Genomic DNA, 120,151 nt, shown 5'->3' on the forward strand with positions numbered 1-120,151 from the left:
ACGATCATATTCTTTTGTATACACTATGAAATTCTCAAAATCTCATCTTGCTGAACCACATGTTAGAATGATATTGGCTCACATAAGTATGGAAACTGGATGGTATACTTCCCTGAAGCAGACAAAGAACAAGCAAGACCTTTATAAGTCCACAACCTCCGAGACAGTTCTAGACATTTCTTCCCTATATATATATATATATATATATATATATATATATATATATATATATATATATATATATATATATATATATATACACATACACACACACATATATAAATTAGGCAGATACCACATAGTAATGCATTCCACATTTCTGATTGGTTGTCCATCCCTTCCTACCCACTCACCTGCCTGTCCTCTATAGAACCCTAATCTTCATTTTTAACCATCTTATTTTATTTACTATCTTACCATGCAAGACTTTTGAGGCCATCATGGAGGGAGGGAAAAGGCAAGTCAAAGGGAGAGCTGATGTCTGGGAGGAGCTGGCTCAAGGGAATATGGGAACCTGAGTCTGGATCCTTCAGGCTCATGTTAAAAGGCCAGATGGTCAAGTGCATGTCTGTAATCCAGTGCTGGCAGGAAGAGACAGGAATATGCCAGGGGCTGGCAGGCCAGACAGTCTAGCCATGTGCTCCAAGTTCAACATGAGCCCCTGTCTCAAAAATAAGGTGGAGAATCATAGATGCAGACACCTGATCTCAACCTCTGGCCTCCATGTGCACCCACACACTCACATACGCACCCATAAAAATACCACACACTGGGGGCAGTGGTGGTGAAAAAAGGAAAAGGGAAAGTCAAACCCATGCGCTTGCAGAGCCAGGGCATCTGCCATGATCTTTCTGAGCCTCACAGTGTTCAGGGGGAAGAATGAAAACAACACTGAAAACACTATCATGAAAAATAGAATAAAATAGATGTTGTGTCACTTGTTATGCAATAGACTTCCAATAAATTTAACTTCCTTTCCTCTTTCCTTCTCTCCCTTTTGAAAGTAGTTGGGATATAAATTATACATAAACAAATTACATGTTCTGCTGAAAGTCCTCAGACATGATTAATGTAACCAATAATAGCGTTAATATTAATAGCGGGTTACTGTAGCAGCGGCATCCTGACTGACAATCAATCTGTGCACCCCCCGCCCTGTCGCCACATGACAGATAATGCGCAAGGTTTACCCAGGGAACTGGGGAATGCACAGGCTTTCCCATTTTCCCATTTTAAAAAATATTCCTTTTTCACATTAGGGTATTGTGGATAAGCCATTACTTATGGCACAAAGTGTAAGTAATATATTTGCCAAAAAAGGAAAAACAGTGGCATGACAGGAAACACTAAGAAGCTTCAAGTAATATCTGAGGCTGAAAGGTTTGGAACAAGCAAGGATGTGCTGCAAAACTGATGTCTGCTGCTCACTGCCTGTTGCATTATTTTTCTCCTGTGGGAACTTATGAATGAATGTTTGTTCATCCTAGGTAGGCCACAGCCAGGACCAAAGTAATGATTGTGCCCAAGTCTAGCTCGGTGAAACCACGAATCCACCGCTCTTACCTACAAAAGCGTAGGTGAGGGGTCATTTGGAGGCATGCAGGTGGCCCCCAAAGAGCTTCCCTACTAGAAAGTCACACCCCAGCATGAGTGGTGACTTCTCCCAAACTGTAAAGATGGAGTTCCCGCTTCAATTAGCTTCCCACCTTTTACAGATCCCCCTAGACCCCAGACGGCTGTGGCAGAATTACAGCCAGCCAGTAGGTAGGGCACAAAGGAAGGCAATAGCAAGAACCCTAGGCAAGACTCTAAAGATCCTTCCTATCCCCTTCTTCTGTGAGAGAAGGTAAACAGGCTCAGCCTTGTCTTTTGTAGGTAGTCATAGGCTCTCTGAAGAAGATGGCACTGGCTGTTATGCTCGGAGGGCAGTGGCCCAAGGAATAGATAGGACCTTAATGGGGAGTGTGGTGGTTCAAATAAAAAATGGCGCCTGTAGGCTCATAGGGAGTGGCACTATCAGGAGGTGTGGCCTTGGTGGAGGAGGTGTGGCTTTGTTGGAGGAAGTATGCCACTAGGGGGGTGGGCTTTGAAGTCTTAGAAGCTCAAGGCCAGGCCTAATGGCTCACAGTCTCTTCCTGCTGCCTACAGATCAAGCTGCGGAGCTCTCAGCTGCATCTCCAGCACCAAAGTCTGCCTGCGTGCCACCATGCTTCCCGCCATGATGATAATGGACTAACCCTCTGAACTGTAAGGCAGCCCCAATTCAATGTTTTCTCTGATAAGAGTTGCCATGTTCTTGGTGTCTTTTCACAGCAATTGAAACCCTAAGACAGAGGACTTACCATCCCCCCTACAGGAAAAGCAACCCAAAGCAAGGGGCTTAAAAGAAACATCTAGAAGATGTTGAGCCCAACATTCAGGCGCCCACTCTCAGAACTTAACTATGATGGGGAAAACTACTTAAAACCTTCCAGCTCTCGGATCCTGTGAGTTTATTGTTTGGTATTTCTTGAAAACTGAAAGGAAAGCAAACAGGTTGACTGTGAGGGTGGAGTCTGCAGCCAGAGTGCCTGAACTGGAATTTCTGTTTTTTGACTTGCTAAATGTGGAGCGCAGGAAGCTGCTTCACCTGTGTGTGCCTTGGAACTCAGCTGGAAAGTAGGGCTCGTAATAAAGATAAGGAGAGGTCTGTGATGCCTGTGGTCCTATCCTTGCCAAGCAATGGCCAGAGACACCAGCCAGCCATTTCCTTGTCCCCGATTAACTGGAAGTCATGAGGAAATTCCTCCTGGCCTGGGGCTAGAGCAGATTTTCATCATACCAGGTACTCTGTCAGATCTCATCTTTCTTGGCTGAATTCTGTTCATTGCTAAGGCACAGTGAGATCTAGTTTTACTCGGGGCCAAACTCAAATTTCACATACTCAGTTCCTTATAATGCCTGGGTTTGCTACGTTGACCCGCCCATCTCACCATGTGTTAATTTCCTTTTTTTCTAAAGTCAAGCTCCTGCCCACTCCCAGGATGGAGGCTTTGTGAGCCATTTGAGATCGCTGCCGGGGGGGTCATGGGGGTGGAGGAACAGTGCTACCTCACCTCCACAGCGAGGTGTGGCCCGTGCATTTTGACACTGATACGGTGGTTTAAGGGAAGAGGAGAAGAGAGAGATGGCATGTGGGATCTTGCAAAATGCTAAGCACAGTACCAGGGTCCAAATGGCCATTAGTCCTGAGCTGACCCTGTCAGCCTTCATTTGTAAAGACAAAGAGCATCTCAGAGAGACTTGCGGACGCTCTCAAAGCTCTCAAAGTGGTCAAACTGTGTTTGGCACCTGCATCATATGATAATTAATGGAATGATATAAAATTCCAAGCATTAATTCTCCTTTTTGTCTGTTTATTTTCTATTTTTATTATCTATAATACCTAATACAATGTAAATGATAGAAAACACAGTATTGAATAATGCCGGAAAACGTTCATACGCGTCTAGTTCAAATGCAACCCTGTTCTTCCCCTCTTCCCTGACGCCTCTCCCACTGCGCCCTTCTGCCCATGTAATTTCCTCTTCCTCTGTCATCTTCCCTATTTTCCTTTGGCCTCACTGCAGACAGAATGGTTTTCATCAAGAAATAAGTGAGTGGGGCTAGTGAGATGACTCTGTGGTTAAACACACTGGCGTTTACAGAGGACCTCGGTTTGCTCCCAGCACCCACGTGATGCTTACAGCAGTCTATAACTCCAGTCCCAGAAGATTAAAAACCCCTCTTTTGGCTCTGCAGGCACTTAAGACATGCACTGAATATAAATACACAGAGGCAAAATACACATAAAATGGTTAATTGATTTAAAATTTTTACATACTATATTTTGTTATATTCTTTCCCCTTTGCCCACTCCTCCCAGATCTCGCCATTCCTCCTCACCCAACATCATATTCTTTCTCTCTCTTAACACAAAAATCAGCCTATATGTCCATCAACAGCAGGAACTGATAATGAAATGGAATACATATACACGGTGGAACCGCATCCAGTTGTAAAGCAAAACTAAGCTATGACATTTATAGGAAAATGCATCGAACTAGAAAACATTACATTGGTAACCCAGGCTTAAAAAGAAAAAAATACCACCTCTTTGTCCATATGCAGATCCTAGCTTCTAAATGTTAACTATAGTTAGATAGGAGCAAGTATAGGAAAAGACAAAAACAAACAAACAAAACTAAAAAAGAAGCCCAAAGGATGGAGAAGGGTCCAAGCCTAGTTCTTATGCCCACTGGCAAAATAGCCTCCATTCCCAACAGCTGCCTACGAATGGTGCCTAGTATAGCTAGGATTTACCAGCCTAACTTGTCCAGGGCCAAACCAAATAAAACCTCGAAGCTCCGTCTAGATCTAGGGGACCTGTTGAGAAACTCTGCAGCTCCTCTTACCCCTCCGCCATTGTAGGCTGTCCTCCCATCCCCCAAATCTAGGAACCAAGTCTGGGTTTCTAGCCAGGACCAGCTCTGTCAGGAAACAGCCAAGAAATCAGAACCCGAAGTCGTCTTCGAATCAGCCAGAGCCTTTCCCTTCAACATCACAGCAGCCATTCTAGGCTAGTTAAAGCCATCACGCTACGTAGGCCCCAATTCCTCCCTGATCTTCCCTGCTAAAGTGTAAGAGTTAAAGGGAGCCATGCATTCATACACCGTTACCAAACCTGTCTTAAAACAGGTGTAGTTCTTTTAGCTTCCTCTCTCGCCTCCATTAAACGCACCTGCAGGCTTAGCCAATTGGCCCTGAGCGGCTTTTGTGAAATTAAGTAGCCATCAGCAGGGGCGGAGTTGAGCTAGGGTGTTACTAAAGCACAGCACAGTTCCCCGAGCTTTTCATCCTAACTTTAGGGACAAGATGTGCTCGGCTCCCCAGCAACTCCCCCGGATGGGATGTGATGGGAGAAGACCGGACGCAGGCACAAAGTGAAACCCTTACAGGGGGAGTGATGGCCACGAAGCCTTGGGAGTAGCGGGCAGAGTCTCCTGCCCACACTCCGCCCCTCCTGCCCCTAAGCAGCAGGTCCAGCTGGTAGGATGGAGGCCCGCCCGCTCCCAGCCCCGAGGGAGGGAGGAGCCACAGGCCAGGTGGAGCAGGTGAAGAGCCCAGGCTCCTGCGTGTGCCGGAGGAGGGGAAGTGACTACAAGCTGGCGTGTGGAGGCGAGAGCGCTCTTGGCCCCAGGATCCAGCTCTGGGAAGCTGGGATTGTCTCCCAGGCACTGTCTCGGAGGACCACAATGGAAGAGGTAAGGCACACGCCTAGGTATGGGCTGTCTGCGAGCCACCTTGTGGACTTTATTGCCTTCCGAAGGAGGGAGCTCTGGAGAGAGTTGCCAGTGTGTCTGGGCTCCCGAGTCAGACCAAACAGGTCAGGTGTCCCGCTGTGAACCTGGCACGCTGGCCTTGCTTGGGCTGGGTCCTGTAACTACAGGGCTCTCTCTAACTTAGGCCACAGTTCAAGTGCTTGTCACTTCATTGTTGACTCTCCCCCTCTGTCTGACCTTTGCGGTGGCAGGTGGGTGTCCAGGTCCAAGGACAGAGGGTGACTCTGGGAAAAGGCAGCCTCGTGGTATGCCCTGTGGCTTGTGGCTTTACATCACTGTTCCCTATTAACTCTGTGGGCTGGGGCAAAGGTGCTTGGGAGCCTTGAGCCCTTGAGCCCTAGGTTTCTCACTCCTAAAACAGAGTTACACCAGAGAGGACGCTTTGTAAGACTGCATGAGAAAAATAGAGCCCAGGCTGGTCATGGTGGTACTCTAGAAACACGTGCATTGAAAGGCTAGAGTCCAGTCTGAGCCACCCAGGGAAACCTGGGGGTTTTTGTTTTCTTTTGTAAAAGCCACACAGAATTTTGAGTGGCTTCAAATGGCTGGTTGCTGTTGGCCTGACCCCTAACGCCGTCTTCTCTTTCCTTGCCCTGCTGGTCTCTCTGTTAATGGCTTGCTTTTCGCAGATGCATACATGCATGTTGTACCGGGTCCCTATTAAATATTTGGAGGCAAATCATTTGCCCCTGGAACTGTGTTATTTCCCACCCAGATGTTTGGTATGCAGTCACCATGGTGGACCCCGTCCGCTGCTGCTGGCAAGGGCGGCTCTGCAGTGTTTAAGGGACATCTGTGTATCTGCTGTTCACTCCATCTAGTTGGTTGAGGTTTGGAAAAGGGGAGCCAAGGACATCACTCCCAGCTTCTTGAGAATGGCCTCTTCTGTCCCTCCTCCAATGCCATGATGTTTAGACATTTATTCTTTTAAGGGAGGCGGGGAGGGAGTTGTTCATTTTTATTTGAGAAAAGGTCTTACTTTATAGCCCAGGCTAGCCTTAGCCTCTCAAATGCTTGAATCACAGACATGTGTCACTGTGCTGGGCTCTATTCATCAGCATTTGGGACCCTCTTCCATGATGGCGACTTGACAGGCTGAACCAATCTGTGTGGACTGGGGGGTGGGGAGTGGGGAGGAGGGTCGGGGAGCAGGGGGGACCTTCTTCATGATGGTGACTTGCCAGGCTGAACTAATCTGTGTGGAGTGAGGGGGGACAGGTGGGGGGAGGGGTGGGGGAAGGGGGCCTCTTGCATGATGGTGACTTGCCAGGCTGAACCGATCTGGGGGGGGAGGGGCAAGGGGAAGCAAAGTGACTTACATTCTGCCCTCTCTGGCTAGCCAGGATCTGAACTGTCCACCACTGTTTCTACTTACCAAACTGATGTGACAGAGACCTGGAGGTCATTGACCCTGGGCTTTTTTAGGGAGGAAGCTGAAGGAGGACATTACCACCACACAGTATGACACTACCAGGCAGAAGCAGGGCCAAGGTCCAGGCTCAGGCGCTGAACCCCAGCTACAGGGTGTCAGCTCTAAGCCAGAGCACCAGCAAGGATTAATTACTGCCCCAGAAACAGACAGAACGCTTGGCAGTTTAGAGAAAAAGTACAAAAGGGCATATTTGTTTCCTAGTAATGTTTTATAGGACAAGAGAAGTGAGTGTACATCTTCCTCAGCTCAGAAAGATGAAGGAAAAGGACCTGAAAAGAAATATGAGCAGTTTCTCATCTGGAAAGAATTCTTCTATTGTTTTAGGAAACCAACAAAACATTCCTTTATATACCATGTGCATTTTGAGCACCTCCTTCATATGCCCAACTCCCTTTTTGGGTGCATGAATACAGCTAGCGCAGCTAGGGACCAAACCGTCAAAAAATATCTACGTTAGCCAAGCACAGTGGTACATGTATGTCATTCTGGCCCTGGAAGGTTGAGGCAGGATCAGAAGTTCGAGGCCAGACTAAGCTACGTAGCCATACAAAACGCATCCATGAAATTTATATACTATAAGAAAGGAGAAAAAAACAAAAATAGAAATGCTAAATGGCAGCTAGTGCAATGTAGACGTGCAAAGCGGAGAAGAGCCTGAGGCCATGCTGCAATGGGAAGGCTGCCATTTTAAGGGGGAGGAAATTGAACAGAGACTTAAGAAAGTTGGAGCGTGGTTGTATGGATGTTTGAGGGAGAAAGAGTCTACTGAGAGGTACTACTGGATTCTAAGACAGAAGCTGCTTTGATGAACAACAAACAGCCAAACATGAAGTAAATGGACTACAGGTAGTAGGGGGCGGATGTGCACATCGTAAAGGGCGTGGAGCCCTCAGCGGAAAGCAGCTTTCCCTGAGGATGTCGGGTAGATAGATAGATATACGGCACCATCTGGCTTGCAGTTCCTAAGAGTCACGAGGCTGTGGTTTGGAAACTGGGTGGCCAGAAGGGTGAGAGAAGTAGGCAGCTGACCGGGCAGAGGGAAGGTACAGGGATCTAAACAGGAGGCAAAGCGGCTCAGGCCAGACTTAGCAAGGATGGTGGCTAGACGTGTCAGATTCTGGGTCTCTGACTTTGGGTGATTGAGCTGATGATGTTTTGGCTTTATGATGCACGGAAGTGGTGCTCATTTGGTAAAAACCACTTTGAGCTGTGAATTTTGATCTTTTCCTGTGTGGTGCTATAGGGTAAATGAATGCTCTATGTGGTGGTTGCTAAGCAATGAGTTTTAGTAGGTTGGGCATATTAACTGCACTTTTAGCCTATGGTATGGTATGGTATTTTCAACTTACTGTGGGATTATTATGCCATTATTCTGTGCTAAGTCGAGGTGCATCTGTATATTAAAGGTAGAGTCAACATGATCTACAGGTTAGAGAAGGGAGGGAGGGAGGGACGGAGGGAGGGAGGGAGGGAGAGGGGAGAGGAGAGGAGTGTTGATGTCCCAAAGGCACAAAGCCTGAACTTGCAGAAGGATGGAGCCTGTGTCTTCAGAGATGACTCAATGCTGAGCAGTTTAGAAGGAGCCAGGAGTCCGTTTTAGACATGGAATGGCTGAAGGGCTAATTATAGAGGGGAACACTCAGATTCAGAGTTCAAGGGGGAGGTTGAAACAGGGGAATAATCCGAATAATATCCATGTTAGAACACTACTGGCACCGTAGGTGTTTCAGACTGCATGGTGTGAAAACTGCCCTCACATTCTCCAACATCCTCCTTAAGAGGCAAAAGCATGCCACCTGTACTGCATCTGGGCCAAACTACAGGCTGCCTTAAACATCCCAGGTTGCCATACTTGGCATCGTGGGACTTCACAGACTCCCAAGAAGCCGTGCTGTTCTCCTCTTGTTTTGAGAACTGATTCTTACAGCCTTCACCCCCACAGCTTTCATGCTGAAGGTAACCTCGTGTAGACACTGACTGACTGTTCTGGCTGAGTCTAGCTTGCCAGCCTTCGGAGCCCCACAGACCACACCAGCACCAGGCAGATACCATAGAATTGCTCTCATCAACACCCTGTGAATAGAAAACTCTCCAAGCTGGACCATGTTAACATTCCCCTCCCATGCAATTGGAAGATGCAGAAGGTGGGTTTCGTGTTTGTTTTGGGCCACTCAATTTTAAGTTCTCTGGCCCTGCATTAGTAGGTATTAAAACAAATGGATACATATAGTTCTTTTCAATTATTAAAAGTTATTTGTATCTGGGCATGATGGTACACACCTGTAATCCTAGCATTTGGAAAGCTGAGGCAGGAGAACTAAATTCAATACCAGCCTGTGTCACATAGTGATATTCCATCGTTTAAAAAGAAGTCAGGGCTGAAGATGGTACCACATATCTTTAATCCCAGCACTCTGGAAGGAGAGAACGTAGGTCTCTGAGTTCAAGGCCAGCCTTATCTATCTCACAGTTCCAGATCACTCAGGGTTGCACAGTGAGTCCCTGTCCCAAACAAACACCAGCAAGAAATTATTCATTCCTATAAGTAAACAATCTGGAGGAAATCTATAAGAGTAAGTCTTGAGCTGGCTCAGTTGGTAAAGTGCTCCTGCTATGGAGGCATGAGAGCCTAAATTCAACACATAGCAACCATGACAAAATGTTATGTATTGTGCTAGGAATTATAAGGTACACTTCTAATTCCCAAACTGAGAAGGCAGAGGCTGGAGGATCCCTGGGTCAGGAGTGTTTTCACTTGGGTCCACTCTTAGCAAGAGAGAACTGTAGCCTTTTTTGAGCTTACAAGTCAAGGCGTCACCAAATGGGGCTTGACTGTTTGGTGGATGCACTTGAACCACAGTAAGAATCAAGCCACACTGAACTTCACCTCTGCCCATTGGGAACCAGGTAGGTGATCTGAGCAGGAATTGGGCTGGAGTTGGGAAATTTCTCAAAGCTCAACCAATTTGTCAACTCACAATTTACAAGGAAATTGGCAGCAGTTTCGTAACTACCCATCCAGTGACTGTACCTTGGATGGCCTGTAAATGTTCTTGTACTGTGTTGAGTTGGAAGAACTGCTCCGTCGGCCCAGCTCTCGTCGTCTTATGGACATTGGGCAGGCACCTGACATGTGCCAGCCCTGAATTAGCATCTGAGAAGGGCCGTCCTCCATGCCATCTAGTTGCTCACCTTCTCAGACGAGTGTCCAAGAAAACAAATGCTGTAAAGTAGAATGGTGAAGCGTGTCCCAGCCTCGATGGAACAAGCGGTGTGACTGGGTGTCTAGCCCAGTGTCGTCAGGACGCATTTGAAGAGGGGCTGTCTGAGCTTAATGTCAGAGGGAGAGAGGAGCGGGGGGGGGGGGGGGGGGGGGGGGGCAAGGGCAGTAGAGGTACTGAAGGAGCCGCTAGGGGAATGGGAGCACTTTTCCTCTAAAACTCAAGGCTGAGGTGCATAGCCTGTGGTGGTCCTGAGGCAGTAAAGTATTCCCAAGGTGACATTTGGTTAATTTTGGTAGACTCTAGGCTGGAATGCCTATGAAACACGGCTTAGTGTTCAAGAGAAATGTTTGGGTTTCTTTACCTAAATAATCTGGAAAAGGTGCTAAAAGAGCATTTGTTAATTAAATAATGGAGGTGCCAGCTGTTTCCTGTCTGTGTGCCTCTCCAGCCCTCAATGATTAATGCCTGGGTATCCATCTGCACTGACAGTCTCTGGTTGGTGAGCTTGTCTGGGGAGAGTAGAAAGGTCAGCGATTAAGAGGATTTCATCAAAGCAGAGTTTGTGCTGAATACTTTAATCCCAGTATGCAGAAAGCTGAGGCAGGAAGATTGCTGTGACTTCCAGGCTAGACAGAAAGAAAGCTCACGAGCTGACGAGATGGCTCAGAGGTTAAGATCACTTTCTGCTTTGCCAAAGGTCCTGACTTCAACTCCCAGCAACCACATTGTGGCTCATAACCATCTATAATGAGATCTGGTGCCCTTTTCTGGTGTGTAGGTCTACGTGCAGGCAAAACACTGTGTACTTATAAATAAGTAAATCTTAAAAATCAAACAAACAAATTGAAAACATCTCAAATGTATTCTGAGGGGGAAGAAACCACCCAATAAGTCAGTGACTAAAAGGCTAGGCAACTCACAGCTGTCACTCTGCCTTGCCCGGAAAGCTGTGGGTAGCATCCTCTTGGACGATATTGTTTGGTCCTTGCTAGTGAGACAGGAAGTGACCTGCATCATTGCCCATTCATCCCTCAAAGGGAGAAGTCAAATCTCCCTTCTCCAAATCATTCGCCTACATTTCTCCCAGGAGAAATTCTCCTAGCATGCAATACTGGCCGTGTCATTCTGCTGCTGCATCTTGTCAGCTGACTTGATGCCCATGAGGTAGAGCCCATGTCTGTCAGCCCCGCTGACAAGGGTGGTGGTCTTGGTACCCACACAGTATCCTTCCACTTTATCCACTGTCCCTGGACTATGCCTGTTCCAGCCTGGTGTTTCTGTAAGCTCCCTCGCCCAGAGGCATGGCCTCTTTGCTAGTGTGACTCAAATCAGACCCCATTTTCCCAAGATTTCATCCCCAGCTCTTTGGGCACAATTGGTCTCTCCTCTTCTTGCGAGACCCCAGGCCTTGAGTAGATCCAAGTGTCTCATGAGACTATGATGTCCGATGGAGGAAGGCATTGTCCTGCTTTAAGAGATAGGAAAGCTTACCTCTTAAAGGCGCAGCCCCTGAGGCCGCCTGACTGGTTTGTCCCTAGCTCTGACAAATGCCAGTTGCTTGGCTTTGAGCAAGATATATAATTTCTTGGTGCCCCAGGTGCTCCATGCGTAAAGGAAAGAAAATGCTTAGCATTCCATAGAGGCTTACAAAGAACGTGGACCAGCCCACTGGGCTCAAAGGGCAGGCAGTGCCACACCTGACGTAACAGTAACTTACAGAGAAACAGTGGGCGGCACAGTTGGATCGTGTCCTCCCGGAGTCTTAAGCTGAAGCCCAGGCCTGCGTTGCTTGGAGAGCACACATCCTACCTCGAGGGTGTTTATAGATTAGTCAAACTGAAGTGAGGCCACGAGAGTCAGTTTTAATCCAGCATGAGGGATAGCCTCAGGAAAGAGGAATTTAAACAGGGAAATATGCAAAGAATAGACAGTGTGTGAGAGACAGTGAGGACACCCTGTGAACATCAAGACCGCTGTCACATGACTTGGTGATGCGTCAAGAGAAAAGGGAAAGACTTACCATCCTCAGGAGGGTGCTGACCCTACCCACAGCTGGAACTTGAACATTTACTTTCCAGAACCATCAGACAAGAAGTGTCTCTTGCTAAGCTGCAATCTATGGCACTAAAGAGTGGAGGCCCCAGGAAAGCTCTGCAGGAACCCATACACACAAGCTGACAAAGGAAGTTAATGTTTATATTCAAGGAGATTTTTTTTTAATATTCAGGGTGATGTTTTCTGTCACTGTTTGAAATGTTGAACAAAACAGCAGCTATGCTTAGCTCTTTAGAGAAGGAACTCAAGAAAGTTCTACACAGGGACCGGTCAGAAGGAAGGTTGACATCAGAGTTGGTGTCCTTCCCAGTCAACAAATCCCTGGAACGATTCTCAAAGAGAAATCAAAACAGCACCCCATTTGCTAGGGCTGGTTAAATACAGACAAGCTGGGTAGACTGTGCTTCAGAAATACAAGCGACTTTGCACCCTGGCCGTGGAAAGTGTTCAGATTTTGCATTTCTCTCGTCTTTTGACTGTTTTTTTTTTTTTTTTTTTTTTTTTTTGGGGGGGGGGGGTTTTTGTTGTTTTGTTTTTACCATTTTTGTAATTCCATCTTACACATTCCGGTACAAATGAAGATGGTTTAACTCAAACTGTCCTTCTTTTGTGATTTTTACATCTTTGTGTGTGTGTGTGTGTGTGTGTGTGTGTGTGTGTGTGTATGTATGTGTGTTTTTCTTTCACCGTGGGGCTCCTAGGAATCAAACTCAGATGATCAGGCTTGGCAGAAAACGCCTTTCCCCACTAAAGCTGTGCATCTCAACCTTTCTAATACCATGACTGACCCTTTAATACAGTTCCTCATGGTTGTGGTGACCTCCAACTATCCTGCAAACTGTAATTTTGCCACTGTTATGAATCATAATACAAATATCTGATACACGGGCTCCCAAGGTGGTTGTGACCCACTAGTTGGGAATCACTTCACTAAGCCATCTTGTTGGCCCTCAGATCTTGTTGCAGATCTTGATGATTGGCTTTGGCCCTTTCACCATAATGAGAGTGGATGTTTCCTGGGACAGAGAGGGCTAAAATGTTAAGCTGGGAGACCTGCGTGTGAGCCACCATCTGCCATGCATTTGCTGTTTGTCCCCAGACAAGTTAGTTGTCTTCTGTGACATTTATTTTCTTATCTGTATGTATATATAGTAACTCCTGTCCATTTTGTCAGTAAGGATTACATCTTGAATAGTATATTTGAATAAACTGGAAAACTAAAATGCTATACCTACAGTTATTGATATTGTCAAGTTCCCCACCCACAGAATTATAGCAGAGCCACCATTGATATGCAAAACATTTTCCAAGCCCTACAATCTGACACACACCTTTGGTGAACTAACGCACAGCTTGTCTCAAAGATAAGCCATGGCTGAAGGCCAGAGAAAAGAAAAAGGCTTGTTTCTGATAATTTTGAGGACTGGATTTTTGTTGTTGTTGTTGTTTTAAAGATGAATGGAGACATGCCAGCTTCAAGTGCCCTTTAAAAACACAGGACCCATAACTGCTCTGCCCTTTCTCAATAGATCTGGGTGCTTGGTTGGTTGGTTGGTTGGTTGGTTGGTTGGTGTTATTACTGATTGTTATGGTTTGTTGCTCTTGCTTCTTTTTAAAAACTGTTTCGTTTTGCTTTGAATGTTAAGGTTGAACCTACTACTTTTCGTATGCTACCTTGCCAAACTCTTCTTTTCTCTTCTTTTTTAAAAAAAATATTTATTTATTATGTATATAATATTCTGCCTGCACATGTGCCTGTTCTCCAAAAGAGGACACCAGATCTCATTGCAAATGGTTGGGAGTTACCATGTGGTTGCTGGGAATTGAACTCAGGACCTCTGGAAGAGCAGCCAGTGCTCTTAACCACTGAGCCATCTCTTCAGCCCTTGTTTTCTCTTCTTAAAGACAGGGTCTCATTAACATTTAGTTGCCTAGGGTGGTATTGAACTCACTCTGTGGTCCAGGAAGGCCATGAGCTTTCAGGCTTCCTGCCTCAGCATCCAGAGTAGCGGGAATCATAGGCCTGGGCCACCAGGGCCTTCAGTGATGCTATTTTGAGTGTGTGGAATATGTACTGGGACTTTTTTGTCTTCTGTGGTGTGAACAAAAAGTGTGAGACTGGGAGTCTCAGGACTCCTGTCTAACGTGATATCACCTCTCATGCCTGGGTGCCTGAAGGTGAATTACTTCACCTCTGGGGCCCTTGGTTTGGTTGTTTGTGAAGGACAGCTAAAGGGCACCACCTAGCAGCAGAACTATCTGTACTGTCTGAGTGATGTGAAGTGCTGTGGAGGAATGTGGAACAGGCAGAGTGGCCCTGATCTGAAAACTCCGAATCAGAACTGTTCTCACACCCAAACGGGCCTGACCACTGACATAGTAACACAGACAGAGGTTTTCACACCACTACCTTTTGGTTTGTGCACAGAATTATTTAGATTACCTTCAGGCTGTGTGTATGTGTAATACACAACACATACATGAACCTTGTATTTAGATTTAATATTACAATATAAAGAGACAATATTCTAAACTCCCAAGAAATCTGAGCTCCGATATACTTCTGGATCCACACAATTTGAGTGAGCGATGCTTAACTACATGTGTCTTCCGTTTTGCTTGATCTCCAGGTCATAAACCAAGGGCCCCAACATATGGTGCTGTAGCCCTCATGAACCATTTTTACCAGTAGATGTGCATTCTGTGTTCTCACTTCTCCTTGGCACTCACCTCTGTTTATTCCTTACTTAGTGACTATTTTAATGAACTTAGTGTCCTGGGAAGGATGGAAGCTATTTATAGAACAGGGTCCAGTCCTTTCAGACACAATTTCATTCAAGCGTCACCAATCCCATGAGAAAGATTCTATCTCCATTTTCTGTACAAGGAAGTGGTTCTCTGGGTTGCCTGGTTTTGTTCAAAAAATCTCATGGAACAGGAGCCAGGGAGCCAACCTTTGAACCACATGCTTTACTTGCAGCCCCTAGATGCTCAGCACTGACTAGGGTACCATTTTTTGAATTTGTTAACTGGAGAAGCACAAACTTAGAGACATTATATTATGTACTATGACCTTAAATGTCCACTTGTAGTAGAATAGTATGTTTACTCTGATGGTTGGTCTTGGTCATCAACTTCAATCTGGAGTCAACCTACCAGGTACGCCCATGAGTGACCCTTTAAATGCATGTTCATTCTGTCAGTTTTGTTCCTCTAGTACGTTTACCAAGAAACAAAACAGCCATCACTAATCATCTTAACTTCTCTACAAGCCAGAAATTCTTCCTTGCAGTCAGGTCTACAGTGTCTTAGTGTTAATCATGTGTCACAATGGAAAAAGAGACTCTACGTCTATCCACCCTTTCAAAGAGAAGATTCTGAAAACTGCCAGGACCAAGCCTGTCCCTTAAAGCTTCCCATATATGCCTGGGTAGGGATGCTGGGCCAAAGACACACATGGTCTGTAAATCTTTAAGATGCTCTATATGTCTAGGTATCACTGCCCCCAACTTTTCATAGGAAGAGAGGCTCTGAGAATTAAGGGACATGGCGGGACATGGAGATTCAACCTGAAGCTCTGGGGCTATTGCCTGTGCTCCCAGCTTGTGCTGTAGCATCCTCTGTATGGCCCTGGCTCTTACTCACCCTTGCTGGCAACTGGTACGAGGCAGGAAGTAGGGTTCCTTCTTATGCCCCGTACCCCTCACTCTTCATCGAATTCTTTGGTTGTGAAAAAACATGGAGTTTCTTGGTGAGTGTCCCCAATGGTGATTTTTGAAGTGAAATATCCTCTCCTAAGCAGGATCTCATGAAACTGCACCAGCAGTAGCATTTCCTCAGCTGGGAAAATTGTGGGAGACTCATAGACCACCAGGCAGCAATGACCATCTGCTCCCAGGGATGGTTCAAGGACTTAGTTGGAAAGTACTCAACATCTGAAGCTGTACTTTAGCACAGCTCTTTTAGGTGGAAACTTAATGGGCTGCCATTTTGGGTCATTCTGTTTGTTAACTATGAAGAAACATCTTTTCTGAAGGAAACTTGAGGAACAGTGAGACAATTTTGGCCATGCCATTTCCCTGCTGTATATAGTCAGAACTGCTTTTGTTTTTCCATGGAAACTCATAAGCGAGTTGTGACCTCACCTTTCCTGGTGTCGGTGTGTTGAGACTTCTCTTCCAGCTATGACTGTGCTTTATGAATTATTTCAGGGATTGTGGGAGAAATGGACTCTTGTGGAATGTTCCCTGAATACCTTTTCTTAAGGGTGTAGCTGAAGGCTGTAGCTCACGTGTAGATCATTTGTGAAGTGTGTGTGAGGCTCTGGTTTCCATCCCCAGCTCCACAAAACCGAGCAACCCTCAGTCCTTGAATCCTAATCACAGTGGTACTTCCCACGGGCTGTGTGGTCTTCAGCCTGTTACTCTGCTTCTCACAGCCCCTCAGGGGAGGCCCCATCTATTGACAGCGCCTAGGCTTTCTTCAGCTCATGGGTGTCTACAAAACACTTAGAATGGTGCCTTGTCCCATGAATACTTAGGCGGTGTTGGCTGGTGCTGCTGGTGATGATGTTGATGGCATTACTGGGAAAGAACTCATAGCCTATAGAGAAACAGCAAAGCAGATGTGGCGGATAAAGCGATAAATAAACATGATTTTAAAGACTGCTCGATGAAACCGGGTCAAGAGATAGAGAGGAGTTGAGAATAGAAGGCTTTACACTGAAATCTGAAGAGGCAAATGAGCGAGGCAGGGCCAGACGGCTGTACAATGTCCTGGCTGTAGTGACTATGTCACTGGGAATAGTTAAAAATGTAAAGGCAAAATGGTTGCCTAACGTGCACAAGGCTCTGAGTTGGGAGAGGAGAAGGAAAGAGATGGGGAAATAGTTTTTGTGTTGTTTTTAATGCAGACTCTAGGGCTGTCCTCGCTGGGTGCAGTTCTCACCCAGGCTGCATGCCCTTGGGAGTCCTGCTTTTTACTTGCTTCATCTACAAAATGTCTCATAATAATGCTGTTTGTCTCATAAGTATTTTTGTAAAATAAATGTGAGTTTTAGATGTAAAGCTCTTGGCATATTACCTAACACCTACTATTCCTTTGATACTGGCTGTTATTGATAAAGCGCTGGTACCCCCTACTTCTTCTGGGGTATGGTGTGGTGGAGCTTGTAGGCATGAAGCATCACAGAAGGCACGGCGATGGTGTACTTGACTGTGGCTGACTAGGGGAGGGATACAAGGGAACTATATCACAGAAGAGAGCATAAGCCAGTCATAAAACATAGCCACACAGCTGAGTTGCTAAGGCTTCTGACGTTAAGTTTCTCTTAGGTTGAATGGAATTGATAACACATCCCCCACCTCCTTTGCAGATGATGACGGAGATCAGATGACATCAGCAAGGAAAGGGTTTTGTGAATTATGCTACAAATGGAAGGAAATGATGACAGAGAAGCGATGTGTAGACTAGATAAATACCTGAGGTAGGATGAGGGCAGGGCCTGGCTGCACCTCTCTCCTACTCCATTACATCTGCAAATCATTAGTCCCTTTATCTCATTGCTTTGTCAAAAGTAACTAAAAGAAAGCTTTCTTTGGGCTTACAGTTCCAGGGAGTGCAGTCCACGAGGGCAAGGAAATATGTCAGTAGGAACAAGAGGCTGCTGGGCACCTGTGTCCAAACGGCATCAAACACAGTAACTAATCCTTGCATTCAGCTTTTTTTTCCTTCCCTTTTATTCAGTTCAGGACCACAGTTCATGTAATGGTTCCCCCTCACATTTAGAGTGTATCCTGGTTAGCTTTGGCTGTCAACTTGACACAGTGCAGAGTCATCTGAGAAGGAAGTCCATCGAAGAATTGCCTAGATGACATTGGCCTGTAGACATGTCTGTGGGGAGTTGTCTGGATTGTTAGTTGATCGAAGATGGCCCCACCCATTGTGGATGGCACTGTGCCTGACCAGGGGACAGGAAGTCTTGGGCTATGTAAAGAAACTAATTAAGCATGTAAGCTGGGGGCAGGGAGGAGAGGGGGCACAGATGGACAGTGTTCCCTCATGTTTTCTACCTCAAGTTCCTGCTTCAATTCCTGCCCTGACTTCACTCAGTGATGGAGAGCACTGTCTTACTTATGTAGCTTCAGGAGAGAGAGCTTTATCACAGCAACAGAGATAGAACTAGAATAGGGTGAGTCTTCTGACTTCAGCTCACTTAGTCTAGATGACCCCTCACAGACCTTCCATGTTCCCCTGGACTCTGAATCCTACCAAGGGGACACCCAAGATTGGCTCTCACTTTCAGTGTAGCATCTAAGCTCATAAAGGTGTGGCCTCAAGTCAGTACACCCACGTGTAAGTTAAGTAGGAACACGGAGGGTCATAGGCTTCCACGGGTGAAATGTCCATGCAGGAAGTCTTATCATCCAACCTGGCCTCCAGCCAGGAAGATTTTGAAAGGAAGAAGGCAAATATTAGTGTTGGTTAATCTCAAGACCCTATAGGAATCCTTTTGGGGAAAAGGAACAGATAGGTTTTGGTGTACTCAAGCAGACCCTGTCTGCTTTCTGACAACCAACTAGAGAGTCTATGCAAAATAGAAATCTGAGGCAAAAGTACAATTTTAGTGCCTTTGTGACTTGTCTAGTTTGGGCAAGCACACGTTAAATTCAGTGTAAATGTTTATGTCTACCTGACCTCAGAGTAATTAAACACACATCCCTCTTCCCTCCTTCATTTTTTTTATCCTTCACTCTACAAGTTTCTTCAAAGTGGGCCTGTGTTCATCTTCTCTTTGCCCACCGTACCTCTCTGTGCTCCAGTTGCCATGTTAAAAGCCCTCTCTTGGGAAAGCCTTGCTAAGTCAGGCCTCTAGTGCTGCAGACCACAGTACTTAGTACTTACCAGTCGTCCATTTGCTCTCTAGTGCTATGGCCAACAGTGCTTAGTACTTACCAGACATCCATTTGCTCTCTTAACATTCCCAGCTTCTTTTCCAATTATTTTGGAGTCATGTGACAAGTGCTGGCCAATGGGATGTGAGTGGAAGTGCTTATGGGTCTCTTTGAGCTTCTGAACCTGCCCGGAGTGTTGAGATGCGACACTGCATGGTGGATCTCTAAGTGAGTGCTAAGAGCACAGTCCTCCTCTAAATATAGAAGAGAGGGTGGTAGTGGAGCAGGAAAGAACTTGTCTTAAGCCAGTGAGATTGGGGGTCTGCTGAGTACAACAAAACCTATCTTTTAGTAACCACTAATGACCCCACTTTCATCAAACCATGAGCATTAGTTTCCTGGGGAGGTTGTAACAAGTCAGGCCCCTGGGCTGCATGCCTCCTGTGGCCATGAGAAGAATCTGTCTCCTTGCATTTTTTCAGCTCAGAAACTACTTGCTGTCATCTTTTGGTGGCTCCTTCCGCATCAAGGCCAGCAGCGCAGCATCTTCTCTTCCCTCTGATCTTGGCTTCCAGCCTTATATCTTTTAAAACAGTGACTTTCATGAATTTCTTCCCTCTATTCTGTAAGGGCCCTGAGAATATGCTGAGCCCACCTGAGTGAGCCGGGACTTCACTTCCAAAGTCCCTCCACCATGTGAGACATCATGATAAAACATATTCACAGGTTCCCGGAGTTAGGGCGCAGGCATCTTTAGGAGCATGGGGGTGTTACAGTGTTTTCTAGCCAATCCTGACCAGTTGCTTTCAGAGTTATACATCCAAGTGGGTAATAGCTGTGCATTGCCTCTACAGTGTAGTTGCCATTCTGTAAACACAGGGTTCTTTTCTTACTGTTATCTTGTCTTCTAATGTATACGATCGATCGATGACCGCTACAATGATAACAAGGATGCTCGGAGGCCTGGGCACTGCTTCCTTTCTGTGAAGGGTGCACCTGTACCACCTGGCAATCTGACAGGGAGCAGGACCCACTCTGCCCATCTCACACAGACAAACTGAGCCCCCGTGAGCTTAAATAGCTGTATCCTGAGACCACACAGCCACTGAGTCATCGGTCCAGTGGTAGAAATTAGGGCCGTGTGATCCCAGAGATCCTTCATTCAATAGGCGGGATGCCAAGAGCCCAAAGAATGCAGCAATTTAGGCCTTTCTCAAACGGCCCGGTGCAAGTTTAATAAGGAAGGTAAACACAGCAACAGTAGCACATCATTGCAGTGGGGAAAATAGCAGCCCACTCAAGTGCCTGCACTCACTTAGATGAGTCAGAGAAGGAGAGGTCATTTTTGATTCAGGCTTTAAAGAGTAACAAGCTACTGCAGGAAGGCTTTCCCCATCCAGGAGTCAACATTACATCTACCTATGTGCTCCTGGGCACCAATAAACCAAAGCATAATCCCAGCAAAGTTCAACTTAGGGAACCAATGCCTTCACAGGGCTCACTGACAGAGCATGGGTGAGGGGCTCTCGTCTATGTAGGTGACCCAAAGCAGTCACACTATCAGAAAGTCTGAGCCAGCATCAATGATTACTTCCCAATAGCTGCACCCTTCAGTTAACCTTCCACACATAGTCTAGCACCTTCTGACCACAAGGCCTCGTGCAGTTAGGGCAGAATTATATACAATAGGTAGAATCCAGGTTACATACATTATTTCACTGCCCTTGAGAATTGTTACACTGAAATTTGATTTCAAAATAGAGTCTTTCTTCATACATCATGGTACATTAATACTGTATAGCAACTTATTAGCAAAGCATTAAGAGCCCAAAAGAACATGAATGCCTCAAGCTAGGGAAATTAAAAGGAAACAGCCAGGCTTTTTATGTTTTGTTCTGTGCTAACTGTTATAGCTTAGTAAGTTGTCTTTGTTTTCCATTGTGTTACTTCCATGGTCGTGTGAGCTCTAACTTCTAGGTCAGCAGTTGTTTTAGAGACCAAGTTTCCTTTAGACTGTTCAGTGCTAATAGAATAAGTAAATAAATATAACTTCTAGAGTCTTTAAAATTGAAGAAGAAGAACCAGGAGAAGAGGAGGAGGAGGAGGAGGGTGAGTAGCTAAGATGTCATGAGTGCTGAAAAAGAGGGGCCAAGACTGAATCATCTCTGATACTGCAAAGTAAACCGTCACCGATCGGAACTTATGAATGAACTTCCCACCTGAGAAGCCCAGGCTGATTAGCATTGGCATGTGGTTTTTGCTACAGATGACCAGCCTGTCAGTATGAACACGAGTGAATCAACATTACCACCCTCCTCCTCCTCCTCCCTCGCATTGCATCTTAGGGCCCTCCTTTGTTCCAGGCACCAGGGCAACATGAGCACCCATGATGGGAGTGGCGGGTTCCCCGTTTCATGGGTCAGAAAATAGAAAATAGAATGGAAACAGCTTTGTTAAGGTGACACACAGCAGGATGCCAACCTGAGGCTTCTCGGCCCTCAAAATCATCCTCTTAGCCCTGTTTCTATTATCGAACGTAATCCTCAGCCTAGGCAGGAAGGTGAAAGCTGGACCACAGTAACAGAACAGCAGATGTAAGGCAGAAGGAGGCCTGGTGCTTCTAAGAGCACAGGACATTCACCACATCTCACTTTGGGAAGCTTGCCTGTAAGCAAGATGTATAGTAACTATTAAACACACATATTTAATGAGGCCACCGTGGAGGTCAGTGCTCTGCCATGCCATAGGCTTTGTCTTTAAAGCCATCAGTACATGGTGTCCTCCAAAGGGCAGAAAGACTCAAATGGTATATACTCACTTATAATTGGACAGAAGACCAAGGGGCATGTCCCATGAAAGACCTCACTTACCAGGAAATTGGGATAGATGAGAGGACATCCTATTGATACTCTAGGTGAGAGAAGTATGGGAGAATGGGGAAATAGAAGGAGCCAGAGGGTCCTAGAAATCTATAAGAAGAACATTATGATGGACAGATCTGGGCCCAGGGGTTCTGCTCAAAATATTGCACCAACTAAGGACAATATGTGTAGTAAACATTGAACCCCTACCCAGATCTAGCCAATGGACAGGACATTCTCCACAGTTGAGTGGACAGCGGGGAATGACTCCCCATATTTGACCATGTCCCCTGGATGGGGAGGCCCGTTGGCACTCAGAGGAAGGGGGACTGAGGTCTCCCTCAGCCGCAGACATATAGGGGAAGGAAATAGGGTGAAAGTAGGAGGAAGGGAGAAACGGGAGGATACAAGGGATGGGATAACAATTGAGTTGTAATCTGAATAAATTAATTTAAAATTAAAAAACAAAGGGCCAAGGATGATCTTTCCTTGGGAAACAGCTGAATAGAAGGTAGTATTGGTCCCACATAGTTGTCCGCTTCCAAAGGCAAAGAACCTTATGAGCTGGTACTAGGAGTGTTCATCATGGATGGGTGTGTCACTGCTGTCTTAGTTAGGGTTTCTATTGTTGCAAAGAGACACCATGGCCATGGCAACTCTTATAAAGGAAAACATTTAATTTGCGCTGGCTTACGTTGATTGCCATGGTGGGAAGTATGGTGGCTCCCAGGCAGATATGATATTGGAAAAGGAACTGATAGCGCTACATCTGGACTGATAGGCAGCAAGAACAGAGAGTGACCCTGGGCCTGGCTTGAGATTTTGAAACCTCAAACTCCATCCCCAGTCACACATTTCCTCCAACGAAACCATGCTTCCAAATAGTGTCGTTCCCTGGTGGCCAAGCATTCGAATCTGGAAGCCCATGGGGACCATTATTATTCCAACCACCACATGGATGCTGCTGCGAGCCTCTCTTATGGGGCTCTGAGGGATTGGATGCTCCTTCAAGGGAAGATGGCTTGACTGGGTGACTTAGCAGAATGCACAAGGACACAGCATGGGCTGTAGAGCACTAGATCTCATTGGGTAATGTTGCCCCAGATGAAGGGCGAACACCCTTCAGTTGCATTCCTTGTCCGTTCAAAGCTAAGCTTGAGGCTGTGTTGATGACTACCAAAAAAGTGGGAGATGGTGTTCAAGAGGTCTGCTACTTATTAGCTCTTCTATCTTAAGCAAGGGTCATGACCTTTTCAACTTTAGTTTTCTCTTTTTTAAAATGGAGTTGATAACTTCTCCATGACAGCCTGGAGCCAGAGTAAGCAAACTAATACTGAGAAGGGCCTGTGGGCGAGTGAAAAGATCTGGAATTTTCAGACTCAAACCTTGTGTTGATCACTGCGATGTGGCTATGACAAACTACATGAAACAGTAAGAGAAAGTTAGGGCTCAGTGATTAAGAGCACTGACTGCTCTTCCAAAGGTCCTGAGTTCAATTTCCAGCAACCACGTGGTGGCTCACAGTCATCTATTAATGAGAGCTGGTGCCTTCTTCTGGCCTACAGGCACACATGCGGGCAGAATACTGTATACATAATAAATAAATAAATATTTTAAAATATCTCATTTTTAAAAAAGAAGAGGAGAAAATTATGCCTTAAGTTTTAGAAACAGGGAGAGTGAGATCATGGCACTGGCCTTGGAGGGACCTTTCATTGCATTATAACATAGCAAATAAGAGCATCAGTGCTTGGGTCTCTCATCCTCATTTTACAAAGCTACTGATATGGTCCAGGAGGCCACATCCTCGTGACTTCATTCAACCCAATCTCATCCAAAGGACTTCCTCAAGCCCTACCTTTAAATTCCATAAATACAGACATCTAGTAATTAAGCTTCCGGCATATGAAGTTTGGGGGCACACATTCAAACTCTACAAGACTTTATTCTTAAGTCAAAACTGCCTCTTAATAACAGTGCAGACTGACAAAACCAGTGAAAGTCAGCTAGTCTTCCCAGGCCATGTGCTGTGATGAACACCTACCATGGATTGTCTGAGTTAATTGGCTATTAAACACTATCACTGATGCCACTTTAGTGATGGGAGCAGAGGTGACAGAGATTCAACTGCAGGTCACCCAGATACAGCCCTTCCTAAAGCTGTAAAATGAGAGCACATCCCGTGCCAGCTCGCTAAGGGGGTCAAAGGTTGTGTCTAAAAGGCAGCAGTTTATACTCACCAGTGTTGGCAGTTCTATAGCGGGGGTGGAGGAGGAGGAAGTGCAGATGATGAAGGAGACATGTTCAGGACACAGGTAACTGGCACTTCCTAGAAGTGGATTAGGAAGAAAACCTGGGAGGAGCTCATGTGTTCCTTCTTTAAAACACACTAGCTCCTAAGCTAGGATGGGGCTTGATTTCTTCCAAGGTTTCTCCATTTGGCTGGGGTTCCAATATATAAAACAAAGCTAATAAATCTAAATGGACCCATTGGCTGAGGCATTTACATCCTTTGTAATGGAGAACAAAACCAATAAAGTGACTCAGAAAAGCTATCTAACCCTTCTCCTTTAGATGTTTGGTAACTTACACTATAGGTAAAACTGTCATAACCCCAGGAGACAGTGACTGGCTGTCCTGTCTGGAGAAGTACAGAAGACATCAGGGTATGCAGGGAGCCCTCTCAAATGAAAGGGCTCTGTGGTCCATTTCTCAGCTTCCCAGCAGGCAGCTTCTACTGAAGCCTCCCACTCCTCCTCCTCCTGCTCCTCCTCCTCCTGCTCCTCCTCCTCCTCCTCCTCCTCCTCCTCCTCCTGCTCCTCCTCCTCCTGCTTCTCCTGCTCCTCCTCCTCCTGCTCCTCCTCCTCCTGTTCCTCCTCCTGCTCCTCCTCCTCTTCCTCCTGCTCCTCCTCCTCTTCCTCCTGCTCCTCTCCCCTTTCCTCTTCCTCCTCTTCCTCTTTTCCCTCATACTCTCCCTCCTTCTTCTACTCTTCTTCTTCCTTTCCCTCCTCCTCTTCCTCCTCTTTCTTCTTCTTCCTCCTCTTCTTTCTCCTTTCCCTCCTCCTATTCCTTCTTCTCCTCCTCTTCCTCCTTCTCCTACTCTTCCTTCTCCTTTCCCTCCTCCTCTTCCTCCTCTTCCCTCCTCTTCCTCTTCCTTCCCTCCCTCCTCCTCTTCCTCCTCTACTCTTCCTCCTCATTCCCCTCCTCCTCCTTTTCCCTCTCCCTCCTCCTCTTTTCCCTGATACTCTTCCTCCTTCTTCTACTCTTCTTTTTTCTTTCCCTCCTCCTCTTCCTCCTCTCTCTTCCTCCTCCTCTTCCTCCTCCTACTCTTCCTCCTCCTTTCCCTCCTCCTCTCCCTCTATCTCCCCCTTTCTTCCTCCTCCTAAATTGTGTATGTGTGTATGAAGGTACATGCATGTCAGAGGGTGACTCTCAGGAGAGATTTGGTTGTTCCTTTCCACTGTGGGCTCTAAGAATCTAGCAAGGGCCTTTATCCAAAGCATCCTGTTGGCCCAGAAACTCCATTCTTATCCCCCAAGCTCCAGTCCCAAAGGAGCGTGAAACAGGTAGTGAAGAGCAGCCAGTAGCAGGGCGGTTGGCAGGCTGCGGCACATTTGCACAGATTGTAAATTCCAGTTTGCTGCCGTGATCACTTGCCTGCTTATATAATTAAAACCCAGGCTGCTTTGCTGGGAGCTTCAATTCAAAACTGGCCTCAGAGGCACATGGTCCTGCAACAGCAACACAGAGTCACTGCTCAGCAACATTTTGATATCTGGAAGCAACACTGAACTGCCACTGCCTGGCTGATTTCCTGAAAGGCACTGGAAACCTCACCTCTGCAGTGAGCCACGGCCGTGTTTTGCTACTCAATTTACCTGGTTGCTTCAGGCCTGTGCCTTGACGAGGGGTTCTGATGGCTCTAAAATATCACTTTCTTGGTCTGGGGAGATGGCTTTGTGGATAAAACACTTGTCATTCATCTGTGACGTTTGGAATTTAGATTTCCCAGAACCCACAGGAAAGCAGGCAGGCTTGGCACCTGCTTGTTGCCAAACCCGAAGCCAAAGATAAGGGACTGGCCTGGGGGCCAGTTAGAGCCCTCGAATAAATAGACAGTGACTGAGGGGGACAACCAGCATCAACTTGGGGCTCACACACAGAAAATATCGTTTTCTTGTTACTATATGCCGTTATTATCTTTGAAGCCATTTCAAACCATGAAAATGAAAATGTGTTGCGTGTTTGTTTAATGGCTTGCAGGTCTGGGGCTGCAGCCAGCTCCATTTCTCACCTCACATTCCAGCTAGGTACAATAATCTTCCCGGGCCAGGAAGCTCTGCCCGCTGGGTTCTCAAGGCCTCGGGCCTTTTAAAGCTATCTCTCCTTGCTCCATAGCTTGTAAACAACTTGTAATGTCCACTTCCTTAGGGCAAGTCCCTATGTGTTCTTCCTGCATCCTTTTCTCTGAGAAGTCACTTGTTACTCAAACTCAGTTAGGTTTGTTCTGTCCTGCTAATCTCTTGCAGCTTCGTCTTAGCAGTGTCCTTGGGGAGCTATCATTATCACATGATGTGGCCTCATCCACGTGACAATGAAAAAAAAAAAAAAAGCAAGGCTCAATTGCATGAAGTGTCAAGGAAATGCTCAAGGAAAAGATGGGAGACTACACCATTTAGGAGAAGGTGTGCAGAGCACAGTGCTTTCCAGACACCACGGGCTTCAGACCTTGGCTCCAGTGCTTACTTGTGACCTGAGAGAACGTCAGAAGGGGCTGATCCTTAGCTCTGCCCTCTTCAGGGGCAAGCTCAGAAGCCTGTTAGTGGAAATACAGAAACTGGCAGAGGAGACATATTGCTACACACACCTGGACTGGCAGTAACATAAACAAATGCAGTGTACTGGGAACATGGAGTACCCTTTACTTCTATCTCGAAAGAAGCCCAACTGTTCTCAGTCCCCATGTGCATAAATGAAGAATTAAAAGGGCACGTGCTGTCTATGTCCTAAGCACAGTGACAGAGGCGTGAGTTTCCTGGCCTCTAAAGACCTCAGGGTGAGGTGGGATGAGGTTACAGCAGACACATGGACAGACAGACGCCTCTAATAAGGTTAGGAAGCTGGAAGCACAGGGTTGAGCCAAAGCTGCTGTGACAGCAAGGATCAAGTGTGCTTTGCTGGACCCTTCTGGAAGGCACTTCTGGGAACTGACACCTCAGCTCTACGTCGAATGAGGAATACAAATACAAGCTCAAAGCATAAACACGGAGAGGGTGCTCCAGACGGAGAGAAGACGGTGAACAAAGGCACAGAGGCACCTTGGTTTTCCTGGGCGGCTGGGTCTAACAAAGTGCGAAGTACTGGCGGAGGAAGATGGGCATGAAGGCCAGAAAACAGCAGATGGGGTCTTGTGTGTGTGGCTCACGAATGTTTAACTTAGCACGGGGCCATAGGGGACTCCTGAGTGCTTATAATAGGGAAGTGCCATAATTAGGAGAGCAGTTTAGAAGCATTGTTGGCAGGGAAGTAATTGGCTGTTCTCTGAGAAAGCCCTTTTGAAGTGATAATCCCCTCCCGGCCGCGATCTGATATCTGCTCATTTATTTTGTTCAGGGTTGCTTTGGTAAATATTGAGCACTTGGAATCACTCATCATGGAGCCCATGGGCTCTGCAAAGACGCGTGTACTTGTCTATCTGCGACCAAGGAGCTCATGGAACCCAGGGCGAACAAAGTACTCACTTGAGAAATTACAGTAAGACACAGGAAGTGACAAACAGTAAGACCGGAAGAGGAGAGAATGGCAGCTGGAGAGCTCTGCATCCAGGTCTGCGTTAGATAAGAGGCCGAGATGGCCACACGAATAGCACTGTGGACACACAGAGGGTCGCTTTAGTGGGGGGCATGTTCAGAGGTCCCTAGGGCCATTCGAGGACACACCCAAGACTAAAAGCCGTTGCCAGAAGAGATCTGGGGACTGAGAGATTTTGAGGGGCAGGGATAACAGCCTCAAGGGAGTTTCCGAGCTACATGTAAAAGAAATAAGTATGATTTGAATAGTGTTATCTCTAGCAAAGACACCCCAGACCTTTCAAATAGAAAGTGAAGCACAGATTCTGAGGGCACAAGGAACCCTGGTCCTCATTCAGGAGGCTCAGCAGGAGGTGACTATGTGATTACAAAATCAAGGGATGGATTGCAGGGACTGAGCGTTGCAGCACTTGTCGAGCCGAGCCGTTGTATAAAGTCTTGGCTTAGAGTCTCAGTGGGAGGGAGAGTGGGAGGAAAACTGCCTTGTGACAGTGGCTTGATACCAGACCCAGCAGCTGAAGGAGTTAGCATTTGTGCTAGCTAGCTTTATGTCAACTTGACACAATCCAAAGTCGTCTGAGCGGAGGACGCCTCAGTTGAAAAAAAAATGCCGCCATCAGATCGGGCTGTCAGCAGACCTGTGGGATCTTTTCTTAATTAGTGATTGATGCAGGAGGTTCTTACCCCATTATGGGTGCTGCACCCCTGGGCTGGTGGTCCTGGGTGGTATATAGGAAAACAGGCTCAGCAAGCCATCAGGAGCAGGCCAGTAAGCAGCACTCCTCCATGGCCTCTGCATCGGCTGGCTCCCGACTCCTCTCCCTCTCCCCTCCCCCCGCCCACCTGGTTCCTGCCCTGTTTAAACCGCTGCCTGACTTCCTTTAATAATGAACTGTGGTGAAGAAATGAAATAAACCCTTTCCTCTCCAAGTTGCTTTTGGCTGTGCTGTTTCATCACAGCAATAGAAACCATACCTAGCAGATAAGACAAGCATACCATCTTATCTGATAAATAATTATGGGGAAAATGCTAACTTCTGAAAACAGACTGAAAAGTATAATGGAACTGTATTTTAAAGCCAATGAGTCATTGAAGGGTTGTTTGGGCAAAGCTAATTGCTAGTAAGAAAATAATCCCAAAAAATATAAGCCGAAGCAGATGGCCCCTGGACTATCTACAAGGGCATATCTACAGCCACAGCTGCCATTTGTGTCCCTGGCACAGACTGATTGCCCTGGTCTTCTTCCTCCAGCCTTGTAAGATTTCCTGGAAAATGGATAGGAACTCATCCACAATGCCCCGCCCACATTTCCCAAGTGCCACATGCTTTTAAGGTGACTAATTTGTCTGAACTGCCTTGGTGTCAGAACCCTAGCTGGATCATTCCAAGACAGTGTCTGGTCAGTACTTACAGAACCTTAGGTGAGCACTCACCGTAGCCTGCTGTTGCAAACCACGACAGGGCTTAGGCATGCAGAATTTCTAATATGCTACCCTTCTAAAGGTAGAGAATTTCTGAGTCCCAAAGTATATCTGGACCAGCATTTTTGTATAAAGATTATGGACTTTTGCTTTTACTAACAGAGAGTCTAAGTCTTAGGCTGGAGAGATAGCTCAGTGTGTAGAGAAAGGGCTTGTCATATAATCTCAGGGGTCTGAATTTGATTCCTTGGTACACACATAAAGCCAGATATGGTAACATAGGCCGGCGGTGGTGGCGCACGCCTGTAATCCCAGCACTCAGGAGGCAGAGGCAGGCGGATCTGTGAGTTCAAGGCCAGCCTGGTCTACAAAATGAGTCCAGGCTACATAGAGAAACCCTGTCTTGAAAAAACAAACAGATACGGTAACGTAATCTGTCATCCAAGCACTCCAGTGATGAGACACAAGGTAGAAACCACAGCCTGAAAGTTGATGGGCCAGCTAGCCTGATGTATGAAGCTGCAAAGAAAGAAATCAGAATGCAAACTTTGGAAAGCAAGGACGGATACCTGAGGTTGGCCTCTGACCTCCACATGTGTACAGTGGCAGTTGACCTCTGACCTCCACATGTGCACAGTGGCATTCACATCCACATGTGCACTCACCCCCACATATACATCACTCATTCATATAAGCTTAAATCATCTGAGAGGATGGAACATCAATTAAGGAAATGCCTCCATAAAATCAGGTTGTAGGCAGGACTGTAAGGCATTTTCTTAACTAATGATTGATGGGGGAGAGCCCAGCCCATTTTGGGCGATGCCGTCCTTGGGCTGGTAGTTCTGAGTTCTAGAAGAAAGCAGGCCGAGCAAGCCATGAGGAGCAAGCCAGTAAGCAGCACCCTTCCGTGGCCTCTGCATCAGCTCCTGCCTCCAGGTTCCTGCTGTGTTTGAGTTCCTGCCCTGACTGCCTTTGATAATGAATTGTGAAACAGAAGAATAAGCAAATAAGCTCTTTTCCTCCCCCTAGTGGCCTTGGTCATGGTGCCTCATTATAGCACTAAAAACCATAATTAAGACAGGATTCCAGGATCCCAAGAAACTTCCCAAAGACAGAGAAAGAAATGAAGCTTGGCTTCTGTGGCTTGTAAGACCTGGATGGACAGGGTTTGGTGGGGAAAGTTGTTTCATTAGTATTCGTTTCGGGCACTGGAGAGATGATTGGCACCAAAGTACTATTAGGGCCTTTGAGTTCCGGTTCCAGTGTTTCCCTGGTGGCTGGTGGGTGAACAAAACGACCTTCTCAGAAAAACTGTCCTCTGAAAGGCTCTCTGCACTAAGATACTTTTCTCTTTATTATTGCCATACGTCTGTCTGTAGGTCGGCCTGCCCGTCTGTGAGTCTGTGTGTCTCTGTATGTGCGCCTATCTATGTGTGTCTGTGTGCCAAGCATGGTCAAAATACTCCCCACCAGGCTAGCTAGCTAGTGTGGGCGACTCTGAGAGGTTTCCCCGTCTCTGCTTCTCCGTTCCCACCTTACTGGGACAGTGCTGTGATTACAGGTTCAAGCCAGCCCCTGTGACCCTGTGAGTTCCGGAGATTGAACTTGGGCCATCAGACTTGTGAGGCAAGTGCTTTTACCCACTGAGCCATCTCGAGGGCCTCAAACTGATCCATGATGACACTGAGTATTTATTGGCAAAACATTCAGCCGCTTGGTTAGGGTGGCTGTTTCCATAACTGCCTTGCCTGAAGGAGCATGTAATGTTTGGGGTTGCTCTGCTTAGCTGGCCCAGCTATCAGCTGAAGATAACAAATGAACAGAGTCCCTGCATTATAAAGAGTGAAGGCTGAGAGAGGCCACTGGGCAGCTGAGATAAGCCTGAAGGTGGCAGGCACACAGAACTGACCCGGATGGGTTCCGAGAGGCACATGACCACACTGGACACTGGGAACTGCCTTCCTGTCTGCACAGCTGGAGGCATGACAAGAGAGGCATTTGACCAGTAGCTCTGGAAAGTTCTGGAGTCCTTCCTTAAAGCACGTGGGGAGCACTTCTTCAGGCTCAGAGGCCTGAGGACGGCAGGAAGCAATTACCAGCCCTTACATTGATATCATGGGAGCTTTAACTCTCCCTGTGAACCTGTTCCCCAGGAAGGCGAGAGGACATCAGACTGCTCTGTGCTGTCTTTAAGCCTTTCCTAGGGGTCTGAGGTGTTAATCCCTGGTGCCAGGAATACCTGTATTCACGAAAGGTAACTACGTGCTATTTTGAAGACCTTTTCCTTCTTTCTGTGTTAGCTAACATCCAGTACCTACAACTACCTCTTGTATTAGAACATAATTTCTAGGCTCCTGCAGCCTTCCCTGTGCCGTAAATTTTTAGCTTGCCTGTTCCTTAGGGTTCTTACATTCGTTTACCAGGAAGGAGGATTTCAGGCTCACAATAAACTTTTGCCATTGATGTCGCCCCGTGTTGAACAATAATACTCAGCAATCCGAAGAAACAGAGTCAGTGGAGTTTGGGGGATTCGGCTGGCACACTTGTTTTGTTAGTATTCACAGATGGAGTCACTGCTACCCCACTGGAAACCTCTGGTTCTTTCTCAGGGTGAGCTGTGGTGTGGTGTGATGTAGGCATCACCACTAGACACCCAGAGAACCAAGACACGGCCCAGCAGAGAAACGTGGCCAAGGAGCCTCCACCCCAACTTTGTAAACTTCAGATAGAGATGTGTGAGTTGACACCAGACTTTTTTCATTTGCAAATTCGCCTTAGAAAAATTATATCACCAAATTACATTTTGTTACTTGGTTTTGCACTTTTATATTTTTAAAATTGTATCAAGTCAGAGCTACTCTGAAAACCCAAGACTATGTGGGTGTATTTGTTGTGTCACTTATTATAATTTTTTTAAAAAAAATATTCCAATGTTATTAAGAAAATGTTGTGTTCCTGGCAATATAAACAACAAAAAAGCAAAGGAAGATTGGCTTCCTGAGGGCTGGAGAGATGGTTCAGTGGTTACGAGCACTGGCAGAGGACCTGGGCTCAGTCCCCAGCACTCCTGGCAGTGGGATGCCTCTAGTTCCAAAGGGTCCACCAGTGTTTTCTGATCTCTTCATGCTCAGGCATGCATTTAGTGCACATACAAGTATTCAGGCACAGCACTCACACACATAAAATATACATTTTAAAAGGGTTTTTTTGGTGGGGAATTGGTTGGTTGGTTGGTTTTTTTTTTAAACAAAGTTTCTCTGTGTAGCCCTGGCTATCCTAAATTCACTCTGTAGACCAGGCTAACCTCGAACTGAGAGATCCACCTGCCTCTATCCTCTTGAGTGCTGGGATTAAAATTGTGTGCCACCACTGCTCAGCTAGAAGGTATCTTTCCTTTAAAGATGGGTTTCCTGGAATCTTAAATTGCTTCCAGAAAATAATTATTAGATAATTTCTGATTTAATTTGTTTTATTTATTGTCATTGTGTGTGTGTGTGGTCTGGGTATATGCAAGAGCAGGCGCATGTCTGCCGCAGTGTGCTTGTGGTCAGATGCTAATTTTCAGAGGTCAAGTTCTCTCCTTCTGCCCTGGGTTCTGAGGACCAAACTCTGATCTTTGGGCTTGCTCGGGAAGCCATTTTACTCACCGAACCATCTGGCCGGCTGTGATTACCATACAGATTTCAATGGAATTGTGACATATACACAATGAGTTATGGGACTTCTGTGAGACAACAAAAGAATAGTAAGCCAATGCAAAATTTATAAGTACATTAGCAGAATGGTTGAAAGCAGCCCTAGGATTACATAGAATGGGATTCAAATTCCTGTGTGGTGTTTTTGTATCAGTGTTTTCCAACCTGTGGTGTGCGGCCCCTTTGGAGTCGAATGACCTTTTCACAGGGGTAGCATATTTGATGTCCTTTATCAATTATTTACAATACGTTTCATAACAGTAGCAACATTACAGTTATGAAGTAGCAATGAAAATAATTTTGTGGTTGGGGGGTCACCACAACATGAGGAACTCTATTAAGGGTCGCAGCATTAGGAAGGCTGAGAACCACTGCTCTACATAAGCTTGCGTGATTTAACCTCTCTTTGCCTATTAGCTTATCTGTAAAATGGTGTAGTAACCATACCTGCATCGTGGGGCTATTGCAGAGACTAACTAAGACTCTATGCATAAAAGTTCATGATGAGGCAGAAGAGGACAGAAAACACTACTATCAAATGTGTCTGAAACACACAAAGGGGCACAGGCCCTTGTGCTCATAGAATCAGGGGTGAACCTGACCTCCAAAGCCAGGCTGCATGAAGCAAACCCCCGCTTTGACCTTTTGTGACCTTGAGGGAGTCAATGAGCGGGTTCTGTGCTAGGTGCCTGTCTGCACCTAGGAATCCACATGGTGTGAAGAGGTGAATGTGTGAGAGCCACTCAGGTCAGAGTGTGGCCTGTGGGCACACAGTAGAAGTGTCACTGTCATTAACTCTTCCCGAGTCTGTAAAATGACAAGCAAGTGAAGGACACCTGAGTTTGGCTAAATGGAGATGTCATAGCATCACACGCAGGGAACTGGCCTTAGAAGAGTTTGACCCTGGCAGCCACCGCCTCCTGAGGTAGTGCCGCCTTTGTTTATGGTGACTGGTTGGTCCTCCTTTCCACATTGGAGATAAGCCTCTTCTGTTTAAGGAACGCTGCGCCTTTCATCTCTGATTGTTCCCACAATAGCTCGGGAATGGCTTTGCCGTGTGCTTCCTAAGCTCACCTGGTCCATCCGGAACAGCAGTGCCCAGGATTGTTTCCAGAGCTGTCTTAAGAGCTATCTTCTGGCATTATAGGGGATTGTTTGTTTCTGTGGCTGTTTGAAGTAGACCTCACAAAGAAGGTGAGAGGAAACTTTAAAATTGTACAGCTTTCATTCGCGTATCATATGAAGCTGCTAACTTTTCCAAGCGTGCATTCACCGGCTCAGTTATTCACCACGAACCATGGGAGTAGAGGTGGGCTGAGATAAGACCGTCTTAGCATTGTCTAGATTCTGAAGGACTTGTAAATCCTCACTGATTTACCTCTTTTTTTTTTTTTTTTTTTTTTGAGACAGGGTTTCTCTGTTGTCTTGGCTGTCCTAGACTCGCTGTGTAGACAAGGCTGGCCTCGAACTCACAGTGAGCCGCCTGCCTCTGCCTCCTGAGTGCTGGGATTAAAGGCGTGTGCCACCAAGCCCAGCCCTATTTACCACATTTTTATTGAGAAGCTCTTGTAAGACAACTGTTCTTCAGGCTCTGACATTACTCCAGTGATCAAAACCAAAAATACAAGCAGGGGCCTGTCTTCATGGAGTCTCCACCCTGACTGAAATAGATGGACAATATGCTGGACGCTCAGTGGCCCTGTGGAGAAAAGCATAGCAGGGTCAGTCTGTCAGTGCTCCCCACTGCAGATGACCAAATCTGTTGTTTCCAGTCTAAACAGCAAGGGGTTTAGTGTATGTTCCTTTGGGAATTACCAAGAAGAATGCCGTTTTCTCCACCTGGGAATCCCTGGACGCTGCCGTCCACTGCACAGCGTGGCAACCTCTGCCGTACTCGGCTCCCAAAAGAGGCTCTTGGACTCATCTCCTTCACCAGTGCTTGGGAACTTGGATGCCTCTGCTTGGAGCATTGTCAGCAGAGAGACTGCCAGGAGACATATTTCTGACCTTTCCAGCCTCTATAGTCACTACCCGGAGCTGGGTCAGTCAGGCCACATCCAGGGGAAGGGCGGTGGAAGTCAAAGGTAACGTTGCTGGTTTGCACAGGGGAGATGCAGAGGGTGCATCTGTTGTAAATTGTGTTTGACTCCTCAGTGGGAAAGCCATCAGTCGTGCTCCCTGCTCTGAAGATTGCCTCAAGCGTTCTTAGAAGACTGACTTTGAGGCCTCACGCTCTGACATGGGGAGCAATAGTGAGTGGAATTATTCGATCTTCCAGCTGTAGCAGGCTGCTCCGGGCCTCTAGGCCTGTGGGTCTTGTTCTCTGGACACCTTTGCATCGTTCCTCCTTGGTTGCTTGTTGTCACCTCCAGGACGCTGTCTTTGTATCTCCACTGCAGCGCAGGCCTCTATTGTGCTCTGTACACAAACCATCTCCTGTATTTCACTGTAATGCACTCCTATAATACAGTGATCCAAAGATGTCTGTTTCCCTTATTTCACGAATCTGAAAAGGACTGGTCTAAGCATCACTACAACTTCAGTGTCTAGCTCCTAGAAGGCAAGCAGCACGTGTTTCAAAGTAACATGAATGGGATTTGCTAATTTGAGGAATTAGGAGAAAGATGGGCACTCCAGGCAGTGAGAGGAGGATGTTTGCCTTGCAGTGAGATGACTAACAGGACAGTCTGCTGGGGGGGGGGGGGGGCGCGGGGCTACAGTGCGGTCAGAAGAGTAACAGGGCAGGGCTTAGGAGCCTATTAGAAAATGCACTTGCTGGCTGGAGAGATGGCTCAGTGGTTAAGAGCACTGTCTGCTCTTCCAGAGGTCCTGAGTTCAATTCCCAGCAACCACATGGTGGCTCACAACCATCTATAATGAGATCTGGTACCCTCTTCTGGAATGCAAATGTACATGCAGACAGAGCATACATACACTAAATAAATAAATAAATCTTTAAAAAAAACAACAACAACAAGAAAATGCCCTTGACTCAGAGCTTGCAGGTCATTCTGAGTCAGGTGCATTTTCTAATAGGCTCCTAGAAATCTACAAGAAGAACACTATGATGGGCAGATCTGGGCCCAGAGGTTCTACTCAAGCTATGGCACCAGCCAAGGACAATACGTGCAGTAACCATCAAACCCCTACCCAGATCCAGCCAATGGACAGGACATTCTCCACAGTTAAGTGGAAAGTAGGGACTGACTTTCACATGAACTCTGGTGCTCCATATTTGACCACCTCCCCTTGATGGAGAGGCCTGGTGGCACTCAGAGGAAGGATAGCAGGCTACCAAGAAGAGACTTGATACCCTATGAGCATATACAGGGGGAGGAGGTCCCCCTAAGTCACAGTCATAGGGGAGGGGAATAGGGTGAAAGCAGGAGGGAGGGAGGAATGGGAGGATACAAGGGATGGGATAACAATTGAGATGTAATATGAATATTAGCAATAAAAAAAAAAAGAAAAGAAAGAAGACGCACTTGAGCTGCTCTGAGAGCTTGAGAAAGGCATTTGGAGGATTTTCGGCATGTAAGGGACTTGCATGATCAGATTTGTGTTGTTAAACAGAGGTGTCTAGCAGCTGAGTAAATGAAGAATTAGAAAAGCCCAGGGTCAAAGCAAAGAGACCACAAAGAGGTCATTTCAAAAGAAGTGAAAAGCGCTTCAAGGTGGTGGCCAGAGAAGGAGGCGGGGAAAGCTTGCTGGCTGAAGAAGACAAGATCGCGAGGATGTGGGTTCCATAGAAACGGGCTGTTGTTTCAGCCAGAAGGCTCTAACCCACTGTCAGCTCCCAGCCTACCCCCATGTGACATACCTCATGCCCTCAACTCTGAATTCTAAGAGGGTGATCAACAGTAAAGCCCAAATCACATCCATTTTCCCTGCAAACCATAAAGAAGAAAACTGTCGTGCTGGAAGAGGCTTTGAAGAGATGGAGGCCAGCACTCGTTCTGGTGAGTGACTGAGCAAAACAATGATTTCTCCATGGTACCTCCAAAGATCAGAAATGGTACCGCATACTGCATCTACCTAACTCTCTGTCTAGCCTATGCCTCTAACATTGTCTTGTGTGTTATACTTACGGCCTGTGTCTCCCTAATATCAGACTATAATGTCTGAGAGAAGAGCCCCCCAGTGTTGAAAACCTTATCTCGCTCACATAGTAGGCACTTAATGAACATTTATTGGAAGAAGAAACGAACCGAGCATAATCAGGTTTGCCCCCACCCTGAACCCGTGATCTTTGCATCAGCCCTTGGTTTAAAGGTTATCAAATGCACAATTCTGTTTCCTGATTTTTTTGCATAATCACTTCTACAGAGGTTAAATTCTACTAAGTAATAGCTTTTTAGTTCACATGGCTCCAGATAGTAAAGAAAAGGATCATTATTACATTACTTCAAATCCATTAACCACTGGCCAGTCCCCACCCATTCGGATGGCTGATGCAGAAAAAGAAGGGTTGGTGAGTATGTTGATGAATAGAATCCTTGGGTACCCTGGGTGGGAGTGGAAAATGATGTGATGACCATGGAAAACAGTATGGCTGTTTCTAACAACTTAAAAATAGGACTGCCATATGATTCAGAAATTCAACATCTGGGAACATACCCAAGAGAACTGAAAGTAGCACCTCCAGACAATGTCTACACACAGAGTTTCGTAGATGTCCAATACCTAGTCACTAAAATATGCAAGGAACTTACATATATAACCCAAGATGGCCTTAAGAGAGGGTCCTCCTGCTTTGACCTACCAAGTGGTGGGACTACATGTGTGCGCCAGCTTGCCTGGCTGGAAGGAAGGAAATTCTAACACTACATCATGGCTAAACCTTAAGGGTGCTGCACTAAGTTAAATAACCAGTCACAATGAGATAAACAAGTGAAAAACACACACACACACACACACCATTTAAATACCAGGAAGAGTCAAACTCAGAGAGTGAGAAAGGGAAATGGGGGGGGGGGGGCAGGGGCGGAGCTATTATTTGAAAGGGGTGGAGTCTTGTTTTGTAAGTACTGGAGGCTGATTGCGCAAAAGTGTCAATCCTTTGTATGGTACTAAATGGAGATCTTTCAGTAGTTAATGACATGCGTTTTATGTTGAAAATATTTCCCATGCAGTGCGCACATTTGTTATTTGACCCTGAACTGTTATGAGAAGTACATGTCTTCCCCCCTCCCTACCCCCACCTGTACTTTTTATGAGAACAGGTCTCCTTGAGTAGCCCAGACTGGCCCTGAGCTCCTAATCATCTGTCTCATCCGAAGAAGTCCTGTTTTATAGCAAGGAAGATAGGCTTAAAGTCATAAAAAGGACTTCATAAGGTGCCTGGCTGGAGAAAGGCTAAACCGAGACTTCACACTCAGGATCCCCCATTTCACTCCCAGTACAGGCTTCTGCCACATCAGGGGAGAGGGCGTGTAGACGATTTAGCTGCTCTGTTGACTAAAGTATAGGAAAGGAACCCTTGGCAATTTGTAGAAAGAACTATAAGCGAGTGCTGGGTTGGAGGTGTGTAGTGGGAGCAGAAGGAAGAAAAATGGCAAGGCATAGCACACCAGGCAGCTTGCAGCCACCTGCCACCTGGCAACCTCCCTCCCTTTCTAAACCCTCGGAGGGCAGGTGTGAGTCAACTGTAAACATGGTGAAGAAGGTCACACAGCCAGCCTTCCCTCCGCTGGCACCATGACAATATCCTGTGTGAATGCAGTGTGTGTGTGTGTGTGTGTGTGTGTGTGTGTGTGTGTGTGTGTGTGTGTGACAGAGACAGACAGAGAGAGAGAGAGAGACAGACAGGCAGACAGACAGACAGACAGACAGACAGAGACAGAGAGACAGAGAGAGAAGAAAATTTGATCAGGAGATCACTTTTTGAAACGACACCACTAAATGTCCTCCTACCTCCCGTGTAGCCCAAAAGATGCATTTACAGAAATAAATGAGATATAGTTGGAGAAGGTGAGAACAGTAGAAAAAGCACCAAGCCTGTTTGGCTGGACTAGCAGCCAGCTCACTATGTAGTCCTGGACACCCCTCACTACCCCCAACCACTACCTTCTGCCTTAGGCCCCGAGCTACCATCACCAAATAGTATGGTAGTTTTCAGATGCTTAATTTGACCTGTTTTCCAAAGGAAACCACTAACACAAGAATATTATCTGGCCTCTCGTGGCTTTATTCATCACAGACCTACTATGTGTCAGGCCCTGTACTGAACACTTTCTGTGTACTAACCCCGACCTTTCTAATGTTCATGATATTATACAACTGCATGTAGAGTTAAGACAAGGTTGCACATAGTACTTGCCTGGATGAGAAAAGGCAGCGCTGGAATTTGGATATAAGCTTTCTTAAGTTTGCTTTTTACACAGTGTGAAATTGAGCAGCCACGTTATAAAGAGATATAAGAGCATCGAGGAAGCAGTGAAGCTGCTGGCCCAGCCTGGTCTTCCTAGAGGCCATCTTGATGGAGAATGAGCTCGCGATCAATCAGGAAGTGCCAGGGAACATTTAACATGGAGACGGAAGTGTGTACTCTGTGACTTAAGTAGGCCAGGGTGGTAGGCAGGGCCAGGCCTCCAGATCAATGGTAAACCACTTGTTTGGTCTAAGACCTGTCATGTTTTCATTGTTTTATGTGGAGATAAAATTCCGTTATCATCTGAGCAAACAGAGACTATATGTTATTAAGGTAATTGTTCTATGCCAAAGCAGACTTAAACTATGAAAAAGAGGGGGGAATATCAAAAGGCTCATCAGAGCCGGGTGTGGTGGCGCACGCCTTTAATCCCAGCACTTGGGAGGCAGAGGCAGGTGGATCCCTGTGAGTTCGAGGCCAGCCTGGTCTACAAAGCGAGTCTAGGACAGCCAAGGCTACACAGAGAAACCCTGTCTCGAAAAACCAAAAAAAAGGGGGGTTCTCATCAGTCAGATGTGTGGGTGTATGACTTAAATCCCAGCAGAGACAGGTGGCTCTCTGCGATCCTGGTCTACAGTTTCAGACCAGACGGGGCTGCACAGTGAGAGCCTGTCTCAGCAAAGCACCAGAAAGATTTATGATCAATTGTTAGTTCTGTCTCTACTTGGCCCTCCCATGCTGTGAGAACATCCAATTTAGGTAGATTTAAGAGGGAGAAATGGTTTCGCCCATCTCATATAGACAGTAGCGGCACATGCGGACATCGCTCACCTGGGGAGCAGTGCTGTCACATCAGCCACTGGAGACCTTTACCACATACGGTGAAGCCAGATGATCATGCTGGACACTTTCCCAGGGTAACTAGACACCTGTGTTCTTCTTTGTGCTTTAGGAAGGGGTAAGAAACTTCAAGGAACTTCGAGCCAAATTTCAAAAGCTGGATGACCCTCCTCTTCCCTGTCCTATTAAGTGTCCAGCTGGTGTTTCTCCAAAGGATGACAGGGGATCCACACAGCCAACTCAGGGTCTGCCTAATAGGAAACGTCTCTCATCCCACCACCACCAGCCCCTGTCTTATTGTCCCACCAGAGGACCCCAGCCTCTTAAAAGCCAGAAAATGAAGTCGGAGCAGAGAGGTGAAATTCAGAAGATTTCAAGTTCCACAGGCCCTCCAGAAAAATCTGGTGCGTGTCCTACAAGAAATTCCCAGAAAGCTGCCATGCCACCGGATGTAAACAAATCCAGAACTGAGGCATCCAATGGGGAGAAAGGTGCGGCCATCAGCAGCTTCAGATACAAGCTTTGGAACTGGGAGAAAGTTTCATCTCAGCAGACTGCTCTGTCCCCAGCTCTGCACCTTACCAATCGTGGGAGTAAGACCTTCCATCTGGAAGGGCAGAAGACGACAGGGCTTGCTCAGGGGAAACCAGAGAAGCACTTAGAGGCAGCAAGTGTCTTGACCCTTCTTCCCCAGAGCCATGTGATGGCCCAGAGAAAATCACCCATGGCCTCTGAAGCCTCCTCTTCATCACTTCCTCGGTATGGCAGGAAAAGCACAGAAAACCCAGGTGCTGAGGGGAGCCCCAGAAATGGCCCGTGCCAGCCTGTTTATGAGTGTGAGCTTAGCAGCCTGGTTCCAGGTAAGAAATCAAGCACTCGTAGGACTGGGAGTGAGACCATTGTGGTTTGTTTTTTGTTGTTGTTGTTGGTTTTTTGTTTGTTTGTTTTGCTTTTTGTTTTTAATTCCAAGCCTACAGGCTTGAAGTGTATGTGGCCAGTGCACTAGAAATAGGGCATGGTTGTGGTCGACCTTTCTGTTAAATTGTAGTCTCAGGTTTGAACAAGCATTTAGTCCAGCATTCTCTGGTGGCAAAGCTTGGCTGAGCTTGGACTTTCACCCCAGCTCTGCCTATCACAAGCTGCGTGATGTATAAGCTTCTTACTGTTTAGTATACTCAAATCCCTCGCCAGATTTCTGTGTGTAAAAAACACAGCACAGAACTCATCACTGTTTTACAGGGTAGTGACCTAAGAGGGACACTCCAATCTTCTGTCCCTCACCCTCCTCTGCGCTGGCTCTAGTCTGTACCACACCTTTCCCTCATTGGGCCATTGTCAGCTGGTCTCCCCGCTTCCACACTGTTGCCCACTTGTCCTCTGCTTTCCTGCTCCCAGATACTGTGAGCCTCTAAACTAGCACAAATCAGACCCCATCACACTTGAAATCTGCTCAACCTCTCAGTAGCGCCTCCCACAGTTCGATGCTTACCTGCAGCTCTTTCCTTCTTGTCTCTCTATTCATTGCCTGGCCAGTACTTTCTGTTTTTGTTTTTTTGGGTGTGTGTGTGTGTGTGTGTGTGTGTGTGTGTGTGTGTGTGTGTGTGTGTGTGTGTGTGTGTGTGTGTGTGTGTCTATGTGTGTCTGTGTGTGTTTGTGTCTGTGCGCGCGCATATTTTGAGACAGGGTTTCTCTGTGTAATAGAGCCCTAGCTGTCCTGGACTCACTGTGTAGACCAGGCTGGCCTGGAACTCACAGAGATCTGCCTTTCTCTGCCTCCAGGTGGCTGGGATTAAAGGTGTGTGCAACAGCATCTCCCGGCTTACTTACACAGTCTTTAGATATAAAATGGTGGTTCCACCCCAGGTTTGAACACTGTTAATCCATCTGCCAAAAACCAACCAAACAAAAAACTCTTCTGCCAGTCTCTTGATGGCCACATGATCTCTTCCTTCTTCTCAATCTCCACCACAGTGGAAAAAAGCAAAGAAGGGTGGTACTCTTGAGTGTAGTAAAATAATCCTGTAAATTAGCTTAGCATAATGCTTGAGACAAAACAAAGCACTTAGTAAGCAACATTCGTTTTTACTGTGTCTCCTCCTTGGTTTTATTAAGATTAAAATCCACAACATTTCAACGAGTTTACAGTCAAAGACTAAGAAGAGAGTAATTTGACTGAGCTTCTCTAGATGTGACATTTAATGGAAAGGCAAGAAGAAAGCCTTCCCTCCCATCTCAGCTCGTAGAGGACATGAGCTGCCCAGAGGCACAGGGGCAACCCAGTCTGTTTGTTTTGTTTTAGCATGGATGGCCTGATTAGACAACTACTGTGTTGTCTTAGCTAAGAATGAAGACATCCTATTTATTAAAAACCTTTGTGTCCATTTTTTTTTGTCAAGAGAAATCACGTATGATTCTCACATATAATGACGGAATTCCTGCTGGAGTTTTATTTAAGAATACAGAAAGCAGAAGTACACACTGTGGGGATGGCTTAAGAAGTTCTAAGGCACTGAATTCATAGATTCTAAGAACCTTGAACCAGGACCCTGGAAATTCAGAGATCAATTCCTACTGTGCTTTCTGTCCCATGCTATGTGCTCAGGCTGTACTCGAGGGGTCTTTGCAGTGAGTAATTGCAGTCCTCCCCTGCAACATAGGACTTTTGCTCCAAGCTAGGCAGGAGAGTCACAGCCCCCACAGAAGCCCACCGGCCCCCACACAAGCCCACCAGCCTCCACACAAGCCCACCGGCCCCCACACAAGCCCACCGACCCCCACACAAGCCCACCAGCCCCCACACAAGCCCACCGGCCCCCACACAAGCCCACCGGCCCCCACACAAGCCCACCAGCCCCTACACAAGCCCACCGGCCCCCATACAAGCCCATCATCCCCCACACAAGCCCCTGGCCCCACACAAGCCCACTGGCTCCCAAAAAGCCCACCAGCCCCCACACAAACCCACCGGCCCCATACAAGCCCACCGGCCCCCACACAAGCCCCCTGGCCCCCACACAAGCCCCCTGGTCCCCACACAAGCCCCCTGGTCCCCACACAAGCCCACCGGCCCCCACACAAGCCCACTGGCCCCCACATAAGCCCACCTACCATGGCACTGACGCAACACCAATAGCAGTGCAGTGGAACATGCAGGTTGGAGAGTGGTTAGTCGTAGCCTTGAGTCCAGGAAAACTCAAGGCTATTTTAGGGGAATCTGTCACTCGAGTTCAATCCCAAAATAACAAGTGGACATTCTTAAGAGACTAAGCAACCACTGTTCCACACTCAGCAGGAGTATACACAATCCTCTCGGGTACAAAAGAGTGATTGAAGGCTTTCGGGGCCAGTGGTGGAGCACCGAGAAGCCAGAGGCATGAGTGGAAGGTGTGTACGCTATAGGTTGGGAAGTCGGACAGTGCCGTTTGCTGAGAAAAGCATCTGGAAATGTGAGTCCAGGTTGTGTTGACACAGCAGAAGACCAGAGTGGGCCATGTAAAAATCAGCAAGATAGTGACATAAGCATGTCAGAAGGGGGGCGGGGTGGTCAAGGGCCGCAAACGGGTCACTTTACCCAACAAATGGATATAATACCTTACATGTTTTCCAACCCATCCTCAGAAAAGCCAGAGAGCAGGCTTCCCCAAACAAAGCCGCTGCCTTCCATTGAGACCCTCGGCCCGCCTCCCCCGAAGCCTTCAAAGCCCCCATCTGTGAGCCTCCAGGCCTTCCGCAGGCAGCCAGCCGCTGTCTCCAAGGCACCGAAGGAAGGTAAGAAGATGGGCAGGGCCCACCCTCACCAGCCAGAGTCATAGGCCAGTGCTTTGATTACGTGCCCCTTCCCCTCCACCCCACTCCTGTGGACCAAACCTCTCTTCCAAGAGGCTCAGCGTCACTACTGCCGTTTGCACGCACAGGCCGTGGCAGCTTGCCCGTGAAATGACACATGTGTAGGAATTGGCCCCTTATCATTCCTGAGCCAGTCCACTTCCCCCAAGAGTACTGCATTGCATCACTGGGAATCTGTCCAAGAGGAAGAAAATGAAAAGTCTACAAGCGAGGAAGCAGCGAGCCTTTGCGTGTATTGCACAGCCCAAGCCCGTGCTGTAAACAGTCACTGCGGGAGGACAAAGGAGGAAGGGAAATGGGGAGAGTTGGTGCCAGCTTGACCTGACACAGGCCCCTGTGACCTGCATCCTCTGTAGGATGTAAAGCATCCTTGGAATCCTGTTTTCTGTGTCCTTTGGTCTCTTCCTCTGCTATTTAAAGGAACACCTCTGGTCCTTTCCATTCCTACGCCAGTATCATCTTCTGGGCTTCTTAAACACTTTTCATATTCCTCCAATGAGCAGGAGGGGAGTGCATGGTTTGGGGCGCTGTGCAGTGGGCACTGTGCTAATGTCTGTTTTACCATGGCAGTCAGAACCAGCAGATGGTTTGCTAGCAGAGCTGATACAGGCTTTGGTTGTTCATTTGTCTGCTTTGGGTAACATCACAGTTGCATTTCCCTAAATCAGTGGCTGTCATACCGAAGCCAGTATCAGAATTGCCTGAGGACTTTTAAAACTCATTCCTAAAGTCGGGTTTGGTGGTGCATGCCTTTAATCCCAGCACTTGGGAGGCAGAGGCAGGTGGATCGCTGGAAGTTCAAGGCCAGCCTGGTCTACAAAGCGAGTGTAGGACAGCCAAGGCTACACAGAGAAACCCTGTCTCAAATAACAAAACCAAACAAACTCTTTCCTAGAGCTCCTGATCTTGGGGGAGCCTGAGCATTTGCCTTTTAAGCAGGTAGTGACATGCTGGCCCAGGGGACCACACATTGAGAATCTGCACTACAGGTCACCCCCTAACCTTACCCATAAGAAAAGTCCACAGGCAGAGGCAGCCTTCATACACAAATAGTGGTAATGTGGCTAGCGCCTCATCAGAGAAAACTAAGTGTGGTTTTTTTTTTCTCCTTTTCTTTGGTTCTTTTATTTTTTATTATCTGTTTGGTTTTGTTGTTGTTTTGCTTTTTTTTTATTTTTTGATACAGGTCTTTCTGTGTATCCCTGGCTGTCCTGGAACTCACTATGTAGCCCAGGCTGTCCCTGGAACTCAGATACCTGCCTTGCTGTTTCCTGAGTGATGGGATTAAAGGTGTGCACTGGAGGTGCCTAGAGATGATTTTTATAAAGATTAAAGAACATTTAGACTTCAAACTATTGCCCCCAAAAGGAAGATGGCTGTCTAGAACAAAACCTTAAGTCTGTTGTAATACAACAACAGGCTTTGGGGGTGGGAGGGCACTCAGCTCCTTCCCAGCAGCCATTTCAGTTTGAGCAGAGACTTTGCCTCTTTTTCCTGTCCTGTGAATCAGAGACCCTGGTGCCTCTAATCTTGCGAATTACTGTGAGAAAGTATTTTTGACCATACTTAGCACACTGCACATGCTCAGTAAATCTCAATGTCATTTAGAACACATGCTCTCTATGCCAGGCCATGTGGTAAAAACAAGCAATTAGATTAAACCTACACAGGGACTTCTGTCCATAAAGAGGTCAAAGTGCCCATAAATAACACCAGAAAATGTAGGTATGTGCTGCTGTTTAGGGCCAGACAGTCCTCTGGGTACCAGGGTGGGAGCATCATTCACTTTAACCTACCTGCTACCAACACGCCCTTTTCCTTCTGCCTCTTGCTTCTGCAGTGACTGTGAAGGAAGGCCCCTTGCCTGCAGATGGGTGAGTACCTGCTCCTCTCCTGTGGGAGAGGACAGCCCATTGTGGGGACTCATGGCCCTGCTCAAGCCCGTATGCGTATCCCCCAGACAGGCTGCTGAAAGAAAGGACTTACAAAGCAAGCAGCAACTTCCTGCTTTCAAATAAAAGATTAAGTAAGATGCATCTAACTTCTGTGCTGGTGTTAAGTTGCCAACATTATCCTCTGAAGTACTTGGTACTTCTAAATTGTACAAGTGGGCTTAGTACATTAAAACACTGGCCTTCTTAGTTATAAATCAAATAAGAAGCTAAAGAATGCGCCGAGCAGCTATGGTATTAGGAGTCAGAAATGAAATGGGATAAAAGATGCTGTGTTTCTGGTGCCCCTCTCCTGAGAATTTTGCTATGGAAGGTCAAGTCATTAATTTACTTAGCCAAATGATATCTCTTGAGCCCTTTGAAGTGGCCTGCCCTGAGCCGCCCGGTTTTTGTGGGTTTGCTCTTTTGCGTGTCTCTTGGGGGCTGCAAAGTTGCTGCTGCAGCACTCCTTTTACGGCCCCAGATGCCCGGCTTCAGAAATGCTCTCCTTGCTGCCGAGCCATGATTCCAGTCCCGATGTTTTGACTAAGCCTCACTCCTCACAGAGATGGTCTTAGCAAGGGCAGTCTCAGGAGGAGAAGCAAGCTAGCAAACACGAGCCTAGTGCGATGCAGGCATCAGATGCTCATAGTGGCCAAGGATGCTGTCTGTTATAAAGGAAGCATATAATTCAGAGGTTTCACTAGTGAGAGAGGAGCCAGTTTTCCTCGGGAGGGACCAGGAAGTCTTTAGAGAAGTACTCCTCCTTTGCAACATTAGTAATACTTAGTGAAAGCAGAATTGTAGTACCATGAGGCCTTGGGGACACCTAATATGGACTCCAGCTGAGCTCATGTATTTGCAGACTATTAGTGATGGCGGCTGGAGTCGCTCACATGTCCGCAGCTGGCTGATCGAGAGTTGCTCTAGACGTTGCACTGACCATCATCACAAGACAGAAATGGTCTCCATGGCAGCACATAACCAAGACAGTCGCATGAACATTCACACTTACCCAGCCTTTCCCAGGTCCCTTTGACTGATGATCTCTTGCTCAAAGCACCATACTGGCCAAATCCAGAGTCAGACTGGAGAAGCATTCAAGATTCACATGTCAAAGGATGGCGATTGAAGGAAGGGTGGTAAATAGGGTTGTCAGTCCAATCAGCCCCTCCGTGTAGAGCAAACACTTGAGTCAAGTGCTGAGGAGGAATGTTTGCTTGGTATAATTGTAGGGAAGAAAGAAACAGGAGGTGTAGCACACGGTCTTGTTTGACGAACCAGAGAGTCGGTTGGAATCCGAATGTGGGCAGTGTAGACACGGGACTGAAGAGCAGACAGGAGCATTGTGAAGCGTCTTGTACACCCAGGGATTGATGAGGTAGCCCTGCTCAAGCGGGCTCTGGCTGGGTTGTGCTCAGGGAGTTCCTAGTCTAATGTCCACTTGAAAGAGCCGAGTGCCAGGTGGGCCAGTGACGCTGCGTTCTATGTGCAATTATGTGAAAGAAACCATAACATGGATGGCTCAAGCCGTGGTTCACACTAACCACTCAGTGACCACAGGCCCAGAGTGACAGCTGAGGTGGCAGCGCGTCTCTGCAGTGCTCAGGGGTCAGTCTGGTCTCATGGCTGTTATTCCAGAAACATGTCGGATTCGTGTTAACTGTACTGGGCATATTGGCACTAAGTGAAGATTTTTTTTTTTTTTTTTTTTTTTCTCTGTCACTTTATCCATAGCAACAGCAAGTCATTTCACACTGAGAGCTGTGAGGGGCCTGTTGAGAGACTTCCCTCTGTGGCATTATCTTCCTATAGGATATATGACGGCAATCCTGCCCTGTCACACTGGCTTTAGAACGCAACTCCCATCTGAGCTGAGGATGTAAATTAAGTGACTATGTGAATTATGATGTAGCACATACGAGAAGAATGAGAGGCAAAGGAGATAAGAGGGACCAGGGTACGCAGGTGGCAGCATGAGAGAGGAACTAATTTGCGAAATAGCCTACACAATAAGCAGGGGCAGGTCTAGCTTTTAGTCTCTTTCATGGTACTGTTAGAACGATTATGAGATATGAGCAGGGTGTTCCTTCTGGGAACAACCACACCCCGCCCCCCCCCAACATGTTGATGGATGGACTGATGAACAGTCAAAGCGGGAATGCAATTCCGTATGATAGCTATGTTTGTAATCCAAAGTCAAAGAAGGGCTGGGGCAGGAGAATTGATAAAAGTTCAGGGGCAGCCTGGGCTACGTAGTGAGACCCCCCCCATCTCCAAAAAGAAAGAAAGAAAAGAAAGAAAAACTAACTACAAAGAAAACCAAGACAGAAAAAAAAATGTGTTGAATATAGGCAGTAATACAGAGGGATAAACAGACAAAATATATCTTGACTAGAAAAATAATGGCTACGTTCAGATTATAAAATACACTCAGCGATCTCTACCTCTGGGTTCCGATTTATAGATTCAAGTAAACCTTGGGCGAAAAAAGTCTGGAAAAGATTCTGTCTGCTGAGCGTATAAAGACATTTTCTTGTCTTGTCCTCTGAGCATATGGTGTGACAGCTATTTGCACAGCACTGGTACCACACTAGGCATGCTAATAAGCTAGGGGTGAGGTAAGTGTGGGGGAGGGGGTATTTAGGCTCTATGTAAATGCTAAGCGCTTTATAAGGCAGTGTGGGCATCTGCAGGGTTTGTTGTTTGCAAAGGATTCTAAAAGCAACCCCCCATAGATACTAGGGGGCAGGCAGCTTTTATTAAATACCATGCTAAGAAGTTTGGACTTTTTTCTTGTCAATGACAAGTCATGTGTTATCTTGAACACATAACTGTCATGATGCCCAATAGCCTTAGATATACAATTTCCATGGAAACGGGTGCTAGCTGGAGAAGAATATCTCCCTTGTTCAAGTACTAGCCTTCGATGCAGATATTAGATTGAGGCATAGATTTACCATAACTGGAAAAGGACCTGGAAATTTTCGGATATAGCCAGACCATAGAACATGATGTTCCTGAGAGCCTGGGTGTTAAATCCCAGCACTGCCACTTAATGTTTGCAATACTGAGCACGCCTTAACCTCTGCAAACCTGCTTCCGTTCCTGTGCAACAGTTAGATGAGACGAGTGTTCATTGTAGTGCCTGGCATCTAGAGAGCAGCTTACTTAGCTATTATGTAACACCCCCCAAGGATGAGAATAATGTGAGATAGGGCCTGCCATGCTTATGAAGAAATACCAGAGGGGCTTTTAAAATAAAGCTTGGCCTCAGAAAGATCACAAGAATGATAGCCACCTGGCCACATACACATGCAGAGGCTGAGGATCACTAGATGAAACATCAATCTGAATAAATGGTCTCTTAATACAGACAACGGATCCCAACAATTAATCTTCAAGAGGCTGACATATGCCGGTTACAGGGAGCTACTGATGCTGATTGGCATAATGGGTCCGTCCTCAGTCGCCCGATTGCTGAGTTAGTGATTCCTCGCTTTCATTTTCCTGCTTGGATTGATTGAGCCGGGGAAGCTCTGGAGCTAGGTGCTGAACACTTACAGCTCGGAAGACCGAGAGAGTCTTCTCTGAGAGTAGACATCTGTGAGCAGAGCCGAGGCTGAAACCTGATCTACTAAAAAAAAAAAAAAAAAAGAAGAGGAGCAGCCTTTGTAGTAGGGATGTAGTTGAAGGATTTGAAAATTCTTGCTCAGGAATCAAAATGTTACCTCCCATGTGAAGTCTGGCATCGTCAATGAAACGCATGGCTTGCTAGAAGAGACGTGCACATAATGTATTCTTTTAGTCATGCTGGTGATGTTGTTGGTTCTTTCTGAACACTATGGACCAACCTTATTCATCCAAGACATGTGACTTTGCTCCTTCTCCTCCAGGGATTTTGAGTATTTATGTCTAGTGGATTCCTGGCTGTCTTCAAAGCTTGTTTCGGCATCTCCTTTAAAATCTCCCTAGGTTTTTGGTAGAGTTTAGGATGGAGATTAGGTTTGTTGTTGTTGTTTTAATAAATTCCACCATAAAATAAGTACTATAAGTCTTTCCACTTAAAAAGAGAAGAAAAATTGTGAGAACCCTATTGTCCAAACATCTATCAATGGGGACCTCGGTACCTAGAGTACTCGATACCAGTTTATTCTTTGTTAGCTCAGGTTTAACTCACTTGACGCACATTTCTGCGGTAAATTCTGTACACTGAGCACCCGTAAGTCTTTCTAATTAAACTGGGTGAAAATGGCCTCCATACTCCAAAGTTTCAACCTGAACTTGATTCTGGTGTACAATAGATGAGACCTTTAACCCCCTTTCTCAGCATATCTCGTAAAGCACAGAATGACAGATTTCTCTAAGCGAAAATCCTTCTTGTCTTCAATCTTTATAGATGAAGTTTTTGTGGGGTTTTTTTTTTCTGGACTCCTGGTGGTGGTAGGAGAACACAGTGTAATCATCTTGCTAAGAACTCAACGCCATCAAAGGTAGCCATCTTTCATTTCTGTACCTCTTCCCTGTGTTAATGCTGAAACACACGCTGGATAATACAACAAGTATACTTCCAGAATCAGAGCAATATAAGGTCAAGCCCCTCCTCCACACCTGGGAGAAGTGGCAGCATGTCAGAGCTTTGATGTCCGCAACTGCAAGCAGACATATGGTAGTATTTCATTCATTGCGTTGTGGAGACCGGTGTATACACCAAGCAGTACACAGATGGTGCCCAGTGAGTCTTAGCTACTTCTTCCACACTTGTCCTCACCATCCTTGTTGTATCTGAAATATTAATATCTCATTAGCTCGCACCAGGGATAGAGCTCTTTGGAGGATGTGCTGTCTCATCACTCCTTCATGCAAACCAAGCTGGCTGGCATCCGACTTGAGTCAGCAGTCAGAGTTTGTGTGAACAAAGCAGGTTGGTCCCTGGGCAACAGTTAACTTTAGGTCACCGTCAGTACTTAGCAGGGTTGGCTAATGTTTTATTCATGAGCCATAAATATGGCTTGCTCGCATTGAAAAGTTGCAGAGGAATGTCTGACTGAGATGAGAGCAAATGGAAAAGACCCTTTATTCCAGAAGTAGAGAGCATGCCCACTTGTGGGAGCGCTGACGAGCCTGCAGGTGTGTTCTTAGGAGTCTACCATTTCCTCACTTGAATCTTTATTTGTGTGTGTAGGTGTGTGCATGCGTGCATGTGCGTATGCATGTGTGTGTGCCACTGTGTGTGCATGCCACTGTGTGCAGGTATCCTCTGAAAAATAGAAGTGTCAATCACTCTGGAGTCGGAACTAGCTGCTGACATGAGTGCTGGGAACCAGACTCAGTCTTCTGAAAGAGAAATATGTCCTTTTAACCCCTGAGCTGCTAAGAGAACTTTTTTTTATGTCCCTGCTTCATAAAAAGGTTTTAAATTATGGGTATCAACTTACTTCAAGGCAAGTAGCTGGTCTCCTTTGTACCTGGTATTCTGGAACATACTTTGTACTGATTGTTCTGGTATGCCTACCCCATGCTGAGTGAAACACAGAGCCTTCAAGGGCTAGCAGGCTAGCAGGATGTCGGGTCCCTTCCCACTGGAAAAATCGAATCAGGGTTCACCTGAAAGAGGGAGTGGGGATTGAAAGTAGAATATAGAGACGTGAGAAATAATGAATCAAGTCACGAAATTTCTGATCAAGATTCCCTTTAATGCAGACGAGTAAGACTTTATATAGTAAGGTCAATAGGATCTATTCTGATCCCTCTCTCCCTAGCTCCCAAGGCGAGAAAAACACAATAGCCTGAATAGCTCTCTGTAAGAACTTCCTTAACCCTCCAGGTGTCTCTCAGTAGGGACTTCCCTACTTCTTTCAAGGGTAAATAGTCCAAGGATGGCCTGGAACACAAAGACCTCCTCCAGCAGAGATCAGCAGCTGGAAGGTCACAGCATGCAGCCTAAGCACGGGATTTCTGACTTAGCAGAACTTGGCATGGCTTTCCACGCTAGGGCACTCTGCCCTGGCAGAGGGAGTGGCTGGTCCCTTAGAAGTGGGACCTCACATCAGGTCAGGGGGTAAAAGATAATGATAATAGTAGCATTAAGAGCCACCAAATGCATTCACAGCCCGTACCCAAAACAGCCATAGAGAAAGCCTTTAGAGCATTGGCACAAAACTGGGAAACTGAGAGGACCAAAGGAAGTTTAGAATGGCCTATCAGTGATGACGCTTTACTTAACACATTAGTAAAAACCTTGTCCACACTTAGAAAAGTCTAGGGGAAAAAACACTCCAGGAGAGGGAGTGTTCTCAAAGACTTGGAGTGCCAAAAGACACTGGCCCTCCACAGGTTTAAAAAAAAAAAAAAAAGACAGGAAATGATGCTGGCTACAGCCCAGTGAGCAAGGGGACAGACAGTGCAGGAGAATCTCACCAGTTGGGATAAATTTGACATTTGCCCTACACATCCTGGAAAGCCATGGGAGAGTTTCAAGCTAAGGAGTGATATGAAATGACACTTATTTTGTAAAGTTCACCATTAATGTTGTATAAATAATAAATTTGCAGAGTAAACAGGAAGATAGCCCCAAGAATTCATTAAAACAGTAAAAGCAGCAGCCCTCGAGGAGTATTTCCAGCACTTCGCTCTGGGTCCCATTCCTATGCCAGGTAATCACTGTCCTTTTACAGAGGTGAGAAAGCTGTGTGCCAGAGAGGGCGACTAAATAGCATACCTGGACCAGCGGATAGAAAGAGATAAAAGAAATCACTTGCCCTGTAATGGAGAAGAACTAGCAATTGCCGGCCCAGGTGTCAGGAGCGGGGTAGGGACAGCCTAGGTGTGGGGACATCTAGGACGACCAGTCATTTTCCAGTCATGTTTCCCTTATGGTTGCTGTGAACACAGATGAGCACTTGGCACATAGCCCATGCTCAGCTCAAGGCAAGAATGATTATTCTGGAAGCTGCCTGGACTGTTTCTGTGTTGTAGCAAGAATAACATAAAGCATGTCAATGAGCCTTTGTCAGTGTGACAGACCTCTCAAGGCCATTTTTTAATTACTTAGTTTCTTCCCTGAGAAGTTGCACTGCAGGAAATCAAAATGACTGAACGACAGTGAAGGAAGCGCCCGACGTCCTGTCCCGATATTTGGGGGTACAGAACACCTAGAAGGAGTCTGCTCAGTTGAAGTGCTTGGGGGCAGAAGAAACAAATGTGGAGAAGGAATTGTTTGAAATTTGCATCCTATAGAGTTTTAGATCCAGAATACTCTGATGGCTTCACTTTAAGTCATTTCAAAAATATCTTCTCATCTTTTAATCAAGCGACATTCTATGGCCACTGTGTATCCTTCTCTTCACAAGGGCAATGGTTTCAGGAGCCAATAGATGCACTAGAATGTTTCCGTTATTTCATGTTTTCAAAATTCTTCCTTTGGAAAAAAATCACATATAGCTTCTATTATTATTTTCCAGCCACAAAGTCTTATGGCTCACATTTGTATTCCCTTAGTTTAATTAAAGCCCCCAGCCCTAGTCACCCTGGTAGCTATCTGGCCTCTGGAGTCAGGTCAACAGTTGATGGCAATGCAGCTGGTCAATGTGACTCTGGAGCCTGGTGCAGAGGTTCCCTGAGGCTCTTCTTCATGACAAAGGGAGCCTAGTAGGAACACTAAGGGTCCACTCCAAAAATCTCCCCTTAGCGTTTCCTGTAAGAGCAGGGCAGGACAGAGCTAAGATACAAAAGGGTTTGGAGCCACACACTCTTCACCTTTTGTCAATGGCATTCAGATTATACACTAGGAAATGCCAGAATTAAAAAAAAAAATAGTCCGCAGGCTGAAGCCTATTTTTGTACAGATGTCTATTCTTTAAGGTTGGTTGGAAGCTAGCTTTTCAATATGGCCACATGCCTGGCTGGCTGTAGCTGCTAGGCTTGTGTAAGGAAGGCATTATTTAGTCTTGATTCAAAGGTGAGAAATCAGGGCTGGTGATGTTTCTTGACATGCTCCAAAGTGTGAGGTCACTCAGGATATGAACTTTATTAAGGGTTTTAATTGCCTTGTACTCTCTCAGACTTTACAACAAAAAGGGTTTTGGAGGAATATATTGTACTACAAACCAGGAATAAAAGGATCGTTGTGGCTTTCCACTCTATACCCCAGTGCCTATCCTGCAGGGATATATGAAGAAAAATTACAGAATGGCTAAATGATGGATCAGTGGATGTCAGATAAACTGAATGAAAAGAAAAATGGTTGAATGAACTAAATGACAAACCTTCCACTAACCTTTTGGCAAATGGTGCTACACTTCATTTTCATATCTTACACTGATTTGTCTATCTGGTGTCATGTCCTTCTATTGGTCAAGCTTGTAAATGGCCAGAGCTCAGCTCTACAATTTTGCTTGGGGGCCCTGTGAAAATGAGGCTCACAAGAAGCCTTTCCTTCTCCTCCTCCTCTTCCTCCTCTTCCTCCTCCTCTTCTTCTTCCTCTTCTTCCTTCTCCTCCTCCTCTTCCCTCCTCCTCCCCCTCCTCCCTTTCCTCTTCTTCCTCCTTCTCTTCGTGCCCCTCCTCCTCGTCCCCCTCCTCTTCATCCCCCTCCTCCCCCTCCTCCTCTTCCTCCTCAGTCTAGGGCTCAACACCTCCTCCTACTACTTTTCTTCCTCTCCTCCTCCTCCCCCTCCTCCTCCCCCTCCTCCTCCCCCTCTTCCCCTTTCTCCTCTTCTTCCTCAGTCTAGAACCCAACACCTCCTCCCCCTCCTCCTCCTCAGTCTAGAGCCCAACACCAAGTAGACGGCCAAGGCATTGTCCTTGTTCTTTAGCTTTCATTGAACACATGCTCCTCCTTCTTTTTCTGTGGACTTGTTGCTCTGTGAATACACCATGAAATTAGTCATCCATTAGCATTTGTCATCCATTTGAATTTAGAATACAAACTTTAAAAAACTAAATATTTTGCCAGAGTCCAGGAGGTCCTTCGTATGCTCTGGCCCTTGCTGCTTCTCCAAGCTTCTCTCCTAATTCCTCTCTCCCTTGACTGCTGCCTTTCAAGCTACAGAGCAGCCTCTTGGCAACTTTTCAAGCAGGCTTGCTGCAACTATGCTGAAACGCTAGCCTCCTCCTGTGCGTGGAAGGGTCTCCTACCACATCATCTCCTGCTGGCCCCTGCTCATCGTGCATGATTCATTTTTATTAATTAGGCAACTCAATCATTATCAAACCCAAGTGTGTACCAGCCATTGTTTAGACTCTGCCTTCATACAGAATATTCTTCTCAGTCGGAAGAAAGACAAATAAGCCGGTAGTGACGAACTACAAGGCAGTGTCAAATGCATCAACATCAACTTTCCAGCCTCTAGCTCAGGTTCCTCATCCAAGGTGCTGAGTTCATGGATGGAAAGAAAGGACGCGTTCTGTCCCTAACAACTCACTGTTGCTCCTTGTGCCATTCAAATGACAAGGTTCCTGAGTGCAGGCACCTTGTGATACTCCACACTCTAGGACAGTGTGTGACAGGAGGAGCCAGGCTGAAGAATACAGTTACACAGCATCATTCTTGCCCTATCTGGGAACATCTGCAATGATGCAATGTCTTTTTGAGCATTGACGCAGTACCCCCAAAACTTTCAGGTCTCAGAGCATTTCTGAGTTTGAATTATCAGATTTAGGATGCCCAACCGATAAAACGTATGCAAATATTCAAAGCACGTGAGAAACACTGAAATCCGAAACAGTTCTGTTCCCATGGTTTTCTGATGAGCGTTACTGGGTCTCTGGCGCTTCAAACACCAGAAGGGAGTGCAGTTGTCAACTGCTAGTAGTCAGCATGCCAACTGCTACATTAGGTACTGGGACCTCAGTGTGACACAAGGTGTCCCATGATGCCATAGTAACAGAGATCAAATAAACTCACTTTAAAGGTCAGAAAATCATGTATGCATTATGCCGGTGATTAGCCAAGTTTGATGCTATGCAGGTGCAGGTGGGGAGGGGGTTGCTGGAAAGGTGCCTGGAGAAGCCAGAAGGTAAGCTCTGGTGTGGAGAGCAGTTGACCATACAGAGACCATCCCGGGTTCAGGGACAGCCCGTCAAAGACTTGAGGTTAGCGGCAAAGCAGAAAGCAGAGCTGCGTGCTTAAAGCTTGGCAGCTGGGGTGAGGCCAGCACCCACCCTGAAGATGTGCCCAGGGATGAGGTGAGGTGGAAGCTTCAGGCTGGACGTATGTGCGCATGTGTGTACGCAGCCCAGGCGTCAATGAGGGATGCGTTCTCTTCCACTGCCACCTTAGTTTTTGAGACACTGTGCCTCGGTGAACCTGGAGCTCACGACTCAGCTAGATTGGCTGCCTAGCAAGCCCCAGGAATCCTCCTGTCTCTGCCTCCACGGTGCTGGAGTTACAGGCCTTTGCCACCATATCTGGCTTTTTATGTGAGTGCCGGTGACCTGAACTCAGGCCCTCAACTCTGTGTTCCAACCATTTTACAAAGCGAACCACTCTTCTGGTCCACTGGGGTCGTTTCATTACCATTGTTACTTTTTATCAGAAATTAGGAGGCCTTTAGAGGATCTGGACCCAGGGGGCCTGCCCAAACTGATACACCAAGAACAATGCATGCAGAGTACCTAGGCCTCCTGTTCAGATGTAGCTGACAGATAGTTTATTTCCCATGTGTGTTGGTTCGGGAGTGGTGGGGGCAGAGGGGAGAACAGGGACTGCCTCTGACATGATCTCTGGTGCCTGAGATTTGCTCACTGCCCCTTGGCTGGTCAGCCTTGCAGGCACACAGAGGAAGGAGATGCAGGCTATCCTGATGAGACCTCATAGTCTATGATCAAACTCTGGGGGAAGAGCACCCCCCAAGTCAGAGGTCTAGGGGAGGGGAACAGTGTGGAAAAGGGAGGAAGGGTGAGAATGGGAAGATAAAAGTTAGGGGATACCAATTGGGATGTAATGTGAATAAATTATAATAAATTAAAAAAACATTAAAAATAAGAAATTAGGAGGCCTTTAAAGAATCTTAAAAACATGTCTGCATTATGTTTCTAGGTCCTTCTAGCTTCTGTGTGGAGAGTGGCTTATGGAAGGGTCAGAGAGAATGATACTTTAAAGAAAATGGAGTTTGAGAAGAGGCCATTGGTGATACTGCAGGCAGAGGAGACCCATGTCTAAAAAGCAGAGAGGCAATAAATAGACCGGAACTGTAGGTGATCTGACGTAACTAGAATGGGTAGCAGTGGGGTATGTGTGGGCTGGGGGTGCAGTGTGTAATAGCTGTCCAGTGGTGTTGGTTGATTAGTAAACTCTCCTGTTCTTAAGATGAGACTCAAGCATCCAGACTATATTTGCCATTCTCTGGTTTTTGTTTTTGTTTTCTGTGTGCATCTCACCTCCTTATAAGTTCACTATAAATAAATAGAGGGAGTCAGACTAAATTTTCTTTTTCTGAGACATTGTTGTATAAACTGGTTTGTACTTAAGACCCCCCCCCCGCCCCACCCGTTTCCTGAGTGCTGAGATCACCTGCCCAGACTACCGTGCCCCAGTTAAAAAGTTCTTTCCTAGGCTGATGGCTTCGTCAATAAAGCAGTTGGCAACTACAAACCAGAGTCTGGGCTTCTAGAAGCGACATAAAGGCATCTGCAATAGTGTGTGTGTCTACAGTCCTGCTGCTCCTTCGTAAGATGGGAGGTGGGGACAGGAGACTCCCGAGAAGCTTGTGGCCTAGCTAGTCTGGGCTTCTTGCATTAGCTATGTGATGTTGGAAATTTTTCATATCCCTGGCCCTTCCGTTTCTTCCTCATGTTGGGGTATAGCCAAATCCCATCCTACCTTGTAGGGTTGTTGTGAGCAGTGAGATAAGTATCTGTGGTTCTGAAAAGCAGAGTCACGGGGTGTAAGCAGTGGCGGTCTCTGGCAGGGTTTGTCTCCACAGAGGTCTGATACTACGGGCAATAGGCAGCCCAGAACCTGACTCCTCATTAAAGCCTGCCTCTAGCTGAGGGGTGGCCTCGGTTCCCTCCCTCTGAGACATATGGGGTTAGGTATCGTGACACAGCTCAGAGCAGACATTGAAATGTGAACTGCAAATATAGACTGAGTTTTCGCCTAGGGCTCGCAGCTTCACCCTGCTGAGGCTGCCATAGCTTTACTGAGGACCTGCTTTGGCGCCATACAAGGACAAGAGAAAGAGCTTTCAGAAGGCCACTTACAGACCACTGCTGAATCTACTGGGTCCTTCTAATGACAGGTTAAGTCGTAATTCATGGGTGACAATGGCAGGCATGAGGATGACTTGCCTGTCATGTATCTCCCATGCAGATGGCCCACAGAAGACTTGTCATGTCTAACAGTTGGATCAACCTCATACTTTTTGAAAACTATCATTCGAAGTCCCTCATAAGCTAAGCGTCCTCCATACGCCCTTGGTCTGTAACCAGAGCGTCATTGATTTCAGTCTCCGATCTCCCCCCTTGCTTCTAGAGTGGCTTGTAGAAAGCAGGAGAGTCAGATGAACCAGTCAGGCAACCTGGTTTCCAGACCCAGGTCCTCTATGTCACAGCAGTGTAAGCCTCAGCATCCTCATCTGCAAAATGCCTCATGGTGCTCCTGAGAACGTAAGACTAGGAAACATGTAAAGAAATACAATTTAAAAACCTACAGGGTACAGTTCGTGCCAAAAGTAAGAGCCAGGTGGTATGCCTTGTACCTGTGACCTCATCTACTTGGTATATGAAGTCAGAGGGCTATTTGGTGACAGCAGCCTGGGAAACACCTTGTCCTAAGCTGAATGGAAATGAGCGAACTGAACAAGATCTCAGAGGTTCTCGATGTTTGCATGTGGAGCAGACATACCATTCTCTCCGTATGGCTCAGGATAATTGTTTCATCGGTCTCCAGGGGTCTTGTTTGCTTTCCATTTTAATTACATCCTTTTGCCCCTCCCCACCCTTTTCCCCCCTCCAACTCTTGCCAAGTCATCCCTGTCTCACTCCCTCTCAAATTCATGGCCTCTTTGTTAAATTGTTATTGTTACATATATGCATAAATGTATAAATACAACTGCTGAGTCCATTTAGTGTTGCTTCTGCGTTTGCTATTTCATGATGACCATTTATATGGGATAATCAACCAGGGTTCATCCCTGTGAGAGACGAGTCTCCCCCTCTCTCATCAGTCATTTGTGCCTACAATTCTTTGTCTCAGGGTAGGGCCTATGAGGGTTCTCCCTTCCACTTTAGCAAGTGTCATAGTGCCAGATTTACAGAATTATATTATCAAAGGGAGTTTTCCTTTCATAATCTATGGAACGTTTTCCCTCTACACATAAGATAATGCCAACAGCTTCTTTACGCATTGAGACATCTCGCCGGTGGCCCTCAATGTCAGTTTTTAAAGTGTAGTCATTTTTAAACTTGAGAGAGGATTTCTCAGGGTGAAGGGATAAGGGGAGGGTGGCCTTGCATGAACTATTGTCATTAGTAGGGATTTGCGCCCAAGCTTGTGACCTCAGATGAATGTGAGGTTAGATGCTTGTGTGCTGCCTTATTGTCATGACTGTAGACTGCCCCAGGGACGCTCACTAGCTTGGCTTGTACCATTCCTTCTGTCTTTAGAGCTCAGGTTCTGTCCAACCCAAAAGCTGGTGGGCTATTCTACCCTTTTAGTAAAGATATGAGGACACATGTGGATCCTATATTAAAGTTTCAACCTTTTCAATTAATGCCAACTCTTTAGATTTTTCTGGGACTTCTTTCAGTGGCATTTAAAAAAAAATACTGCCAAATTATATGTGTGGCTCAGGAAAAAATAAAAACGTTCATTTATTTTTCTATCTGGTAACACAGTTATTTCCACACAAAATCCCCATTGTAATGAAGTGAAGGTTCTAAGAATCTGAATGTTTCCTCAGACCGTGCAGCAAGAAATGGATCTAAGTGTGATATCTAATACGTGGTGAATCCTCAAGAAATAGTAGTCATTATTGTCATTAATAATTTTACTGTCTGAGTATAGTTCATTGAGGAAACTATGGAAACCACTCTACAGAGAGCACAGCTGAGCATGGGGGCTGACAGACTTCTCTAAAAGACACAGAGGTCATACCAAGAATTCTGAATTAGTGGCCCAGAAGTAGACAGGCCAACAGAGTCAACAACAAGAGGCCCCTTGTCCATGTTTCAGAGATACTACTTTCTTAAAGATTTATTTTCCCCCTGAGTCAGGGTTTCTCTGTGTAGTCTTGGCTGTCCTAGACTTGCTTTGTAGACGAGGCTGGCCGCGAACTTACAGAGGTCTGTCTGCCTCTGCCTCCCCGAGTGCTGGGATTACTGACGGGCACCACTATGCCTGGCTTAAGATAAGATTCCAAGGTTCCAAAAAGAATTTCAGAAAATTCTGGTTTCTTAAGCATTATTAACATTCACATTTGCAGGTAAGAGGCTACTGTTGCTTCTCAGAGAAAAGTTAATCATGACCAAGGTATCACTAAGAAACGTTAAAGTTTAATGATGCTGAATTCAAATTCTGAGGTTCTCCATAGGAAAGTATGGAATTTAATGTTATATCTGTAATAAAGGAACTTTATAAGACACCTCAGAACACCCTCTAAAATATAATAATGTTACCAATGTAATATTATTAGCGTGCTTTTGTGGCACCATTACACAGTGGGAAAATATTTCATTAAATATCCCTACTATATTTGTTAAGTAGATTCCACTTTTTGGTATTTAACAGAGTGGAAAATGGAAGCTTATGCTGTTCATCCAGTGCATTAAAGCTGGCATTTGGAGAGAGAGAACTCAGTTTCCTTCTGTCTGCAGCCACAGTCCTGGCCTGGCTGCTGTGCTGCTCTAGCCCTCTGGATGCATTTTTCATAAATGAGGAGATAAATACATTGGATCGTGTAATTCTTGATTTATCCAAGTTCTTTCTATTGGTCCATACTGTATGGAATGGAGATGGATGTTGGCTCTAACTCCAATGTCCTGGGAAAAGACAGAACATTCGTAGACAGCAAGGAAGGGAGCTTAAGTACCACCTACAATAGCTCTTTTCTAATGGGCCTGTAAAAAGTAGTCCTCGTAAGCTGATTCAAAAGATATTGCTGTTGCTCTGCCTCCTCTTCATCTTTCTCTGCCTCCTCTTCCTCCTTTTCCTCTTCTTCCCCCTCCTCTTAGAAAAGCAGTTAAAATCCTTTATAATCATCTAAAATCAGATATTTACTCATTTCCGACAAAGGCTGTGCAAGAAATTGATTAGATGTCATCTTTCAATTCCTGTGAAAAGTGTTTCTTATTCATAAGGCTAATTTCCCATGGACCTGATGATGTCGTTAAGCCCTTAGCGTGTGAGATACACAGCACAGCCTCTAATTTAACAGTTCCTCTCAGTTATCTCCTGCAGGAGGGATAAACAGAAATAGGAAAGAAAGAGTTGCTAAAGAACTAGAATTCATGCTTTCTTTTTCAGCAAGATAAAATTAGTCCTGTATCTTTAAAAATATTATAAAGAATATGCAAATAAGGGCCAGAGGGAAAAAAGATGGCTCAGAGGTTAAGACCACTTGCTGCTCTTCTAGAGGACTCAAGTCCTGCCCACCACACACTTTTCAGTCATCTAACAATTACCTGTAATCCCAGCTCCAAAGGATCTGATATCATCTTCTGGCCTCCTCAGGCTGATATATACAGATGCATCTACACACACACACACACACACACACACACACACACACACACACACAAAATAATAATAATAAGATCTCTAAAAACATAATAGAAAACAATAAAATATGCAAATTGTTGAATGGGGTAAAGTAAGTGCATATATTAGATAGAGGAAACAAGAAGGTAAACGCCCACTTTTTTCTTTCCTATGACTTGTGAATATGCACACAGATGGGAAAAACAAGAGTGTTGCTGTTGCTCTGGTTTCCTAAGCATTATTAACATTCATATTTCGTGAAGCCCTCATCTGTACAGGGCGGGCTTGTGTGTGCTTCCTTCTCTAGTCTCTCCGCTCTTAATGTGACGGTATCTCTATTAATTCACTTCCCAGTTGCACTTCTCGCCTACAGAGCCAACGCCCATTTGTGTGTCAAGGTACCCTTTGCTATGTTGGAACCACAGATTCACCTGTTTGTTAAAATGGAACTTTAAATTGTTGTCTAAATGGCAGGTTATTCTACCTCCTGTGGCTGCTTGTTTAGAAACGCATTTTTCTGAGTAGACGCAGCCAAGTCTAGTCTGTGAATTTTGACTGCCGTGTTGTCATCTATCAAATGAGCACCACACATCTGCTCATGGGCTCCTCACTGGGAGCAGTCTGTTTTAAAATTTCATATATATGGTAAGTCCGAGTGAGTTTCTCAGAGCCATTTATTTACCGAAGAATAGAATTACAAAATAATATCAATTAAACAACGTTCAGCTTTATAAGATTTTGACATATTATTATCCATATTGGTTGTGTCATGTCTTTCTCAAACAATATAAAGATTCACTATTTCTTAGTTTTCCAACTAAATGTGGTGCCATTTTCAAGCTGGGATTTGTGCTGATCTGACAGTGTGAACTAACTCTTTCTCCTTTTCGTGTTACTGTGAGTTTAAGGGATTAATGTTATGTGCTCGTCATACTGACTTTTCAGTGGTGACAGTAATGATTCTGTCCAGTTTTTCGTAGGCTACCCCTTTTTCTACTGCTGAAGCTCCTGATAGGATTTAGGCAGATATTAGCTATTTGTTGCACTTTGTCACTGAATACAGTATTTGTTGGAGATCAATTCAGCTAAAGAAGATTTAACTCCACAAAATGCTTTTTTTTTTTTTTGCATTTATTAAAATCTGATTTTTTTCCCCACTAAAACTGTGATTAATTAAAGTGCTATATTCTCAAGGTTAAGACATCCGTGTGATCATGGAATAATTCTTTCGTCTTGAGGTACTTTTAATACAGATTAGTTTATTTTTATAGGAATTCACAACCAGGGCTGGCTTGAACCTTTCTAAGTGAGATTTGAACTCTCTCATTTTTCTTTTATTATTTGATCATATTGTTTTTCGTGTGAAGATTCTACTGGTCTCTTAAAATTAGTAACTTTACTTTGTTTCTAGTTTCTGAAACTTTCTCTTAGCCTGTTGTGCGGGGGCGGAGTGGTTAAAGGTCCTGCTGTGCAAACATGGGAAAGGAGTGTGCTCTGCTCGTGTGCTTGGTCATGTTTATATTGGTGTTGCGCCTGCGCTGGCCAAGGCTGCTAGAGCTGAGTTTCCTTTAGGAGTTTCCCTCCTTTGTGCACAGGGACCTCTGCTGACTACACCTGGCTTCACAGCCGTGACTTGGACACGCTCTCCCTGTTGTTTTGGTTTGCTAGTTTGGATTTCCAAGACAGGGTTCCTCTATGTAGCCCTGCCTGTCCCGGAACTCTCTTTTTCTGTGGATCAGATTGGTCTTGAACTCAGAGATCTGCTTGCATTTGCATCCTGAGTGCTAGGATTAAAGGTGTGTGCCCCTCTACCACTCTACTCCCACCCTCTTGAGTCTCCCCAGACAGAGTCTTTGGAGTGGCTGCTGTTCTGCATCAGTGTGTCACAAGTACACTGGGGATGTGGGAGAAAGTACAAGCACAGAAATGAAAGCTATGAAAGTTAGCTGCTTCTCTCTCTCTCTCTCTTTCTCTCTCTCTGTTTCTCTCCCCCTGTGTGTGTGTGTGTGTGTGTGTGTGTGTGTGTGTGTGTGTATGTATGTATGTATGTATGTATGTATGTATGTATGTATGTATGTGTAAAACTCTACCAGGTTAAATGCACACTCCCTCACTTGTGGTTGTTCCCTGTTTTCAGGCATCCGGGATATCTCAGTTTTATTTATTATTTTTTATTTAATTTCATATGAACAAGTGTTTACCCTGCATATGTGTTTGTGAACCACACGCATGCCTCCTTCCCATACAGGCCAGAAGAGGGCATCGTAGCCCCTAGAACTGGAGTTATAGATGCATATAAGTCAACATGTGGGTTCCAGATCTGCTGGAAGAACAGCCAGTGTTCTTAAGCACTAAGCCATCTATCTTTCCTGCCTGGTAGCCCAGCTTTGAACAATAGACTGTCTCTCAAGATGGCGCCCAGCCACTGCCCTCCTACTCACCCAGAGTGACAATGCAATTCTTCTCTCCTCTAACCTACCTGCCAGAGGAACTACTGCCTGGCCAAAGTCTACAACTAGATTTGAGGCATCTGGCAACTGTGGCAAGTCCTGCAGGGGAGGACTGTCCTTCTTTTTGTACCCTTCCTCCACCAGGAAGCCATGTTCTACTTGGCTTCTTTTTGGCCAGTCTTTTTGTTCTGGTTTTTTTTTTTTTTTTTTTTTTTTTTTCCCAGCTATTTTGTCACCACTTTGGGGAATTTCCAACACTCTTCTGTTTGACATAGTTTGTTCTTTTGTAAACTCACTTGTATCCTTAACGAAGCCACACAGAGGCAGCTTCTAGCCTTCCATCTTACCCCACATTTCTTTTCTTTACTGATCTCACAAGTTGTATCTGTGGGCTGGGAAGATGGCTCAGTCAGCAGAGTGCTTGCCTTGCAAGCATGGAGACCAAGCCAACCCCCAAGAACCCTATAAGATAGCCACGCACGCTGATCCATCCTTGAGCTCTCAAGACAAGCAAATCTCTTGCCAGCCAGCCTAGCCTAGTCATTATGTTCTGGGCCAAGAGAGAGTCCCTGTCTCAGAAAACAACACAGATGGCACCTGAGGACCGCAGCCCAACATTTCCATATTCAGACACACACAAGTGCACACATACAAAAGAATTGTCATTGTGATTTCTATAACTCTTTTCTCTTGTCCTTAAGTATGTAAAGTCTTCTCTTTGGGCATCTCTTATTATTACCTAGTAGTTACTATTCTTCACTTAGTTTTTTTTTCAAATACTTACTATACTTAATGCTTCAACCGCTGTTATACATTTACTTTCCCTATTGCTCAGCTCTTCTGACAGTTCCATCATGGCTCACATTATTCACGGTTTTCAGGCTTTGACAATAAGCTTTTTTTAAAGTGAGGGTTGTTTCCTTTAGCATCTTAGATGTCATGGACATGGAAGCATTTCTATCCAAGGGTACCAGACCCGCATTACAATGCAGTGCAAACTCAGTTCTCGCTCCCAAGCCAGTAAGAGAGAGTTTACTATGAGCCAAACATGAGCAAGCATGGCCTGGGCATGTGGGTGTAAGTTGCCTCAAATGCGTTCTTCCCTGAGCATGAAACTTTTATAGACACAGAACAAAGAAAAGCCACAAAACAGTACATTTGCCAAGTATGAGCAGGACCCCATGGGTTGAAGCAAAGCAGGAAAGTCTGTGCTGTAGGCTCCAGTCGCTAACTGGTGGTGGTATTAGCTTTGGGGTGCGGAGTAGACGCTAGTGATCTGCTAAGTTAACGTGTTCTAATCTTCCTACCTGACAAGTCAAAGAGATGTTAGATTTCATACAGAAGTGGGTGACAAATGGCTACTGAGAGAACTCTGAGGCTGCTGAGATGACTCCACAGGCAAAGGCCCTCGCCTAGAAGCCTCATGACAAGACTTTGATCCCTGAGTCCCGCATGGTACAAGGACAGAACCAACTCCTGTAAGCTGTCCTCTGATGGCCACCCATGCACTGTGACATGTGTATTCTCTCTCACATACAAACACAAAACTATATATCATTTTTAAAAGTAAGATATAATAATAGATATCCAAGAGAGATCATTTTGGACTTCCATCTGTAGGGTCTTAGCTCTCCACAATCACAACCCTAACATCCAGCCATCCACTCAGCCTTCAGGACAGGCGCAGCCTTTTTAGGAGACTTCTAGTTCATGCAAGGAGGCTCCGGATTTCCAGGCTCAGTGTTGGACCTCTGCAACACACAGGTTGAATGAATTCTCACCTGTCCTTGAGCCTGGGTTTTGAGCTTCTTGGTTTTTTGTTTGTTTGTTTCGTTTTGTTTTTTGTTTTTTGTTTTTTTTCTAGCCAAGTTTTCCAGCTCCATGGCCACAGAGCAAAAGCTTTCCCACTCACTTCCTCGGGAGGGTACACAGATGTTTTCTAGAAGCCATGATAGGTCAGGCAGCATTTGTCCCCATGGGCTTCAGCTGGACCTGAGTTGGCCATCAGCCTCTGGCTATGTGGCTTGAGGACTCTCGTCATTGTTACCTGAGTTTCTCATTGCGGGTTTCCTCACTACGTGTGGCACCTGGGTCCTGCTTTACTGGTTTCTGTGTGAACCCTGTGATCTCTCTGCAACCCTCTGTGTGACTAGACTTATTGAGAGTCCCTGTACTTTGGAAAGGGCATTGTCTCCCACATCTGCATAGATGACTAGACGAGCCAGGTGCTATTTGTGTATTGAGAAAAGCATACAACAAGCTTTTAAATATGCTTACAGATATGTGTTACTTCTTTTTGTTTTTCCTTTTATTGAAAATAGATTTTTCATCACATAATATGTCCTGATAGTGTCCCCCTCCCTCCACTCCTTTCAATTCTTCTCCCTTCCTTCTGATCCGGATCCACCCCCTTTTTATGTCTCATTTAAAAAAATAATACTTCTAGGGGATAATAATAAAATAAAATATATCAAGATAAAACAAGGACTGACATACCAGAATAGGACAAAACAAACATAAGGGAAAGAGCAAAAGAGAGGCACAAAAACCAGAGACCTGCTCATTAGCACACTCAGGAATCCCGTACAAACAAGCCATAATATATACACAGAGGGCCTGTATTGTAAAAAGAGAAAGAGAAAAGAAAACATATAAACACTAAGATAAAATTAGGAAACAACAACACAAAACAAACACACACACACACACACACACACACACACACACACACACACACATATATATATATATGAAACGTCCTGACAACATTGTGAAACAAGAAACTTCCAAAAATGGCATGGAGTTCATTTTCTGTTGGTCAACTCCTGCTGGACATGTGAGACTCCTTTGAAGAAACCTAAATTTTAACTCACAAGTGCTTATCAACTCTGGATTGCTCCTGAGTTAGAGATAGGGATGGGGACGTTTATGAGAGCTCTTCTTAGTGCTACCAACTTGACCTCAGAACGTCTTTCATTGTAAATTTGGGTGTGTTGTGCATTTGTTTTCATTCAGTTCTAGAAAGCCTTTAATTTCTTCCTTAATTTCTGTCTTGACGCATTTTTTTACTCACTGGTGAGTTGTACCATTTCCATGTGTGTATAAGTGTTTCATGATTTCTGTTGTTCATATCCAGCTTTAATGCATGGTGGTCAGATGGGATGCAGGGTATTATTTCAAGTTTCTTGTATCTGTTGAGAGTTGCTCTGTGTCTGATTCTGTGGTCAGCTTTGGAGAAAGTTCCATGAGGTGCTGAGAAGAAGGCATATTCTTTTGTGTTTGGATGAAATGTTCTGTAAATGTCTGTCAGATCTATTTGGCTTATAATGTCAGTTAACTCCAGTGTTTCCCTGAGTAGTTTTTGTCTAGATGTTCTGTCTCTTGACAAGAGTCGAGTACTGAAGTCTGCCACTATTGCTATGAGAGAGTCAATGTGTGATTTAAGCTGCAGTAGCATTTCTTTATGACCTTGGTTGCCCTTGTGTTTGGGGCACAGATGTTAAGAATTGCATTGTTCTTGTCTTGGATTTTTCCGTTGATGAGTATATGGGTCCTTCCCTATCTCTTCTGCTTAGTTTTTATTTGAAATCTCTTTGGCAAATATTAAAATGGTAAAGCCAGCTTTCTTCTCAGGTCCATCTGCTTGGAATATCTTTCTCCATCCCTTTACCCTGAGGTGATGTGTATCCTTGATGTTAAGATATATTTCTTGGAGGCAGGTAGAGGATGAATCCTATTCTCACATCATATTGTTAGTCTGTATGTTCTAATTAGGGAATTGAGACCTTGATGTTAAGAGGTATCAATGAACAATGTTTTTTTTTTAATTCCTGTTACTTCGTGATGGAGAGAGAGAGAGAGAGAGGGAGAGAGCGAGAGAGGGAGAGAGAGAGAGGGGGGTGGGGGGAGAGAAAGGAAGAGAGAGAGAGGGAGAGAGAGGGGGGAGAGAGAGGGAGAGAGAGAGGGAGAGAGAGAGAGGGAGAGAGGGAGAGAGAGAGGGAGAGAGAGAGAGAGAGAGAGAGAGAGAGAGAGAGAGAGAGAGAGTGTGTGTTTCCCCTCTTTTGATTTGTTGTTCCTTGTCTTTTCTTGGCCATGTTAACCTCTTTTCGTTGGAGTTTTCCTTCCAGCACCTTCTGTAGGGCTGGATTTGTAGGTAAATATTGCTTAAATTTGGTTTTATCATGAAACTTATTGTTCTCCTTCTATGATTATTAAAAGTTTTGTGAGGTAATTGTCTAGGCTGGCATCTGTATTCTCTTATCATATGGAGCACATCTTCTAGACGCTTCTAGCTTTTAGAGTCTCTGTTGAGAAGCTGGGTGTTATTCTAATAGGTCTGCCTTAATATGTTAGTTGTACTTTTTCTCTTGCAGCTTATTTTTTGTTACACTTTTTTTCCTTTTTATTAATTCATTCATATTGCATCTCAATAGTTATCCCATCCCTTGTATCCTCCTATTCCTCCCTCCCTCCCATTTTCCCCTTACTCCCCTCCCCTATGACTGTGACTGAGAGGGACTTCCTGCCCCTGTATATGCTCATAGGGTATCAAGTCTCTTCTTGGTAGCCATCTCTTGCAGCTTATAATATTCTTTATGTGTTTTCTATATTTTTAGTCTTTGGATTGTTTTGTCACAAGGGAGCTTTCTTTTCTGGTCCATTCTAGCTGATGTTCTGTACACTTCTTATGCCTTGGTGTACACTTTCTTCCTTAGGATAGGGAAATTTTCTTCTATGATTTTTGTTGAAATTGTTTCTGTACCTTTGACCTGAGCTTCCTGTCTTTTCTCTATTCCTATTATTTCTTAGATCTGGTCTTTTCATAGTGTCCCATATATCACATATGGATGTTTTTGTGCCATGATTTTTTTAGATGTAACATTTTCTTTGGCTAGGGTATTCTTGTATTCTGTTGATGAGGTTTGCCTCTTAGGTTCCTGTTCAAGTTCCTAAACTGCTCACCTCCAGATTTCCTTCAGTTTAATTATTGATTCTATTTCCACTTTCAGTCTTAAACTGTTTCACTTCCTTCCTTCCATTGTTTGTGTTTTCATAGATTTCTTCAAGAGATTCATTCATTTCCTCTTTAAGGGCCCCTGTCATATTCATAAAGTCTATTATATTGTCTTTGTCTTGTATTTTAGCTATTTTCCAATACTCAGAACCTAATGTGACAAAGGTGTGGGGCTCTAGTGAAGGCATATTGTCCTGGCCGGTTTTGTTTTTGTTTTTGTTTTTTCGAGACAAGGTTTCTCTGTGTTAGACTTGGCTGTCCTGGACTTACTTTGTAGACCAGGCTGGCCTCGAACTCACAGCAGTTCACCTGCTTCTACCTCCTGAGTGCTGGGATTAAAGGTGTGTGCCACCACGCCCAGCTTTTTTTTTTTTTTTTTTTTTTATGTTGGCTTCTAGGTATCTGGGCTTAGGAAGACTGCAATTCTAGGTGCTGATATCTGGTTTTGTGTTTGTTGGGTGGGTGTTTTGTTCCTTGATTTCTGTTGTCCTCTCTGGTCCTTAGGAAGGTTTGGTGGCTGTGGTCCCTGGGGAGGGGGCAAGATTCTCCTAGTATCCTGCTAGATGTGGCCACTGGGGCTTGAGGATAAAATGCGTTTCTAGATACTGGGTGCTGAGACTTAGGACTGAGGATGGGCTAGGAAAGGGTCTGAGGAGGTTCCCCAGAAGGAAGAAAGCAGGCTGTTCCACTAAGGCCTGCTTAGTCCCCCTGGGAATGAGGACAGAGAAGGAAGGGAAGTGACAGCAGATGGTCTGCTCCAGGGCTGGGTTGTGAGACTTGGAGATTAAATCTGGAGGTGTGGAGATGAGGTGAAGAGCTACAGTTAGCCTACCTGCTTCCCTTGTCAAAGTCAAGAAATACATCATTCAAACCCCTCTCCCTCCATTCTTCTCAGTGCCGACTTGGAAGAACCACATAATTATGACACAACGATTTCATATCTCAGCTACTCTGGCAACTCCGTTACCCTGAGTGCTGCAGGAGAAAGTGCTGAAGGTGAGTTGGCTAAGCCAATTAATACTGTAACCCAGGGTGGAGTAAAAGTGTGTCAAGGGGGTATTTTTTCTAGAGGTAATCATATATTAAGATTTTCACATTCATTCTGTTCTGCCACCCTACTTCCTTTTTAATCTCTCCCATATCTACTCTTATATATAATCAGTCCAGCTAGGCATCGGCTCCTACTATGTACCGCCTCCTTGTTGGCATCTCTTCTCATCTCCAATCATCTCAGCTGCATTGTCCTTTGTAGGTGAGCGGAAGGTCCTCACACTTGGACAGTGTTCCGTTTCCTGACTAGGCTGTCCTTTGTAGGTGAGCAAGAGGTCCTCACACTTGGACAGTGTTCCGTTTCCTGACTAGGCTGTCCTTTGTAGGTGAGCGGGAGGTCCTCACACTTGGACAGTGTTCCATTTCCTGACTAGGCTGTCCTTCGTAGGTGAGCGGGAGGTCCTCACACTTGGACAGTGTTCCATTTCCTGACTAGGCTGTCCTTTGTAGGTGAGCAGGAGGTCCTCACACTTGGACAGTGTTCCGTTTCCTGACTAGGCTGTCCTTTGTAGGTGAGCGGGAGGTCCTCACACTTGGACAGTGTTCCGTTTCCTGACTAGGCTGTCCTTTGTAGGTGAGCGGGAGGTCCTCACACTTGGACAGTGTTCCGTTTAGTGACCAGGCCATGTTTCCAGGCCTCTGGGTGCTTTATTGTGATGCTTCATATGTTACTGCCTTCAAAGGCCACATTTGGTAGGTGGCCTCTGTTAGCTAGTATTCAGGACATTGTGATTCAGTTTTTCTCGTTGTCTTATGGAAATCTCACCTCTCTTGTCATTTCTTCTTGAAATTACGTTGTGTGTAGAGAAAGAGATGACACACCATGAAAATTAGACTTTGTGTTCAATCTAATTAGGAAATGGAGATTTATATAGTAGCTCTTAAAGCCTAGGGCTAAGTCCTCCAGTCTTGCACAGTGCTCAGAATGTTTTGTGCAAAGGAGACTCACAGAGGAAAAGGAAGAGATGCAGACTCATAATATTACTGCAAGTTTCAGTGTGTTTGTTCTACCAACAGAATTATCTAGTTCGCTGCAGAAGCCATAAATATTAGTGCTAGAATAAATACAGGACTTCCAGATCTAGCACTATGGGCTACATTTTTCTGCTAGATCCTCTGTACAGATACCTGCAGGCTGGATGTTTCTATCCCCCCACTGCTGGAGACAGGACATTGTCTGTCTGTCCCAGGGTATCTAGACACTCCATGCCCTTTCCATAAGTCTAAGCTGCATCTTATTCAGCAGAACTTACCTCCCTTGCAAGGAGGCTCAGAAGGGTCTTCTGGCTCAGTTATTGCAGTACTAACAAGGAGAGTTGGGCTCTAGGAAGGAAGTCCCTGTCCAGGAATATGTACTTAGAAAGTTTGTGACATACATCGTGAAGACATACTGACTTTCACTTTCCTTTCCCAGGAGTGAGAAGTTGAAAAGCTCTGAGATAACTCTACTGGGCAAAGTCTATTATCAATGATGGCTGCCTTGAATACTTAGAGTTTAGAAGATAGAGCCAGGCATGGGATGAAAGGCCTGAAATTGACTATGGATGTCTGCCATAGGTGTAGGATATTGCTGTTGTTGTTGTTGATGTTGTTGTTGTTGTATTTTTGTTTTTCATTCACTGCCCATCCTCCAACAGTGGGGGTTCTTAAAGTCCAAGAAGTCAGATGGTTGTCCTTGTGCCCTGATTAAGTTTGAATTGGGATAAATCAAATGACCTGTGAAAAACCAGAGTCCTCCCATGTGGTGAAATGCTGGCCATGGGAACAGAGCAGGGCTTTCTGCTTTCTAAAAGTGCACTGATCCCCAGGTGGTCTGAAAATACAGATTGTGGTTCCACAGCTCTGGAATGTGGCCTCGGAGCCCGAACTTATAACAGGCTCACCGTTCATGTGCTGCTGTTGGTCTGTCCACAACACCCAGACTCTCTAGGCTAGGCCTGCCTGTGTCAGAGTTCTTGCTGCTTGACTTTCTACAAGACTAAAGGCTCCTGGGGCCAAGGGGAAGCTTCGGTCTAAGCCTACACCTGTGACTCCCTTACCCAGAACCTACCATTATGGAAAACTTTCCCCAAGATCCTGGTCAGGGAGTGTCCATTGGTCGGTCTTCCTCGTGACAAGACGGACTGCAGGGGAGGTGTATGCATGGTTTCACACATACCGGCCCACTCATGCTAGAAGATGCGGCTGAGGGTTGACTGTGGACAGCTGTTCATTCACTCTGGGGCACCATTTCCAAAGGTGGGCCTTCCAGGGACACCATCTGAGATACCTAAAGCAGGAATTACTAGCACAAGCCTCTCTTCTGTCTTTTCTGAAGAGTCCTTTGCCGTACTTCACGAGTAACGCCACCAAGCAGGCAAGGGCTGATGACCCAGGAGTCAGGAAGGGCCCAGAACGTGAGTCCTGGTCCAATTAAGAAACAACTGTGTAGAACAGCAGGGAGTCGGGTGAGAGGGGATGGCGGTGGCTCAGACTGTCCCTGCCAGAAGGACATCTTTGTAGTAAACCAGGACAGACCAGGTTAGACTTGAAAACCTGGGGAGCTATAGCCAGCAGTCAGGAGGATTTCTGTGGGATTGACAAATCTCTAGCAAAACTGACAAAGAAAATTCACAATCTGCAGAATAAAGCAAGGATAACCTCACAGACCCTGTGGGTACCAAGGGATGAGGGAGCATTATAAAGTACTCTACATGCACGAATTTGGCAACAGTTTCTGTAAAAGCGCAGACTACCACAAATGACCCAAAATCACTTGATATCTCTATAACTCTTGGGAAAAGCCTGAACTTAGATCTCAAAGAGTTCCCCAGGTAGGAGCTGAGGTCATGGCTCAGCACGTAGAGAGAGAGCCATGCCATGCAAGTGTGAGGACTGGAGTTCTATCTCCTAGGACATAGGTGAGAGATGGGAGGGGTAGCTGCTACCTGTAACCCCAGCACATGAGAGGCAAAAAGGGGGATCCCCGGAAAATCCCATGAGCTCTGCGTTCAATGAGAGAACCTGCCTCAAAGTAAAATGAAGAGCCGTCAGGGGTGCCCACCACTAAGCTCTGGCCTCCGGGTACACATGCTCACCCTCAACACACACGGGGGTCCACATACGGGTGAACATAATACACATATGCACATCCCCATCACACACGGGTATCTATCTGCATACATGAAAACATACATACGTACATACATATATACATACATACATGCACATGCCTCACATAAACAAGATCTCCAGAGAGTATCTACACCCCGGTGATTTCACTGAAACATGCTGCCACACAGTTAAAGGAGAGAGCTAACGCCTATGCTTTGTAATTATCTTTAAGAAAAATAGAAGCAAAACAATTCCTGCCTCATCTCATGAAGTTAGCATAAGCCTTCTGCTAAGACTAACCAGACAGCAAGCCCCTCAGATCAATGCACCTCCTGAGAGTGGCCGTGAAGAGCCTTAATTATTATTAAGGATATTGTCAAAAGCATTCAGCAAGTATGACTGACTGCAGTTTGCTTCAGAGATGCAGCGCTGGCTCAGTATCCACAAGTCACTCAGTGAAGCCCACCAAATGACAGATTGAAGCAGGAAAATCACGCAGTGTATTCAGAAAAGACCCCAGGCAAATTTTAACCCTGTTCACACATAATAATTCTTGGAAAAGTAAAGGAAGAAAAACACCCTCCCTTTGAGAAAGGACATCTCCAAGACGCCTGCAGAAGGCGCTACTTGATGGTCAAGAGTGAGTGCTTTCTCTCCAAAATTTGAAACAAGGCAAGAGTGTCCTCCCCTGCTACTCAGTGTAGAGCTGAGAGTTCTAACCAGTAAGAGGCAAACAAGGAAATAAAAGGACAAAGAGAGATAGCATCTTAATCTGCAGAAATTCCTAAGGGTTTACAAGAGCCAATCAGAGCAACATGCCCACCACCCCACCCCCACTAAGAACTAATGAGCACAGTTGTGTTTTATGTGCTATAAATGTGCACATGGATGCTAAAATTGAAGAATGCAATACCTTTTTAAGTTTTCTTCCCAAAAGAAAAATATGTAGACGTGAATTTGTCACAGCATGCATAAGACTTAAGTGTTAATGAGTATAAAATTTGGATTAAATAAATCTAATCTAAATGAATGAAGAGACATATTGTGTTTGTGGATTAGAACACCCATAGAGTAAAATTTGACAGTAAAAAAGAAAAGAAAAATACATCCGTTCTCCCCAAGTGGCACATAGGCTTAAGGCAGTTCCTATAAAAATCCCAGCAAGGTGTTTCATAGCTATAGACAGGATTATTCTAAGATGCATATGGAAATGCAAAGAGACTTAAAATAGCTGCAGACAATTTTGAGAAAGAAAGCAGGAAGGACCAGCCCCCGAGTCTAAGACTGGTAACTACAGTAATCAAGATCATATGGCTCTGGTGGAGAGACACAGTGTAGAGGAATGAAATTGAGAAACCACAATCATGCAGATATAAATATATGAAACCGTTATTTAGAAAGATGTAAATGCAAGTCAATGTAGATAGCCTTTTAACAAAGTGGTAGAGTATATAAGTATCTATGGCTTAAAAAAAAAATGACCAACAGGAACCTAATTCTCATACCGTTTATAAAATTTAAATAATGTTTCTCTCAAGAGTGAGGAATTAGATTTGTTTTTAAGAGAGATAAGGGGAAAGACAGGGAGGGGAAGATACAGAAGTAGTTATCTGTTTTCCCACCTGGGATTCTACCCCTTGAAACAAAGCCGGCAACTCACGTGGTGCCTACCTTACAGAGCTCTGACCTGGGTCTCAGGAGTCAGGTTGTTCTGGAAACTCCATAGTTACCCACAGACATCATCAAGACCAGTGGCCTTCTTACTGTGCCACCTGGATGCCAGGGAATACTTGAGGGGCCTTGGAGAGCCTCGGGGCCACCTTCAGACCGTCAAGTTCTTAGCTGGAAAGCTGTGCCTGCTGCGTGGCCTTGGGCAATCTTCTCCACTTCCCTGACTGTGGGTTTCCTCACTGGTAAAGTGTGAACCATCAAAACGAAGCATCTGCCCACACTATGAACTGTTGGCTGCTTTTTTATTCTCGAAGTATTTGATATTAATAATAGTCGTCTCACTTCCTGATGTAAGAGGGAGATTTGTCTAAGATCACACAGCATGTGGTGGGTCTCTAGCTATGAGCCTCTGCAGCCAGAAGGTAACCGCCAGGGGCGGAAAGTTACAGACCCCTGCGCAGAAAGAGTCAGACTCCAAAGCTGTGGATCAAATCCTGTTACCATTCCGTGTCCCTTGCAGATCCTTTTGGGTACAGCGCACCCACGCGCTCTCTCTTCTTTTATTTTTGAGATTATCATCATTTCTTCCTGCCTCTGCCTCCCTCCAAGCCCTCCCATCTGCCCCTTCTTACTCTTTGCCAAGCCTTGTATTCTTACCCTGGAGTAAGCTTCCTGTTGGAGAGCCTCCACTTTGATAAAACATTGACTTAGCGGAAGTGGATGCTCTTTGCCTACTCGCTGGAGTGAGCATCCGCAGGGCATCAGCAAGCCCAGGCTTTCTGGTTCCTAAGCCTTAACATGCACTGATAAGGGAAGCAAGAGCGGCCATAGTTTGTTAATTCTATGAAGAGCACAGATTCACACATGAGAGGATTGTCTTTTTTAGGAGGTAGAAACGAGTCAATACTCGGAGATGGCAAAAATTATATCATAAGCAGCTTTGAATTTTTCTAGATTTATTTTATTCTGTGTGTATGAGTGTTTTGCCTACGTGGATGTTTGTATACCATGTATGTGCCTGGTACCCACGGAGGTCAGAAGAGGCTGTCAGATTCGCTGGAACCTGAAGATGTAGGCGGATCCGAGCCATCATGTGGGTGCTGGGACTCAAACATAGATCTTCCACCAGAGCAATCACTGTCCTTAACTGCAAGCCATCTCTCCATCCCATAAGCAGACTCCTTATTCTTTTTTTTTTTTTAATGGTGGGTGTTAAAAAGACATTAAAACAAGAAGCATAAAAAAAATCTTCCTCTGAAAGTCACTAAAGATGAACATCTGTAGTTACGTAGGGAGAACTACATCATTAGCCATGCATGTAGAATTTTAAACTAAAAAAAAAAAAAAAAAAAAAAAAAACACTAAATTTTAGGGAAAACTAAAATTACATTTATTGTGTCCGTGTATTATATGTTTTAAGAGCTGGGCAATGTCTATTAAGATCTAGCCAATGGACAGCACATTCTTCATGGCTGTGTAGAGAGCAGGGACTGCCTCTGAGAAGAACTCTGGTGCCCCCTATTTGACCACTTCCCCTTGGTGGGGAGCCCTGTTGGCACTCAGAGGAAGGGGAAGCAGGCAACCAAGATGAGACCTGATAGGCTGTGCTCATATGGTGGGGGATGAGGTCCTCTTCTGTCACAGACCTAGGGGAGGGGAATAGGAGGGAGGGAGGGGAAATGGGAAGATACAAGTGAGGGGATAGCAATCAAGATGTAATCTGAATAAATTATTTGAAAATTAAAAGAAAAAGAGCTGGGCAATGGGACATCTTTTGGTTAATTTCAGGACAATAGGAGAAGAAACAAAACAGAAGCTAACAGAAGCCCCGCCTTCCCCATACTTCCATCCACAGTTCAAAACTTTATAGACGTTGCTTCAGCAAAAAGCCATGAGAAGAAATTTTCCAAAAATCTGACACTTTCCATACAATGTCTAGTGCCTTGCAGACAGCTTTTCACACCACTGCCCGGGAGGAACTGTTGGGCCAGCTTCACAGATGAGCAGGTGGAGACTCACGAGAATGCATCTAAATCCCCCAAGAAGATCGTGGCAGGACACAGCTCTGGTTCCTGCCATTACTTCTATGTGTTAATGATTAGGGAAGCCATGATTTCATTAGATAACACCCAGAGAGGCATCAGGAAAGTCAGAACGCATTTACATCCTCCTGAGCTCCTCTTTCAAGATGTGTGTAGGAAATAAAGCCCTTGGGTCAGGACCTGGCATCTACCTGTTAGTCTGTCTGCCCTACCTGCACCCTACACCTTTCACTTTTGTCTTTAAGTGCTGCCACTGATGTTCAATGTTTTGTTTGAAGCAGGATGTAGGTATCTCTTTACTAAACCAGGAAACTAAAGATGTGGGTTTTGTTTTGTTTTTTTTTTTTTTTGTTTGTTTGTTTGTTTGTTTTTATGCTTTCATCGACTATCAAGTCCACCCTGGAAATCTCCACAGAACCTTGAGCCTTAGGATTTTCCTCCTCCCCACTCCCCAGAGCAGGATGCAGCTCGCTGCACAGCATGGACTCTGTAACCACGAAGATTGTGTTCATCCTGAATATTGCAAGAAATGGGTGGATAAATTGACTTGAAATGTTTTGTTTGTTTGTTTGTTTGTTTCAGCCACTTATGAAATCGAAATTGAAGAACTCCAAAAGGTACTGTTTCTCCTGTCCTCACTGACGTGTGACTAACATTAACACACTCCCACAGATGTGAGTCTAGGGTGCTCTCCAGCAAAATGAAAGCTCCTTGTTTGCAGCAGACTTTCCCAGGCTCTCATGGTCAGGATTCTGAACCCCGAGCCTTTTAGGTAGACTTAGAAGGTGTGTACTGACATAGGCAGACATGGTCTGAATTGATTCCTGGACCCTTATCTCTAGGGGTCTGTCCCAGGTGCCCTTTAATAATAATCTCTTTCAGAGAGAACCGTCCTTTAGGACAATCCAAACTTGTATATTTTATGCTTTCAAGAAAACAACCAGAACCTGGAACCATGCTTCCTGTGTGATGCTAAATGCCACCTTGGAGATGATGGGGCAATTTAGTTGGCGCCCCAAGTAGAATTGTGACTGGCCTCAGTCTTAGCTCCTGGCTATGACCTTGAATATTGGTCAACATCCTCACCCATCAAATGGGGAGACTACGGCACCCACATCTGGAGTCCTTGTGAGGGAGCCTAAGGCAAGCACTGATGGAATGGTGTGTTGAGGAGGACCTGGGACTCAGCATTCAGCTCTCTGGAGCACCACTCTTCTGTAAATGGAGTAGTCCCCACGGGGACAGGAAGCATGTTTCATATCACTGTGTCTGCCATGGTAGATGTTACATAAATGAGGAGACCAGTACTTACTTCTTCAAGTTGTGGAGAGCAATTTGAAGCTCTCGGGACAGTGTCTGACACAGAGTAGGTGCTTTCTGAGCACTTTTGTGGGGTCGGTGATGGGTCTAGTCCTCCTTCAGTGGGCACACTTTGTATTTTTTTTTAATTTTTAATTTATCTTTATCTTATGTGCATTGGTATTTTACCTGCATATATATCTATGTGAGAATGTCAGATCTTGGGAGTTACAGACAGTTGTGAGCTGCCATGAGGGAGCTGGGATTTGAACCAGGGTCCTCTGGAAGAGCAGTCAGTGCCCTTTACTGCTGAGCCATCTCTCCAGCCCTTGGACTTTGTATTTTTAAGCTGGGAGAGCCGAGTCCAATTTCCTCATTGATGACTTGCCTGCAGGGCTGGGTGAGCACAGCCCATGTTCTTGCAGGATGCTCTTGGGTGCTTGCAGAAGGGCCAGTTGCCGCACATCAGAGCACATAGCTGTTTCCTGCGCTCGTCCTCTTTGCTGCCAATTACCTTGTCTTCCTGCTGTTGGTGTGCTGATATCTAGCAGTGAGCGCTTCATCTGACCAGGAATTATACGGCAATATTCAATCCTCAAGATCACTCAGGGAGTCAGTGCGCCTGCTCCCAAATATAAAAGATGACTTGAGAGCTCAGAGCTATTAAAGAGACAGTAATTAACATGTCAGAGATAGAGACAAAAAGGTCCGCGTGATGTATTGTCTGGTGCTGATCTGCTGGTGTTCTATGCAGAACCACTAGTCACTGGATGAAGGTCTGCAAGGCTCGCCTCTAAGCGGTGTCTGGGAACTGCTATGCTTGGCCTCACAGGCAGCCTTTCTGATTCTTATATTCTGTTTTCTTGAGGGTTCTTGGCTAGATTCCAAACAATTAATGACATCAGATGTGGGACTGTGTGATTAAGGGGAAGAGTTTTGTTTTTTTATGTTGTGGTTACTGGGACGTAATCATAATGAAACTAAATCTCTGCCATGTAATGGTGGCGTTTTGATCAGGAGAGCATGTAGTTGGGGCGCAGCACAAGCAAGACTTACACAGTGACCTATGTCAGTTTTTGTCAACCAAAACTGCCAAGAGGCCACAGCTGTGCTCTCCTGGGGTCTAGAAGCTCTTCTCCTTCACAAGCACACCAGGAGAGGGATGCAGAGAAAACTGCCCAAGTCATTTTATGGGCTGTAACTTGCACACAGTACACCTTCAAAAATGTTAGTTTCTTTGCTGCTTGAGTGTAAATCTCACACGCAGGAATGTCTCATGGAACTCTCTGCCACCATTGTCTGCTTTTGCCATGTCCCGAGACCTCTCCTCCCATTTGATTAAGTCACCCATTGAGTGATCTCTAACCAACAACAGAGCCTGCTTTCAGTAAACTCACAAAAAAAAAAAAAAAAAAAAAAAAAAAAAAAAAAAAAAAAATGACTGTTTTCCTTTGTTTTCAGCCTTGGAAGAGTTTTCTCCATCCAGAACTGAGGTACGTTTCATCTGTAAGACGACAGTATGGTCCAGCCACTGATGACTCATGACAGAACTCATTACCTCGCTATGGTCTGGCCATGTTCCTAGCACATAAGCTAGTTCTGTTCCCCGGAACCTTGTAAGGAAGCTGGTACACAGCAGCTCTCGGTGACCCTGTCTGGCCTTCCTTGCTCTTGTCACCCTAGCACACACTGTACTCTGTACAGCAAACTCTGACTGACAGAGCAAAGAGGGCCTATTGAAGACAGACCCATGACAACATGCACTAATCCAGAACAGATCAACAAAATATTGGGAATCGGGGGACCGCATGAGAACCTAAGGGTACTGGTGGAAGACTCTCAAGTATTTTGACTTAGACAGAAGAGATCTTGGATTTGTACCATGACTGGGGGACACATGCTTGGCTAGGCCAAGGAGGTTATTTTCATCCCAGACAGTAGAGACCTTGAATTTATTAGCAGTGTAAGATGCAGATGGCATGTTTGGAGAAATGAGTAGCTAATAAAAATGGAGAAATACTCAAATAATCTGGTGGGTTGGAGGAAACTGTGAGACTCTATACCTAAACAGAAGCGGAGGTAAGGAACAAAGAGAGATGGAATTGGAAAGGAAGAAAACTGGCTGACCATAGAGGATGTAGACTGTATCCCTACAAGAGCTAAAGAAGTAACAGATTGACACTCACAGGGGTTGGAATAGACAGAAGGTCATGGAAGCTGTCGGCCTGGTTCATTTGGTCCTGGCTCCTTATCTTAAAGGATTCACTGTCCTCAGTCATCCCATTAGCACTGGGCCAATCTACCATCTACATTCCAAGAACTTACTTCTCCTTGGTATCTCCATATTTCAGTCCTAGACCTAAAGATGAAGCAAACGACATGAAGGAAAAAGAGCTGTGTGAGTCAGAACCTCAGAAGCCAGGGAAGGACTCGCACAGTAACCATCCTCCCAAGGTATGTGGTCTTCCTCAAATATGTATCTGGTCAGCGTCCTCCACTGCGTGTCTGGTCAAAACTAAAAAATGAAATCTAAATTCCTTGGTTTGTATATAAGCCCATTCGTAATTTATCCACATCCATCTTGTCTTCTAGTCGCATCTCCAGTTTTTCCTCATCTATTTCTTTCCCCTTTTCCTTTAGTTTAGCTCTTGTCACAGTTTCCACACTGCCCCTTCCATCCTATTGAGTGACTAACACCTTTCCAGATAGCTCATATCTTTGCTCATTCTGATTTATCTTCCAGATGTTCTTCTCCCCTTTCATCCATCTCCTACCTATATATTTAAAGATAGAGTTTGATGAATTCTGTTTTTGGAAGATTTCTCAAACTCAATCTCCCAATGAAAAGGATGAATCTCTCCATCCTCTGTTTCCATGTCTGGAAATAGTTCCGTAAGTAATAACATGCTACCCCTAATTCTGTGTGAGTGTGCACTGTGACCAGTGTCTAAGATGCTCAGTCAACTGCCTGGGCTACTTCCAGAGCTTTCTGTGTTGATTTACATTCAGTATAGGTCTCATAGATCAGAAAATGGAAACTTGAGGGTGAACACAATGTAGTGGGTAGAAAGACAAATGTCAGGTGAACTGGAGGAAAGGGGGAATCCCCAGCATCCTCCTTATGAGTGACGAGAACAGGAATCTAGGGCTAAGCACTCGCTCAGTAGATTACTAATAGTTAACCCATCATTATTCATGGGAAGCCACAGTGATTAAGATTTAATAAAGACCCTGACTTAGAGTCAGTACTCCCACAGACCTGCCTCTTGTTAGCTACTGGGACTTGTTAGCTACTCAGAAAAAAAAAAATTAGCACGGTATGTGCTCTGGTAAGATATAGGTAAGATAGCGTTCAACAGCTAGTGATAACTAAGTACCGTTCTCGCAAGGAACACATTCTGAAGACCAGAACGCACGAGCGTGGAACTGACTTGGTCATCAGTCCAGCAGTGGTCTCCCCGTTGCATGTGTTTAGGTAGTTGTCTATGAAAAGACTCCGGGAGAAACCCAGGGGACTGGAGTCCATAAGGACAGAAGAAGTGTTCCAGCTGGAAGTCAGGAAGCTGTGACTGACATCACTCAGAACTGGCTCTTCCCTGAGGATGTGACGCTGACTAGGCGCTCCCAAGATAAGGGTAAGTTGCATTTCCCCTGGACTCTCTTCACTACCAAATTGTTTGAAAGGGAAGTATGGCTGAGATCATAATTTACTTTCAGATATATAAAGGGCATTTATTGTGTACCTTGTAACTCACCTGGAAGGGCTGTCTCCCCAGAACAGTGGAAAGATCACTAGATTTAGAGACAATGGGCTTGAGTTCAAGTCTACACACATGCAAACTTAACAGTTGTGTTAGTTTATATTCCAGTAGTTCAATTTCTCCTTTAAAAGGGGGAATCTGAACATGGACCTCACAGGAGTGTAATTAGGCCCAGATCCAACAACATGTCATGTGACAGTCCATTTCTTATCTACCTACTCACCTTGCTCTCACCATTGACAAGCTGACATGGCAAACAGCATCACTAATGATCACTTTGGCTGCATTTTCTTCCTTCATGTTAGTCAAACCCTTGACTATAAAAAAAAAAAAAACAATAATTAAATCATACTTCATTAAACCACATATTTAAAGGAGGCTTCCTTGGCAGGAAGTCTAAGCATCTCTGAGCCAAGGGCACAGATAATACCACAAAAGCAAAGTATCCTGAGTTTTCCTCTGAGGCAATACTGTTTTTCAGGTAGAGTCAATTCCCACAAAGTCAAGCTGGCAGCAAGCAATGAGAGTTACAGCCTATTCTCTAATAAGCCCCAAAGGAAAACTTGTAATTTTGTCTTCCCAAGGATAAAAGACATGACTCTTACGTTGACTTTGCTTGGGTCGCATGCCATCACCGATTAAACAGCTCTGAAGCTCTGATGTGACCCAGCTGTACCATACTCCCATTGAGCTAGGGTGGGTAATTTATACCAAGCAGCATACTTAGTTACCTGGCTACTTTTCTCTTGTTGTGAAGACACACCATGAGCAAGACAATATATAGAAGAAAGAGTTATTGGGGCTTACAGTTCCAGAGGGTTAGAGTTCATGACTGTCCATCATGGCAGGAAACATGGCAGCAGACAGGCAGGGGCAGTAGCTGGCAGTGTGTGCCTTACCCATAAGCACCGAGAATGTGAAGAAGAGCCCACCCCAGCTACCCACTTCCTCCAACAAGGCCACACCTCCTAGTCCTTCTCAAACAGTTCTTCCAACTGAGGACCAAGTATTCAAATAGATGAGTTTATGTGAGCCATTCTCATCAAGCCAAGACTCCGCTACCTGGAAGCGAATCAAGGCAGCTGTTCTCAAGAAAGGAAGAGTAGATGTTGCATAGACGAGGAAAAGACATGTCCACTGAAGCATTCTGGTCCACGGAAAACCATAGATGGGATGCATCATTGCCAGGATGGCATCGATTCAGTGATCAAAAGATGGGGTCAAGGTTCCTTACCGTCTGACCCAGCCCCATAGGCTTTACCTGCTGCTCACACCTGCCCCCTGCGCATTCTCTGCCCTCGTGGAATTGGTCTCAGCGCATGCCATGTGATTAAATGGTCCTGATTTTGTACTTGGTCCCTTCCCTCTACCTGGAATGCTTTTATGCCCACAGTCTTACCTCACCGTGTCCTACTCGCCTCTCCAAATTCACCCTTAGAGTCACTTCTGAAGCCTGCCTTGCCTTCTGCTCATATGTCTGTTATCCCACATATTAATGTATTTCATCCTCAAACGGCTTATTAGACAAACTAGGATGTAGTTCTTACATGATACAAAACGAAGAATTATCAGGTAAGCTGCAGACAAGGTGAAGATTTCTATGTATACATATTGTATTGGTTAACTTGGCTGTTGTGATAAAATAACACAGCCGAAGCAACCTAAAGATGAAGGGGCTAATTTGAGCTTAGAGCTCCTGAGGGATAAGAGTCCCTTGTGGCCAGGAGACACAGCAGCAAGTGGCAGGCATGGGAGCAGAAACAAGAGGCTGAGAACTCACATCTTCGATGGCAAGCAGAAAGGGAGAAAACTGTACGTAGGGTGAGGCTTTTTAAGCTCAAAGCCCACCCTCAGTAGCGAACTTCCTGCAGCAAGGCCGCGCCATCTAAACTTCCCCAAACAGTGCTACTAACTGGGAAACTGGTGTTCAACTGCCTGAGCCTATGGAGGCCATTTTTCATCAAAACCACTGTACATACTTAACAAATTTGACCAAGAACTCAGATAGAGAATATATAAATCTTTTACATAGGCATCTTTATAGTCACAAAATACAAAACAGAAACTAGTCACTAGAAAAGGATGGCAGATATTGAAATTGGGAAAATATTTGAACTGGCAGTTCATCATAGGGGAAAGAAAAAACATAAACATGTCACAAGAGCTCAAGTTTGTTGACTCTCCATTGCAAGTGAAACTGCAGTCTGCCATCAAAATAGCTGCAACATAAAAGACTAAAAATGTTCAGTGTTGGTGCAGATGCAGTCCAGGTGGAATGCTCATATTCCGAGGGGACTAAGGAAACTAGGACAATCATCTTGGAAAATTGTGAATATTAAAATCAAATATATGCACATTCAATGACCCAGACATCCCAGGCTGTATATGTCCCTGGCAGAAATATGTATTTAATTCACAAAAATAGCCAGTCACTTGTGCCATAGCTTTTTATAATAGTCTCAGACTAGAAATTGTCCAAATGAAGGGTAGAATGGAAGGCTTGGTATGACAGGATCCTGAAATCCCAGCCCTTGGAAGATGAAGGTGAGCACGGGTTTTAAGCATTTTGACTACATAGTGGGACTGTGTGTGTGTGTGTGTGTGTGTGTGTGTGTGTGTGTGTGTGTGTGTGATTTACTTTTTATTTTATGTTTTGCATTGATATTTTTGCCTGCATGTGTGTCTCTTGGGGCCCCTGGAACTAGAGTTACAAACAGTTGTGAGCTGCTGTGTGGGTGCTGGGAATTGAACCCAGATATTCTAGAAGAGCAGTCAGTGCCTTCAACTGCTGAGCCCCAGGACTGTGTCTCATGGGGGAAATGCAACAACAACAACAACAACAACAACAACAAAATAGAGTGGATAAATACATCACATCCTGTTCACACAATAGAAGAAAATGTAATAATTGTAATGGACGTGTTACAATCAACTATCTCCAACAACCTCGAAGAATCTTTCAACATAATGCTGAGTGCAAGGGTGTTACACCAAGAAGTACAGACTGCATTGCTGCATTAATACACTGGGTGAAATCAGGCCTGATGTGCCCAACAGATCGGAGGCAGAGCCGCTGTCACCCCATGCCAGGGGATGAGCCAGGTGCTGCTGGCTCTTGATCTGAGTGTGTGAGGAGGATGTTGCCGTCCTGGGCCTGTGGTTCTGTGACGCATTTCCCCGGGTATCATGCTGTCACTAAGCCTTAAAGCTGGACGTGTGATGCAGAGCCATTGTATACTGCTTGCCTGACATGTATAAGACTCCCGGTTTGAGCCACAACACTGTAGAAAAAAAAGCTGACAAACGAACAAAATATCATGAAAGTAAAAAAACAGAAAAGTGCTTTAAAAGCACAAATATAATACATGGAACTTCTAAAGTGAGAAAATTAAAAATAACAAAGAGAAGAAATCTTGGTTAACTAAGAAAGAGAACAATTCAGAAAGCAGAGAAAATTTAAACACTGTGTTGTAAGACAGTAGATACAAAGATTTTTATTATCAGTGAAGGCCATGCATTTTCAGCTTACTAGCTTGAAGATGCACTGGGGTTGTTCAGAATTCAAGTATTTGCGTGCCCTTTACATCTCCTGTACTCTAGCTCTGGAGATTTAGCAGCAAAAGAACGGGGGGGGGGGGGGGGAGAATCTCTTCCTTATGAACATAGGACTGAAGATCCTAGCTTTCAGTCTGCACAAAAAATCAACTCAAAATTAATCAAAGACTTTAGTATAACAATGAAACCCCTGAAGTTGTGAGACGAAAACATGGGGAAACATTTAAATATATGTGCATATATATACATATATATGCAATAACTTACACAAAATAGTTGCAAGAACTGACGACTGAGATTGTGCAACCTAAAAAGCTCCTGACAGTGAAGGAACCAGCAGAGTGCACAGACAGCCACAAAATGAGGGAAAACCTTTGCCAAGTATAATGGACTATTCATATTGAGAATGTATATAAGGTTAAAATTCAATATCGAAACTCAAATAATCCAATACATGGCACATGAGCACAACAGACACTTCTCAAAAGAAGTATAAAATAGATTACCATTAATACCTTCAGCATCCTCAACCATCAAAGAAATGTAAATCAAAACTATACAGAGATTCCATCTTACCCAATCGGAATAACTAAACTACACAAACTCTAGAGAGACTGGTGGGGCAGGGCTTAGCCGCTGCTGGTGGGAATATAAACATGGATATCAATATGACAAAAACTTTCAAAACCTAAAATGGAACAGCCACATGCCACAGCTACACCAGGGATGGCTGTGCACAGATGGGGGTCTAAGTCAACGTGCCCTTTTTTTTTTTTTTTATCATGGCACAGCTCAAAACAGCTAAGTTATAGAGTCACCTTCAACAGATGAGTGGCTAAAGAAAGTGGGGCATGGACACACACACACACACACACACACACACACACACAGTAGAGGGGAAGTGGGAGAGCGAGCAAAAGAAGAATAAGGAGGCCGGGAGAGAGGGAGATGCTTCCATTAGTTAATCCCTTGCCTTGCTGTGCATGAGAACTCGAGTTTGAACATCTCAACCCATGTTTAAACAAACAAACAGGAGCAATAAACGATGGTGTGCTTTGTAATTCCAGCACTGAGAGTCAGGCACTGACTGGCAAGACCACTGGGGCTCACCAGCCAGCTCAATGAGTTCCAGGCCAGGGGGAACCCACAGTTCCAGCCTGTCTCAAAAGACAGCACCCAAATCTGATTGCTGGCTTCCACAAAGACATGCACACTAACACATGGAAGCGCAAAATTGTCACTTGCAAGAAAATGGATGGAACCAGGCTCCATCGAAGCTCTGAACGAAGTAATTATGTTTTTTCCTCTCTCACGTGGAAAGCCATTCACAAGGAAGACAAAATGGTTCCTGTGGAGGGAGAGGGTAGGTAAGACAAGATGATAGATGGGGCAAATAAGATCAAAATGGATAAATCAAATGTATGAAAATGCTACAATGAATGGAATTCCTTTGTACAATTAATACAGAGTAATAAAGAACCCCTGTCCCCATAGGGGTTACTTTCTGATCAAGCAAGGTAGAAAAGACATAAATAATAAAATATTCTTACATGAAATGGTGGTAAATTGTATAAGAAGGGAACGAAAATTAAGGAGGCCAGGGCGTTGGAACTTGAATGTGTCTAAGGGTAACCTTAAAGACCTCAAGTACATTCAGAAGGGAGGGTTAATCCCACATGTCAACTTAACTGCATTTAGAGTCACACAGGAGACATACCTCTGGGCATGTCTATGAGGGAAGTTTCTGAGAGACTTCACTGGAGAGGCTAGACCCACCCTGACTAAAAGCGGAAAAGAAAAAGCGGACTGAGTAACAGCATCCACCTCTCTTTGCTCCCGGCGGCAGATGCAGTGTGACTAAGCCACCGCATGTCCCTACTGCCATGACTTCCCTGCCGTGATAGGATGAGAGCCAAATTCCTCTCCTTGTTCCCTAGGTTGCTGTTCTCGGGAGTTTTGTCATATGTCTGTTACAAGAGTATTCTAGGGACGAGGGAAAAGGGAGCCAACACTTCCAGGCGAGAGCCAGTCATAGGTGTTGGTGGAGCTAGCAAGATCGTTGTGACTGGAACAAAGAAGAGAGAAGGGAGTGAAAAAGACAAGCATGGGCTTCTAGAAATCCCACGAGAGCTTTGGCCTTTGCTCTCAGTAAGACTTTTTAAACCACTGAGGGCTTCCAGCACACACTGAAAGTCATGATCAGAGTCGGTCTTAAACAATAACCTTGCTGAGAATAGGACATAAGCTAACGTAAAGTTAGTGAAGGGTGTTCTGACAGAATTGTGGTGGTGTGCCTGCATTTATGGTAGAACACTCGTTAGATGTGAGAGGCTCGTGTTGACTGGTTGCGAGATATGGAAGAAAAGAACCCAAGATGTCTCCAGCACTTGAGGCCTGAGGCACCCGAGTAACACAAAAGATACTATTGTCTTTTTTAGAAATGGAGAAGACTTAAAAACAAGCAAATTCTTAAAAGGAAATCATGAGACGGGTTTGAAACCCAATTTGCCTAAGACACCCAAATGGCAACAGCCTGAAAGATTATGGCAGACCCGGAACTGACTGCCGTGTCTGTAGAAGACACACATCTGTGAATTATGTCTCTAAGATTATTCCAAAATGCTTTTCATAAGCCGATAAGAAAAGGCAAGAAGGGAGTTGGAGAGACGGCTCAGTGGTTTAGAGTGCTTGGTCTTCATCGGATCTAGGTTTGGGCCCCACACCCACATGGTGACTCACAGTCACCTATAACTCTAGTTCTAGGGACCCGACACCACCTTCTGGCCTCTGCAGGCACCTGACACATATGTGACATACACACGTACATGCAGGCAAAACACTCATACCCATGAAGTAGGGTAAATACATTTTTAAAAAAGAAAGATGAAGTGCCCGTCTATGTGCTCAGAATCTTTTATTTTTGCTGAAACGATTCTGATAACTTCTTTAGAAAAAGTAAGCTGTCTTCCTCTGGGAACTGACACTCTCCGAAAGAGTTTGGGGGGTCACATACTTCCTGCAGTAGGATAAAATCTTCTCATTTGGCGCATTTAATGAATAGATACAAGTCACTTTGCTTATTGCATATCTTTAGATACACTTATTATGATAAGTAGTTCATGTCTGAGATGAAAATAGCTCTGAATCACCCACAGCCTAAATGTGAAGCTATACCAACTGATGAGAATATAAGACAGTTTTATGACCATGACAAGTTTAGAGCTGAGAAATACCTGCATTTATGAGGCTGGCTAACTTGTTCACACAATCCCTATAGACTTTTACTACTGGTGTGTCACCTTCTGCTTAGTTCTATCATTAGCCATCACACTGACATGTGTTCCAGTAGCTCACTTAAGAAAGTATAAGAAAGAAAAAACTACCAAGAGATTAGAAACAGTCATTTTGATGGTGGAGAAAATCTCCAGGGCTGAAGATCTGAACAGAGGTCGGAAGTCACAGCGGAGGCATTTAGCCGGGGAAGAGCTTTGGCTTGCCAGGGAACCAGCACTCCTGTGCAGTCACCAAAAAGGGGCTGTTATTCTTGCCCCAACTTCCAGCAGTTGTAGCAGGCTCAGCAAGTGGCTTATCCAAGCTCATGCAGACAGTGTTGTCAGCTTCACTGGCGCTCATAGTTTTAGAGGTTTTTTTGTTTTTTTGTTTTTTTGTTTTTTTCTCTACAGTCCTCGGCTAGGCTGCTTTTAAGCCTGTTGTAGGACAGAATGTCATGGTGGTGAAAGGGTGTGGAGGGGGAAGTGGGTCATGATGGGCAGGAAGCAGACAGGAAAGAAGAGATAAGGGATAGCCTTTAAAGGGTTGCCCCTCTCTCACCTACTTCCTCTAACCAGGCTTCACTTCCTGAAGTTTCCAGAACCTAAAAAAATAGTGTCTCCATTGAAGACGAGACATTGGACACATGAGCCTCGGGAGACATCTCTCGCTCAAATCAACACATGCCAAGCTGGCGTCCCAGTTTCAACACCCTTAGTCTGACTTCTCCTCCTGCCTTCTGCCTTGCTCCATTGGCGGGAATGAGTGCAGATGTGTATGTAATAGCTGATGAAGTTGCTTCGGCGGGTTTCCTGTTTTCCTTACAGGAGGGTATGTGGAAGCTTCGGAGGTGACGAAAGAAACCCAAAGTCCAAGTATCATTCAGTCAGACTCCTTTTCAGAGAAGACTTACGATGATGTGGAGTGCTCGAGAGAAGACATGTAAGCACACTCTGCCCTTCCACAAGGATGAGCGTGGTGTGACCGCGAAGGTGTGACAAGCTAACGGTCTTTATCTCTTTCTCCACAGAGCAAAATGGGGCTTCTCCAGCTCGTTCACCTCAGACAGTGGTGAGTGCTGTTTGGAACTGCAGATTGCTTCTGGGGCTGAGCGGTGATCACAGGGTTTTATTTTGGACACAGTTGCAGTGATTAAAAACTGGATGTCAAGATTATAAGCTAAGAGCGGTGGTCCCGCGGCATGCATTTAGAGGAGGGAATGGTGCTCTTGTGGCACAAAGCAACTTCGCATGACATTGCACTTTTTGCGGTGTCTTCGCAGTACAAGTGTGATAAGCGGTTATGTTTTCACTTGAAATATCCTCATCACTTCCTAGTACTTACTGATTATTAATCATGTGGCGGGGAGACCGGGGATGTGCCTGTGTGTACAGGTGCCTGTGGAGGCCAGTCCTGTTGGATTCACTGGATCTGGAGTTTCAGGCATATTTTTATCCGCCTGATGTGGGTGTGGGAACTGAACTTGGTTCCTCTGCAATCAAAGTTTGTAGCCCCAATTTTCTAGTGCCTTTAAAAGCAATATCAACATGGCCTAAAGGCTTTGAATGACCTGCCCACCCCCACTCACCCCCAATATCTGTGTGACTTCATTTTGCACTATATTCAGGTTTTTTTTTTTTTTTTCCTTTAAGAGGCTTCCCCGCTGATTCTTTCCTGTCCTGCAATTACCAACCAAAACATGTTCGCCAGTGCCAACCCCCATTTAAAGTAACACTTGCCTTCCTGGGATACCTTAAGTGGCTCTTATCTTTCCTATCTCGCTTCTATTCTTGACACTTTAACACATTTTTAAAGAACTGTAGTTGCTTTCATGCCCTTTCATCCCCCTCCCTCCTCCACTGGCACTTTTCTCCCCAGAGAGTCCCTTCTCCCACTTTCATACCTTCTTTTGTGTGTGAGTTTGAGTTTCTTGCCAGCGTGGGGGGTTATTTACTGGTCCAAGGTCAACTTATCAGTAGCTATGCCCTGACATACCGATGGGCCCAATCTTACGCAGATGTGTGAAGAGCACCGCAGCTGTAGTTAGTCTGTGCATGCGATGGCTATCATGTCCAGAAGATGTCTTAGGGGGCACATCTCTTACAGTATTTCCGCTCACTTTTCCACAGTGGTCCCTAAGCCTTGTAGGTGGTGATCCAGCTGTCTTATTTAGGGCCCAGCCCTCCATGGCCACTCAATGTTGGGTACTTTGGCCAGTTATGGAGTTTTACAGTACAACCTACCTGTTGCTATAAGAAGTTTCTCTGATGACACCTGAGTGCTGCTCAGATGTAAGCTCAAGTGTCTAGGAAGCAGCTTGAGAACATGATCACTTAGCAACAACAACAACAACAACAAAAACAACAACAGCAATAATAATAATAAATCGTATGGCTGGAGAAGGCTTAGTGGTTAAGAGAATTTGTTGTTCTTTCAGAGAACTGAGGTACCATTCCCAGCACCCATACGGCAGCTCACAACCATCTGTAACTCTATTTCCAGGCTATCTCACGCCCTCTTCTGGCCTTCATGGGCACTAGGCACACATGTAGTGTACATAAGTATATGAAGGAAGGTGCACATGAAATTATATTTTTTAAAAAGTAACAGTGGTTCTCGCTAGGGTTACTCACACTCCCAGCCACCATGCATCCACTCTTTACGAGTTTATGAGTTTCTTCCTAAGACGTGAGCATCAAAACCAACTAGAAAGTGGCTACTCACCACCGTACCAGTCATGTCATATTCAGCTGGAGGGTATGTCCGGCTGGGCAGGCCATTATTGTAGTTTCAGGATTCACAAGCAGACAAAACTATTGATGATTTTTCTCCCTCAGTAGGCTACAGAGCACATTCTGGCTCCATGACCTCTCTCAGCTCTAGCTTGATTCCTCTTTGTCCTATGACCAAAAGGTGTGGTGCCTTTGGGGATAGAGTCTCACCATCAGGTTCCACTTGGCAACTGAGGACACCAGAAGCTGCTTATGTTGTGCTAGGGGACTCTGAGGTCCCCTTGACCCTCGTTTGTAGGGAGGAATCCCATATCTGTCTTCCAGGAAAAGTGTTGCCCATACACAGAGGGCGTCTCAGTTACTGTTCTGTGAAGAGACACCATGACCACGGCAACGCATTTGCCTGGCGCTGGCTTACAGTTTCAGAGGGTTAGTCCTCCGTCATCATGGCAGGGAGCAGACAGCATGGCACTGAAGCAGGAACTTTATATCCTGGATGCAAAGGAGGGAGGGAAGGAGGGAGGGAGGGCGGGCAGGCGGGCAGGCAGGCGGGCAGGCAGAAAGCAGGGAGCAAGAAACTGAGAGAGAAAGAAACTGGGAGAAAAAGAGAAACGGAGAGAGACTGAGAGATAGATAAAGAGACAGACACACACGGACAGATACTTCCATGGAATTTTGAAATCTCAAAGTCCACTCCAAATTACACACCTCCTCCAAGAAGGCCACACCTCCTTCCCAAAGAGTTTGGGCCCCCTGGTGACTAAACCGTCAAATATTTGAGCCTCTGGGGTTATTCTCAAACTGCTACAGAGGCTACCTCCATTCTGACTGTTTTTCAAGGCAGTATTTTCTAATAACTTATAAAATAGCTGGTTTTCATATCTTTATTTAGATATCCACATTTTTGGCTACCCCTCCCTCCTCCCCCCCCCCCCCGTGCCCCTTTTCTCCTATCTTCTTTCCCACTTCTTGCTTAGACCTATACGGTGAGTTCCAGGAGAGCCTGTGGCTAAAGAATAAAACTGTCTCTTTCTTTGTAATATGTCTCACGCACGCACACACACACACACACACAAGTTGATCAAACACAATTCTGGGCTGCCTCCTTAGAATGCAGACAGTTGAGTGCAGAAACAGCCTTAGAGAACATTAAACCCAGCCCTCATCATTTAACCAGACAACAGAGGCACAGAGAAGTTGAAGAACTCTGCATGTTCACTGCGTTCCAGTCAAGTTCGAAACCTTGACATGTACATCTTGAATCCAATCCCATTTCCTTTAGACACAATCTGCATCCATCTGTGTGTATTGAGCTTACGTGTTAGGTTGGTGCAAAGGGAGATGCTGTTTGCTGTACATGGGTTTCCTCTGCTCCCCCAGCACATAGCATGCTAGCCCCTGCACAGAAGACTGCAGCTGCTCTGCACTCACCATGGGAAGGAAGGAGGGTGAAAGCAAGGGACCGGTTGAGGAATAGCTTTCTTTGGCTGACCAGATCTCACATGCTTTCAGAGGCAGAAGACATGCCTAATTCTTCTCATTTGTATAAACCCTTATATATGTGAATAAATTCTTACTACATGTTTAGGAAGACAAATTTCAACAAAGTCCACTTACCTAAATAAAGTTGAAGGTACTTGGCAGCTTATGGGCATTCATTAATGTGTGTGTGTGTGTGTGTGTGTGTGTGTTTGTGTGTGTGTGTGTTTCTTAATTCCAGAAGAAAATAGTGAAGAAACATATGAAGATATCTACAAAGCAAAGAACAGTGACGCCAAAACAGAGTGAGTGTCTTTCTTAGATTTGGATTGTAGGCTGAAGGCGAATCCTGTTCATCTGGGAAGCCAGGATTTAAGACATGACCCCATCTCCTACCACCACTGTTGAGGGAAGATTACACACAGTGATGATAAACTATTGAAATACTGCATCGTCAGTCGGCAGCATATCATCACTGTCTACACACACACACACACAGACACACACACACACACACGCCGTAAGAGTGAAGATTCATTGCTTTCTCCTTTGAGAAAAATGTCCATTTTCTAGACTAGAGAACTATTATATCATGTGTTAAGAAGTTGTTGAGACAGGGAAAGTAAATAACCATAGACTTTGCCTTGACGTTAAAGTTGGTTTCCCAGGGACAAAGCAATTCGTATAACTTAGCCCTTATATTTGTGGTGAGTTCATCAGACAGACTCTAGGATTTGCCCACTGGCATTGCAAATGATGTTTGTTCAAATGATCAACATTGGTCAAGTTTAATTATAAAGTGCAAGGGAAAGAAAACAGTGAGGAGTCTGGGGACAAAGGGTGCAGTGATCCTGGGCTGCTTATGTGGGTGAACCCCTTTCATCTCCATCCCCCAAAACTAAAAGGATATTTAGGAGGATTTCATCACCAGCTGCCCATCAGTATGCCACCTGCTGTACACTGAGTTACTGACGAGTACATTAAAAACCGGCAGTGGCAGTTTCAGGAGCCAGTAATGCCTCTGATGGGTCTCCAGTACCACTTAGAAGGAGTGTTTCTCTAAGTTATTTTCTCCTCCTCGGGAAAGAAAGCTTTTGCCTCATGATCTCTACAAGAAGGAACACCCTCTGTGGTAGATGAATGCTGGTGCACACTATAATTCCTCCATCCATGGCTGCTTCAGGTACGCTTCATGTCGGGGTCTCAGCAGACCTCACTCCTAGCTGCCAAGGCATTGCTGTGTGCTTCCTTGAGGGAGTCTGTTTTGGACATGAGGCTAACGTCTGGTCCTTGCTAATCCCACAGCATTCTATCCCAGTTCTAGTACTCTCTCAAGCACCATGCTGTTTTGTCTTCTCGTTCCTCTTAGTATAGCTGGAAGAGCAGCACTGAGAAGATTGCAGCAACTCTTCAGGAAAGAAAAGGCTATATTCAGAGTGAAACAAACCAAGTCAAAAGAGAACGTCAGGTAAGCAGTCAGCCTCACAGACACATGGCTTTGCTGTTTTCCATCCAGTTCTCGGCACCAGTGGCAAGAGTATCAGAACCTACAACTATAAAGGCCCCGGTTACATGACACCCTAAAAAACTAGTGAGAAGAAAAAATTACCAGAATAAGTAAACAAGATCCAGAATGGGAAATGTGTCATCATCCTTGACACCTTGTATCACTAAATAGGATGTTAGTAGTTGCATCCTTTCACGTTCTCCTGGCCACATTCCCTCCATATTTACTTTGCCTCTCTTGAAAGCAGCAATGCCTGTGTGATATGGGTATGGGTGACCTGAATGGTTTGTGTATCTCACGGTCTTGGACTTCAAAAGCTCCCTGCCACCCCTGCCCCGCCCCCCTGCCCGTGTAAACTCCACTGTCATCTTTGGGAAGGTTCCAAGATTGCTCACAGGGCTTGATGCCCTCATGGATGCAGTGGAAGGGGGCCGTGCAGTCTCTGGAGACATTTCTCTCTGCAGTATCGATACAGATAGGCAGGTCTAGAGCTGTACTGTGTGAGGGTGATTTGCCGAGCTCATCATCTGCATTGAGATGGTAAGAAGCTACTCTCTTCTCAAGTTCTTCCCAATGATAAAGCCTTGAAGTTTTATGATTTTTTAAAATTTATTATGTATACAACACTCTGCCTGCACGTGTACTTGGCTGCCAGAAGAGGGCACCAGACCTCATATAGATGGCTGTGAGCCACCATGTGGTTGCCGGGAATTGAACTCAGAACCTCTGGAGGAGCAACCAGTGCTCTTAACCTCCAAGCCATCTCTCCAGCCCCAGTTTTATGATTTTTTTTTTAAGCCTACTTGTCTGCTGGAGCAAGAGCTCCTATGAGATCCAAGCAGACCTGTGTGTGGGTACTGTAGTTCTCATTGCAGTGGAGAAGACGGTGTTACTTTACTTTCTGTCTCCCTTCAATCATCAATCATCCAGCGTAAGGGCCTGGCTCATGGCTATTACAAAATACCTGGAGTGCTGAGTTAAAGGCTTCGTATCCACAGGACTGCTTGCCTGCCTTCCTCCCTCCCTCTCTCTCTTTTTTTCTTTACCTTTTCCTATCACACATCTCTTCCCATGTGACTGCCTTAGCAATGGGAGAAAAGAACCAAATCTAGCTGGGCTTCATGCCCTCTTCCACATAACTGTTCGCCACCTTCCATTCCAACCTGCCCTGAGTTTCCCTGTGGAAGTCTTCCTTTGGCATAAAAAGCGCACATGGCCTGAAGTGTGTGCAGTCCCCGTGACGTTATCTGTACGCGGCTCTTTCATCACTCCTTCCTCATGCTCATTTGGGGTATCCAACTGTCTCTTAGAAGGCTGGCACATAGTGCTGGATGCTGTGGATGCAGGTCTGCGCTGTACGGCAGCCCTAGTGGGCTAGCTAGGAAGGAGGTACAGGCAGTCCATAGGGATGGATGGGCTCATTTGGAATGGAGGAGGTACAATCAGAACAGAGCTGCAAGAGTCTCACATCCCATCCTTGCCTCAAAGCACCATGTGGACGAGGACACCTGCCATCAGAATGGCATTTCAGACATATCTGCTAATGTGCATGGCGTTTTTCCTTGACTTTGTTTGTTTGTTTGTTTGTTTGTTTCTTCATTAGCAATGGATTTTCCGTGTCACTTCCTGACTTAGGTAAGTGGCATTCACTTGATGTTGTCTGTCAGGATTGCTGTTTTCAGGTGTATTAAGGAGTAAAGGAAGCGCTTTGGTAATCAGTTCTGGACCCATCAGAGCGAAAGGAGGTATCTCAAACAATGGTACTTCCTGTTTTGGAGAGATGAGAACCAACTTTCCGCCATTCCATAAGTAGATGTTATTCTCTTTATAGGAAGCTCTGAGCCCCACAGCCATACTTTGTGATTGGCCCGCGTACCCACGTCTCTCTGACTATGAAGCTTAGGCATTAGGCGTTGATCCGCACACCTCTGACGATCCGTTAGCCAGATTAAGACATGATAAATTGAGATGATAAATTGAGAATGAACGTGCTGCAGTCCACACACTAACAGACTAAGAACGGGTCACTGGAACACTGTCTCACTCGTAAAACAACCGTGTGGAAGTTATCACAGTGCCCGAAGTATAGGAAGCTCTCGGTGCACGGAATTTGTCAATAAACCAGGACTGTGTGATTTTTGTTCATTGGTTCTTCTTCATAGGCACATTGTTACTTTCATTTATAACTGTGACTAGGGGATTCAAACATGTACTTCAGAAAGGTAAGCTGCCAAACTAAATAACAAAGGTTATATAGACCCGGTGAAATTGCAGCTCTCCCAAATATTGTCATAAAAACACCTAAAAGGAAGTTGGAATATGAATCCATCTTACAGATGGGTTATCCCTAATCCCCAAAACCACAAACCAAAGTGCACCGAAATCTGAAACTTTTTTTTTCTGGCTACCATAATTGAAAAATTCTGCACCTGACTTCATGTGACAAATGTGTCACATGGCAGGCACAGTAAAATAATGTATGAAATTGCCACTGGGATATGTGTAGTACGTGTATATGAAACACTAATTCCAAGTTTATATTTGACTTCTAGTCCCATGATACCATTTCTATATCCTTCACTCTGTATATGCAAATACTTCAAAATCCAAAAAGATCTGATGTCTGAAATGTTCTGTCCCAACGCACTTAAAATAAGAGATGCTGAGGCTATGACCCACCCAAACCTTAGAGGTACTGAAGGAAGTAAGTAAAACTAAGAGTACTTATGAATAATTGAACATGAATTGCGAATATAGCAAAATGTCGCACACTTTTTCAAGTAGTGAATCATCTGAAAATAATGGAATTCTCTATTGCACGGCAGTGTGAACATTACAAGCTGCAAGTGTCTAATTATCATTATGTATTGACTCAGAGTCAATGTAATACAACAGTAGTGCAAAGAAACAAATTTCCAGACCAGTGGTTTGAAATAAGGAAACGTGTGTGTGTGTGTGTGTGTGTGTGTGTGTGTGTGTGTGTGTTAGAAATGAGCAGATACGTTCCCATTCTCCTCAGTTCAGAAAAGTCTCCCTCAATATTCTAGTAAAATGAATCACTTTTCAGTTCTAGAAAACACAGACAACTGACAATTCAGGTGAAATCAAGTTACTGTAAATGCACATGCAGGTCAGCTATGCAGAGAGCTCGCTTTTTATTGCCTCAGTGGAACTTCTTCCCCAAAGAGACTTGTTTTGCTCCAGCCCGTCTATGTAATCAGATGAAAGGCTTGAGGATACAGCTGGAAAACTAGGTCACTGTGTATAATTTGGAAAGCTGGCGGGGGGGGGGGGGTATGATGCTTACTTAATAACTTTTTTTTATCCTGTCTGTGCCCTAGGACCTAGGTCTCAGGACCTTATCATCTACGACGACGTGGACACAAGTGAGAAAGAACCAAAGTAAGTCAGTTTATTTCGCTGGTTATCCCTGCAGGCGGCAGCCATGGCTTAATGCTTTGTTAGATACAGTTGGAGAGGCAGATCCTGAGAGACTGGACATTCCACTGGTGATCCCTCAGTGGCACCAAGCCAAAGGCATTGGAGCTTCAGGGCCTGTGTTTGTTTCTTATCTTTGAGTCTTGAAAAGAAATAGAAGGATCCAGAGGGTCCTAGAAACCTACAAGAGCAACATTGTGACAGATGGATCAGGGTCCAGGGGGGTCTGCTCAAACTATTATACTAACCAAGGACAATACAAGTAGTCTGATCTACCCAATGGACAGGACATTCTTCACAGTTGTGTGGAGAGCGGGGACTGACTCTGACATGAACTCTGGTGCCCCCTATTTGACCACTTCCCCTTGGTGGGGAGGCCTGATGGCACTCAAAGAAAGAATAAGCAGGCTACCAAGATGAGACTTGATAACCTATGACCATATAGTGGGGGAGAAGGTCCCCCTCAGTCATAGACCTAGGGAAGGGGAATAGGATGAAAGAGTGAGGGAGGGAGAAACAGGAGGATACAAGTGATGGGATAACAATTGAGTTGGAATCTGAATAAATTAATTATAAAAAAAAAAAGAAAATCTCAACACATTTAAATAGTAATCTTTTGCATATACTGTAAGACACAGGATAGCAAAGAGCTGTTTGATAGAAAATTTTCAAGAACTAAATCACTTAGAAAGGAAGCCATCATCAGACCCAGTGTCCATCACAGCCTCGGGTGGCTTCCGCTCCATCTCTCCGAAGCAGCTGGTGATGTAAGCCTTTTGTTTTCATCCTTCCTATCCCTGCCCAACGTACTTGGACTTGTGTTGAGTCCAGGTAAAGCCACTAATAATCCCTTGTTAAACCCAAGTGACATCCTTAAGATCATAACATACTTGGATTTTTCGACAGCATTTAAAAATGTTGGTCATGCCGTCCATAAAGAGAAAAGGGGTCTTGTTCTCATGTTCCCATGGAAAGATTTCATATCCTTCCTCTTGGCTTAAGCTTTGTTGAGTTCTGGTTCTTTCTTCCATGCCTGAAATATCAACTCTTCTTAGGATGCCCTGGAACAGCTGTTTTCTCCGCTTACACGCTCCTTGTTTTTCCTTCTTGCAGGACAAACACTCTGCACAGCCCTCGTCCTCTCATTTTATTCAGGGTTTTGCTAAGTTGCCCAAGCTGGCCTTGAACTTGGGATTTTCTTGCCTTAGATTCCCACGTGGCTTGAATTACAGGTGTGACTCCACAGTCTTTCCTCCTGTATATATTTTAGTGTTCTCTGACCTACATCCACGACTTCTATTACAGCAAAACAATATCAAAAATTATATTTTAAAGTTAGATTCTTTTCCTGAGTTCCAGCAAGCCTCGAGGGCAACACTTCCTAAACTCAGGAGATGTGTAATAATGCAGGACACACTTTTTTCTTATCCAAACTTCCCTTCTAATGTCTATGGTAGTGATTAGGAACATAGTCGCCCTTAGGCTTTATCTCTGGTTTCCTCAAGTCTCCTGCCTGCCCTCCCAAGTTTTTGTTCTAATGTCTCTCAAACTGTTCTGACTTCTCCTCCCCAACCACCCAGCCACAATCCCCCCGCCCCTTTCTTGGTTCTTAAATAGATTCCTGCCAAAGTCCCCAGGTGGCCATTTTACCTCCATTTCAATTTTAAATTCCCTAAATTTTCAAAGTTAAAAAGATAGTCATGTCACCAAACCCACCACCCACCAGCTGTAAACGTTCAGTGGTTGTGCTTCATGCTCAAGGCGCTGTCCACGCTGCCCCTGGCAGCCCCTCAGCCTCACCTCCTTTACACCCCCATTCTACACTCCTAGGAGTTCCCTGAACTCCAAAACTGTCCAATACTTCAAGCATTCCAACACTACTAATTCATTCAACAAATACTTACTGATCACGTACTTGGTGCCAGATGTTGGGTATAAAGCAATTCACAGACAAGAGATAATACTTGGTTTGGGGAGAGACAGTTTTTGTCCAATGAATGAATGAAAAACTAACCTATAGTTATGCACTGGAATTTGGTTGTGTTGAACCAGAATATTTGAAAACAGATACAGGTATGTGGGAAGAGTTCTAGACAGCCCTCGTTATTTTCTGTTGCTCGGGATTTTGTCCAAGCTGGCCTCGAACTTGGGATCTATCTACTTTAGATTCCCAAGCTGCTCAAATTACACATCTGATACCCAAGGCTTCCCTTTCTTATGGCTCTTATTGTCCTCTCATCCATACCAGACTTCAATTATGATCATGACAGACATGCTATCAAAATTATGTTTTGAGGCAAGATTTTTTTTTTTCCCGAGTCCCAGTAAGAATGGAGAGGAGTTTGATACTTAGAGTAGAGATAACCTTGCAGAGACACTGGATCCCTGGAGCTGGAGTTACAGGCACGTGTGAGCTGGGAACTGCATCGCATTCTATGTAAAAGTAGCATGCACTCATGACCACTTAGCTGTGCCTCCAGCCCCTGGTCCACATTTCCACTATCAACTCATCTGTTGATAGACATGTAAGCTGGTTCCAATTCCTCGTTACCGTGACGCTGCAGCAATGGATGTGAACGCGCAAATGTCACTGTAGTAGACAGGGAGTCCTTTGGGTGTATGCCCAAGATTGCTCGCGCTGGGTCGTGTGGCAATTTCAATTTTTTTTGAGAAACTTACTTATTTCTATAATCTTTCTTCTAATTTGCCCTCACAAGTATTTACTTTTGGTGATGCTAGCCATTATTGCCAGGGCAAGGTGCATCCTTAGCCAGGGAAGAAGAGCATCCTTAGCCATTCCTCCTGCCGGGGTGAGGAGCATCCTTAGCCATTCCTGCAAGGATAAGGAACATTTTTAGCCATTGGTGAATTGCAAGTTTACTAATAGGATTCACATCTGAGAGACAAAAAAATCTGAGGCTAATTTCATTTCTGGTTTCAGATTTGGGCCGCTTAGAGGTCAGCAGGTTCTGGCCAATGGGCCAGCATGGTCTGCTATTGGTCTTTGTAAGTGAAGTCAGAACAACAGAGCTAATAGTTACACTGAAGAACAAAGCCTATAAAGCCTGAGCTGTTGACTGCATGGCCTTGCTCTGAATACAGAAGTAGACATCTAGCTGATGTTCAGACGACGTTGGTCATTGGCCTCGAAGGCATTGGTGCTTCTATAAATGTTTGCTAGTTCAATTTTTTCTATTTTTTTTCTGAGACAGGGTTTCTCTCTGTAGCCCTGGCTATCCAGGTCACTCTGTAGACTAGGCTGACCTCGAACTCACAGAGATCTGCCTGCCTCTGCCTCCCTGAGTGCTTGGATTGCAGGCGTGCACCACCACACCCAGCTTACTAGTTCAGTCTTAATGTACTTGATCAAAACATTTTTCTCCTCAGGGATGAAGATAAACTAAAAACTTGGAAGGCTAAGTTTTTGACACCAAAGGGGAAGAAGGGGAAAAAAGGCAGTGATGGATCCAAAAGGTAAGATCACGAGTGCGCTTAAAACTCCACATGTCTGACCTTAGGCAAGTCCTTAACTTTGATTTTCAGGTTCCTCGCTTGAGTGAAAACTAGCAACACTTGCCTCCCAGACAAATGAGAGAATTAAAAGAGAACAAAGTAAAAATGCACAGTCCCTTACACTCATCCCTAACCTCCTCCCTACACTCCGACAATGAGGAGGAAGAAAGCACAAGAGGTGGCAGCAACTATCAGTGAAGGACCTCTGCTCTTCTTGCCTTCTAGGCCATAAGGCATCCCTCCAGAAGGACAAAACTTAAATAGAATACCGACTAGAATATGGAAGTTTAGTTATGACGACAGTTAGTGTTAGACATAATCAGAACACTTCAGCAGCTAGGAGCTAACCTTCGCTAACGCCATTCAGACTGCACTGGCTGCTTGGGGGGTGTCACATCTGGCTGTATTGTCTTAATTCTGCCCTTACTTTTCCTGTTGCTGTGATTAACATACCCCCCCCCCAAACCAACTTAAGACAGGAAGGGTTTATTTTGGCTCGTAGCTCACGGGTGCCGTCCATCACCCCAGATCTTGTTTCCTTACATTGGAAGCACACAAGGTCCATGGATAAGTGTTGTCAAAACACAGTTCCCTGACTGTGGTCTTTACGATGAATGTCCCCCATAGTCTGGGGGCAGTGGACTACTTGGCTCTAGTTGGTGGTGCTGTTTGGGTACACTTAGGAGACATGGCCTTGCTGAAGGAAGTACGTCACTGGGTGGGGGGAGGGGCTTTGAGAGTTTACAGACTCATATCCTTTCCAGTTCGCTCTCCGCTCGGTGCTTTCTGTTCTAGCCACTGTGCCTGCCAGTTCCCTGCCATGATGATTCCTTGGGGGAGGACTCATAAGCCCAAATAAATACCTCCTCCTACAAGACGCCTTAGTCATGACATTTGCTCACTGCAATAAAAGAAGAAGAGAGACTAAAACCCCTGCTTTTCTGTAAAGCACGTGATTTCCCCTATCATCCCGCTGCTTCTCCTGTGCGCAGCCATTCTCCCTATGTTGAGCTGATTTCACCCCATGCTTGCGTGCTATCAGAAATATTCCTGGAGAGTTCTCTCAGTGGTGGAATGCTTACTTAGTATAAATGAAGCACTGGGTTTGATGTTTAGCCCTGGGAAGAACAACACTTTTGTATGTATTAAACAGAAAAACAGTTAGTATTACCTTCTTCAGTAGTTATGACAATCTGCTTTAGTAGAGGGGTGTGTGTAGACGTGTGTGTGTGTGTGTGTGTGTGTGTGTGTGTGTGAATATATGCATGAATTTGTACCTGAGTTTATCCTGAAACAGGATGAGTTCATAGACTTACAAATTTAGGACTTTTATGCTACACTTAACCCTACCCATGTTATTTCTCACCAGTTTTTCTCCCAGAAATTTCTTCAGAAATAAGAAGCAAAACTTAAAAAAGAATAGAATGGAAAAAGAAGAAAAGCTTTTCAGAGAAAGATTTCAGGTATGTTCTCTTCTGAAACGGAACACTAATGGAAAATGAATGCTACTGACCACCACAAATGCCCACTCTAAGGCTGCATGAGTCTGCTGTGCCTCAGCCCCTCTGGGATAAAGATGATCCTTTTTTTTTATATATATATATAACAATCGAATACATTCCTATATTGGCATGCCTTTGTACATTGCTATTCCATCTGGTAAAGCTTGTAAAGTGTTGTTTAAGGCTTTAGTCACTCCTCACTCCCTCATCACTATGTGCAGCTCTGTTTGGAAGGAGAGCCTTTCAGATTTCAGTTCTCACGTACAGGATGTGCCGTGTTCGAGCGATAGTGCAATGAATGAGTGAGCATCTCAAATGCCCATCTTTCACTAAGAAGCTGTGGAGCAGTTTCCACTCGTGGTCCTTCCTGATTTCCTATTCTGCCAAAGTGAGAACTCCTGAATTCAGGGAACATTTGTTAACACCATCCATGCACTAGACAGTGGGTGAAGCGAGTCGAATTCTAGAAAGAGGAGCCAGGGCTCTACCAGAAGCATTTCCTGTTGGTTTCCTCACATCCTGGTCACAGCTGATCTGCTTTCTCTCCTTGTAGTCTTGCTTCTGCTCTTTCTGCTTTGGTACCAAACTGCTCGTAGTTTTGTTGCTAAGAGCTTGCACCTCTGCCTCACCTTGCGTCTCCTTCCTCCAGGCTCCAACCTGGGCTACTCCACATCTGACATGCCCCTGCGGCTTTCTCCATCCTTTGTGGTCACTTGCCAGGACTCAGCTGAGGCATCTCTCATTGCAGAAAGACTATGCAAACCTTCTGATTAACGCAGTTGCTCTTCCGTTCCCTGACTACCAACTTCTGGCGCAGCTCAGCATACTCAGCTGTGAGCCCCCAGGAGCCAGATTCTCTTACTGATCCTCACATCCACGTGCTCAGCAGAGAACCCACTGCCTCTCACTTCACAAACGCCCCGAACTGCTTTGTGAGTGAACTAAATAGGACTGAACATAAATCCTTAGCCTCTGATATCACCTGCTTGGCCCAAAGTTGATACTGTTATTTGATTAGATAAACCAACGGTATAGCAATCTCTGGTGGACATGAACCCTACAATTCATCAAGCACTTTCTCCCTTGACTATCCCACATGGGACAGAAATGCCATCTCTGTATTCACATAAGTCTATCCTTAATTACCAGAGGTGGGCTTCCAGTTACCTTTAGGAAAAAAAAAAAATTAATGCCATTTCAATCCAGCTCAAATAAGAAAAATAAATCATGTGTACCACGCTTGTGACAGGAATTACAGGTACGAAGACGAGGAACACTAGCTTCTACTTTCCTTTTAAAAGCTAGCGTGTTTGCTAAATCCTACCACAGAAATATGCTCAGTACAGTTACAGCAGTAAGTTGTTCGTGGCAGTCACAGAGATATGAGAGGTTGTTGGCAGATGTGTGTATTTCAAGAAGGGGGCCGGGGGACACCACCAAGTGTGCACGAGTAAAAGCCTGGAGAGATGGGAAGATGTGTGTTTACCAAGGAGCTCCCTGAGGGTCCAGTAAGGAGGACAGAGATAAAGGCACAAGGAATGTCAGCGTGCAAAGGACCTCGAATATCAAGCTAAAAATTGTGGGTCTCATCCAAAAAGCAACAGAGTTTTCAGAACTGTGTGTGTAACTAGGAACATGGTCTACTTAAGATTTGTATTTGGAGAAGCCACTGAGGAGTCATAGTAAACAGGACAATGCCCTGGAGCAAGGAGAAGGTGCTGTCAGGGGTCCTGAGGGTGGCAGGAGCTCTTAGCCAGGTGAGGAAGGAGCTAGGCATGGAGGCATTCCATCCCAATCCAGGAAGTAGGCCTCTAGGGCCTCACCTACCTGTCAGACAATGAAGTACCTGCAGCGGCCAGCTCATCGGGAAGAAAGCCTCCTGGGGAGTTCAGGAACTGGATTCCCATCAGGGATTCCTCCTTCACGGTGCCTGTCTTCTGCCGCCCATGGAGAGTGGGCATTCCCCGCAGGTACCCATCTGCTGCCATTTTAAAGTGAAGGGGTACTGAAAGAATGAGGGCGGAGCGCCATGCAGAAGCAGAGTCAACTCAGAGTTTTGTTTCAGCCTTCCCTTTCCTGAGCTAGGATGTCCCTTTGCTGCTGTTACAGCACACGGACTGTGCCATAGTCTCTCCCGCCAGGACTTGTTCTAATACGTATTAGTGGGTGTGAAAACAGTTTCAAACTACAGTCACATTAGGTAAATGTTTTAACTTGGATCTTACTATGTTCAGGGCGCTTCACCGCAATGCCCCCATCATTTATTTTGTCAGTACCTAGCATCCTGTATTTTGAGGTTACTATACTGTACCCTCCATTAATTCTGTTATAAGAGCCACACAAGCATGCCCTCACTGGTAATTTCTCATTTTAGTACACTAAAGAAATCGTGGTCATGAACAGAGCAGTGGCATGCTCCGGTAATTCGCGGAACGGGATATTTGATCTGCCAATAACTCCTGGAGAGCAGCTGGAAATCATCGACACCACTGAGCAGAACCTAGTGATATGTCGCAACTCCAAAGGCAAATGTGAGTTTATGTTGAACTTTTTTTCTTTATATTCAAGAAATTTCTTTCCTAGAAATCTCAAGTACTTAGTAAAGTGAGTTTTGTTTCTACAGATGGATATGTGCTCATTGACCATCTACATTTCAAGTAAGTTGTTGAATTTTATATCCAACCACAAGGTCCAGGGTTTAAAGTAGTACCGCGTGTTCTAAGGGCCTATTAAATTTATCTGAAAACGAGCTGTGCAGCTCACTAATGGGATTGCATCGGAGGAGGTCTTACCAGCGGCCTTCGGAGCATACTACCAAACTAATATGCAGAGCCCGTTTCTAAACAGTTTCTTGACATCTCCTAACTGCCCCATTACCATGTATTTCATAACGTCTGCCTGCTTTCCTTTCTGTCCCAGGCATCAGGGCTGAACCCCTTGGGAAGGTCCGCAGAAAGTCAGGAAGTGGCCACGGCCTGAGTTCAGCCTCACAGCACTTCAGCTCCTCGTCGGTGAGATGGGCAGTGGACGCTTCTGTCAGAAACTCAAAAGAAAACCCTCAACAAGTCAATGTTAGTTTTATTCCATACAAGTTTGTCTTTCAATGTCTATTTTACTGCTGGAATGTGAAACAGCATGTTGGCATGCAAGCTCTTGCCTAATGATCCATGGCCCAAGTTAGAAGCCTTGCCTTCTGGCACCAGTGAGTGGTGCAAACGGTCAGTGAACTTCTAATGTTAGTCCACACTGTATGTAACTGCTTGGTGCACATCTACACTTCTCATCAATTTGACATAGTACATAATGTGACCATGTTACTTTAAACAAACAAACACCTGAATTATCTCATTTGTTTTTTAACCAAAGTAAAAGAATAGAAGATTAGTACTACTGAAGGGAACACTTTGCTGGGAAAAAAAAAAATTCCTTCCTAAATTCAATTAGAACTATTGCTTACAAGTGTTTAAGTGTATTGAAAAAATGTGAAAATATACATGTTGTATCATGTTAAAAATAGGGAAAATTATTAGTTTGTCTATCCCCCCAAATGTATTTCTTTTACATGATAGTAAGTAGAAATTGTAGAGTTGTAAATAACATTCTGGCTCTACCTGATAATGCACTGTATGTTAATAAATTCTGTATATGCTTTCAACTATTACATTTTAAGTTCATTTCCTAGTCTTCCAGAGGACCCAGTTCAGTTCCCAGCACCGACATTCAGTGACTCACAGAATCTGTTCTCCAGGATGAAATACCCTTCTCTGACCTCCAGGGCACCAGGATTCACATAGACACATGTTAAGAGTTTCGCTCAGCTCTGTAAGCAGTGGGTCTGATGGAAGCTTTTCCCTGACAGCCTCATCCTTTCTGCTTCGAAGCTACTTCTTAAGCTTCTGTAGGTCTTCCATCCTCCTTTACATGGTCCAGATGGCACTTGCCAATCAATAAAGGGCATTTTCATTCCAAGACAAATAATCAAACGAATTTAGAGAGTTCAACGTGTAAAGAATAAAACAGGTAAAAAAAATAAAATTAAGGGCTAGAGAGATGACTCAGTGGTTAAGAGCACTGTCTGCTCTTCCAGAGGTCCTGAGTTCAAGTCCCAGCAACCACATGGTGGCTCACAACCATCTGTAATGTGATCTGACGCCCTCTTCTGACCTGCGGGTGTACATGTAGGCAGAGCGCTGTATACATAATAATAAATAAATAATTTTTTAAAAAATTAAATTTAAAAAAAGAATAAAACAGGTAGATTACCACAAATAGTGAAACCTAAACATATTATAAATGGAATGGCTTAAGGATTAAGAAAATTGTCACAGCGAAGATGGCACTAAAGCTTGGTCTTGAAATAAAGGCACAGACTAGGAAAATCTATATTCTTGCCAGAGATTGTGAGGAAACTCAGGCCAATGGCATCCAGTGAGTCTCGTGGAAAATACTGCTTGAACATTTCCTCTAAAGACTAGGGACCAGTTCAGGAAGTAGGCTAAGAGAAAATGCCAGTGTTTGGGGGGTGGGTAGGGGATCAGGGTTGATAGGGCTACAGATTACATAGAAAAGAGACTTCTTTGCAATATTCAGTAGGAGAATTTCACAAAAGCCCACAGCTAGATGAAGAGCTACAGGCGACCAAGGGCTGCTGAGAGGGGAACTCAGTCTTCTAGAAGAACAAGCTCCCTGACAGGCTACAGAATCCCAAGGAGTCAGCCGTAAACACAAGTACCTAGTGTACATAGGAGGAACACTAACTTGGGCTCAATAGGGTGTGTGTGTGTGTGTGTGTGTGTGTGTGTGTGTGTGTGTGTGTGTGTGTGTGTGTGTGTGTGTGTGCGCGCGCGCGTGTGCGTGTGCGTGCATGCGTGCATGGGCGCATACGCACGTAACAGTAGCAGTTATAGAAGAAGTTGTGAACTGGGAAAGGGAGGAGTGACAGAAATGATACAATTACTCACATAGACGTCTCAAAAAGAAAAAAAGAAAGAAACAAAATGGCTCATGTATTTGTTACCTTTGGAAATGAGCCTCAACAGACAAAGACAAATGCGGACTTGCCGTGTCATCACCAGTAAGTGGAACCAGAAACAAGCAGGGTAGTAGCTATTAGCGCTGCCTGACATGTCAGACAAGAGGTAAGCAGTGTCACTGCACTTCAATTACAGGACCAGTTCTAAACACGCACTCGGCAAATATACCTGATTTCATTAAGCTGACCCAGCTGGACATAAAGGTGTGGATGGAGCTCCAGATAGTAAGACCGGTAGGTGACTCCAACACCCTGCCCTCACCAGCAGTCACCCAGACAGGCCAGCAACTGAACAGACATCTGCATTATATTTTACCTGTGGAGTGCAGAGTACACAGAGTTTTCAGCAGCTGGAAAATAGACCACATTTTTAAACACAAAGCACATCCTAGCAAATGTAAAACAGAAAAAAAAAAAAAAAAAAAAAAAAGCTGAAAGAATTTCTCATTCACTATAAACACAATGACTAAAACTAGAAACCGAGAGCAGAAAAATGAGAGTATTTTAACTCATGAAAATAGGACACCACTCTATTGGACAATGCATAGGTCGTGTTTTTAAGAGGGAAATTTCAGGACCTTTAGAACCCAGTCATTGTGAGAACACTTGCCAGAGCCCGTGCTATATTCTGAAAAATCTGCCCACAGTGGGACAAATATAGCTACAAAGCTGAAACTTAGCCCAAGGTGGTGGCCCCACCCATCGTCTCAGAGTTGCTGGGAGCACCCTAAGTTTTGGCCGTATCACTCCAGAAGTCAGTGCGCATTCCCCAAGGCTCGCGCCCGTGCCTATCACCCTGGAGGTCACCGTGTGCTGCCAAGGCTTCCTCCCAGCACCCGGAAGTCATCACCCTAACCGAGGCTTTAGCCATGCCCATAGGTCTGCTGTTACTTAAGCAAGGCCTGATCACCGTAGCCACCCCACCTGTGAACAAGCACCTGCTGTCTAGTCCCCACAGCTCGATTTTATACAGGTGCAGCGTTAAAATGAAGGGGGCAATCCTCACCAGCTGTGACCCACATGTGGCCTGGAAACATTTTCCAGAGCAGACTAGAAAGAGTTAAGAGTTATATCCCCCTTTTGCTGGTTTTTGCTTTATTCATTAGTACATTTTCATCCTGTGGTTTGTTGCATTTTTGCTTCTGTCTGATTAATATTTTAGCAGTTTGATCTCATATATATATATATATATATATATATATATATATATATATATATATATTTTTTTTTTTTTTTTTTTTTTTTTTTTTTTTTTACAATTTTGCACACTATAAACTCACTGTGTTTTAAGCTCTGCCACCAGAATAGCGCTAGAGGGATGGCTCAGTAGTTAAAAGCAACTGGCTGCTCTTCCAGAGGACCAGGCTTTGAGTCTCATCGCCCACACAGAGGTTCACAATCATCTGTAACTCCAGTTCCAGGGGACACAACACATTCTTCCAGCTTCCATGGGCACCAAGCATGGGAGTGGTGCATAAGCATACATGAAGAAAAAAATACCCATACACATAAAATTGAAATGAAAAAACTTCACAACAACTAATTTGCAAACCAAGTCCTAGAATACTCCAAGAAGACTATATATCATGACCAAGGTAGCCTTGTCCCAGGGACACACGATTGGTTAGATACGCTCAAATCTATACCAATTTAATATACTAAATAATCCTTTTGCACAGTTACTTTACCATAATTAACTCACAAGTTAACACATATAGCTAATTTAAGACACTCAAAAACATTATAACGTACACGTGTATATGTGTTCTTTCAATATGGGCCTGTTCCTCATATGCTCCCCAAAGGGAAGATCCCAATATCTTCTTTTTCCATTATCCATACCATCCTAATCCCATCAGTGTATGCTCCTGTAAATGGTAGAGGGGAACCAAGCCAGTCTAACTTCTTAACAGAATCTGCTCCTGCTGGGGCAGGCCAGATCTCACCATTCATCCTTGAAGTCATGCACCCAGGGAATCAATTGTGGGCACTATCCTAGACTTATTAACTGAACTCTTGGCCTCAGCTGAGGCCTCAGGCTCTGGGTCTGGGCCATTGTTTCTCTCGATTGTGTGCTTTCATCCTTGGGACCAGGTGTACCCAAGAGTTTCTGGCACCATTTTCAGTTAACAAATCTTTAACGTCTCTATTCTTGGTGCACACAGAGGGGCACAATGGGGATTCTTGTGTAGAAGTGGGCGGAGTTATCACACTATACGGTTTGGTGGGTGGTGGGGATTTCCTCCTAAGAATTAATTTGTTTAGAGAGACTGCCATTGTCTCTCTAAACTGTCCATTCACGTCCTCGACCAAAGCCTGTACAAAAGTTCCCAAAGGGAAAAAAGCATAAGGAAACTCCCAGAACACATAGTGAGAATCATCAAAAGTGAAAATAAAAGGGTGCTGGAGAGCTGCGGTCTGTGATATGGATGTGCTGGGGTCAAGCAGCAGTGGTCGCCATGCGGTCTACACCAGTACATGCGGGTATGAAATAAAATTTAGAGGGGAGACCAAATGAGGTAACACTGAGGGATGAGGGATGCAGACTATAGGCAAAAAGACATATAAAGCCATGAAAAAAGATACGAAGCTATTTTTTTTTCCTAGTTTCAACTCCACCGCCGTTTCATTTTTCTTTCTGGTCATGAATAAGTATATTAGTTACTTTTTGTTGCTATGAAAAGGTAACTTAGCCCATCTTCAAAAAGACTCAATAGGACCAGGCTCTTCAAAGCAATGTCTCACTCCCGGGACCAACTTCTGGGCCAGTTATTTTTCTGTTGCTAATAGAACAACATGGCTAGAAGCACTTTCTAGGAGGAAAAGTTTATTTGGGCTTACCATTCCAGAGGGATAAGAAAGATGCCATCACCGAGGAGCACAGCAGCAAGCAGCAGGCATAGCCGCAGGAGCCGGAAATGGAGAATTCACATGTAGAACTGCAAGCATGAAGCAGAGAACGCAAACCACATGTAGGCAAAGCTCTGCGTCCCAAAGCCTGTCCCCTGTGACACACTTCCTCCAGCACGGCTGCTCCTGAACCTCCCCAACAGTGCCACCTGTTGAGAAACAAGAGTTAAAGCAGATGGACCTACGGAGAACAGTGTCATCCAAACTACTAGAATTAAGTGAGTAGAAATGCAACCAATGGTGGAAGGTTAACACTCTGAAGCTCCAGTGCCCCCATCCGAACAGTGTTGACGTTCATGGAGACGAGCCATTTTAAGGACAGCGATAGCGTCATCATTCCAATACATGTAGAAAAGACAACATGTCTTTATAAGAAAGGCTTTAGAGGACTTAGGAACAGATAGAACATTCTGCAATATGACAAACCTAGAAACATTATGCTAAACAAGAAAAAGTTGAGGCCATTTCTTGTAAAAATAAAAGGGTATCCACGGCCTCCACTCAGATTCAAAATAATTTCTGAGATTTTACCTAGGTCAGTAATACAAGAGAGAAAGATCTACAAGGAGTAGAAATAGGTAGGGAAGAAATGAAATTATACATTTCCAGATGACATGGTTCTATACTCTTCTTTTAAAACCAGAAAAGTCAGCTAATGTGAATTTTCAGTAAGTTTGCAGCATACAAATCAACATGCAAAAACCATTAGCTCTCTTACATACCAGCAATGAACCTGCAGAGAAAGAAATTGGAAGGAAAAAAAAAATCCTATTCACAAGAGCTCCAGAAAAAAATAATACTTGGGCATAAATTTAACCAAGGATGTAAAAGTCTTCTAAATGAGGCCTTTAAGATACTAATAGAAAATACTAGACAATAGAAAGATCTTCCATGCCCTGGAATGGCAGAATATTTTAAAGGTAGTTGCATTGCTAAAAGTAATCTACATACTCAGTGCAATTCCCATCAAAATTCTAACTTCATTCTTCACAGAACTAAATATAAGAGTGTAAGAATTCATATGGAACAGAAATAGCCTTCCGGAACACAGACAGAAAAGAAAGAACCCAGGCACAGGCATCATAGCACCTGGTCTCAAAACTCGCAACAGGGCTGTCAGGACGCAGGTAAACAGACACAGGTAAAGTCCACGTCCCGTGGATGGGGAGGCCTGGTGGCACTCAGAGGAAGGATAGCAGGCTACCAAGAAGCGACTTGATACCCTATGAGCATATACAGGGGGAGGAAGTCCCACTCAATCACAGTCATAGGGGAGGGGAGTAAGGGGAAAATGGGAGGGAGGGAGGAATGGGAGGATACAAGGGATGGGATAACCATTGAGATGTAATAAGAATAAATTAATAAAATAAAATAAAATAAAAAAGAAAACAGACACAGGCAAGCAGAACAGAATAGTGGTCTCAGAAATAAACCCCATAACTATGATGACTTAATTTTTGGCAAAGGTTTTAAAAACACAGGAGGGAGAAAAAGACCAGCCTACTCAAAAATGGTGAGGGAAAAATTGGTCGTCCACCCACATCATTTCACCCCCTATGAAAAGCAATTTAAAATGGATCCAACAAAACCTTTAATATAAAGCCTTAAATGCTGAATCTGCAAAGAGAAAATGCTTCAAAATATAGGCATAGGAAAAGATCTCTCAAAGTGGCTCTATCTCTACAGGAAACACCCACCAGAATTAACATGGAATTATGTGGAAAAAAAATTTTTTTCCTGCAGAGCAAAAGAAACTATCACAGAGTGAACAGTCTATAGAATAAGAAGATTTTTGTCACCTATGCCTCATATATGTAGCTAATATCCAGAACTGAAAATGAACTGTGAAGATTAAACACTCAAAAATCAAAACAACCAACACATAGGCTAACGAAATGAACAGGTAGTCCTCAAAAGAAGAAATGCAGAGAGCCAGTAAGTACCCTTATTTTTTTTTTTAAGGAAATTATATTAATGCACTGGCCAGTGCATTAATATGTGTGTCATTTATTCCTTAAGAGAAAATCATAAGGACCTTGTGAGTTTATATATTGCTGTGTCCATTTTATGAATAAGTAAACTAATTCTAAGAGAACTCCTGGATCACCGACTCAATTTATTACAGAAACAATCACTGGGAATTTTATCAATAAGTATCTTTAAAGTACTCAACATCCCTAGCCATCAGGAATGTTGAATTAAAGCTACTTTGCCATACCATCTCACACCAGTCAGAATGGCTATGATAAAAAACAAACAAACAAAAACAAAACACTTCACAGACCATCACCAAATACTCCTGAAGCATGGGGCAAGAGGACCACTTATTCAGTGCTGATGGTGTAACTGGGGCAGTCACTGGAAATCAGTGTGGTAGTTTCTCAAAAACTTAAGCACGCAGGACTCAGATGTGTGACTCCTGGGCATATACCCAAAACCCTCTCTATCCTACCACACAGATACGCCACCATGCTTATTGCTACACTGTCCACAAAGCAAGGGGGTAGGCTGGGAAACAGCTCAGATGCCTAGCAACTGACAAATAATGAAAATGTGGTACATAAATATATTGGAATTTTAGTATTGAGAGAAGTGCCCCAAACTCAGAAATACAAAAACTGTGTGTTCTCGCTCATATATAGATACTAGCTTGAAATGTACACATCTGCACATAAATGGGTAAAAATGTGGGTGAAGCTTAAAAGAAAAGTAACCAAAATAGGGTAAAAGGAAATGCTGAGGACAGACACTATGACATATCTGGCAGGAAAGCTGGGGAGAGGAGGATACGAGCTGGATGGGGTAGGGGAGAGGAGAGAGGAGGATACGAACTGGATGGGGGTAGGGGAGAGGAGAGAGGAGGATACGAGCTGGATGGGGGTAGGGGAGAGGAGAGAGGAGGATACGAGCTGGATGGGGGTGGGGAGAGGAGGATATGAGCTGGATGGGGTAGGGGAGAGGAGAGAAGCAGGAAGACAATCAACTCAAATTTAGTTTGAAAATGCTGCAATGATAACTAATATTTTGTATGCTAATTGAAATAAAATTTTAAAAGGGAAAACATTACAACAGATACCAAAGCAATTCAGATCATTCGGACATGCTTTGACAACTTATGTAAAAAAAAAAAAAAAATTGGAACATCTCGAGGAAATTGACATGTTTCCATACAGCTATAACCTACCCAAATGAAAGCAAGAGGAATAAACAGCTTAAACTGACACATGACAAGCAATGAGGCTAAAGTGAAAATAGTCTCTCATATATTAAAAACACAGGCCCAAAGGACTCCTTACTGAATTCTACTAGGTTTTTAAAGAACCATTCCAGAAAGTGGAAAGAAAAGCCTGACACCAAAACCAGATAAAGAGACAACAAAATAATCATAGACCAATCTCCTTAATTAATGTAAATGCAATTTTTTTCAATAAAATACTGGCAAGCCAAATTCAGCACTTATAAAAAAAATAATTCACTATGGTGAAATTGATTTAATTCCGCAGTTCATAAAATATGCAAATGTGTAGGTGTAATACATTATCATAGAAATGAGAGTCAAGGACAGAAACCATATGATCATATCAATCCATGCAGGATTTGACAAAGCTCAACAACCCTACATGCCAAGCTCTGAAGAAACTAGGGATAAGTGGGACGTATCTCAACATGAGAAAAGACATATACATCAAACCTATAGCCAATATTGCCCCAGATGAGAAAAAACAAACCATGCTCTCTAAAGTCAGGAACACAACAAAAGGCCTACTTTCATAATTATTAGTTAGTATAGTGTTCAAAATCTTAGCCAGAGCAAGAAGGCAAGAGAAAGAAAGTAAAAGCATACAACTCAGAAAGGAAGTATCCCAATCTGTAGGTAACATGACCTTATGCTTAAAAGACCTCAACAGTGAGATGGCTCAGAGGGCAAGGACACTTGTTGCCACGCCTGACATCCTGAGTTCAACTGGTGGAAGGAAAGAACCCACAGCAGCAAGTTGTGTTCTGACTCCCATGCCAAAAGCACTACAGTAGAAATACATGGTAGCACTGTGTGGTAAGCATGCAACCCTTATACATTTAAATAAATGGTGTAAAATATGAAAAAAAAAAAAAAACCTAAATGGTCTACCCAAGCCTCCTAAAACTGATAAACACTCTCAGCAACACATTAGAATATAAAATCAATAACCTTCCTATATCATGCTGAGAAAGAAATCAAGAAAGTAATTTTATTTACTAGAGCTGAAAAAAAAAAAAAAGGAAAATATGAGCTGGAGAGAGCTCAGTGGTTAAGAGCACTGGTTGCTCTTCTAGAGACTTGGGTTCAATTCCCAGCAACCACATGGCAGCTCACAGCTATCTGTGACTCCAGTTTGAGGTGATTCAACACCCTCACACAGACCTACATGCAGGCAAAACACCAACGCACATAAAAAGTCCTGAAGTCACGGGAGCAGGAGAGCCGGCCCTGGCTTGATGACATGGGAGCAGGAGAGCAGGCCCTGCCCTGATGACACAGGAGTGGGAGAGGGGGCCCTGCCCTGAGGACATGGGAGCAGGAGAGCTGGCCCTGCCATGACGACACAAGAGCGGGAGAGTGGGCCCTCTCCTGAGGACAAGGGAGCAAGACCTGATCCAGGGCTCTTAGTCGACCTCACCCCAACATCTACCTGCTGGAACACATGAAGCGGCCAGACTTGCAGATTCAAAGATTTAAGAATCTCCTCGACACACAGCAACAATGGGATATCCGACAGCAGTCCCAGTGAGGATCCAGTAACGATTGTGTAGGCCTCCAACCAGACCCATGAATCGAAGCAATGAACATTTGAAAGTAAACATATGTGAACAAAAGGCTCTACTGTGTGATACACTACAGCTTCTGTGACAAGATTTTTTGTTTGTTTTATTTTACTGGGATGAGGAGAGGGATTTTGGTGCATGACATGTAAATCATAGGCATTCAATAAAAGTAAAAAAAAAAAAAGTGAACAATGAGCTGGGCATGGTGGCACACGCCTTTAATCCCAGCACTCGGAAGGCAGAGGCAGGCGGATCACTGTGAGTTTGAGGCCAACCTGGTCTACAAAGTGAGTCCAGGGCAGGCAAGGCTACACAGACAGGCCCTGTCTCAAAAACAAACAAACAAACAAAAAAAGAACAATGATGTGAAATTTCCTATGAGTCACAAGCAATTGCTTTCTTAGGAACTATTAGCTGGAACACAGAACATTAGCTTAATGACTGAACAGAAACAAAAATAGCTTTCAAATTAACCAGACTTTAATTTGATTTTGTGGAAAATGCACACACATAATCAGAAATTGTATCTTGTGTTTGTTGCCAATGAGTTGCATATAGCGCAAACATTAATTAGGGAGAATCTGCAAATACGAAACACTCTGCAATTCACTCAGCTTTTCTATATGGCTACTAAAGAGAAATCCTTCCTACTGATTATTTAAGTCACAAAAATGCATAATAAATAAAGGTGAAATTATAATCTATACTTATTTAAACAAAAATCACTGTGAGTCTGTTGTTTTTCTCTTCTGAAACCAACTGTAAAAAAGAGTCCCAATTTCAACGACTGAACAATGTTTTTCAGTAGAGACACGCTCTAGCACTGTACCAATGAGCTAATACATTAATACATTATGGGACTATTTTACAGACTAAGAGTGAATGTCCCTGAAAAACAAGTCAAATAACTATTATATAGTAATATACTATGTTATGATCACGGACATAACCTAGCATCTGCCAACTTCCAGTTTTATTTTTTACACTCAAAAAAAAAAAAAAAAATCACTGCATAGTAGCTAAACCATCCCCATCAAAATACTGTCCTCCAAGGTCATAGTCCGTGGCAACTTCACAGTGAACTTCACTCAGAACAGCACAACAACGTCTTGACAGAAAGCTGTATTTTGGTACATTAAGGCAGCTTCAGCCAACATTCAGAATAACAGTGTTTATTGAAACAAAAGACAGCTTTGATATTTAAACATTTGAGGTTTCCAAGAAATTTTTTAAGTGTCTTACAATTAGAACACTATAATTTGTGAAACTGTGTCTTAAACATTCTCAGCACTATGCCCTTAATACATACGACATCTAAAAACATGATACTTACTGTATTAATATCAAAGGTGTTCAGTAAAAAAGGAAAGATTGACGTTGAAATGGGACTATAAACCCCTACTCAGGGGCTTCCAAACGGCTTCTCACATACGTCTGTGAGGTAGGTTATTATCCACACTTTGTACAAGAAGAAACTACACAACGTTACGTAACTCGTCCTGCTAGAGCAGCAAACAGGGAGTTAGTTTCCAATTAGATTCGGTCCTTAGCTCTGTGTTTCTTTCCTTTATAAACTCTAACATATAAAGACTGCTAGCAATTGCATTCATTTTTAAAAGCACAAGAAGGCAGCCAATATTTGCCCAGGTGGCTTTAAAAGGTGAAATAAACGGAAACAGAAAATCTATTCAGTGAGCAACTTCCGGTGGTGTTGGTGTGAGGTCTGGTCAAGTGGAACTGGAAAGGCAGAAGCGAACCCCATGATCATTTGTGGGACAGACAGGGGAACTCGGGGTGGGGTGGGGTGGGGTGGGGTGGGGTGAGATGGGGTGGGGTGGGGATGGGAGAAGAAAGTGGTGGTTGAATGGGTGTTTACTCTTACTCTGCAATTGTTTGAGAAGGCACCAGGTACTATTTCTTTCTTTGTATAGCGAGTGGGTCTATATCTCTTTGAGTCTGGAAAAATGTTCTCCATCTAGAAAAAAAATGGGCTTAATTTCGTAACAAACAAACATTATTTACAAGAGACCTTTAGCTGTGAAAATGCACATTGAGACTAGCAGGAGAAAAATAACAATGCAATTCTTTCCTAGGAAGCTTCTATTTCTCTTTGAAAATTTAAATTAACACAAAGTAGCAAATCTTAAAGTTTAAAAAAAATCACTGTATAAACCTTATTTTTGAAAAAAAGTCTGTTCAATTTTTTTTTATTCTAGGATATTCTACAAATCCTTAACTTTTTTTTTAAACTGGAGACAATAGTATACCCTAAAATTTCCTTAATTGCACTTTAAAGATAATTGAATTTACCCAAATAATCATGAATTACTTCTATAAAATTTGAACTGCTCTTGGACACAAAGTATAGTTACCAAAAGTCACATGCAGTCTTAAATGTGATTGCTATGCAAGGCTGGCAGTAAACATTAGTCTTGGCTCAAAAAATGCAGGCCTGCGGTCTGATAACCACTAGAGGGGACCTGAGGCTTATCAGGTTATGGCTGAAGGAGTTTAATCAAAACTTAATCCTGTCTAGACTGTGGGTCTTGTTTCTTATGCTATAACTGCTTAGTGGCGTCAACTGCATCATAAATGTTGGCAGGGAAGCTGGTCAAGATGCCGCTGACGTATTTAAATAATATATATGTACATATACATATATGCATGATTTAAAGCTCATTAACTTAAGTTACATTTCCATATTTTTAAAGGCCTGAGAATTACTACCAAGCCAATAGTGAGTAGGTAGTTCACAGAGACACACTCTATGAAAATAGTGTGATATCATTTATGCACAAAATTTTAAAATTACCGATATGAAATTTAGATAAGCCTAATCCAGCAAACAGCCACAAATTATGATCATTAGATATGGACTGAGGCTAATTTTCCTTTACAAAAAGAGACCATGCTTTAAGAATCACATGAATATAGGCAGAGGGTTAGGTCAGCAGCCATGCACTTGCTTTACACATGTGGAGCCCTGGGTTCAATCCCCAGTACAAAACTCCCTGCACCGAAATCACATAAATAAAATTGCAGGAAAAAAAATATGTTCTAGAGATTTTTTTCTGAATTTTAAGCACCTCAATAACTTATAAATACTTACAAAAATCAATATAATCATAAATATTTCACATAATCACATCTAGTTAGTGCAATCAGCGAGCTTTTGTAATCAAACTACTGTATGTTACTGCAGGACTTACAAGAAATACACCAGTTTGTGTTTTTATTACTGGGCTATCAGATGTTTCACAAACTCAAACTGTTCAGCCCAGAAAAAACGGTGATGTGTTCCAAAGGACAACTGGTCACCACTGAGTGAACACAAGGATGGCACTACAACTTCCGGGAAGATTGCCGATCCTGCTTCCTGGACCAGCCGCTGTTAAGGGCACATTAACAGACCTGGAAATGCATCAGCTGTGTCATCACTACTTAGTTGTCATTTTCTAATGAGTGCTAAATCCAGGGCATGCTTTGATTTTCTGATCTTTCTTGTCAGTTGCATTCCAGTAGTCCAAGTAGTTGTATTTAGAATAACATAGGGTGTACACCTTTGAAATGCCACAAACTAAGACAGAACATTCACAAAAGCATAAGAACACAAATACATAAGGCATGGACATGAACGCAGCCTCTAAAGCCGAGCGGCAGTGGTGCACACCTTTAATCCCAGCATTCGGGAGGCAGAGGCAGGCGGATCGCTGTGAGTTCAAGGCCAGCCTGGTCTACAAAGTGAGTCCAGGACAGCCAAGGCTACACAGAGAAACCCTGTCTCAAAAGAAAACAAACAAACAAACAAAGTAAAGAGGGCAGAACTTCAGCACTCTAAGGGACACCAGCTCTTTTCTCTATCCTTTTCATCTTAGGGTCTCAAATTGAAGCCAAGTCCCAGATGAAACTTACTAAGAGACGCACATAGCCTTTACCCAAATTTTTCAATAGAGCTGCTGAGAACTGCTGAAGTCATAATCCCTATTTAAAAGTCATAGAATAACCGAAGGACAAAGCAACAGGTAGAAATATGCCAGACTGAAGAGTTTTAGATTTTAAAAAGCAAACACAAACCAGACAAGTCCGAGAGCAGACCTCAAATTTAGGTAGGAGTCTTCACACTGGGAGTTTAACTCATGAACCAGCAAACAGACGGAGCTACAGGGCCTATGGTGCATGTGTTCAAGGCTAGTAAATCTTACAAACATTAGTGTGGGGCCCATATTAACTGATCCTGCTTCCATTTTAGTGGATACTACAGAGAAAGTGGAATAAAATCCGATTTGGCTGTTTATGATTATTTTCCAAGTTGTGTTTCATTTCATCTCAAGTATTAAATTTGTGTTCCCTGAGTGCAAACTAGCTAAGAAAAAAAAAAGTATACCCAGACTTAACAAAGTATCCTTGGAAACTTCTTTGCATAAAGAATTACTGTGCTACAAACAGACAATTCTCTGGCACAGAAGGACTTAGGTTTTCACTTAGGTCAGGCTCCTGGGTCCTCTCTACAGGCGACCGGATGTTGCAAGGGTTTCTTCCAAGGTTTCTTGATCAAACCAAAACCCTAACTTCTGAATGGTTTGCTTTTC

General features: G+C 44.6%; 1 protein-coding gene across 1 annotated transcript; it reads left to right on the forward strand.

The window, feature by feature from the left end:
• Positions 1-4,931: 4,931 nt before the first annotated feature.
• On the forward strand, positions 4,932-105,916 carry Fyb2 (FYN binding protein 2). The gene is made up of 20 exons (XM_051171387.1): positions 4,932-5,282; positions 40,079-40,826; positions 43,585-43,734; positions 45,653-45,686; positions 69,801-69,901; positions 77,344-77,378; positions 79,522-79,553; positions 80,412-80,514; positions 81,536-81,695; positions 89,474-89,588; positions 89,677-89,717; positions 93,099-93,162; positions 94,227-94,325; positions 95,968-95,999; positions 97,706-97,766; positions 101,190-101,276; positions 102,685-102,778; positions 105,192-105,348; positions 105,441-105,474; positions 105,737-105,916. The coding sequence occupies exons 1-20, from the start codon at positions 5,073-5,075 to the stop codon at positions 105,747-105,749; spliced, it is 2,370 nt and encodes a 789-aa protein (XP_051027344.1). The 5' UTR covers positions 4,932-5,072; the 3' UTR covers positions 105,750-105,916.
• The last annotated feature ends 14,235 nt before the right edge of the window (positions 105,917-120,151 follow it).

This window comes from Acomys russatus, chromosome 29 (genome assembly GCF_903995435.1).
Source record: "Acomys russatus chromosome 29, mAcoRus1.1, whole genome shotgun sequence".
NCBI lineage: Eukaryota > Metazoa > Chordata > Mammalia > Rodentia > Muridae > Acomys > Acomys russatus.

Excerpts from the sequence above, each read along its gene's own strand:
- Fyb2 (XM_051171387.1), top strand. The coding sequence starts at position 5,073 with ATGGAGGCCCGCCCGCTCCCAGCCCCGAGGGAGGGAGGAGCCACAGGC. Across the intron at positions 94,326-95,967 it reads AAGTCAAAAGAGAACGTCAG|CAATGGATTTTCCGTGTCAC; the intron begins GTAAGCAGTCAG and ends TTTCTTCATTAG. Across the intron at positions 102,779-105,191 it reads TTTTCAGAGAAAGATTTCAG|TACACTAAAGAAATCGTGGT; the intron begins GTATGTTCTCTT and ends TTCTCATTTTAG.